The 144,179-nt window shown below is 27.9% G+C and overlaps 4 protein-coding genes across 5 annotated transcripts in view; 2 read left to right on the plus strand and 2 right to left on the minus strand.

Annotated features, from left to right (window-relative positions):
• Positions 1-15,236: 15,236 nt before the first annotated feature.
• On the plus strand, positions 15,237-16,445 carry LOC122269647 (uncharacterized). The gene has a single exon (XM_043043714.1). It carries the CDS (start codon positions 15,237-15,239, stop codon positions 16,443-16,445), a length of 1,209 nt encoding a protein of 402 aa, XP_042899648.1.
• Positions 16,446-16,665: 220 nt separating this feature from the next.
• On the plus strand, positions 16,666-18,930 carry LOC122269646 (uncharacterized). Its single transcript, XM_043043713.1, has one exon. It carries the CDS (start codon positions 16,666-16,668, stop codon positions 18,928-18,930), a length of 2,265 nt encoding a protein of 754 aa, XP_042899647.1.
• Positions 18,931-48,980: 30,050 nt separating this feature from the next.
• Positions 48,981-119,227, minus strand: LOC107436147 (pre-mRNA splicing regulator USH1G). Its single transcript, XM_016047737.3, has 3 exons — positions 118,879-119,227; positions 53,294-53,689; positions 48,981-50,185 (listed from the first exon to the last, which is right to left on the minus strand). Exons 1-3 carry the CDS (start codon positions 119,052-119,054, stop codon positions 49,291-49,293), a joined length of 1,467 nt encoding a protein of 488 aa, XP_015903223.2. The 5' UTR covers positions 119,055-119,227; the 3' UTR covers positions 48,981-49,290.
• Positions 119,228-128,622: 9,395 nt separating this feature from the next.
• Positions 128,623-144,179, minus strand: part of LOC107436148 (RNA polymerase III subunit E) — a 126,871-nt gene continuing 111,314 nt past the window's right edge. For both annotated transcript variants that reach the window (XM_071179248.1, XM_043043710.2), the window contains exons 7-17: positions 141,862-141,983; positions 140,595-140,677; positions 140,369-140,495; positions 138,872-138,953; positions 138,140-138,199; positions 137,216-137,316; positions 135,577-135,671; positions 134,025-134,467; positions 132,702-132,767; positions 132,412-132,537; positions 128,623-128,766 (exon numbers count right to left, since the gene is read on the minus strand). In XM_071179248.1, the coding sequence (XP_071035349.1) occupies positions 128,704-128,766; positions 132,412-132,537; positions 132,702-132,767; positions 134,025-134,467; positions 135,577-135,671; positions 137,216-137,316; positions 138,140-138,199; positions 138,872-138,953; positions 140,369-140,495; positions 140,595-140,677; positions 141,862-141,983 (1,368 nt within the window). In that variant the 3' untranslated portion in view covers positions 128,623-128,703. The remainder of the gene's footprint in view (positions 128,767-132,411; positions 132,538-132,701; positions 132,768-134,024; positions 134,468-135,576; positions 135,672-137,215; positions 137,317-138,139; positions 138,200-138,871; positions 138,954-140,368; positions 140,496-140,594; positions 140,678-141,861; positions 141,984-144,179) is intronic.

Raw genomic sequence — 144,179 nt, forward strand, 5'->3', positions numbered from 1 at the left:
AGATTCTGAACAATCCATCTCATCTGACGTACACAAAGAGGGGACAAAAGCGAATAAATTCGGATCACAGTTAATCTCCTTTGAGAACAGAATTTATGTTTACTTGTATAGTGTTGGCTGATTATCGACCATTTCGCCTGAAAAGATAAGAACTCCTCCTCGTAAACTCTATTCAGTAACTATGTCATTTCTACTTGCACTCCTATTCTAATGTTTAAAATGTAATATCAACTGTTATCATTACCCAATTTTATATTCTTTATCTAAATCATTTACAAATTTCGAAATAATATTATATTGCAATTATAAATATAGATAATGCAAGGCCTACCACAACAGAAAAAATCTCTCCGTACTACTAATGTAGATGTTATTCCTATCTTAATGAATCTCTACATCTCACATCTATTTAAATCTCTATATAAAGTAAATATAAGATATTTAACATTACGCTTAGAAAAATTGGTAAGTGTTTAGTTGGTATAAAAATTCAGTTTCCAGCAATATGTTTATTCATTCATTTTTTAAAAGGTGACTTTTGAAAAAAACGTATTTTATATATAAAATCAGATTTAATTTTTTTAATTCTCACTTTGATATTGCTGATCTCAATTGTTTGTTAAAAACTATTAAATTTATTATTTTGTAGAGTATATTTTCAAAAGTAAAGTATTTACGTAAACTTCTATTGGTGGATAAAAAATAACAAAGGTCCCAGTAATTTCATGGCCAACAGGTATGAAACCACTGGATGGCCAATAGGTAGTAATTTCCTTACCCAAACTCCTCGAAACTAAAAAATAAATCATTAAACTAATTTAAAAAAAAGGTATAAATATCAGATTCAATAACACTAAGCAAACTCATCCATTTATCAAGCTAAATGCAGAAAATATTTTAAAAGAAAAGGTCACTTTAACATAGTGCCTGATTTCGCAAAAATATTAAATTAAATTATAATATTCTTGCGAATATTTAATAGCTATTTTAGATCACTATATACGATGATTCAAAATCGCAATTATAAATATTTTCATAAATTAAAACCATTTCTAATTTTAAATTATTATGTTCTTATCATTTTAAAACATATTGTAATATCACCTCAACTAATTCTCTATTTAGCCTTTTCCAACTATAAACACATCAGCTTGCATCACGTGATTTAATCTATTAAACCCGTGTATTATCTAAATTTTTAGGAAACTTATTAAGCTTTCTCTCTGTGAACTTAAAATTAAAAGGATTTAAATTATAACCTCGTTAACTCTTTAAAGTTTTATGAACTCTCTATTTTGTAAAACGTCTCTAAAGATTTGTAAAATGTTTACTCCGAAATGTACTCTCCATGGTAAAAGATTCTGAGCTTTCCATCTTTTCTGACGTATACAAAGAGGGGACAAAAGAGAATAAATTCGGATCATAGTTAAGCTCTTTTAAGAACAGAATTTATGTTTACTTGTATAAAGTGTCGGTAGATTATCGACCATTTCGTCTGACAAGATAAGAACTCCTCCAGATAAACTCTATTCGGTCTACTTGCATTCCTATTTTAATGTTTAAAATGTAATAGCAGTTGTTATCAGTACCTAGTTTTGTATTCTTTATCTAAATCGTTTATAAACTTCGGTTAAAATAACAGAGATATTTTTTTGAAGATTTAATGTGGTAACTAATTTTGATTTCTTTAAGATTTAGTAAATTTGATTTTCTGCATATTTACTGATTTTGAATTACTTTAAAGTTTAAATATTTAGATTTATTTGAAATTTACTAATTTCCCTTGACTTTAGATTTACAAATTTCAATTTGTTTAAGAATAAATAATTGAAGATTTGCTGATTTCGATTTGCTCAAAATATTTATTTTTGAATCAAAAACACTAAATCTTCAATACTATGAAGAAGGAGGATTTAGGGTGCCATTTTATATTGGTGATGGATATTCAGGTGGTTAGGAGAAGTGTATTGGTATAGTGGGCTAGTTGAAGAATACTGACAAATTGAAGATGATGAAAACAGAAGGGTGATGAAAATAATACTTGAACCGGATCAGAATTAATAAAAAGCTTTTATTTATTATATTTGCAGAGCTCGAGATACCAAATATACATATTATCCATAAGAATTTCAGTTGAATCAATTTTTGCATAATATTAATAAGGACAGGCCATGGGATTGGTGATATTAATGCGTTTTGTTTCATGATGATATTAAATAATCCGTGACTTTGCTTTTAAAATCAGTTTCGCTTGTTTCAGCACATATTCTATCAGCTGTTTTTTAATATAAACCATTTTCTCCTGTCTTTGCAAATACCCATGTATTCTCAAAGTTCAATAATAACACCTACACATTTCATAGCAACTCTAAAATAACCACTTTGTAATTGACAAAGTATTTTGTACTTTCTGAAATTATTAATCTTATTGAAAAATTCCATCTTCGAATGGAAACTTCTTCAATTCTGTCATTATTTGACTGCTTATTGTTTTCTTTATTATACTCTGAATAAGAAAGAGTGAATATATAAGATAGAGAGAATAGAGTGAAAGAGTAAATATTGTCATTTCCTGAAGTTGGAACATCTAAAAATTTATCCATCCACTTCAGACACTCATTACTGTAGCCAGAGTTATCCGCACGTTTTAACTCAAATGTGAGGTATTTCTGTTCAAACAAGGAAACTGATCCAGAATCCAGGAGAAAATATGCTTGATTTATCAAGATTATCCTAAACATTCAAATGTTTTTGGAAGTGTGGTGAAATTACAGAAAAAAATAGCGAATTTAATCGTACTATTAAAATTAGGAATTAAATTTAAATTAGGAATTAATTATTTTGGAGAATAATGTGATTAAATTCATAATTTTAAGAAAAGTTTAATTGGATAATAGATAATAGAAGAATATATAATAGATAATAATAGATAATAGAAGAATAGATAATAGATAATAATAGATAATAGAAGAATAGATAATAGAAGAATAGATAATAGATAATAATAGATAATAGAAGAATAGAGAATAGATAATAATAGATAATAGAAGATTCGAAGAATAGAGAATAGAATTAATAGAATAATAATAAATAGAATAATAAAGAAGAAGAATAGAAAAAATTTTACAACTGAAGAAAGGATTAAAATATAATTATAAAATCAACAGATAAATGCATGTTGTATGATTTATATAATGCACGTTGCATGATAAATATATGATTTTATTTATCGTATAATTGTGTTTGATTTACCGTTATAGGACACATAGTTACCTCACCGTTATATTTTGAAGGTTATATGCAAACAACGAAAAATGCATTTTCTTCACGTTACATATTTCCTTTGTAAAATATAATTATTCTTGAAATATTATGCAAAGTAACGTATTATCCTCTAAAGATTACTGACACTGAAAACGCTTTAAATTTGTTTATTACCCTTACGAAGCAAAGCGGAATATCTCTGCTTTAAAAATTATTGATGCAAATATTTTGAAAACAGTTTCATCGTAATAAAAGATAAACTCTAACCCATCTTCCTGAAAACACTGTCTAATTATTAAAGTAATATTATGCCAACGTAATCTTTCATCTCCTTATTATCTGTAAAGAAAGTAAATCTTCTGTTAAGTTTTTAAAGAATAGGTAAAGACAGAATATAGTTTGTTCAAAATAATAGAAATAAAGTTCCTCTCATGTCTTTATGTATTATATGTTCACAAAACAAGTTTTTTCTTTTTTAAAAATGTAGGTAATATTGTATAATTAGGTATTTCATAAGAAGGAATACGTAGCTATATTTTAAATTTCAACTATCAAGTAAATCAACATAATATGATTGTTTAGTATAAAGAATATCATAATAGTAAGGGAGAGTATTGAATGTAACTATATGTAACACAGACCGTTACTAATCTGAATAATAATTTAAATAACATAGAAGCATTGTAGGAAATACATGATACGTTCGTCTACTTATATTGTTTTTTCCACGAAATCTATTATAAACTAAGAAAAAAAGTTTTTTTCAAAATTGTCAGAATATGGTAAAATGGAAACACCAAAAGGTATAGTAGTTTTTATCATAGCACTTTGGTAATGACTTTGGGTAAAATTAACAATAAAATGAGTTTTTTTATCATGCTGTTTGTTAATAACAGAGGTAAAACTTGGTAATTTTACCAAAAGAGTTTGTAATTTTGACAGTAATATTATAATTTGAGATGATGAGGAAATTATCATTTTGATAACCTCCATTAAATTTATTAAACGCTTGTTAATTTTGTTTTTGCTCTGTTAGTTGTTTTTACTTCTTTTTTCTATCATCTAAAACATAAAGCAAACGTCTTCTGTTTTTTGAAACTAAAATAATACTCATTTGTAAATATTCAAATATAGGGAAAATCAGTAACTAAATGTAATCAGTAACTTAAATGTTATGTTAACAAAACCTAAATTCGAAAAATAAAGGCAGCGGGTTCAAATCCGAAGACAACCCTAGATGCTTCTACTTATTTATATTTATTTATTTATATATTGTTGCACATACATATGCAGGCTTGTGTACTCAATACAAAGTTCTGCTTATAATCCCTTTTCAAGACTAAGAACAGCTGGTGCAAGATACAAAAGACTATCACAGACTTACCTAGAGATAAGTTCGAGTCCGAACTTACTACCTAAACGTCACATTCGACGCATCTTTGTAAAGACTTTTTTAGCTTGTACTATCTGTTCTATAACTTGACAAGGACTTATTAGGACTCGTACTTTATAATAAGCCTGTGTATTTGTAACAATAAATGATTGGAATAGTATTATTTTTAAATTATTGTTACAGCAGTCTCGTCTTTCCGCCAAACGCTTTTTAAAATAGAGGTAGCGGGTTCGAATCAAGCCGCAACATCGTGTAACAATAAATAAATAAATTCGGTTTAGATACATATAGAGGTTTCTATGCTTAATGTAAAGAATAACTTGTATCTCATTGAATTGCAAAATACATAGATATCAGAAAAATTAGAAAAACAGCACAAAGATATTGAGCCCGCTACCTCTATACTTCAGATTTTTTTTTCGGAAGGACAACATGCTGTAATGGAAACCCCCATAATATTTGATTGTTTAACTTTCAAAAAACCATAGGGAATTCCCTCGTCGAACAGTATTGCTGTTCCACTAACTGATCTGAGAAGTGGATGTAGTGGGTTCAAATTCCACTATGACACTGGATTTATACTTTAGCTGTTTTCACAAAATCAGTTTTATTAAAATTGAAAAGAGTTTTTAACCCATTCATTGTGTTTACAAAGAAAGCAATTTATGCATGCAAATAAATAAATAGATCTGGCTACCTCCATAAAAGATGGATAAATCAGACATCACAGTTTGATATATCTCAGTTTAATATCTTTAAAATTTGCGCAAAGTAATTTAAGGATAATTAATATTGTTGTCACATTCCTTACTTTTTTAAGGATTTTTTCAACAAAAAATATTCTAGAGCTAAGTATTCTATGTGGGTAACCCTTTATCGTATATAGTGTGATTAAAATCTAGATCAAAACGTATAGGCCATTGTAGGTCAAAGGAATTATGGAGATTATATTTTCAAACTTTTGTGACCAATTGTTGTTGTTGTTGTTAATTTACGTCGCACTAGATCTGCACAATGGGCTATTGGCGACAGTCTGGGAAACATCCCGGAGGATGATCCGAAGACATGCCATCACAATTTTTGATCCTCTGCGGAGGGGATGGCACCCCCGCTTCGGTAGCCCGACGACCTGCGCGCGAAGTCAAGCACTTTACGGTAGCACAGTTTAACGAGGACCAGTACCGCACACCCTCGGTCCCTACGCAGACTGATCCAAGTGGTCACCCACCCGCACACTGACCGCAGCCAGTGATGCTTGACTTCGGTGATCTGCTGGGAACCGTGTCTTAACGATCAGTCCACTGCGGGACTTTGTGACCAAATACATGTGCATATTGTGGCCTTATGGCCATCACCTTTACTGCTAAGACTAGCTGGTTCAAGCCAACACTGAGGATCGAACCCCAACTCTTTACAGAAACAGATCAGTAAATTTTATCAGCAAGTCATCGAGGTATAAAATCTGTCTCACTATTCCTAAATTACCATTTATCTTATTTTTATTATTAATTCCTACAAGAACCGAATAAATGTCAACAATAAAACTTTTTGATAATTTTAACTGCATATGCGAACTAAATTTACTTTTGGGTTTTTTTAAAGTAAATTTGTAAACCCATTTTACAATTCAAAACTCAAAATCTCCTTAAATAAGAATTTATATAAATAAATTATCATTAGTGTTTTAATTCATTATAAATCAGACGCTCATTTAATTCATTTCTCTTTTCAAAACAGAAAAAGAGGTATACATTGTGAAATCATTTGTATTTGTTTTTATCGAACTAACTTTTGATGTTTAAAGTTTATAGAGAATAACGTAAGAGGTAACATAAATTCCTTATCATTTTCAAATCATGTATCTTTCAAGATTTAAGAAATCGTAATAATTATATAATGCTGAGTATTTATTATATTTGAAGTAAAAAAATATTAATGTCTAAAATTTAAAAAAATAAATCAAAATTACTTGAGAAATGAAAATTAAAAATCTATGTAAAAATGTTAACCTTTTAAAAGTTTTTTGACAGAAAGATAACGATTGTTGGTGATCGACCATATAGAATTTTAATCATTTTATTTTATTTTATAACCGTCTCTGAACAGCTGACGCAAATTCAGGGTTTACGACTACCAATGTTCAATTCCGTAGCCTTGTAAGTTTGAGTCAAATGCAGAAGACAAGGGAACTCCTAGATTAAGTATTAGAATACATTTTCCTTCGTGGAGAACTTTTTGATCGAACAAACTCGCATTTACGTTACATGGAGAGAAAAACCACGAAAGCCAGCGCGGTTAACAATTGTAATCATTATCACATCTGTCGGAAAATTTTTAGACGTTCGTCTCAGTTACGCATTTTAGTGATTTTTCTTTAAAAAAATTGTATATTTCTTCGCTAGTTTTTTTCCGATTCATATAAATGTAATTGAGTGAGTAATTTGAACTTTTTTACTACTCATTTGGAGAAACATTTACATTTAAGTATTAAAATAATTATCGATTACATAATAAAAAATGTACAATTTTATGAGGTTTCTTTAGATTTACTAATTAAATAATGCAAGCCATTTCATAGGGTAAACAAATAAGCAACTTTTTTTTTCATTTAGAGTTTTAACAAATAATTGTGAGATTTTTGAAATTTACATTTTGAGTAAACTTTATTTTTATTCTTCATTATCGAGATAAATTGAATTTAAATATATCATTAATAAACTTAATGTTATGAAATATTCTGCTTTTTTTTAGTGAGTTTTGAGAAAGTAATTCAATTTAAAAAAGAAATGAATGCTAGATCATCAGAAAATAACAAAATAAAAACGAATTTAAATAATCTAAAACAAAGTTAAAATATTAAATAAAAGAGTTGAATACGTTTTTAAGATGCAAGTGCATAATTTATGTAGCAGTTTTCTATTGACTCTGAATATTTCCGCAAATATGCCTTTCTACTCTCGTGTTTGTATTTTTTATTTTATTTGAATAGTCATGAGAACGCTGCATTTTACATAAAAATTATATTAATATGCTTTGATTCAATATCAAGAATGTTGTTAAGTTCTAGTGTTGTGAATATGTTGTAAAAACGTCATTAATACTCAGTAAGAAAGACTTCAAAGTGTGTTAAAGCGTCTTGATATTTCAAAGTCATCAAATGCGCTGAGTTCTTTGAGAAAAATAGAAAAATTTGATTTTTGACAATCTATTTCAAAGGAAAACTAATAAATAATAAATATCTCGTGCTTGAAAAATACGAAGAAACTTATGAACCATTTTTATAATAATTTAAATTCCATCTTTGCCTTATTTTGCTTTAATATTTAATTCTCAGAAGAAATTCTGAAATGTAGATTAATTTTTTTATGAAATTCTACTTAAATTATAAGATTTTTTTTAAAAAATGCTGACTTTGTAAATTGCAACCAAGTGTTTTGCATTTGAAACAGTTTATAAGAATTTCTAATCAATATATAAATTTCTCATGGAATAACAAATAAGATAAATTGATATTTGTAAATTGGTATTGGTATTGTATAAATTGTATATTGGTAGTAAAACGCACGGAGAAAAAAAATTTTCAATTTACCGTATTCCATGGTAATGGCATTTCTATTAAAAAAAAACACACAATTCTGGTAGTAAAAACCAAAATATATGGTATTTAAAATATTCATTGGGAAATTTTTTCGTTCAGAAGGTTATGGCTTACCGGAAGTTTTAGTTCCAAAAAATTATAGTTTTTATTTTCGCTCATTAAGTAAAAAATACAAAACTAAAAAGTAAATTTAACCAAAAAAACTTGCTTTTATATCATGCTCTTACCACAAGTTTTAAGCCATACCCTGTCCGTTTTTCCAAAATCATTACCAAAGCTCTTCACTAAATATTATCGAAGTTTTTTTTAGTCCCATAGATCCTGGAACACGGTAAATGTAACCATAATTAGATTTTTTGACCAAACTTTTTTTCTCAGTGAAACAGGTAAGAGGATTTTCTTTAGATTTTAATTGATATTTTAAAAGTTAACGTTCCGTTTTTTAATTTTTACAGTTTTGTTCACCACAAAAAGTGTAAAAATACTAACTTGGAAAAAAACATATATTTTCCTCTAACATAAGTAATTGTTATTTTGCTGTAAATAAAAAACAATTTTAATTATTATTTCAATAATTCAAATTTAATAACCTAAAGAAATCTCTTTATAAGCAAAAGAAATTTGTAATTTTATAATTTGAAGCAGAAATCCGAACCCTATGTAATTTTATCTGTTCACCGTTTAAATACACCTTTTAAAGAGTTGAAATTCATTATCGTCTCTGAGAAATTATATTTCTCGATTAAGTTCACAAAATCGGATTTTGTTAGCTGCGATACACTACCAAAAATTCTCAATTCAGTAACAATACTTTCCATATTTCTAAAGTTTTTCGTCGGAATCATAATCTGCAAAAAAATTATGAAGTTTATAAAGTAATCATTTAAAATAATTTGCACTAAAGAAAAATAAAATTTTATTTTCCACCCTTGACCATAAAATATCACATCGTACATAAACAATAAAATTTTTAAACTAGTTTATGAAAGAACTGTAGATTAAAAATTTTTAAGGTTGCTTTCTTTTAATTATTCCCTTTAACAAAACTTAAAAGTTTTGGAACGTGCTGCACCGTATAATATTGCTCGATTTTCTGCACACTTAATATGGTGCTAAGTCCAATTATATCATTGTACTTCTTAAACGTGCTATGGTACGCAAACATGGCTCACCAACCTCATTATGGCAGTAGATTTTAATAAGGTAATTGAGTCATAATAAATATCTTATTGAGATTGCTGAAAATTTCACTGTATTATGTTTCAACGTATAGTCCAACTGTATTATACTTCAACCTATTGTCCAACTATATTATGCTTCAACGTATAGTCCAACTGAATTATGCTTCAACGTATAGTCCAACTGTCTAATGCTTCAACGTATAGTCCAACTGTCTAATGCTTCAACGTATAGTCCAACTGTATTATGCTTCAACGTATAGTCCAACTGTATCATGCTTCAGCGTATAGTCCAACTGTATCATGCTTCAGCGTATAGTCCAGCTGTCTAATGCTTCAACGTATAGTCCAACTGTATTATGCTTCAACGTATGGTCGTTTGAGAATGTGGATCTTTCTGTTGCCAGATCGCTGTTACCTATCAGTGACAGTGTTTATTCCCCAATATTTCCAGTGATCCCATCTGATTCTATCATTCGAAATAGGTCCATCCGTCTGTCATTATATTTCTTATGCGTTTTTCCCCTCGGTATTGCAGGAGAATATTCACGAATAATTTATAAAACTAGTTAAAAACTTCGAATCTCTTTGCATTTTTTGGTTAAAATAGTTTACTAAAACTATTAGATGAGTAATATTAGAAAAGGAAAGAAGAGTACTATTAAATATTCACTTTAAACAAAATTCTTTTTGCGGAATGAAAATTTACATATAATTCTTGAAAAAGATGCTAGTTTAATATATTTCCTATAACAACATATTCTCTTACACCATAAACTACTTTTTTTTATAAAGTAAACTAGGGATATTTTCTTAAAAAAATTAAACTTTCGTCACGCTAGAAAAACATTGAAAGAATATCTTCACTTTACTAATTATTTCTTAAAATATTTATAGTATAAATGTGCCGTAATGAAGATAAAGTCAAGCCTACCTTGCCAAAAATATAATTAACGAACCGATATGTAACGTTTTATCATGATTAAATGATCTCCAGGCTCTTAACAAATTTTGCTTTCGAAAATAAGAGTTCAGTTTTATGTTGATAATGTTATGCAGTGATGCAATATTATCAAGATAAAAGAGGTTCTAAATATTCATTGATGCATTGGCCGAATTTAATTATCACGTATTGGCACCAAAGTCAATTTGCGTCGGAAAGTTATTCTGCTTAATCTTAAGCATATAGTATTTTATATTCTCTAAGAACTATTATTATATGTTCATAAATGCTATCAATATTTATACATATTATGCTGCTATTACTGTAATAAATATGGATAATGTTAACCAGCTGTAATAATAATCACATTACAATTACTAATCAAATAATTACACCGACCATAACATATATGCTTAGTGAGCAAAACAAATGGACCTTTGACAATATACAATTAACAATTGGACAAATAACTTTTGATCCAATGATCTTCAAGTTCTAGGATTAAATTTAAATGGTTTTAAACGGTGATTTGACATATGATAATTAGATTTCACGATATTTTAAATTGCGAAATCTAACACTAAAACCTTTTCTTTCAGCGGATTTAGATTTCTGACTCTTAAAATATAGGTATTAAAAGCAATCTATGAAACATGGTTCCTATAGTTTGGTCAGGAGAGTGGTCCAGTGTTTGAGCCTCAATTTTACTTTTTGGGTGATTCGCCATATTTCCAGAACTCTTTTAGTGTACTCAAAATTAGTTTATCCAAAGATAAATGAGTGCAAAAAAATAAATTTTAGTAAATATTTATAATTTTTTATTACTTGATTTAATAATAGTGAAAAAATTTTGAATTGTGCATATTAATGCACAATTATTTGCATCGTTTTAAAGAACGTAATTTTGCACGGCAAACTTCATAACTTGTGCGAAATTAATCGAATAGTTCTATGAAATCCAAAATTTAGAGGTACGAATAAGTTATATTTTAAAATCGTTATTGAAATGTATTATCTTAAGGTAAAATGCTAGTTATTACTTTCTCATGTGTTCATTTGCATTACATATTTAATATATCTTGGTTCTATTCATTACTTTTGATATAATGATAGTAATTATATGATATATTCATTATTTTTGACATAACATTTAGATACTTTTGAGTATTCTAAATTTGACAGATCTCTAATAATTTACACCAATCACATATACAGTAGCGGAAAGTGGGGTCAATTGTAACATTTTTTACTTAACTATTTTTAACTAACAAAAAATCCAATATATTATTAGTATTAATTGGCAGACGAGTAAAGTAGACTATCCTGTACTAGAAAAAAAATATATACCTTATTTTAAATTATTATATTAGTTATTAACAATTTTTGACAATCGTGCACTTGTTACAATTGTCCCCACTTACGGGGTCAATTGTAACAGTTCATAAATTCAACTAAAACATAGTTAATTATACATATTATCATAGTTGTGATATATTTTTTTATTGATCAAAATAGTAGTGATATTTTAGGAGTAAAAATAATAATGAGCAGAGACCTAAAGGGTTAAACTTTTAACTTTAAGGGGTTAAAAATTTTAATTTATGCTGTGAAAGGTGACAAATAAAATAATGCACATGCAACATAATATAAATGATATAGGAAACTATTGGTGGTTCTTAAAGAGTTAAGTAATGGTTTGTAAACATAAGATTATTTATTTTCAGCTGTTACAATCGTCCCTTTACTTATTGTTACAATTGTCCCCAAGACGCCATTTCAGCTTCATTTGTTAAAAACAATGCTAGTTAATTAGCAAAACTAATTTTTTTTTTATTGAAATGTTAATTAAAGTGTCCACTTACATATTCGGTTACTAATTTTTATTTGTTTAAACAAAATTACTTTGTTACAATATAATATTCTAATACCAAAAAAAGTACTTGCGTGGCGTGAAAATATCTTTTGTGATGTAACTCTTTCAAAAGTACATAAAAATGGTTGCCATCAGGGGTGTACATGTAGATTTATTAAATACACCTTGTGCTCCACCTAGGAACCAAATCTAGAACCCGAAACTCGAAATTTTTGCTCTGTTACAATCGCACCCTGTTACAATCTCCCCTACACAAAAAAAACTGATCACCCTAGATAACTTTTGATCCAACTATCGGATTTTCACTTTCTGGGGCTCAATCTTACTGGCTCAAGGGGGTGATCTCAAATTTGCTAATTAATAAGCGCCGCAATCTAGGAAATATGGCCCCTGTAGCTTGGTAGGGACAGTAGTCCAAAGTTTGGACCCCCTAATGTTAATTTTACTTTTTGCATATTTCACCATATCTCGGGATTTAAGTGAATTGAAAGAATTTTACACTAAGACATAAAGCTCGTTTATCCAAAAATAATTTCGCACAAAAAATAGTAATGTTTTATTTTTTTCATTATTTTAATTAAGAATGGTCAAAAAAATTTTGAATAGTACAGTATACAATTTCTTGCTTCATTTTAAAGAATACAATTTTATATAATAAAAAACAAAATGTGAGCTCAAGCAGTCAAATAGTTCCTGAGAGATCAAATTTTGAAAAAGTCATTTTTTTAAAATTTGATTTCTCAGGAACTATTCGAACGATTTTGCATTTTGCCATGCTTACCAATTTCGCACCACAATATAGTAAAATTTACTGTGTTTTTGGCTCCTTGGAAAGAAATCAAACTTTATTTGTAACAGAAGCGCTTTGGTAATGATTTTGGTAAAATGAATAATAAAATATGGTTTCATAATATAGGATAAAATTTGGTAAAATCAGCAATTTTATCCTAATACTTGAGAGTATGGCATACAAACCATTTATTTCGTTAAATTTGCTATCTGGTTTAATGTTTTTTAGTAAATGTATGGTAAAAAGAACTGTAGTTTAAATACCAGAATTTCCGGTAAACCGTATCAGTATGAATGGGAAATTTACCAAATGAGGGATTTAAATTATTTTTATTTTATTAACCAGTATTATGTTTTTTGTCAGAAATTTCATTACCAAACAGTATGGTAATTTTAGCATACTTTCTTCTCCATGTAAAAACGTGTATTTAAAAGTAAGCGTTTGATTGGTAATTCCTCTTCAAATGATGGAAATGAGAGATGGAATGATGGATTTATTGTTTAAACATGTTACATCATTTGGGGAGAAAAAAATATTATTTATCTTTTTAGTATCAAGAAGAAATCGAATTCCACGTATCCTTTTGTACAATTAATGCATATTTTATACTGTGGGAAACGCTGATAAGCTTTTTACGCAACTGTTGCATCCGATTTTTAATTGCTTAAGAAATATAGCAATTGAAGAAATAGATTTTATGATAGCTGTCACTCTTTTCAAACAGCCTACAATAGTACACAATTTATACATAATAATATTTTTAATTAAAAATAATAGTCATCAAATGTTGTTTAATGCTAAGTAAAACCTTTAACCGGTATTTTTAACTGCACATTTTTCTGAAATTAACATATATACTAAAACTTCTGTCGTTAAAATTGTTTATAATTGATTATAATTAAATAGATTTATACATTTTAATTAAATCTTTTTTGAAAAATTAGGAATATTTATTTCATCTAATGGAATACATTATTCAAAGCAATAAATTTTAATCTAAGTTTTATTTTTTCCAAGATGGTCGGCACTGAGGAAACAAATATGGTCAAAACTACAAGAATATGGTAAAATTTACCATCTTTCCAGCTGTATGGAGCACCAAAAAGTACGACAAATATTATGCACTTTGGAGATGTAGTATGGCAATTTTACCAGATTTTTTTTCTCCGTGTGGGATAAAACATCTGATTTTCTTTATGGTTTAAGGTTTTTGCTAAAATCAGTACATTTGCAAAAAAGCAAACGCATTTAACAAATCATAATACATAAATCATGCTACTGTATCAATATTGAGAGCTAAAAAACAGTTGAAAGATATAATGTTAATTGATTGCTGAGTGATTTTATTAAAATATGGATTTACATAATAATAGAACTACATGCCTTCCAGTATATTTCAGCTAAACCACATTATTTAGAGTAAGGAAAAATCGGATGTTATTAAATAAGTTTCTGAAGTTAACTAATTAACTTAAATGTTATAAACTGAAACTATCAATAAGTATTATTCGCCTCAATAATGCCTCTTTGTAAGACTCATGTAAACTGTCACTAAAATTAACAGTCGATAAAAATGATTAATGAGCAAAGATTATGTATTCTTCTAACTTGTAGCTCTTTAGAGCAGTTTTCGAAATTTTGGAGATAATAAAAATACAATTTGAACTAGAACGGCTAATTGATTATGTTAGTTAATGAGGTAAAAATCGAGCATACTAAATAACTCAACTATATAAATTTAAAAGAACACTAGCTTTGTCTGTAAATAATAATTCGATACTGTTGTGAAATATTATGTGCTTATGCGCATCGTATTTTTTGTTAAATAACTTATTTATTTTATATCAGTTTGAAGATGGCAACGAGAAAAGTTTTTGTATTTGCCATGGTAAGTTTCGATTGTAAATACTGTTTTGAGAGAGTAAGAGATTCGTTTTTTTTTTTTTTTTTTTTTTTTTTTTTTTTTTTTTTTTTTTNTTTTTTTTGGAACTGCGATGCTGTAATTTTATTGTTTAGTTAATAAATCTTCCTTTTATATTAAACGTAATAGCAGAGTTTTAATTATTTGATTCGAAGTCCTTTGAGTTTTATTTGAGGTCAGTAAGTATTTTGTATTTTTTGACATATGGCGTCCGCGACAGGACTTTGAATTTCTGTTGAGATTTTAGAACACGACTATTACTGAATCTGAGTGAAAATGGAAATATTGAAGCAAGTGAGAACACAGCATCGTAGATTGTTTACTCAGTCATGCAATGATTTTGCAAAAATTGAGACTGATAATATGAACGATGAAGAGAAATTGTTGAAATTAAGAATCATATCAGAAAAAGGCAAGCAATTACTTGTATCTGAAGAAAATGTAAGAACTGAATTGTTTTCGGAAGTTCGAGATGAAAAAGAAATTGATAAAGAAATAGATGATTCCGAAGTATATATTGATAAAATTAGAGTTTCTGATATTAAATTGGAAGATTTACTTTCTTCTACTTCTGAAAAACATAATATGTCCGTTACTAACCATTTAGTTGTTGGTCCGACAAATTTGCAGTATCCAAAGATTAAGCTTCCAGTCTTTGATGGAAATTTGAAAAACTGGCTCAGTTTTTGGTGCAAATTTGAGAAAATTGACAAAGATCCAAATATTGGCGACCATGATAAATTTCTTTATTTATCGCAATCCATGTTAAAAGGATCACCTGCTGATGAACTTTTAAGGAGTTTTCCTCCGAGTGGAGAGAGTTATAAAACTGCAATTAATCAACTTAAAACTTGGTATGGAAAGGAAGAATTGTTGATTCAAGTGTATGTGAGAGAGTTATTAGCTTTAGTATTACAGAAACAAAGCAAATCTGAGAAATCTCTGCGGAAACTTTATGATCAACTTGAATCAAAACTTCGATCATTAGAAGTGTTAGGAGTAACAAGAGAAAAATATGCTGCAATGTTGTTTCCTCTAGTCGAGTCGTCAATTCCAGAGGAAACGAAGGCGTGGGAAAGATATCGAACAATAAATAAGCAGTCAGTTGTTCATGTTGTTCCAAATGTTGAAGGAGCTGAACCAACTATCAAGACTGACTTGGATACTTTGCTAGAGTTCTTAGAGGGAGAAGTAGAGGCTGAAGAGAGAGTGAACATGGCATCTCAATCCTTCGTGAGAGGTACAGATGATAGTGAGAAGCGAAGAATTCCTACGAACGGTAGATTCCAGTTGAAACAAAAATTTGGTAAATCAGCACAAGTACTTTCCACTTCTGAATTGCTTACATCACCACATGAAAGGAAAAAATGCCTTTTTAGTGAAAACCAGCACAATTCTTGGGATTGTGAATATGCAAAAAATAGGAGTTTAAATGATAGAGAAACTTCTGTTGCTAGATCACTTTGTTGTTTCTTATGCTTATGACCAGGCCACAGAGTAATAAATTGCAGACGGAAACCATGCTTTAATTGTGGTAAAAGGCACAACATACTTTTTTGCAGAGGAGTTGCTGCCAGTAATGAAGTTCAAAATCCAGAGAGTAAAGCAACCGAAAGTGTCGTTGGCAATTATGTTATGTATTCAAATTATGTTATGATTATGATTATGTTATGATTATGTCAAACGCATCCCTAATGGTCCATGGATGAAGGAGTTGAATGAATATGGAATATGTGTGAATGATACAGAGTACAGTTCTCTAGGAGTATCAAATGACGTCAAATTATTACTTGGAGCTGATGTGGCCGGCAAGCTTTTCACAGGCAATGTAAAATGTTTGATTGAAGGTCCTGTTGCCGTTGAGTCACATCTAGGGTGGACTCTTATGGGGAAGATACCTATAAATGATATTGCTGTGACGACAAATTCTTCTCTTTCATTGCTTTTAACTGAAGCATCAGTGAATCAACTGTGGTCATTGGATGTTTTGGGAATCACAGATCCATCTGCGAAGAAAGTGCAGGCAGAGTTGCAAAGAGCTACACAAGAGTACTTTTTGGAGACAATCAGACTAGATGTAGAAAACCGTTTTGTGGTTAGCATGCCTTGGCTGGAAGATCATCCTCCATTGCCAACCAACTATGACCTGGCGTATAAAAGATTGAATTCGACTGTCAACCGCCTTAAATCGCAGTCGATTTATAAAGAGTATGAGCAAGTTTTTAATGAATGGATGGAGGAGGGAATAATAGAAGAAGTAAAGGATAATTGTGAGGAAAATGTACACTACCTACCTCATCGTGCAGTTATAAAACCGAATAGCACCACCAAAATTAGACCCGTATTTGATGCTTCAGCTAAGGCCAAAGGTTTTCCAAGTTTAAATGACTGCTTAGAGAAGGGTGAAAATCTTATTGAATTGATACCAAGCATTTTGATGCGGTTTAGGACTGAGAGAATTGGTGTCGTTTCAGACATACGTAAAGCCTTCTTACAAATCGGACTTACTGAAACTGATAGGAATTACTTAAGATTTTTATGGCTTAGTGATACAGGCTTGAAGATTTACAGGCATTGCAGGGTAGTATTTGGAGTAACCTGTAGCCCATTTTTGCTGTCCTCAACTATCAAATACCTTCTGATGAATGTTTTGAAAGAAATAAGGGAACAAAAAGCTACTTATCCTGAATATGTTGTACAAAAACTAATGAAAAGTTTTTATGTGGACAATTGTGTGACGAGTGTCAAGGATACAGAAGAATTGAATATGTTTGAAAGAGTTGCTACTGAAATAATGGCAAGTAGAAAATTCGATCTTAGAGGGTGGGAGTACACCGACTTAACCGAGGAAAATTCACAGCCACCTACAAATGTTCTTGGTATGAGCTGGGATAAGAAATATGATACTCTTCAAGTGAGTACAGGTTGCATTAAAGAGCTTAACATTGAGAAAGTAACGAAGAGAACCATCCTGTCAGCTGCACATAGACTTTTTGACCCCTTGGGTATGATCTGTCCTGTAACGTTGATCCCAAAATTGCTTCTTCAGAGCATTTGGAAGTTGAAACTGAATTGGGATGATGATGTTGATGAAAACACCAGAAGAGAATTTTTAAAATGGATTGAAGGTGTACTGCACATTGAGAAAATTAATATTCCAAGGTATTTTGGACTAAGTGGATCCAAGAAGTGTTCCATATATTTACCTCAAGAATTGTGGACTTCGTCTGAATATGTCGTTAATGAGGAGGAAGTAAACTGTGAGAAAAGAAAAGGCGTCACAACCTCAATGATAAATTTTGAAGTGACTAAACTTTTGAGTTCTAATATTTCTGATAATCGAAAAAGTGTACATACTATGGTGTGGGTGACAAGATTCCTTTTTAATTTCAAAAATGAAGAAAGAAGAAAAGGAGATCTTTCTGTAAGGGAATTAGAGGAAGCTGAGAAAATCACTGTATACTTGATACAACAGGAGTCATTTACAAGAGTTTCAGATGAAAGCCTTAAAACTTTGGATGTATTTATTGGGGAGAAAGGAATCTGTAGATTAAAAACAACTGTATATAAGAGTAATGATTTTGAGGAGTTCAGAACACCTGCTGTTTTACAAGGAGAGCACGCTATAGTAAAACGTTTAATACTATCTGAATATAAGAAAAGGGGACATGCTGATGTTTCAAACTTATTGAATTTTCTTGGAGAAAGATTTTGGCTGCTGCGTGGTAGAGGAAAAGTAAAATCTGTATCGAGACCTTGTGTAGTATGCAAGCGTTCTTCAACCAAACTTGTAGACCCACCAACTGCATCTCCACCAAGTGAGAGAGCTCAAGACGCAGAGGTTTTCCAAGTAACTGGTGTGGACCTTGCTGGTCCTGTGATTTTGAAAGACAATCCAAAGGGCTGGATATGTATTTTTACCTGTGCCGTTTATTTTACAGGGAGTGGACAAGCTGTTAAAAAGGCTTGACAAACTACATTTATAAGAACTGCATAGTGATTTAGAACTTTAATTTTTATTTCAAAATTCTTGCAAAGTGTCATTTTAACATATCTTTAAGCTATGTAAGTTAACTTTGCTAATGTTGTTAACTTAGGTGGGAGGATGTGAAATATTATGTGCTTATGTGCATCGTATTTTTTGGTAAATAACTTATTTATTTTATATCAGTTTGAAGATGGCAACGAGAAGAGTTTTTGTGGTTGTCATGGTAAGTTTCGAATGTAAATAGTGTTTTGAGAGAGTAAGAGATTTGTTTGTTTGTTTTTTTTTTGTTTTTTTTTGAACTGCGATGCTGTAATTTGATTGTTTAGTTAATAAATTTTCCTTTTATATTAAACGTAATAGTAGAGTTTTAATTATTTGATTCGAAGTCCTTTGAGTTTTATTTGAGGTCAGTAAGTATTTTGTATTTTTTGACAACTGTAGAGTGAGTGATATTAACAGATAATGATTAAGTTGCTCTATGCAGGCATGAAAAATAAAGCGTCAATGTTTAAAATTTCAAAACCAATTACATAACAAATGTTAGGTAAGCAAGTAATATTTCTCTTAAAAATCATTCAAAAAGAGTGTTGTTACTGAAACCTTTTGGGGATCTAGTTTATGTGATTTATCGAGCAGATCTTTACAATAGAGCATGGTGCTTAAAGTAGTAAAATTCATTTTCGAAAAACGATGTACAAAACAAGCTATAGTATTTCAAGGGTAAAACTTTTCGCGCTCTGTGACCGTTGGTCGACACTGTTTTCTGATGACGAATGATGGTTTCGTTATTGTAAAAGATATACGGAAAGTTAACGAATAATTAAATATGTTCACTAAAATTATGGTGAGAAGTACTGGCACTCAGGGTGTCGGTACTTTTTACCGTAAAATCCATTCTTACCTTAAAATTTCACAGATTGAAAAATTCAGTAATTTAAACAGTAGCACTAAACTCAGTGGAGCGACAGTCCATAGAGGATCAAAGCCTACTGTTCCCACATAAATTTTGCCCTCTAGGAGTAGGTGCAGATGTTTCGGTTGGGTTGTCAGCTGACATCGGAACCCAGAGTGTTTAGTCCCCTTGGTATTCATTTTATCGACCATTGAAAGGATGATAGACTGAGTCAAATTTGCCCGGCTCGAAGATCGTACCCGGAACCTGTGGCACGATAGCGCAGTAATATTATCATAAAATAACTGAATCACTGTACCTTAATAAATATTATTGCAAAAATTAAAATTTTTAAATTTTAGCGTAAAAAGGTTTTTACAGATGCTGCAGTCAATGTGCTTGTATTTTTCACTGTAATTTGATCCGGAATTTTTTTTAAATTTTGTGGCTAACAAACTTAGTTATGACACATATTTATTATTTTATAACATTAGTGACTTTTTATTTCTTTAAATGAAGCATTTTTCATAAACTATCACCTAATTAGCCAAAATTCAATTATATCTTGATTAATCAATAATTCGAACAAACATGGGAAAAAATTTTCGTTACTGAAAAAGTGTTTTTGTTTTATAGGGTATACTGCAATTAGATATTTTAATTAAATTTATTGAATAAAAAATGAAATTGTAATCTTGTTTTCGTGATAATTTTCATTTCACTTTTTGCAGTCTTCTTTTACAGTCTAATAATTTCTATCAAATATTTTATAAGACAAAAAAGAGAAAATTCATATTATTTTAGACTAAGAAATGAGCTTGGAAAAACGAGTAGTATCTTTTGTTAAAAACGTAAAATAAAAATAAAAAATTCAATAAACGAATTATTTTCTGTTAAAGTTTTTCTGAATACTTTGAATATTTATAAAAATTGATTTTTTTATTAGAAATATAACAAAGAGATTTAAGAAATGTGATAAGTAAATTTCGATTGCTGGAAATACTCAGGTTGAAAAAAAAAAAGAATTTTTTTCCAAATTCGAGCACTTGGAATGTGTTAACGTATAATATAAAGTTTTTTAATATGTGCTGTTAAAATAATATATAACGTGCTTAAAATAACTTCTACTAAAAATCGCATTTTTTTTTCTTCTAAAAACCATAGTTTTCGATCTCACTGTATTTATATTAAATAAAATACATAATCATGCGATTTTCATTCCTTTTTTATAAAAATTTTGGTAAATGTAATTCATATTTCATTAAAAAAGCAATTTTTGATCTTTTTACCATTGATAATAATTCAAAAGTTCTTTTTTACAAAAAATAAAAAATTATGAAGCTTATAAAAGTTTTAAAAATAAACATAGCAAAATGCAGAAATGCAAACTTAATGATATCAAAATTTAAAAAGAGAGATATTTCTAGAATTTTATTATGGAAAAAATGACTCAAAATCTCAGAAAAAAACAAAATAAAAATCATATTAATTTATATATTATCAATGCGGAGTGAGTGATAAGTATATTTTCAATGAAATATTTTTTTTTCTAGTATAAATATTTTAAAATTTACAGATGTTGCGTCTTATGCAACTCTTCAGTAGACACATTAATTCATATAAAACAGCGAGCTATAAACTTTCTTTTAAATGTTAGGAAAAAAAATCGAAAGTTCATTTAATATCTAATGTTGGAAGACTATTTAAAACAAACACTGTCAGAAATTTCTCGCAAAAAAATATGGTTAAGCAGCAATTTATTTAATTGTCATTTTACCATATTCAAACAAAACAGTCAACTAACTATAAATAAGATACTATTCAAACTGTTAACAGAAAAAAAGTCATTTATTAACTGTTTTCACCTGATACGGTTAAGCAACCAGAATTTTATCGCACCAACTAGATCCGCCAAATGAAAATAGATGGGTACATATTGCAGCCGAGAAGGTTAATCTGTCCCTCCAATGGACAGGGTTCGATTACTAGCATGGACAACACGATATTTTCTCCATTCCCTTCAACGAAATATTTCCAGCATTGAAGACCTAAAGAAAAGCCTCACTCCAATAAAAATTTATTTTTTAAGTAGTAGTAAAGTTTATTTTTTACGGTTTTGAAACCATGCTAGTTGTAAATGGTTAAGAAAACATATAGTATTGTATTTATGGCTTTTTAACCGTACTATTTATAACCGGTTTGAAAACCGCAAAGGAAAAAGATTGTCCTTACCGTAAACTTTACGGTTAATTGGAAAGAGAGATTTCTGCCAGTTATTTTGCCGTGATTTTGGAAAGAGTAGATATCTACCCGAGTAGGATGTTTTTAAATCTAGTTAAATTTAAATGGTTATCAAATTTCAATCACTATCAAGACTAAAATGAATACACAATATTGCAAAACAACAATTATTATTTTTCGCGAGAATATTTTTTTAGTACTAGTAGCTTTTTGCGCTAAGTAATTTCTTTAGTCTTGCTTTCTTCCAAACAAGAAGATGAAGCTTGCTATGTTTGATAAGCAAAATCTAATCCGTAAATGAAACAAAATGCTTAGTTCACTGAAAATAAATTTAATCTTTATACTCAGGAATAATAGTTACATACTCATATAGGTTACGAAATGTTTTAAATAAGTGGAATATGCATTACAGCAGTTATTGGGATGGAAATAATTAAACATCGTTGAATAACACTTAGGTTTAGGTTTTGGGAAATAATTAAAATTTAAATGCGGAGAAGGTAAATTAAGATCAAGCAAAGAAAAACATTTTTTTAATTATGTATGAGGCACGCGTTTACACCTTAAATCAAATTTAAAAAGAATAGTTTCAAACATAATGAAATATAGAATATAAAATTGTTTGAACTAATGAAGTCAATATTTACCGGTTAAACCTAATTAAATTAATTTTGCTTCTCAGTTTTCAAAAAAAAAAAACGATAAACCAATATTAAAAAAGACGACATATTTCTTTGTCAAAATGTGTTCCGTTTTTTTACGTTCTTCTATGATTAATCATCTACCCGAATTAATTTAAAATTCATTTTTCATCGGGTACATAAAACTAAATCAAATATTTACGCTTGGTTTCGTTCATTTAACTTTTTTTTAATTTTTTTCTTATAAGCCTTATCTATAATACTTTCTTGTATATCGTTTGAAATTAAATATTTATGATACATTTCAATAAAAAAATTTAAATTGGGAAAAATAGTTTGAAAAATATTTCATATGAATAACATATATGCCTACAAATTGTTTTTTTTTAACAATTGTTAATCACTTTCAGGTTAAAGTTTACAAAGTTACATAAATTTCAGATTTTGGAGGAAAAAAATTGATTTTGACATTGATTATTAAATTCTGCAATGATTAAAAATATTTACTTAGAAACAAAATCTTTTTCGAGAAATCTTTACTGAGAAACAAAAAAGTAATAAATATAGTATGTCTGTGAGAAATTGCATTCAAGTAAAGTTACGCTTATCTTTAATCATAACTTCGAGATACATAAATGCGAACTATGAATTAACAAGTTGACAAGTAAAACTATTAGTTTTTGATTTAAAAAAAATACGTTTGCTGTCATTGCAGTTTAAAACAAATATAGAAATAGAAATTTGCTAGTTTCAAAAATCTAAATTTGAAAATAAAAAAAAACACAGTGACAGTTATTTTTTAACAAGTTAGAAGGCTCTATCCCCTGCTCTGTCAGCTCACTGACCCTTATGATGATTTCTCTCCATTCAATGTCATTTTTTCTTCCTTAAAGAAACCAATTTTATTTTCAAAAAAAATTTTTTTAGTGGTTTATATGATCATTACAATTTCATGCTAGAACATTTTGTCACTATTCTAATTGTGACGAAAAAAACAATTACCTAGATTTGAAAAGTAATTGTCTGTATTCAAAAGTAATTTATCAAAACGAGGATCAGTTTTAAAATAATAACAGATTACGCATCGTGTCCGCGCATCCTGTCAAGTGACGTTAGTTCATGCGGCATGGCAACTCTTGGGAAGTTTTTCACTTCGCCGCCATTTTGTTTCATTTATCTGCCGGTGTTAGTTGTATGAGTGCACTGTTCCGTTTGTCACCATATCAACCAGTAATCTCTCTAACTGTGAAGTGCGTTCAGTCATTCGGATTTTAAATGCAGAAAGAAGCGCGTGCTCCTAAAATTCACCGCCGAATTTTTGACTTTTATGGTGAAGGTGCAATGAATGAAGGAAATGGTGTGGGCTTTTTAATTCGTGATGAAAAGCTACTTGAAAGGCCTATTTTCGGGAATAGGCTGTACTGGATCATCCGCTATACTGCCCTGACTTAGTACCTTGTAAAAAAGCGTTTGGAAATGATGACATGTTGAAAAATCTGTTATTAACTGGTTTAACGGTCAGGCGGCTTGTTGATGAGATCCAAACGCTGGTGCCACGATTTGACAAATTTTTCAGTGTTTATGGTGACTTCAGGTTGAAACTCCAATACAAAACGGTTCTTACTTAAAAAATGAACCTAGTATAAATTAATCTAAGAATAGAAAATTTGCGACACAATAACCAGAAATGAATGAGAAGTAATTTTGCCCGTTGACTATATGGAATGATAACAAATAATATATGGTATAATTAAAGGTAAAATACAGGGTGTTCCAAAATTATCTTTACAACTTCTAAAATTCATAACTTCGAACATAAACAAGATATTTATATTCTGTCTTTTGCATGTATTACTGCAACTAATAAAGTTTTTTTTTCAATAGGCTGAAAAGTTATAAGTGAGGATGTGGACACCACAACAGAAAGCTCAATGCGTCTCATGGTTCATAGAGACGAAATCAGATACACAGGTTCAACGGAACTTCAGGACAAATTTCCAAAGAGACCCACCATCCAGACCCTCCATCCGTGCATGGCACACAAGCTTCATGAACACCGGATCAGTATTGCATAAAAGTGGAGCCGGACGACCCAGCACAAGTCCAGAAAATGTGGAGCGAATACGGCCATGAGACGCATTGAGCTTTCTGTTGTGGTGTCCACATCCTCACTTAAAACTTTTCAGCCTATTGAAAAAAAAACTTCATTAGTTGCAGTAATACATGCAAAAGACAGAATATAAATATCTTGCTTATGTTCAAAGTTATGAATTTTTGAAGTTGCAAAGATAATTTTGGAACACCCTGTATTATTAAATATAATAATATCAGGTATGTAAGGTACAATAAGGTCCATCGAATATTATTCAAAGTGGAGACAGTAGACACGTGGAAAAATGGAGTTCAAGCTAGAAACATATTTTATATGTTTTCAATTACGCTTTTAATATTTTTAAAAAATTCTGCAAAAATGTTAAGATTTATAACTGGCAACTTCATTTATTTAATTTTATTTTCCAAATAAAGACTTCGAGAGACTAGTACAATTTTCTGCAACAATTGATAAATATCCCTTACTTAAACAAAGTAAAACACCTGAAATTACAATTTCGGTGGAATTTAGAATCAAAACTCGCGTTTAGATTAAAAATAATAACTCTATCAGCATGACAGATTTCAAATCCGTAGTTGGAGCATGGTATAAAAACCATTTCTTCGGTTAAATTTGCTTTTCAGTTTTGTAAGGTTTAATAAATGTGTGATAATGAGAACTATAATTTTGACAAGTAGAATTTTCTTTAAACCGTTACTATATAAACAGAAAAATTAATAAATAAGTGGTTGAAATACCATTTTTTTTTACTTTATTAACCAGAATTATGTATGTTTTTTTTACTAGAAATGTTATATCAATACAATACAGTAATTTTACCAGAATTTTTTTAACCGTGCATATTCTGCTTTTTTACTCATAAAACATATACTTTTTTATTGTGTAAAATATTAAATGTAGTCACTTCAGACCTCATAGACATAACAGAAATAAATTTACGCCTTACAAGAGTATTCCATTTTATTTTTGAATTTGAATGTTCTATAATTTCTATCTAATTGAAGGACTTTAGTTAATTATAAGGTATAGTAATTAATGAAATGCAAAATGCATTTTTAGAATCATTTTCCATTCATTCATATTTTTATATCAAACTATAAAATTCAATTAAAAAAGTACATAAATACGTAAATAATGCTTTTTTTATAAGAAAAAAAATCGCATCTACCACGAAATTGAAATTTAATTTGGAAACTTCGACCTGATTGTAAAACCCATACCAAAACCTATATCCAGCCATAAAACCTTTCGTGGTTTCGAAAATTTTAGACATCAAAACTGTTATTGTTTTTTAATTAGTTACGAGTTGCTCACTACCAACCACAAGCATGCACGAATGTATTAGTTAACTTAATTTTGTACTTTTATTTTTATAAACGAAGGAATTTACAAAATTGATTCCCATTGGAAAAATGCAATTTTAATCTCTATTAAGCATTTATTAGCAGGTGATTAGAATTTATTCATTAAATAAGTTATTCCGTATAATTTTAGAATACCTTATAATGCCTTATTTTTTAGAACAAATTGTAAATTTTTTTGTTTACAAAATATAAATATATTTCAATTATTAAATATATATATATACTGAAATGGCACATCAATTATATGTATATTATTTAATTTATTGTTGAAATGAAATACGTAACATAATATTATAAAATATTTAAAAAAGGAAGTAACTTAGTAATTCTGTTCTCTGTTCAACATATTGAAGGAATGTGAATGTAAATAAAGTTATAAAATGGATATTTCGCTCGTGAAATTCTTTTAAGTCATAATTTTGCTGCTTAAAATAATTTATCACTTTCTAGTTGTTTTTAAATTTATTCCCTTTTTGATTGCGTCTGCAAATTGAGTTAAATATTTTGTATCTTCTTCCTAATTTAAAATTTATATTTATTTTCGAATCATGAAATAGCATGAATTATTTATATTTTTCTTAATTTTTCGTTGCTTCATTTGATTTTCAGAAAATATAAATTAGTTTTAGAAAAAAATGAAACATCACAAACATTTGCTTAATTATAATGGGGAAAACTTATACCAATAATAGAAAAAATGTATCGTTGTAATTTCATAAATTATAGACAAAAAGTATCTACAAAAATCTTTCAAAAAAATTTAGAATCAGTTTACTTTTGAAATATCAAATGTTTCCATAACAGTAATTATCATTTTCCGCAATGCTTCAATGCAATTTTTTGAATCGAAATTCAAACATTTTTTATTCAAAAATGGCAAAAGATTATGTAAGCAAGTATAATTAAGATTAATACTGCAATAAATTATCATAAGTAAATACACAATACAGAAATTTTTTATTCAAATGTTGCTCCATTGTTGTATATAGAATGATTTGTAATTCAAGAAAAATTCCGAATTATCCGAAGTTTCATTTTTCACTTTATAATGGAAACATTGACCTCAAAATTTTTCAAAGCGTTCTATGGCTATAGGTTTGTTTGACAGTGAAATAAAATTGAAGTGGAAGTTCCCCGAAAATTTGTTTGTCTTCTTAGAATGGAAATCTTGATTGCAAACATTTCAGAAATGTGCGAATTACGAGTTTATAAAAATTACTTGAGAGCCAAAATAAATTCTGAAGATATCCGAATTTTATTTTTTATAACCATCATTGAAAAGCCGATCCAATTTTGGGTTTACGACTGTCAATGTTCAACGCCGTAGCCTTATAATTTTGAACCCAATCCAGAAGACGAGGGAATTCTAGGATCAAGTATCAGTAGAAATTTTGCCTTCATGGAGGACTTTTTGTTGGAACTAACCAGCATTTGCGCTACATGGAGAGGAAAACCATGAAAATATCCCATTGATTAGCTTACGGCAAGTGGACTCCATCCCATGATCCGTCTACCACTGAGGATATTTTACGTCAGCACTGTCGTCGGTGCAGCTGGAAGCGGAATTCGTATCGACCAGCCATCGATGGGATTCGAACCCGGTGCACCTCATTGGAAGGTGAACGCTCTATCTCCTGAGCCATCACGGCTCAACCGAAGCTTTATTTGTTAGTTCAGATTGGAAATTGGTCTGGATAGCCTGGTTGATAGGGCGATGCATGGTTGGTAGAGTGATGCCGGGATAGCCTGGCAATAGGCCCGTGTCGAAGAGGTCGTGAGATCAATCCCCAAAGGTCGAACCCCGATGGCTCAAGAGATAGAGCGATCGCCTTCCAATGAGATGAACCGGGTTCGAATCCCAGAGATGGACGGTCAATACGAATCCGCCTCTGGTTTTCATCAACTATAGTGCTGACGTGAAACATCTTCAGTGGTAGACGGATCATGGGTAAGAGTCCCTTTGCCGCCAGGCTAGCCATGGGAAGTTCTCGTGGTCTTCCTCTCCATGTAATGCAAATGCAGGTTAGTTTCAACGAAAAGTCCTCCACAAAGACAAATTTCTCCCAATGCTTGATCTAAAAGTTCCCATGTCCTCTGGATTGGGTTCACAATTACAAGGCTACGGAGTTGAACATTAATAGTCGCAAACTCAAAAATTGGGTTGGCAGTTCAACGACGGTTATAAAATAAAATAATGTAAAATCCCCGCCGGTTGTAGACTCTCGTGTACAAAATGGCGACTCTAAATCTATCGAAGTCACAAAGTCTTCCAAGTTCCTCTAACTAATCAATACCTCTGGGGGTACTGGATCGGAGATTAATCGTGCTCTGATTCAGGTCGAAAATTACGATCTGTGTATGAATGGTGTTTAAATGTGTCCTACTTATAAAATGGGTTGTGACGTATGTGTGTGGCAGAAGTCAAATTCTTGGCCATATATGGCGTAACTGAAAAACAAGACGCATGCCCCTTTGCCTTAAAATAGGCCTTGTCAGTTTTGACAAGTGGCCAGAGACAATAACAGAATGGAAATCTTGACTTCAAACTTTGCAAAGTTTGACTCAGCTCTACTATGACTATAGATTTGTTTGAGAGCTGGAAAGATCTGAATCTGATGGTATTTGAAGCCTCTTTTGCCAATTGAGAATGGAAATCTTAATTTTCAACAGTGCTAAAACGAACAAAATTAAGACGGTATAGAATTTTTTAAGCCAAAAGAACCCAAAGTACCCTGTACAGAATTATTAACCAAAGGAATCTTGCACAAAAATTAACCAAACAAGTATCAATCTGTCACACTTCAGAGAGAAATTTTGAATTCAAAATTTGATAAATGCACTGGATATGGCTGTATAGATTTGTTGGAGAGGCAAAGAATCTAAAAGAAATATTCGAAATTGCTTTTATCACTTCAGAATGAAATTCTTGATTTCAAACAATGCGAACGTCAAACTATGACTCTATTAATTTTGTTTGAGATCCAAAAAATTCTAAGATAGAAAATGTCCAAACATTTTTTTGTCACGTTATAATGGAAATCTTGACTTTAAGCTTTACAAAGCGTACAAAATTTGATTGAATAGATTTTGTTCAGAAAAAAAATCTGACAAAGAAATTTTCGGAAGTTTCATTTATAACTTTTACTTATAACTACACAGAATTTGCTAAATATGATTGTATCATGCTTCAAAACATTTATATATTGTCAAACTGCTCAAACTTTGTAAAACGTACACGCTATATAGATTTGATTGAGAGCCAAAAAATATGACAAGGAAGGTTCTCCGAAATTTCAATTGTAATTTAAGAATGAAAATCTTGATCACAAACATTACCAACGTAAAATCTATGACTCTGCTGATTTTTTTTTCTTTTTTTTTTTTNTTTTTTTTTTTTTTTTTTTTTTTTTTTTTTTTTTTTTTTTTTTTTTTTTTTTGAGATAAAAAAAAATTTAACAAGGAAATTATTCAAAAATTCATTTGTCACTTCAGCATAGAAATCTCGACTTTAAGCTTTACAAAACGTATAAAATATAATAACAGAATATATTTGTTTCGGAAACAAACAAAACAAATCTGACAAAGTATCCGAAGCTTCATTTATAACGTTTACTTAAAACTTTGCACAATTTACAAAATATGATTGTATCACAAATAAAAACACTTATCTACTGTCGAAAATTCAATTTATTTGCGAAACAGCAAACTCTTCTTCAAGCTTGCTTAGTGTCAAATTAACCCCTAAACAATCTTAGTATTTTCACTAAAACGGTCATAAAAGTGCATATTTTTATTCAAGAAAATTATAAAAGGAAAGGTATATGTACAATATATGCAGTCATTTTTGATTTTTTAAACTTTTTTAGCTCGAAATTTGAAATTCAAATCTCTTTATGTACTCCATGTGTCCATTGTAACTGTGACTCCATAATGTGCACGATATTAAAAAATATTTTATAACTGAACACAAACCACGTGCATTCACAAAAAGTATAAGTAGCTGAGCTAAGAGTACGAAATGCATAACACAGATACATATATATATTTGGATACTGCTGGCATCTAGTTCAAAATGAACTATCTCTGAGCATTTTACAGAAAGTTTGACACTGCCATCTGGTGTATTGATTGCGAAATAAAAATGATTATGGATATGAGAAATATAGTGCTTTAATCTTTCAGTCTCTTTACTTTTGCACACACCTGCCTGGAAATATCAGGGGCACGAGAAATAGAGGGTGAAACTTCACTCTGTCATTTTCACGGGAGTGAGAAGGAAAAGGTTAAATATGTTCTCCCTAAAATATTGAATTTATTATTTTTTAAAGTCATACAAATAAATAATTTGAACTAATATGTTTAGAAAAAAGTATCGTTAATTTAATAAATGGAATGCTAAATTAATTACTTTAAAATATTTAAATTATTTTTTCTAGTGCATTTTTATAAAATGTTCCTTAAAAAGGATTATGAAAAAAATTATTCTGATGTGGGAAATTATGTTCTTAAATTCAAAACTTAGAGAATGCGGCAAAACCAACTCGTTAACTTTAAACTAAAAGTAATATCATCATCACTACGAGATTATGCAATTTATCTAGCGGAGATGTGAAAATTTTTTCTTCTTTTTTATCCTTTCATAGTTTCCCTTTTGCAACAATGTAATATATACATGCTAGAATGCAATGCGTTTTATCACTTATAATTCTCATTTTAAAAAGCAGTTTTCCTCAGGCATACTTTAATTAATAAATACTGGCTACAAAGTCTTGGCTCAAGAATGACTTTTAATTAAATAAATCTATATTTTCACGTAACGAGAAAAAGTTATCCTTAAAACTTTCTTATTTTGAATTTCTAAGAATAGTCGTTAAAAGAGTACCTGAGTCTTAATATTAATTTTATAAAAGTGTTAAATAGAATGCTACTGAATCGTTAAATAGTTAACATTTTAAGTCAATTTGTTTACAACTTTTATAAAATATTGATGATTATGTTAATCTATATTCATTTAAACCATGCATGGAAGTGAAAATCAAACTTTGTATAAATGTTTCGAATTTTATACAATAGTTTTAAAATATATTATAAAACGTTAAAAATACTATTTCTCATTCCAAACGTTAGAATGCTTTTTACATTTAAAACGCAATCACTATCAATTATTTTTAGCATGCATGTGTTATTATTGTTATTTTACAGTGCAAATTATACAATAAAGACTTTATACGACAATTTTGCAGAACTGTGCAATTATTTTCTTAAATTATTTTTAAGTGAACAATATAGAATTGCACGTACGTTACTACTGTTTTAAACATTCGCTTTTATTCAATTAATAAGGCATTGCAGCGAAAAAATTTCCTATTAGCGTATTGGACTTAGTTTACTTCACTCGCTACGCTATTACAATAATTACTACTACTAATAAATAAATATGTAAAGTAAATCTTAAAATATTTGTTTGTAAATTGTATAAATCGTACACTTATTATATAAAATCATATATTATAAAAGTTATAAGCAATATACACTATATCAGCATACAAGAAAAAAAATGTAATTAAAGCAACTTTGCTAAGTAATATTAATTTAAGTTATTATTAATTGATTTTAAGCTAAATGAGCATTTTTATGAGAGGAGAATTTTATCCGCTACTATTATGTTGATAAAATGCTACCGAAGAAAGTGAAAAGTTTTTGCACATATTTTCTGGAATATTTTCAATATTTTTAGAAAATGCATATCCGTCCTTCAAAAATTATCTATCAAGAATAGTTAACTCTTTTGACACGCCTTCGATAAAATGAAAATCAAGAATAATATGCTCACTCGTCCAATCATCAAAAAATTATGAATCAGGAATAGTGAGTTTTTTTTTTTTTTTTTTNTTTTTTTTTTTTTTTTTTTTTTTTTTTTTTTTTTTTTTTTTTTTGCTACGTCATCGATAAACTGGAAATAAGGAATACTAAACTCGCTTGTCCCGTTTTCAAAATAATTATGAATCTAGAATAGTGAGCTGTTTAGTCATACCGTCGAAAAATTGGAAATCAGGAATAGCTTGTTCTATCATCCATTGGCGAGAAATTGGAAATTTGGAATAGCATTGTCATTTCCCCCACTGTCGACAGCTAGGAATACTTGAAAAACGCGCTACTTCATGTCTTTGGCGAAAATTGAAAAATTAAAGTAACGTGCTCTAGACCAATATAGACATTTAAAATTGTTTTTATTGCAAAGTATATTACAAAAATGATAGATGTTGAAAGAAAACTATTTAAGACATGCAAAAATTAAAATTTTTAAGATCTTAAAATTAAAAAATTGGTTAATGTATGATTATATCTCGATTAAAAACAGTAGAATATAATTTTTCTAAGGTTTTTTTTATTTAAGTAACGTGCTCAAAAAACTGAGTAACTGGAATAGAAAATCAATTATGTAATTATAAATCAGTTTTTAATATAAAAAATTACAAAAATGATTGATTTTAAAAAAAACTGTTTCTGAAACGCAAACATGAAAGTTTTGTTTCTCTTTAAATTAAGATTAGATTAATAATTTTTGATATATTGAATAAAAACCGCAGAATAATCATTCTACGATTTTTATTAAAACAATGCCCTCAAAAAACTGAATAACTAGAATTTAGAATCCATCATGCAACTTTAGAACTGTTTTTATTATAAAAAAAATACAAAAATGATGGACGTAAAAAGAAAGAAGTTTCTGACACCAAGAAATGAATATTTTGAAGCTCTTTAAATTTAAATTAGATTAATTATTTTTGATATATCCAATAAAATTCGTAAAATAAACATTCTACAGTTTTGATTCGAGATGTCAAAAATTATGAATCTAAATAATAACTATAAATAATAATTTCGTATTGTAATCTCTTTTTCAAACTATTTCTGCCATAGAATGCGAATATTTTAATTCCACATAAAATTAAAATGATTATTTATGTTCCTCCGTAAAAAAATTAAAAAGTCGTTACAAAAACTCTACTTCTAGGTGAAAAAATGTATCTCACTTTACATAAGCGTTCTATTTGAAGCAGTTTTATATTTGAATAAAGTCACTGAATAAATTTAAAATCTAAGGTCAGTTCTTATGGCCAAATAACCATATATCTTTTCTCCATTTCCTTAGAAAAAAGAAAGCGGGCACACGACTGGAATATTTTTTCTCGGTTACAATAAATACAGGATTGAAAAGATTTCTTTGATGTTGAGCTGAGAGCCATACTAAAATATTTTTCCGAAGAAACATCCTTAAAATGTTGTGATTCAAAATCTGTATTCAGTTAGGCTTAAGATTTAAAATGACTCACTTTGGTGCGTTCAATTTTATAGAAAAAAAAACTTGCGCATATTTAAATATCAATGAGAAAAAATATTTTACGAAAGATACGGTTTAATAAAAAAAAAAAAAGGTTACTACATAACCCTTTGACGTTCAGAATTTGGAATATATTTCAGGTTTTTAGAATAAAATGAAATAACTGGTGCTTATGAGACTGAGTAAAGGTGTAAAATTTTTAAATGGAATGGGGTAAACTAACCAGTGAAGGAACACTTAAGCTTCGCTTGCCTTTTAAAAAATCGTATTAATTTCAAAATTCGTAATTTTAGTTAAATGACAGTGTCAACATATTTGTTACTAATTGCAAATTATGTAAAAAAAATTGTAGAGAACTTACATAATATTGTTTTAAAGTTTTGGAGGTTCAAATAACAAGTAGTAAGAAGACCAAGTGAAGGAACAGCTCTTACCAGTGAATGAACACCCAGTAAAGGAACACTTAATTTTGATAATTTTTTAATGCTCACTATGAATTTATAAGGCATACAAATATTTAAAAACAAGCCTATTCTTGAAATTATAACATAAAAATACTTGAAAAATGTTAACTTTTTTTTGTAATCATGAATTGAAAATTAAAGTGTCAAAATTTAACACATACTGTTCATTCACTGGGAAATCTATGCCCAATAAAGGAACATGCCTGTTCCCTCACTGGTTAGAACTTGTTTTTCGTATTTTTAACATACTTTTGATGCGGAACATCACTAAAGGTACAAGAAAATTAAAGTTTATCTTTTATTTTCATTAATTTAGAAAAAAAAACAGTAAGGGAACACTTGTTCCTTCACTGGTTTTTCATCGTTTGGTGATCCAGTGAATAAACACCCCCTTATCTCAGTACTTCATTAAGCTATGATGCTTAAAAAAAATAAAACGTAACTTCAATAACTTCTATTTTGAATTCTCTTTTTCACAGTGAGAAAAATAAAACTATTACATGCAATTAATTCCACTTCAAACATATAAATACAAACACTCACCTTATAATTTTTTCAAAGAAGCAAGGTGTTGCAGAGATAATAACAAATTCAAAAATTTTTCCAGAGAAGTCTATTTGACCAGGTAATCCAAAACATTGCTAGATGACTTCCTATTGTTTGGCAGTAAGCTATTGTTACCAATAAATCTAAAGAAAAACTTTCAAATTCTTATTTTTAATCAAGATATATGAAATGTTCCATCACTGGGTAGTATTCCTTCACTGGTTTTTTTACCCTATTACAAATTTGCGAGATTAACCATCAATGTTTTTTTTTTTTAATTTTACGTTATTTTATAGAAGGAATATGTATCCTAAAATTTTAGATCTTATTTTATTAATCAAGATTCCCTCAACTTAAGACATATTAATATTTTTTTGTCATTAGTATTTAAGTATGTCCTTGCAACATTTTTATTAAAATTTGTTTTCTCTACTTACGAGCAGTACTCCTTAGATCCTAGTTCGTAGATTACTCCTTCAAGTTTCATTAGATTTCGCTGAAAAAATATGCAGCGTGTCTACAATTGAGTTACTTTCATTGGATTCAGTATTTTTTTAAGGAATCTGCAGCTTTCAATTAAATAAATGTAGAATTCTAACGTTTTCTATTACTAACGTCTAATTCTAACTTATTTCTTCTTATTTTTGCCATTTATTTATATAAAATAATATTAAACAATTTCATGTGTGCCACGAAAAATATTTCAAGTATAAAAGTTTAAAAAATATATCAAAATTAAAGTAGGTATAATATATAGCCTTTTCACTCGGAGAAAAAATTCTGGTAAAATTATTATAGTCTATGATAATGACATTTCTGGAAAAAGAAAAAAAAACATAGTTCTAATGATAAAAACCAAAATATGCGATATTTAAACCATTCATTTGGAAATTTTATCGTTCATATGGTAATTGTTCAGTTCATAATTCTGGTTTTCAAAATTATAGTCCTTAACATCACACAGTTAGTTAAAAATATAAAATTGAAAGGTAAATTTAACCGAAAAAATTGTTTTAGGCCATGTTCTAAGGTATCATAATACAATGTGGTAACTTTTATCAAATTTTATCACATATTATTAAATCATATTTTATTGTTAATTTTATCAAAATCATAACCAAAGCACTTAGGCCAAAAATAGGTACATTTTACCCATTTTACGATATTTTCACCATATTTACCCATTTTACCATATCTTTGACCATACTTTTTTTCTCAGTGTTTTTCGCGGCAAATTTTTCACATATTTTATTCATATACTATTTTAAATCTTGTTTCAAAACATGTTGAATAATGCATTGATAAATATTTGCTTTTCTTTGAAATACTACTAAATTTTTCTTTACTCTCTTTTACTAAATTTAAATGCTAAAATTTACGCAAAATCAAACCCTTTTTTTTAAAACAATCATAGTTGTGGTGTTCTCGCTTTCATAGCATTAATGTTATTTTTTAACCTTACTTAGATTAATCATAAGACATTTTTAATGAAAAAATTAGACTGAATACTACTAAATACTTTCATGAAATCATAAATAATTTAAAATATTCAATTACGTTGTCAAGTAATTTTCCCCAATCTGATACTCTTTTTCTATTATTAATTAAAACGGCTTTTTAAAATATCAAATTCTCTTTTTCTAAAAGGAATGTCGAAGTTATAACCAATAAATTATTCTTTTTTCTCAAACACCTTGAAATAAATTAAATTGTTTTCGAATGAAACTTTACTTTTTAATTCGTTTTAGTTTTGCTGTCTGATAATTAGAAAATGCAATTCAGTTTTTTTTCTTCCTTTTTTTAGTTATTAAAATTTTGATCTTAAAAATTTACAGGCATAATTTAAGTATATTAATTGCAAAATTTATTACAATGTTTTAAAAAAAGTTTTGAGATAAATTCGAGATTAATTTCAAATACATTTTTTAAAAAAAAAAAATAAGTGAAATTTTAATTCATTAATTATTTTAGCCAAAAAATGTAATTTAATGCAGCATGAATATAATTTTTAAGTCAATTGTTAAAAAAAAAATTAAACTATAAGTTTTATTGTATTTGTGTCTCATACAAATATTTTTATTTTAAATTTTACGTATTCTTTATCTAAGCTGAAGCTATTGAAGCTATTGATTGAGAATAATGCTGTGACGTTTTCAATAAATATAAAAGGCTGCATTTTTTATCCTTACTGCATGTGTTATTGTTCTAACAAATCAAATAAACATTCAAATAAAATAGATTCCTCCAGTTTTCAATAATTTGCAATTTAAAAAGACTTAGTGTTCAATAAAAGGTCGTAAAATTAAACTGGAGAACTTTTTAACCACTAACCACTTTATATCAAATGAATGATTTTGATCTTTTGGTACTTAAAATTACATAATAAAAAAGATTTCAACATTTTTTATCATTATTAAATTTAATGATGAATAATAAACAATATTTTGAAAGTAATTTTGTATGAAATTATCTTTGTAAAATTGAGTTTTATAAATATTTTGATTTTAGCGTTGAATTCCAGAGATGTAAATATCGACTGCTAGAAGAGTAGCCACGATTTTTCGTCCTGCCGAATAAAAAGGTATTTATATTCAAAAACAATAAGTTTAAACAAAAATAATACAGCATGTAGAACTTAAATAATGTCATTTACAGTTTGCGCCAATTAATGAGCCTAGATAAAACACGTTTTTTGTGCCATTAATGCGTGCCTTATAGTTAACTACATGCTTAAGGTAAATAACTACGTATTTTGTGCCTTAAGAGAGTTAAAATTATGCTATATTATATTTTCATTTAAATATTATTTTTTTAGTATGATGAATAAATTAGAATACATTTATTGGAAATAATTAAATGATTTATCGACTGGAATCGAATGATTTATCGACTAGTGGTCAGGGAACTGACCTCAAATCAGAAAGTTTCCAGGTTTGAATCCCGGACAAGGCATGGATGTTATTTAATTCTCTGTAATATCTGTCCTTATTACGAGAGCAACGTTATCCCAACTAATATTGTGCTTTTGAAAGAGTGGCCAACAAATATGCCCTACTGATACCTGAATGATGAGCGTCAATTGGGTGGACATTGAAAAAAATTTAAATAATTTGCTCGATTTTTTTTACTGAAAAATTTGCTTATAATCTTTATTGTAGCATAATTAAATGTTTCTTAGATATCAATAAACGTGAATTTCAATAAGTAAACTGCGAAAATACTTTTATATTTTTAATAAAAGAAAAATCAGAAAGTCATATAAACAAACAGCTAAAATAAAAGTATAAAAGATTTTTAAGTATTTGTTCGATTTATTTAGAATGAGGATGAAAATATCAAAATAAAATACTGCAAAATAATTTTAAATTCAATAATACAACTCAATATTATGTTGTAGTTTAATTTGCTATTTGTAAAGAATTTACACTGAAGTAAATATCTTTAATTAAACACAATAATATTTTCATAAATTTTTTAAAAGACCCTAATGTATTTTGAACTCAAAAAAATTTACAAGTTTCTGCTCTCTCATATCTTTTAAATGAACTAGTTTAACTAAAATTTAAGTTCTTACTCTTAGAATTCTCATATAATACATTTACTTATCAATTATTTAAGTTCTAAAAGCATTTATGAAAAAGTACTTATGTCGATTCCAACAATTAAGTCCTTTCACTACTGTACAGATGGCGCTACCAGTCAGTTTGACGTTCCATTTCATGAAACTGAAAACAGTAATATTAGTAGCAATTAAAAGTAATTTTAACAATTTGTACCATCAGTCGCCTGGCAGTTAATTGAAAAGCCTAATTTTGTAAAGAGTCCTAAAGCACTATATATCATAAGTTGGAAACATTTAGTTAATGGTTTTCTAAATGGTTTTCGAGTTAAGTTAGGTGGTTAAAATAAAGTTAGGTAATTAAAGTATTGACGCAACATTTAATTTAATATTTGTGCAAAAAAAATATTTAAGATGGTGCTTTTTTTAATTATTTTAATTGTTTAAATTTTATTTCGAATAAAGTTTAAGGAATGAGTTCGAATTATTTTCAAAACAAGGCATTTTAAATATCAAATATTAAATAAAAATTAATACTGGTGTGAACTTTTTTTTCGAACTTGGCACACTTTAGTTGAAGGATTATGTACTAAAAATCACTCTCTCTCTCTGTTCTCAGCAGCAATCAAATTTTTAAATTTCTGAATATTATAAAAAATTATATAATATTTCTTATTTTTTGTCAATGTTTTTTTTTTTAAATCACTCATACAAACTCATACATTCCTTTTATTATTATAGAATTTTATTATGTTAGTATTCATCTAATTTAAAATAAATATTAATGAAAACTTATATAACGTTCTACAACTAATTCAAATATGCGGCTCTTCACAAACTTCGCAGACATTTTCCACTGTGTCTGAATAATACAAAAATTCGTCTAATGAGTTCTTATTTTTTGTCAAAATGTTTTTTTTTAAATCACTCATACAAACTCATACATTCCTTTTATTATTATAGAATTTTATTATATTAGTATTCAGCTAATTTAAAATAAATATTAATGAAAACTTATATAACGTACTACAACTAATTCAAATATGCGGCCCTTCACAAACTTCGCAGACATTTTCCACTGTGTCTGAATAATACAAAAATTCGTCTAATGAGTTCTTATTTTTTGTCAAAATGTTTTTTTTAAATCACTCATACAAACTCATACATTCCTTTTATTATTATAGAATTTTATTATTATGGAATTTTACTATATTAGTATTCAGCTAATTTAAAATAAATATTAATGAAAACTTATATAACGTACTACAAATAATTCAAATATGCGGCTCTTCGCAAACTACGCAGACATTTCCACTGTGTCTGAATAATAAAAAAATCTTCTAATCGGTCAGTTGATTTTTAAGCTTATTATTACAAGCTAATTATGAAATGTGAAGAATTACTTATCAGGATGAGTAACTCTTCTAAAATTATTGAAATGATCCTTGTGTTATACTGAAGCTTTGGGTAATCTAAATTTGTCCTAAAATTTATAATTGTTCATTTAATTAATGAGAAAATGTAATATTAACACAATATCTAAACTCCATTCTATCACCATATGTATGATTGCAATAGCATTCCCCCATCTATAAAAACTACCTCAAAGAATTTCTAACTGAGTTAGCATTTAACACTTTCCGTTAGTATGATGACCGCTAGTTTTCAAAACTAACTTAATATCGGGAGCTATTGATTTTATTTGAGTTAGAAATGAAGAGAAAAATAATTTATTTGTTCAGTAAATATAAATAAATACGAATTTTTAAAAATTCGGATACCGAATCCATTGGAATAAGATGGTTTAACTTAGATTTTTGCTCAACTCGACCACCTTTTTTTTTTTTTTTTTTANAATCCCTTTTTTTTTTTTTTTTTTGAAGTTGTTGAAAATCCCTGTTTTCTTAACACAGGCAGATGAGCATGCAATAATGCTTGGGGATATAGCACTTAGTATTAGGTAACTTAGTAAATGAAAACCCAACTAAAAGATCAAAAATAAATTAATATGTCTCTTTCTATATTTAATTGCTACAGGCTACATATTTTGTCAATATGCATGAAATTTTGTCAATATGCATGAATCAAACTTTCTTTCATTTGTTTGTATTTTATTATTGTGAAAAGTTTTATAAAGCATATATTAATCAAAAAAAGCTTTCATCAGCACTTGTTTTACTTACAAATTATTCCCTTTGCTTGATTCCTTACTCAATGATAAACCTAAAATTAAATAATTCTAATGAACAGAAATGCTGCATTTTCTAATTCCAACGGTATATCGGCGTATACCAACATGGATAAATAATATCAGACTCGTTCGAAATTGCTAGACATTTTTTCAATTAGCTTAGGACATTGCAAAATGATGGCGGTGGTTTTCAAAACAATGAATTATTTTAATTAGACTTCGGTATGTTGACACGGTGGTTACAATGACTTTTATCTATATATACCTTCATTGTCTGAAATATATATCATATGCCTGCAACCTCATACATTACAGTACATTACCTGTATTCAATATTTTTTTTCGGAATTGAGTTACTATTTGCAATGCATAGTATACAAACAAAAAAATCGGAATTTAAGACTTCATTTTTTAAATTTTTCTCATTTTTTTTTAAATTCTTTGTTTCTCAACATTTCAGTTAATTAAAGAATATTAATGGGAATTTTTGAAAGTCATTATTTTTCTTTTGCTTATATATTTGCAGACTGGCAAACAAATTTTGTTATGGACTTGACACAAATATTATTGTAAATTTAAGAATTAAACATGATTTTTCTGTTTTTTCCTCTCAATAATATTTTAGGCTTGTTTTTAAATCTGAGATTACAATAATCTGAACTGAATGATGCTTGCTGCCAGTAGTATAAGCGAAGTTAATCTTTTGTTTGGGGAGTTAAACTTTTAACTCATATTATAGAAAATCTCATTGTATGAAGCCACACCGGAATAAACAAAAAAGAACAAAAAATAAATGTTGTGTACTAGGTTCAATGAATGTGTAGGATGGTGATATAAGGTTACTTATCTGTTTCGGAGGGCGGTAAATAAACTGCCTTTGTTATGCACTGATATTGGTATAATAGGTTCTCATTAATCCAGTACCTAAAATTATGGTACTAGTGGTATTTAATATCGCTGGAGTCAGCAATACCCAAGTAGCACCTAATATTAGATAGCATCAGAAAACCAGAAAATTTAACGTTATTTTAACGTTAACATTAGGAAGATACAAAAGGTCACTATTTCCTCTGCATTATATAACGTTAGATTCTATACAAGCTAAAATTATCTAGCGTTCGCCGTAATAGTATTTTGAATTGGTTTTTATGCTACATAATATTAGATTTTATATTTTCTGTTATTATCTTGCGTCATTTTTTATTTTTGGAATAAGCAAGGGGAAGATTTAGATGGTACTCGAATAATTCGGCGTTATAATTTTACTTAATATTCTGCATTGTTGTGAAACAATAAAACATAGAATAATGGTTTTATATTGTCATTCCATACATTAATTACTTAGCAATACAGAAATACTAAATAAAATAATATTAGCGAATTCTGGCACTATCCATTTTCCTTCCTCCTACTCCAAAGTATATCATATGTTTAGTAGATTTTTTTTAATATTTCAAATTTAATTGAGAAATAATACTATAGCTCAACTTTATTGATTTTTTTTCTTTTCTTCATACAATGGCTTTTCTGATGAATTTTATATCATTAATCAGTTTCAAGTCTTTAATTTTAAAATGTATTCTTAATTTTTTTTTGGAAATGAGCCGAATTTTTCAAAATTTTACTTGAACTTATAAAACATGTTTTATAAACGTCAACACTAGCCTTTCGAAATTTCACAACTATCATTCATAATTTAAATTCTCAAGTTATATAATTAAAAACCACACACGGCATAGTTACAAAGTTAAATTTACATTTGAATTGAGCTGAAATTTTACCTTTTAAGAAAAAATTTCCTTGAAATAAAACTATATGTCATTCATTTCCAAAATGATTACACTAAAATTATTTCTTGAATTTTTAAATTGTTTTTTTTTTTTTGCAACAATAAAGAAAATTTAAAAATATTCAAATTACTTATTTTATTTCACTTCCTTTTTCCCTTATATTAAATATAAAAATACTTATCCTATAGAAACTTTAATCCTATTAGAATCTGAAATTTTACTTAACAAAATACTTGAAACAAAACCCAAAGGTACCCGTAGAAATATTTTCAGGGAGTGAAACCAAGAAAGTCATTAATATTAAAAAAAGTTGCCAATAATTTATAATAATTCGATAATGGCATAATAATTCGATAATTATTTAAAGGTACTATGCACTAACCAGCAATTTTAGCCAAAAAATTTACGTTATATTCAAATTTCGAAATCAAATAAAGTAGTAAATATTTCATTTTATCAAAATCAAATTTCATTGTATTTTATGAAATTGTATTTTATAAAACATTTAATTGCATAGAAGAAAGAGACGAAAAAACATGACATCTTTTTATACTTTAAGTTGCCGTTATTAATGATCCAAATTTGACTATCAATTACTTTTTCTGACAAGGCTGCTATCTCAAAATGTTTCTAACTAAATTAATTCCATTGCTTATATTTCGTTGATAAAGGATTATGCATTGCGAACATAGTAAAAACAAATGTAATGTTATATGTAAACGTCTTAAACGGGACTTTTTAAAAAAAGAAGATGCAATTAATTTTCTGGTATTAATAAATCAGCCATAGAAAAAGCTATATTATGCAATTGCGCAACTTGTTTTCACTAAGAATGTACAGAACCTTTCAGATGAGAGATTAAGCAAGATTCTTTTCAACGTTGATAGGGAATTTTTTTTATCATAGTGTAAATGTTTTTCTGCTTAATTAAATATATAGACAACCAAAGAAATTTATACGATTATAATTAATTTACAATTATATTATTTTAAACATGATAAAAGTAAAAAAGCATATACTTTTAGTCTCAAATTTCAAAAGAATAATCATGTGAAAATTTCTAAAATCAAAATAACAAACACAATGCTGATAATAAAAATACTCAGAAGTTTAACATCAGCGTTATAAGAAAATTGCTTCCGATATCATACCGAAAAGTTAAAAATAACCGAATATTAAATATATTCAACTGTGTTCATGACACTGTCTATCGCAAATAAATACTGTCGATGTAAAAATAAATAAATCGAGCTGTTAAGTACCAATTTATCAGGAATTTTTTAGAATGGGTAAAACTGAAGTATCTGTAAAGTTATACCACTTCGTTCAATATAAAATAACTGAAAAGGGGTAGTAAGTAAATTCTCACTTAAAAATTTTTCTTTCAAGATATTCATGCAGATCGCTTAAAAAAGTTCCTTTTTTACTTATGCAGCACCTAACAGAGCTGTTCCACGCAAATATAAAACAAATTTTCAATGAGTAAGTTCGTAACACAAATCCACAATTATCAACTGATTCGCACGAACTTCGGTGCTCTAGGGAGCCAAAAAGAGATTTCGTTGAAAATTTCGTTCTAAACGGATTTTCGCTTGTTAAATGTATGTATAAATATCATAAATCAAAAACTTGACCTCAAGTATGAAAATTAATTCATGCTATAAAGTTACGAAATATGACGATTAGAGTGTATTTTATCTGAATAAAAATGTCCTTTAGCATCGGTTCTTAACTATCAACATGTGGGCAAGGGTCAATACACAATATGAAAAATATGGTTCCAATAGTTATGAAGAATGATCGAAATTTTTTGATTTTTAATAAAAGCTTAACATTTTATGAAGTTTTCACAGATCTGCTCTATGGGTTACGAAATCGCTGAAGTTGATTGAGGATGAGGAATTATTCCTGGAACAAGATGGAGTATAATTTTCAATTCTCAGATATTTCTACATGCTGGCAATGATTTAGTTCAAGTTTTTAAAACAACTCTGGACATGTTGCCAACAAACGAGTATAAAATTGTTAACCAGACGAATAAAAAGACATCTGGAGAACATATGAAAAAGATTTAATTCACCCACAATAATGATGCGACAATTTGTAAAAGTTGGAGAAAATTTCAATTATCATAACATAATTGTTCAAAAAAGAAGAAAATTATTTACGAAGAATTCCAGGAACGCGCATGTCGCCACTCTCCAATATTCTTTCATGTTTTGAGAACTAGAAAATGGTTACAATTTTAATACAAACTATAAAACTCCTTATTCCTTAAACTGGAGAATTTTTCGAAAAAAGGTATATGCTCGAGTTTTTATGCATACCGCATCATAGTCAGGGAAAGATCGCATAACTGCATTTTAAAATATGGGCAATTATTCCTCCAGTTTATCGTGGATATGTACTCAAAAATAGAATATAAGCGTCTATGATGCATCCATCTTAATCAAAATCAGCTAAGATCTGAAGAATATAGGTGTTTGCGAGTTGCTGTTGAAAACGATAGAAATACGAGATATATCGGAAAATTAGTGGTTTTGCCATAAATATATGCATGAACATGATCAAGATGGTGGGACAAGTATTCGAAATTATAGAAATCCTGATCTTTTTATTTTCTGTATTTGCAACCCCAATTGGTAGGAAGTGAAGGCAAAACTAGTTTCCAATTAAAAATCTTCTGACCGATATGATGTTACAGCCAGGATTTTTTGAACAGTAACTTACTAACCTGGTGAGTATCATTACAGAAAGTTATGGAAAAAACAAGATGTTGGGTGTACTCTATTGAAAATCAAAAAAGAGGTCTTCCCCACACCCACATTTTCATATGAAAAAACTCCTCCAACACAAATTTATAGTCTCATGTTGACAGAATTTCCTGATCCTCACGCTTAGATTGTCATGAACAATGTGGAGCAATCAATCTAAAATCGCCTTCCACAGATAAAAATACCAAATTCTGGTTTAAGAATGCCCAAAAGATGTCATCCAAGAAATTCAAATAGGCAATAATAAATACCCAGTCTACAGAGGACTGTCACCTGGATAAGGAGGATTTACAGAAACCGCTCAAACTTTGCACAAACTCCAGACATCACAATTGACAAACCAATGGATTGTACTTTATTCACCTATACTTTAAAGATGTTTCAAGCATTCTTAAACATTGAATACTGCCTCTCTATAAAATTCATTAAATGCATTTTCAAAAACATTGCCAAAGTTAGAGACATAGCTGTTTTTTGGATTGAAGAATGCAATCGAAACAGATGAAACTTCACAATAACAGACGGATATCAGCCAAAATGAAGCCATTTGGAGGATTTCAACTATCTCAATTCCCGAACGCCATCTCGCTGTTGTTCAGCTCAGCAACCATTTAAAGAATAGACAAAGAGTATATTTCAACGAAGAAAATATGCGACAAAAGTTGTCACAAACTCCGAACACAACATTGATAGTCTTCTTTTTTTGTACCCAACAGATAATTTTACTTGAATTCTGTTACATCAAGTAGAGCCAAAACACGTGACACAATATTTTCTAAAAAAATTTGCAGGAGGAAGCAAGAAATCCCTACCCAAACACATGATGGTGTATAAGTTTCATATACAATTGGTCGCCTGCTTACAGTGCATTCAAACAATCCTAAGTGTTACTAAATTCGATTATTACTTTATACAGACCATGCGCCAGCATCTTTTGAGATCCGAAGCCTTCTGTTCTGAGATGTATGCCATAAGCTCGGTTTTAATAGAGCATGATAATCACTGGCATATAACACTAGGAGCAGCCTCGCTTATGAGTTTGACGGAGCAACTAACAAAACATTTTTGCTATTATATCAACAACTTGCTCACTTTCAAATCCAAAACAATTTTGAGAGAAGTATTGAGAGAAAATCTTTTCGAAGATATTCTGCGAAATTCACAAAAAAATAGACACATAAGGTCGAAATAAGCTTTTATGTATATATATGTAACCAGTCACTTACATTGATTGAAAACACATGCTTACTTATGAGCAGTAAAACTCTTTTACAGCTAGGTATGTAATTTCCAAGATGAGATGGCTTTGACGTTCTTGACAGAAGCTTTTTAAAGAAAATAAGTTATATTGTATAGCTAGACAATTTTTTAGGGGGGGGGGGATTTAGCTCTTGTGGTTAATTATTTGAAATAAAAAGGAGAAAAAGAAAAAACGCTTTTCACAGAATTTTAAAAGCGGTTAATGAATATGGAAGTGTTTTTTTTCCTTAGATGCACTAGAAGAAACGTGTAAATGTTTTTCGTTAATGTTTTACTGGCTGAAATCGATAGCAGCAAAAGAATGCTCCTATTATTGCATCATCTGGAATCGGAGCTACTCCATTAGATGTTGGCGTACTTGTTATCCATGTTTTAAATTACCCTTTGATTTAGAACCCACCAAATATCCAGTATGCAACTTTTCTAACAATTCTCGCATATGTTAAAAAATGCACTTTTATCATATTGGATGAATGTGTTGTGATCTGAAGTCTATTCGGAGGAGTCAATCAAGCTATTCTGACTACAACAAAATTAAATTTTTTACAAAATTAATAAGAACATTCTACAAAAAAACTACTTCAAATTCTAAGACTTATTAATCGATTGATAGCGTCGCTGATCATAAACAATCAGTGCTTTATTCTACTAAGTTCCTTAATTCCTTAGAACCACATGGAATGCTGCAGCATAATTAAGTTTGAAGATTGGTTTTCCAATTATTTTATCGCATAATATAGACACATCATCTCTGGAATGGAACGAAGTTATGTGTAAAGCAACTTTTGCCAAACGTGATACAATCATGAGAGAAGCAAAAATGTTTTCATACCAGGAATGGTTCTCAGTGAAAGATATGCTTTTCGATTTCAATCTATTGCAATTTTCAGTTAGGCTTGCATTCGCTATGACATTTAACAAAGCTCAAAGAGAATCATTAAATATAGTAGGTGTAAAACTTGAAATGCCGTGCTTTTCGCTTAGTTAACTTTATGTCGCCTATTTTAGAGTTGGATTTCCAAGTATTTTGCACATTAATGAGCCAAAATGATAATATTGTCCCTCTGCATGTGTTTAAATAATATAAAAATTTTAAATTATGTATTGAAAATGTATATTGCCTCTAGATATTCAAACTATTATACTCTCCCAATAATTTTTTATACATTCTTAGTGTTTTATCATCTGTAATATCTAAGAGTCAATTTAAATATTAATGACAAACAGCGTAATCCAGTAATAGAAATGCATTAGCGTTACTAGAAACTATTTCTGAAAATTTACATACCTTAAAAATTAGCAAAATAGCAGTAAAAAAATCTATGTACTGAGAGCCAATTTATTTGGAATGCTTCAGCATGGCTAAATAAAGATATCTGAAGTGTCTTTTTTATTAGAGCAGCGCCGTGTGAAACTGCAAGTAAGAAATAAAAATATATTATTTGCTACAAAGCAAATTCATCTGTAAAATTCCGTGATTGCTGTCACTCAAGACTATCAAGTAATGATCAGAATCAATAATCAATAGAATCGCTTTCGGTGTCGAACAATACTGAGAACAGTTAATCTTTATTTTAATAATTTTAACTTATAAGAATGTGTTTTGCGAAATCTAATAATGTAAAATAAGCGAGAAAGGTCACAAATAATAATGAAATTAAATTGGAATTATTTTAACCTAGTTATATTATGCCATTATGTGATTTTCTTTTTTGCGAATTATTGCATTGGGTTAATTAATATCGATTTTATCCTGTAGGAAGAACTGGTATTCAACTAGTAATATGAAATGAAGTTATCAAAATATAAATAGTTTGAATAATTTAATGAGAATAAATTTAATATAAAATAATATATATCCAGTTATAAACATTGTAGTTATAAGCAAAAATTAAGAAACAGTTTATAAACATTAGCAATAGTGTATTTAGAAAAAAAATCAGCTTCGTTGCAAGTTAAAAAGAAAAAATTATTTTATGTAACTTCATTTAACGGCTAACTATTATTTGTCCTCAGTTTTGTCAAATGTTTATTAACATTACAATTTTTCAGAGTTCAAATTAAGTATTTATAATTTCTCAAGAAAAATAAACTCAATAATGATAAGGTGTGAATTTGGAATGTTTTAAACTCGTTTGTTGTGTGTAATCAAGTTTAATAAATTAACCACACGGTTTATTTTTTTTAATTTAATTTCAGATACAAAATAATCACTCTTTTTTTAAAATGTATAAAAATAATTCATAAATAAATATACAAATTTTACTTATATCCATTTCATTAATTTTCAGCATATATTTTCATAAATATTTTCTCGTAATAAACATTTGTCAAAACATTATTATACAAAAGTATGTTCAAATTTTTTACAATGTAGAACTTTTCATACAAAATACACGAAAAAATTTATTATTGTGCATAAATAAGTTTACATAGGTTTTTAATCCATAAAATAAATTTTCACAAATACTATTCACAATCATAAGCTCTTTTATCATTTCAAAAATATTTTTTAAACAAAAATTATTAATTTCGAAAATATGTGTTTCTGTTCCATGAATGAATATAGTCACACTTAAAAATTTTGAATTTATTTTTAAACCTTATTATAAATATAAAATTAAATTTATATAAATCCAAAATGACTTATGAAAAAAATAAATGAGTGAGTTCTCAAAACAAAATTCTCAATTCAATTCAATCAATTCGATTCATTCAATTCTCAAGACAAAAGATTTTTAATGGAAACTAACTTTCAATGTATTTTGAAAAAGATAATAATTTAGAATAAATTTAGAATTCACATCTTAATTAATATAAAGCAATAACCAAGATTCATACATTTGAAACCCTTTTTTTCTGATATTTTTCAAAAAGTTTTACTCTTATAAATTTTTAAGTATAACTTTAAAGTAGTTCATAAAGCATTTATAGAGCACTACATTAAAATTTTCTATGGACAAAATTTCAAAAAATTTACATTATTACGCAATTGAAATAAAGTGTAACTTACAGATCTAATTTTCTATTATTACAATTCACCAAATTTCTTTGACAAATCCTGCATGCATAAAAATTAATATGTACACCATACCTAATCTTGTAAAAAACAGAACGAAGCAAATCACAAGTTTTAAAAAGAACAAATTCTCTTTAGTTTCATTAAAGTTGACTATCGTGCACAATTCCAGGATCTTTCAAAGTCTTCATTCTCTCTTCAACCGCTTTATTTAACTTTCTCCTGGGTCCTAGGGGCATCCCTAGAGCCTTCAAATCCTCTTCAGACAGAAGAGACAAAGATTCTAAATCAATTTGTTCTGATTGAAAAAGGGGCAAATATTCCGTTAACCCTACGGTAGTCAAGAATAACGACAAAGGGTCCGTTGCTTCGCAGTCTTCGTCATCTGATACTTCGTCATCAGAGTCGTCATCATCAGCTTCGTCAAAGTCATCAGCTTCGTATTCGTCTTCCCAGTGGATGTGCCTTCTCACCAGACTACTCGCACTGCCTATGCTATCAGAGACAGTAGAAGCGAGGTTTTTGTGATTTTGGTTTCCACAGTTTTCATACGAATTTCTATTATTGTCCCTGCTACCATTATCCAGTACTGTGGCTGTTGTAGTCAGTGCTGTTAGATTGACTAAAGAACTCCTAAAAGCAACGGTCCCGAATCCTGGTCGGTCGAAGATGCTGACGTGAGAGGACGATGTCTCGTGGAGTTCGTCCCCTATTCCAGAATCGGCAGTTTGCAACACGTCGCTGTTCGCGTCGTCACTGGAATGTGTGTCGGATGTGCTGCGAGATGGATTGTCTGGCGAAGAATGACCATCTTCGCTCTCTTTGACGTAATCGGGGGTAGATATCCGTGGTATCCTTTTAATTTCAGTATAGTTTGAAGAACGATTGTCCAACTCTTCATCTCTTGTAATTATGTCACCGGGCCTAAACACGACACTTTTTTTCTTGCGTTCCGTAGACGTTGGCTTTTTTAAAGAGGATTCCTTATCTTTTCCGTTGTTGACTATGTCGGAAAACTTTTGGGCATTTTGGGAGTTTCTGAAATAAATAAATTTTATATTGAAATAGAAATTTAGTAAAACTATATAAAATAAAAAATATTAGAAATATAAAGTGAAAAGCATAAAAAAGTAGTTATACAGGGTTATTCATAATTCCCTCCGGGGTTTCGAAGAGTAATAGTAAATAAGCGAAGACTAATATGGCAAAAAAGAACATATGAAATTATTCCGAAAGTATTCAAGTTTTAATTTAAGCAGTTGCCGGTAGATGGCAGTAACATGTACCACTGAAGCCAGTTGTAGTAAAGAAAAATGGCGTTTACAGGTGGAGGGAATTATGAATAACCCTGTATAATGTAGGTCAAAATATGATAAGAAAAATAAAATATGATCTTCACAACTTCCTGGTAATTCGGTAGTAGATTTCAAATAAATACTGTTGATTAAAGAAATTTTAATTATATTCGAAATTTTATTTTAAAGAAATTTAATTTTTTTTATACGAATTCTGGTCCAGTTCATTCAAAATTGAGTACTTCTGTTTATACTATTTCATAATCACTCGGATTTTTTTTTAATATTTAAGTTATTTATGAAATAACTTTTCCTCATATATTGTAATGTTTTCATTCATTTATTTTGAAAGAAAATTTCATATATAAAGACAAATTGATAAGAGAATGAAAACATTTAATTGAAATATAGTAATGAAATATAATGAAAATAAATGAATGAAAATAATAAATGAAATATTTATATTTAACGACAACTTAACGAATGTGTTTATATTGAATTGTTGTTCAATTCTAAATGGCTTCATTTTAAAATGAGCACAATGAAAGCAATCAAATATTTTCAAGAAATAAATATAAGTATTACTTTTCGAAAGGAAAATAATCTTAAGAAAATAAATATACTACCGGTTTTGAAGAACAGATGTAAGTAGCTCCAATAGCTCCGCGAAAGAAGATAATTTAAAAGTTTTTATTTTATTTTTCTTCTTACAAAAATAGACTTAAAAGCAAGAATTACTTTCACAATTTCTACTTATTTTGCATTCAGTGGAAAAGAAACTCTATCTTGATTTAAAATTGATATAACAGTGTAGCATATTCTAATTACACATGGATACAGTAGCGAAAAAGACAAAAACACACATTTCATTTCAACATCAGTATTTTAAAAGCACTGAACATGAATTGTTTACTTTAAGATTAAGAGGAAAGGGATATATTTAACCTGAGTAAAAGGTATAAAAATCAAAAGGACATAAAAACTATCATATTAAGATGCAAATCAATGAGTCTTATTGTTTGAAACTATACTAAAACATAATTAAAAAACAACATTATTAAGGATGTAGCAACATGACTATATAATATGGATCAAAGTTAATAGAGAGCAAAGGATAAGATAGAAAGGCAACCATCCAGCTAATCAATCAATAAGAACACTAAAACATTAAATTTATTACTAATATTTTTATTATAATAATAATAATTTTTAACGGATAAATACTTTGTAGTAGCAAAGTGTTTCATGAAAATATTATGTATAATTTTCAAAGAGATTTAGTAATGAAGTTTTATATTGATAAAAAATAGGAATGTTCTTATTAAGACAAAAATGAGCATACATAGAATCAATAATTTTTTTTACTATTGAAAAATACCCGCTTATGCAAAGAAATGGATTTAAAATATGGATCTAGATTTTTGTAAATCTTTGCAATAACATTTTGATTAAATTGTAATGAATTGACTACAGTGATTATTTTAATTTTATCTAGCATTTAATAGATGCGTTTGACCAAAGCATCCTCACACTTCTACATGTAACTGCTAAAAATGTTTGTATTATGATTCAATAACGAACTATTTTTTCGGAAAATGAGTAAAAGTATTTCTGCACAAACTTCAACACAATAATATAGAGATGAAAATAAAATAAAATAGAATTATTCATGACTTCCTAACATCCATGTTTGCTTTGTTGAATCATTATTAACTGTTTCTTAGAACAGTGGAATTACAAAACGATTTTAAATGTCGGGAGGGTGTGACTTTTATGAAACAGCAGGTAATCTTTGGATATTCAGTTTGTTTTAAGGAAAAAAAGCGTGATAAATGAAAGCAGAAATGAAATGTTTGACAGGATCATTTCAAAATATTTTGAAATGCAATGCAAAAAAATGAAATAAAAACATTGATAGTTAACAATTAAATGGTTCTCGTATGAAAATAACAGGAATTTTATATTCAACTTAATATACTTTTGGCATATCATTGAAAAATAATAATCAAAGCTTAGGTCCCCATTTCCTGATGGTGTAAGTTGATTTTTCAAGTGTAATAAGAATACGATGGCAATATTTAATGGATGATAAAAATAATCAAGTCTTCAAACAATATACAGATTATTTGTTGCTGATTGCCTGATTGCTGAGATAATCAGCATACTTCAGCAAAATTATGCACCGTAAAAAAATTACTGATCAAATTATGTTAAAAAGTACCAGGACTCAGGGTGCCAGTACTTTATACCATAAAATTTACAGAGTAAAAAATTCTGACATACCGCAACTTTTACAGTAATATTTACTGAATTTCGGTAATTAAATATAACTGTAAATATTAATGTATAAATTTTAAGGTGAAATATATTTTATGGAGGCTGCACTCAGGGTGAAAATACTTTTTACCGTAATTTGCTCCGCAACTTTTTACATTGTAATAAAAAATAAACTAAACAACAATTTATTTCATTGTTATTACAATATAATCAAACAAAATAGCCAAATAATCATAAATAAGATGGTACTCAACTGTAACAGAATTTTTTAACTGCGAGGGAAAAAAACAGATTACTAACTGCTTTCACCTAATACGGTTAAATAACCAGAATTTTATTGCACCAACTGAACTCATCTAATGAAGTCAGTTCCTTGCAGATGGATTTCATGCAGATTCTTTACCGTATACTTTACGGTTAATGGTTAATTGGATAGACAGACTGCTGCCCCTGTTTTTACCATGCCGATGTATTTTACCATTTCTAACAGTGTAAAAACAACAGAATATTTTTGATGCTGTTCAAATTATTCATTTTATGAAAATTTATTTACATTCAATGGATTTTCGCTTACCTGGAATCTCTTCTAAAAGCTGTAAGTGACGATCTTAATCCATCAACAGAGGCCAGCCTCTCCTTTTCTTCTTTTTCGGCTTTCTTGGCTGCCTTTTGTTGTAACTTTCTGTAGCTTTTTATCCTCTTTTCTGCATCGTACACGCTCTTTTCCTTTAACCTCTGCACTAGTTTCTTATTGACGAGAGCATGTTTGGATTGAGCTTGATCCAAAAGCCTCAAAACTTCATTCTTTTGATTAAGAACGGCAACATCTTTGGCAGTATGAAAATCGTTGTCCAGAGCCCACAAATTGACTCCAAAATTGACCAGAAAGGAAACACAGTCTATATGCCCATTGCCAGAAGCACAATGAAGGCATGTGTTGCCGTAAAAATCACATTTGTCTGGATCCCCTCTGAAAATTGAAGGAAATTCTCATTATTTCATTTAATTTGTTTTAAAATTAGTTTTAAGACACTGATATATATATATGTGTTAATCAAACAGTGCACAATCAAAAAATAAATAACAAAAATAAAAAAAATGGTGGATTTATTATATGAGGAGTTTAGAAACATACCTTGCCAATTATGTTAAAATAATATTTTGAAATCAAAATTTACAATATCTCTCCGAAACCCCACTGTGGCTCAGGGGATAGATGTTTGTGTAAAAGTAGTTCCTTCAAAGAATAAATTTTAATAACTTTTAATTTTTTTCATTCTTTCACGTACTAATAGTAGAGAAGATTTTGAATTGTAAGGTACGTAAAGTTAGGTAAATTTTTACATTTTAAAGAATGTTATTAAATATTAAATTTGAATGAAATCTGTCTAACTGTTTCTCAGAAATCAAATTTTAAAGAAGTCCTGTATTGAATTTTCAAAATTTCGAATACCTGACAACCTAAAATATTTTCAACCATTTGTAAATTAGATATTACAAAGAAATAAATTATTCTAAAAATGATTTTAGCATCTATGGATGAACGCATTTTATTTGCAATCTGTAATTTTCTTTTCCAAATGCAGTTAATGTATATTAATTTCACAAAAAAATTTCAGCTGAATTCGCCTTTAATTTTAATTCAGAAGGTTAAAAAATTCAATGTTACTGATGGTTAAGATACAAAACTTTATCAACGCGCTTTAACTGCACTGGTTATCCTGGAGGAAAAATTACGAAAAAAGCGAATAATAAATAACTGCTTTCAATTCTCCTTCTCAGAACCTTGAAGGCTTGCAACTACTTTGCAATAACAATGGCGTACACTTCCGATGAAGCTGGTAGAGCCAATAATTAAAAGCACCCCTGTATGTGCTATATTGTTGAAGATATTCATACTGAAGGTATTTTTTTCATTTTAAACTGACGCATTAGATTTCTTTATTTCATGCATGTAATAATTTCGGTTACACCATAATTGTCTAGTTAATACTTTTTATGTTATTTTATACTAAATTATGTACAATTGTGTGCCATTTTCATTGATTATTACGCTTAACTTTTTGAGTTTGCGGTCATTTTTGTGATTCTTTTCATTAATTTATGATAACTATTGTAGAAAAATCTCTCATTTCCTTTTCCGATAATAATAGATTAATGAAAAAGAAACCCTCATAACGGTAACAAATAATTAAAAAACCGGAACTATGCTGGTAGCAAAAACTCTACGTGTATTTTTACGTTCAGCACCACAAAAAACTAAAAAAATAAGTGCATTTATTTTTTGCAAAAATGCCATCGTAACATTCGAAACAATATGTTTTTCAAATCCGGTAAGTCACTAACATTTCATGACCGAATCAACTTTTTTCCTCTTCTTGTCACTCTAATTATATTTAACTCCAAACAAGGTATTTCCGCAGTATCATTCAAATTAACAAATTATCGCCATAGCACAAACTCTGACCCCTCGATGCTATGTCAAATCATTTTCTGTTTGGCCAACATTCCGAACTGTTAAGAAAGAAAAGAAGAAAAAAAAAGACGAGCAACGTGAAAGTGACCTCGTCTCGTTTCACAGGTGGTTTGTTACGATATAGGTATAAAGGTATGGGTTCAGAATAAATAAATAAATGTTAGTTACCATTGCGTGTATTGACCGTGACCATCCATGTACGGGGAAAAGTCACCAGACCGTCGTGTCACGACATTAAGTGACTCCCTCGGTCTTGTCATCGTGGTAATGAAAGTTTGGCATAACTAATATGTTCAGCAGCGCGTAACAATTACTGATATAGGTAGAATTGTGCCGCTACTATTCGAATTATTGAAATACTTTTTTGCGAGTTTAATTACTTGTTTGATGAGATTTCATTTATCTAATTAAAAATATGATTAACGGAACACACTTAAGGAAATAAGTAATGAACGGATGAGGGTATATTGTGAATGAAATAGCGTAATAATTACTGTAAAAAAAATTTAAATTTTTAAGTTTTTCTGATAGAATACTAATTTATTATTTTTTAACTTCAAACAGAAAAAAAGAAAGATTTCGATGCAGTTAGTTGACAGAAATAAAACTTTCGGAGTCAAATTTATCTGTTATTTGAATTAAGTTTTGATCATCTAATATAAAACATAATTAACAGAGCATGTTTAAAAGTTAGATAATGAATATGCTGATACACTGTAAAAAAAAATCCGAATCAAATTACCGTATAAAACACTGGCACTTTTGGTGCGTCACATATAAAATCTATTTAATCGTAAAATCCATTTTTACCGTAAAATATTATACTGTAATTTTTACAGTAATGCTTAATTAATTAGAGTGACACTAATTATTACTGTAAAAAGTACGGTATATTAGATTGTTTGTTCCATAATATGTTCTGATAAAAATGGATTTGATGGTAAACAGTCCGTACAGGCATTCTTAGTACCGGTACATTTTACCTCAAATTAACCTGGAATTTCTTAAAGTGTATATATGTTATTAGATTTGTATAATGCAAAAATTCTGGAATAATTTCTGAAATTTTTAAAATTCTTTTTGATAGAATGTTAAATTTTTGTAACGTTAAACAAAAAAAAAGGAAGAATTAAGTAATAGTTAATTAAAAGAAACAAAACATTTGGACCTAAATTTTATAAGTAATTTGTAAGTTTTAGTCGTGTAATATAAAATGCTGTTAACAAAACATGTTTCAGAAAATAGGATTATGAACAAGATATGGATATGAGCGTGATTAGGAATGAAATAGTGCAAATAGTCGAGAATAATTTCTGAAATTTTTAAAAAACTATCTCTTACATCTTGAAATCCCATTAAATCCCTTCAAGACCACTTACTTTGCTTGCCTTAATGACTTTTCACTTCTCTACAAATTTCTTTTTCCTTCCTATTAATCTAAACTTTTATGACGTAAAACAAAGTATTTTGTCGAAGCTAATTAGAAGCATTCATAGCAACTGACACTCAAAATTGTAGAAAATCATTAATTGGAATGGAATCAATTGAAATAGAAGACATGTGTAAAATTTTCAAACATGAACTTCATAATATCTAGGCCCACATTAGAATTTTAAAGTTTACAAAATAAATAAATGAATGAGAGCAGTTAAAAGACATTGTAATTTATATTTCAAATAAGCATTTAATCAATATACTATATACTTGTAAGTTAAGAATATATTTAATAATATATTTAATATAGAATTTATGTAACCTATCATTTATAAAAGTTTTGTCGACCAACGGTATTTACATTTATCTGTAAAATTATTGTAAGATAACGCCTGCTTTTTAGGAAGAGAGTTATATTACTTGATTTCAAAGAATACATGTTTTCTTGAGATTTTTTTAAGCTAAATAGAAAAATTATCTGCTTTATTTTATACATTTTTCATAAATTATCTCCTTTTTGTAGAATTGGTATGAAACATGTAGTTCATATACTGAACATTCCTAGCCCAAAGTGGGCTTTAGTTTTTTCTCCCCTAAATGTTGCTTATTTTATTCTAAATTAAAAAGATTAGTCTTTTGTAACAGTTTCCGAAACTTTATATTCAGAAAAGCGCATTTCATTTTAATGTTTAATTTAAAAAGTGGCTATAAATAAATTAACTTAAAAAGATGGAAACTAACACAAAACAATCACAAAAAATTGTATACGGAGAAAAAAAATTTTGGTAAAATTATCGCATTGCAGTACGCAGTAATAAAACCAAAATTATACTGTTTATAAACCATTTGTTTAGTAATTTTTCTGTTCATATGACAAAGCAGCGTATTACCAGAAGTTCTGGCTTACAAAATTATAGATCTTATTACTACGTGTATTGTAAAAATACAAAATTGAAAAGAAAATTTTACTGAATGAATGGTTTTTATGCCATGTTCCAAGGTATCATGATAAAATTACCAACTCTTATCACATTTACCAAATTTTAACACGTATTATAGAACAATTTTTTACTGTCAATTTTGCCAAAATCATTATCAAAGCCCTTCGATAAAAATTATTGTGATTTTTGGTGTTCCCATACAGAAGGAAACAAAGTAAATTTTACCATGTTTCTTGCTCTGTGGGTCTGTAGTTTTGACCACATTTTTTTTCTCGGTGCAGTCCATCTTGGAAATACCGATTCTGTTACATTTTTCTCTGAAAACACTGAATCAATTTTTAAAATAATTTTATTTTTATTCTTTTGTTACGGCACCCATTTTAAAACGATTTTTTCCACATATTTTTTTTTGAATTTTGAGAATTTTTCCATATTATAGTAGCTTTGACCATACTTTTTCCTCAATGTAGAAAAAAAAATATTGCATCCATACTTCATTTGTTAATAAATAGCCAAACTGTATTCGTGACAAACGTCATATTTTATATTTAGTGACAGATAAAATAAAATATATCAAAATTAAAGCAGTTTAAATTGAAAATAGAAAAAGTAATATATAGCCACCATTTATAATGCATAAACTCTTTCCAAAATAAAAAGTTAACTTATAAATACCAAACTTATAAATATCGTTAAATTTTAACAAGGAGATTATAACTCTTCTGGACAAACTTCCCTTTATAAGAGTAGATCGAGATTAGTCATATGGAAATGCATTTAACAAGCAAGGGTATAAAATAATAATGTGAATAACCTCTTAAGAATAGTAATATATAACCCCTACTTGTAATTCACTTTGATAAAAACTAAGTTAAACTATACAGCTATAAATAAATTCATAATGAATTAAAATAAACGATAGTGATATTTATATTCATTACAAACGCAATTCAACAAAGTATGGTGAAACTAAAGTTCGATAATGAGAGGCCTTAAATTTCGTTTTTCAACGAGCATTCATAAGATCCAGACATATGGATAAATCACGACAAATAGTTCAACACAAAGACTATTAGACTGTCTATTACGATAAAAAAGTAAATAAAATGTTAAAGATTTTGATCTGGCTAAAGAGTTTAGCATATTCTTTAATGGCTTAAAGCAGATCGTAATGCATCAGTGGTCAGTACCATAAACATCAAGTCGTGCTGCGAACATTTTTAGGTCGGAAAAAAGTCTTCTTTTAATCCACCCACATATCGATAAGGAAGGAAACCTAATTCCAACCAACATCGACCAAAAAATTGTAAGTTATAGGGAAGAAGTTTGCGCAAAAATGGCGCCTGCGGTAGTTTCTGGAGCCGGAAGTGAAAGATATATGAGGGTTCGCTATTATAAAATTATATATTTAGAGCCACCGAAGTTTGAACTTTTGACACTTTCTCTTAGAGAGCTGTCACGTTTCGCGTTTGAAAAGGTGTTGATGGGCTAACAATTACGGGTCTTCTTGTTGTTTCAGAGATTTCAAAGATATTTAAAATTGAGTTGCTAGGTTTTTTTATGTAAGAATTTCTAAGCTATGTTTACTGCTTTTTTTTTAAACAAAACTTCGTGACAGACTTTTCCCAAAAAGCCTTTATTTAAAATAGGAATTGAAGGAAATTTAATCTTGTTTTTTTTTTTTTTTTTTTTTTTTTTTTTTTTTTTTTTTTTAGTTTGAGTCTTATTAGTTTCTGTTCACAAATAGGGCTAAAATTGATGTTTTTTCTCAAACATGTTTTATTATTACTATAATACTTAAATAATCCATTTTTTTTCATTTTGTGAGGAAATCTAGTTTTAGCTCAGAGTTTGTCCGCTTCCATTGAAGTTCCATAGTATGGTCGTGGGAAATGTAATAATGAATTATTTCATATTTAAATTAAATTATAGTTTTACCCTTAGCTTTAAGTTGCTGAAATAAATTCTTTTGTATTTAGAAAAAGGAAGAAAATAAGTTCAATTAAACATTAAAATAAAATGTGCTTTATACGGGGAAAAAAACAATTTTGGTAAAACTACCGTACTGTATGATAATGACATTACAGGGAACACTACAAAAAAACAATTCTGGTTATGAAACCAAAATATATGGTTTTTAAACCATTTACGGAGTAATTTTTCCGTTCATAAATGTAACACATCACCGAAAATTCTAGTTTTCGCAATTATAGTTCTTACTACCATACAACTCGTAAAAATACCAGACTGAAATGTAAATTGAACCGAATAAATGTTTTTCTATGCCATACTCTAAGGTATCAAGATTAAACAAATTTTACCACATTTGCCAAATTTTTACACAGATTTAAAATAATGAAATTTTACTATTAAGTTTATCTAAAAATATTAATAAAAACACTTCAGTAAAAATTAACGAGCTTTTGGTGTTACACGCGACACGGTAGAAACACCGTAAATTTTATCATATTCTGCTAGTTTTAACCATATTTTTTTTCTCAGTGTAGGAAGAAGCCTGAGCAAAAATGTATGAATATAGAATTGAAAGATTGGGTTTGCTGTTATAAAATTATATATTTAGAGCCACCGAGGTTTGAACTAATGGCCTTTTCTCTGATAATCAATCGGCTGGTAATTTTATGTCTTCTTGTTGTTTAGAGGTATTTAAAAATCAGTTGTGGGTATTTTCTAAGAATATTCAAGGTATGTCTATAACGTTAAAAAAAACAGTTCGTGACACTAGCAAAATCTGTATTTAAAAATTAAGTTGAAAAAAAATTTAATTGAGGAACATTATTTGGAGGAATTTTTTTCACATTTAAAGCTTAAGTTTATTTTTTTCAAGCATTTTTATAAGTATATTGAAATGCTAAAATAAATCAGTTTTTGCGAAAAGTGCTGCTTTTTTCCTTGTCTTAAATTACGTAGAACGTTTTCAGTATTTGTTATAAATTATTTTTCCAGATTTAAGTTTCATTATAATTTTACTTTAAGCGTGTAGTGACCTAATCCTTTCACTTTTGAATATTAGAAAAAGTTTTAAATATAAGTAAAGACTTGAAGCTAAATAAGTCAAAAAAAGAATTTACATTTACATTCAGTAAAAGCATTGCTAGTATGCATTTTAAACAATAATTACAATTACAAAATATAATTAAAGATCTTATTCTAACAGCCTTATTAAAATTGTGATCAGTAGTTAATTGTTTTAAAAAACTTTTACAAAAACTTTTATTTTCACAAAATTATCTATTAATACAAAAACTATTTAATTTTCAGCTGTTTGAGTGTAACAGTAAGCAAAATAAAATATTCAGAGCTCGTACGTGCATTATGGTGCTCCATTTTGTATTATGGTGTCCAACTCCAGCTCAACATTCGGAATAAATACTACAAAAAACTAGTTTTTCAGAAAAAAAACTTTTTAAAGCATTTTGAAGTACGAGGTTTGTTATGTGATCAATTTGACTACTATACTGTTTCAGTTAAAGCAAATTGTAGTTAATAGCTTGCGCTATACGACTTTAGTAAAAAAAAATAGACGGCTTTAAACGAAAAAAAAATTTAATTATGTTCAACTAACCAAAGCGTTTTAAATACTCATTTTATTTTTATGAAAAAAAGTTACAATATAAAAGTAGGATAAATATCGAATTAATATGATAAAAGAACTAGAATTAGAAAATGATATAAATGATAGAGCTAGAAAATGATGTATATAGGCTGACGAAACCTGGTTAATGCGGAATGGCTAACTTCGCCGAGAAAATAGTTCTCAAATAAAAACGTTTCCATAAAACTGTTCTTGTGAAAGTAACTAATATATAAACCTAATTTAAATTATTTAACTAGTCCTATAGAGCATTATTTATTTTAGAACTATTACTTGGCACCTTCAGACAATTGATCAAGAAAATTTATAGTTCGAATATGTAATAAATAATAAGGTAAATAAAAATTCGTTATTTATAATAGAAATTTATAACATTTAAACATAAATTATGTTTTTAATTGTCTTAGCAATAGTTAGATCACAACAATTTTTAAAATAATATGCAACTTAATAAATTTTAAAAAATAGTTCTCATAATAATGCAATAAATTAAAATTGAGCTTTAATAATCGCTATGCATTCAAAACTCATAAACACATAATCATCCAAGCTATCTCACACAAAAGTATTTCATTCGATTCAATTTTTTTTCATGATGATTACTTTTTAATTGCGAAGGAAAAGAATTTTAATTGCAGAAAGTAGAACGTTTTCACTAGTTTGCACCTTTCGTTGATATACAAAAGCAGCAGGGAAGGAGTCATTATATATTGATGAGTTAACCACGCTTTTCGAACCCCATTTCCTGAAGAACCACACAAAGAAGACAACACCAAAGCAATAACCAAACTTCCCCCAGTGAGTTTAGAATTATTATTTCAGTGAAATTTTATTTATTGACCTATTGCTAGAAGCTATATGAATAAAACACAATTGAGAATCATCTCATGGTGCAATATTGTTGAATTAACTCTCTAAGATGAAGTTAACGAAGTTGTTAAAAAACTTTATTACTTTGAAATTCCAATATGCAACATAGAGTAAATATTTAATTCGTATTTGAACTCAATGCTAATTTACTCCTGAATCTACCAAAAATTATCTAGAACATGCATCGACGCTTTATTGTAGTGTTAAAAATTTCTCAGAAAAAATGGTTAAATAGGAGCTAATTCAATTGTTTTTTCACCATATTCAAATAACCATGAGTAAGATGATATCCAATCCTTTACTTTTTGAATGAACATTATTTTTGAAACAAAATGAAACTCTCTTAAAAGGAACTTATTTAAATCCTTATTGCTAGGAAAAAAATGTACGAAACTTTTCCAATAACTTCCGTCTGTTTTTTATTGTAACTAACAATAGCACAATAAAGTATTCTTCAAAATATATGTCTCATTAATAAATTGATCCCTAAGGAATTTTAATAAGATTAAGTTTAGTCATTTTCATTCGATATCAAAAATAGAGCATAAAACATTATCTCCCAGATATGATATTTGAACTCAGTTATAGTTGGTTTTGAATCGACCATTTTCTGCACTATTTCGTTAAAAGGAGTTTGTCGAACGATTCCTTTTTCATGAACGATTCTTTTATTGTTCTTATCGTTTTCACACTTTGATTTATTCGACACATACGTTCCGGATCGCTAGGATTTGATCGCCCACGGAGGAGCTGTTTTAAAAGAGTAGATTTATTTCTTAACAGCTTTGGAAAATGTCGTTTTTCAACCTTTCGCAAATTGGATCCAATTTGTAGAGCAGTGAAAAGTCATTAAGGCAAGCAAAGTAAGCGGTCTTGACGGGATTTAATGGGATTTCAAGAAATAGTTTTTTACCCCAAGTTCGAAGCTTAATGGAAAATTTAGACGGAATTGCTGAAATTTAGACGAAAAACGTATAAAGTTAGCTCGCTTTGGGTTGCAAAAAAAGGAAGAAAAATGTGAAAAGTTTAAATCTATTAAAAATTATGTGAAATTCATCACATTCTTTTTTTGAGAACAGAAACTAAGAAGAAATACATATTTAAAGAAACTAATGAACAAGAGTTTTCTGCATTATATCATATTTCTACCTTGAAACAAAGACTCAATTAGTTGAATTTTTAACACTCATCAATACTATTTTAGATAAAACCACAATCACATTATTTGCTTCTATAAATATTTAACTAAATACGCTATATTTTAGATTGCTATTATTCATCTGTGAGATGTCATTAAATGTTTTGAAATACCAAATCCCATAACTCCACATTTATAAAGAAGTTAACCATAATAGGTCTGAACTTATACATACACAGTTGTAGTGTGATTTTTTTAGTAAATTATTTAATAAAAAACTAAACCTTACCTGTCATATTTGAAAATTTAACCTGAAATTTGAACATTGAAATAAAATTAATATTTTTATGGGAAAAATCAAATTTTTCTTAACCACTCTCAAATTTAAAATACCATAGGGTTTGTTCGAGCTTAATATTTAAATAAAATGTTCGACAAATAAAATGAGTTTTGTATGGTGTTGCGTTCCGCCTTGTGTGTCATTCCACATCATTAAATTTCCTCTCTGTAAAATGCCACATTTATGAAAATTAGAATTTTATAAATGTTATCAAAATTAATATAGTAATTCTTGCTTTATTATCTCTAAAATATTATAAAGTATAAATAAGTTGGTTTGAAAATGGCAAAAATACTGCATTAACGTAAGTCTAAACTTGCTTTAAAAGCGTAAACTAATTATACAACTACTTCACAATTTTCGCTAATTCCTAGTTTCAAAGAAGCATTTGTAACATAAACTTGATAAATTAACAATTTCATAAAAGCAACTCCAGTAAATTAAATGATGTAGATAGGTAAACAGTAAGTTAATTTAACGTTTCAATTTTTCAACATAAGATGGTCGATATTTTTCACTATTTCAAAAAACTCTGAAATCATCAGAAAACTTTATCATTAAAAGTTGTTTTTGCAAAAAGATTTCAATTAATTTAATTTTGTCATCAATTCATACCCTTTTAATTAGTCATTATTTTGCCCCATGAATTCGTGACATTTTATTCCCTTTCTATTCCGAAAATAATAAGGAAAATAATCCAGTTAAATGATAATTCATTAATTTTCATAAGTCTTAAAACAAAGTTGTGCATAAGGATTATTTTTAACATTCTCCGTCACTAAGATAAATATTTTTAAAGCAACAAAAATAATATTATATTAGTAATTATAGTATCATTAAAAGTATTCCCACAACGGGGGGGTCATGGAGGTTAAGGATATCGTGACTAACGGCAAGAGTTTGATCAATATTGCTGTCAGGCCACATTTATTTCCTAGACAAGCTGCTGCCCATCTCTCTAATCCTAGGTAGATTTCAGGTCGCTACTGGGAATTACTAAAACAGACCGAAAAAGTTTTAAAAATAACTGCCATAACATGCTCATGTAGATCGCAATTTTAATCAAGTCAATTTTTTAGCTGTTATGTCAAGACAAATTTTTTTTTGTTACAAATATTTTGAAGAAAGGTTTGCCCTTATATTGAAAAAAGCCTTGTACCACTTATAGGAATTAAGCTTTCACCACTTTTAAAAATTAAAATAAACTCACTTTTACGTTCATACAAGCCAATTCTATATTATTTTAAAACCATTTCACATTCACCTTATTTCGGTTTTCAAACAAAAGACACCGAGAAACACACAGATGGGGAGAACAATTTACTCGCATTAATCCTTAAGGCTCTATACTCCTAATAAACAAAGGATGGAGTTGCTCTACTTTTAAGCAAGGTCTCTATATTATAACTTAATGTAAGTAAAACCTCATTAATTTTATGAATTCTGAAAATTATTTAAAAGCAGAGATTAATTATTTTAAATTTATTGTTATTTATATTTTTGTATAAAATTATAACTAAATCCTGATTTTGAAAAAAAAAATTCTACATTGTTAAAAAGTTTTCGGAAAAAATAGTTAAGTAACGATTAACTCAATTGTTATTTTACCATATTCAAACAAAACAGACAAATAACCATAAATAAGACGGTATTCAAACTGTTAACTGTGAGAAAAATCGTTGATTAACGGCTTTCACCTAATACGGTTAAGTAACCAAAGTTTTATCGCGAAAACTAGGCCCACCTAATAAAGCCACTTAATTCCTTACAGCTGGATACATATTATAGCAGAAGGAGCTAATCTATCAATCTCATGACCGACAGAACTGGGGTTTGAGTCCCAACGTTGGCACCACAATATTTCTCACATTCCCTTCAACACAGGAAGAGTTTGGAAAGTTCTGCACTTCCCAAGTGAGCCAGGATAATTACAATACGACACTGTGAGTCAAGCAAGCATAGAAGGCAGCACCATAAAACTGCTTAATATAAAAAAGTATAGTATTTCCCATTTCTTACAGTTTGTGAAACAGCCAGATAAACTGAATCAACCACATACCATGGTTCATTTGATAAAATACAGTTCAACCGTGATGTCCAGTTAAATTTTTCAATTGGTTTTGTAAAAATGCTATTTGTAAATGGTTAAAAAGTCGTATAGTTTTGTAATTACGGTTTTTTAACCATACTAGTCGTTAACATTTTCAAAATCATGAAGGCACAAAATGCTTTTTTACCGTAAACTGTACGGTTGATCGGATGGACAGACTATTGTCGGTTACTTTACCGTAATTTTAGATACAAAATTCTAACTCTGCATATCAGTACAGTTAGAAACATTTATCGAATCTTTGTGTCCTCTTTAAGCTGCAAAAAATGGTACTACAAAAGAATAAAATACAACAAGTTGTTGGAAAAAAAAAAGAAAATAATTCAATTTGTGTCGAACACTGAGGTCAACATCCAGACATAGTTAATGTTCTGATACTGAATGGTGTTCAATCAATCATTCGATTAGTATTATTGTAAATGTCATTAGGAAACTCCTGAAGCCGATGATATCCTTTTATATCATAAAACCATATTGTTTTATGTGACTATTCACTTCCTTTTGCCATACTAACTGAAGAAAAAAACATAAGAAAGCCGGAAATTCATATTTAGAATTTTTTTTCTCTATGTAGGAAGTTCTGAAATAGAATTATTTCTTCTTTGACATTTATTTGTGGCTAAAGTATAGAAAGGTCAAAGATACAAAGAATGTGGTCGCTCACCCGAGTTAAATGACGGTTAAGTGTGGGTAAAACCAACACAACTCTCTATTTCGAATATATATATTTCCAGAATTGCTTTCTAAACTGAATTACGGCACAGGGGAAAAATTTTTTTGTTCCATTTATAGAAATACTTGATCCTGCCTGATTCGGGGGTGTGGTGATTTCAAATCAGAAATTAGTTTTTTTTCCTAAAGCTGCAGCTTTATTTTAAAACAACATTTTCAGTCTAAAAACTTTATGTATAACAGGGGGTTTCGGTTAAGGTACATCTACAAGGTTAAAATGGCATAGAAACCCATGCCCGGAAATGTCGTTGTACGCAGCTAGGAACGCTTTTTTATCATGACTTGTTTAGAATCACATGAAGAAACAATTTATAATAAAGAAGCACATGATGAAACAGTTCATAATCAGAAAGCACTCCTAGTGGTGTATGACGCCATTTCCGGTCATAGGTTCCTGTTCAATTTTAATTCTGATGGTGTGCCCTAGCTCCTTTAGAAGTTTGTCGCAACATTCGCAACACTTATGTATATATNTATATATATATTATAAATATATTACACTTCCGTTGACCTTAGATTCAAAGGAGTTCTATTGAGCCTAATACACAAATTTTAAATTTCATTGCAATAAGTACTTTTGAACTTTTTTACGAAAATTTTCTTGTTCAACTATAAAATAAAATAGGGGAGAGTGGGGTCAATTATAATAGGGTACGATTGCAACAGAGCAAAAATTTCGAGTGTCGGGCTCTAGATTTGGTTCCTAGGATCCCTGCTGGCAACCCTTTTTATGTACTTTTGAAAGAGTTGCATCACAAAAAATATTTTCACGCTATGTAAGTACTCTTTTTTTGGTATTAGAATATTATATTGTAACAAAATAATATTGCTTAAACAAATAAAAATTATTAACCGAATATGTAAGTGGACACCTTAATTAACATTTCAATAAAAAAAATTTGTTTTGTTAATTAACTAGCATTGTTTTTAACAAATGAAGCTGAAATGGCGTCTTGGGGACGATTGTAACAATAAGTAAAGGGACGATTGTAACAGCTGAAAATAAATAATCTTATGTTTACAAACCATTACTTAACTCTTTAAGAACCACCAATAGTTTCCTATATCATTTATATTATGTTGCATGTGCATTATTTTATTTGTCACCTTTCACAGCATAAATTAAAATTTTTAACCCCTTAAAGTTAAAAGTTTAACCCTTTAGGTCTCTGCTCATTATTATTTTTACTCCTAAAATATCACTACTATTTTGATCAATAAAAAAATATATCACAACTATGATAATATGTATAATTAACTATGTTTTAGTTGAATTTATGAACTGTTACAATTGACCCCGTAAGTGGGGACAATTGTAACAAGTGCACGACTGTCAAAAATTGTTAATAACTAATATAATAACATTTAAAATAAGGTATTTATTTTTTTTTCTAGTAGAGGATAGTCTACTTTACTCGTCTGTCAGTTAATACTAATAATATATCGGATTTTTTGTTAGTTAAAAATAGTTAAGTAAAAAATGTTACAATTGACCCCACTCTCCCCTACTTAAAAACTTGACATTTAAGCTCATGTATCAAGATTCCATAGAGTACGTTTTGATTTATTAAATTAAAAAAGACTAAAATTTATTAATTAAGGGCCAGTAAATTACGCTCATAAAACTTTTTATAATTCGGTCCTTTGGTTTAATGAAAATTTTGAAAAAGCTTCTGACTTACTCACATTTTACGGTCAGCATTTAAGCAACGGAAATATAATTATCAATAGAAATATTAAACATCAAAAAGTTATGAAAATATTTTTTTAATAAAATTTCGAAAGTTCGATGCTCAATAAACGTAAAATACTTACAAAATAATTTTAAATCTATGAGATAAATTTGAAGTGTACAGTATTTCCTTTTTTGCAATTTCACATAAATAATAGTAACACTACCCCAAATCCTTATTTATTTAAATAAAAGTGAAATAATATTCTATATAAAAAAATTATTATAATTATAAAATTTATTAATGTAAAAAATAATTTTTAATCTATGAGATAAATTCGAAGTATATCATATTTCAATTTTTTTGCTATTTAACATAGATGATAGTAACATTTCCCCTAATCCTTATTTATTTAAGTAAAAGTGTAATAATATTCTAATCTGTAACTTATAAATTTCTAAAGCTTTTATATAAGAAAAATGGATATTGAAAAAGTCTAGTTTGTAACAGAATGAATCACGACTGATCATATCAAAAAAATATTTATTACGATCTCACGTTCTGACCATCAATCTACCTCAATAATCCTCGTAATTACTGTATTAGTTTTTTACCACACACCCTCCGGAAAATAATATTACTCCGTCTTCAAATTCATTCAAATTAGAGTCGTTTCCGTCACGTTTTTGAATCACTGAAACATTATCTATGCATTCTCTGTAACGGAATATAATCAGTTGGAATATTTTCTATTCTTCTTACTTCTAAATGAGACACCAATAATGAATTGAAAAATAATAATAGATAAGATATTACGAGAATTCGCTACATGCATAGCGGTAATATTAAAGACACGTTATCTCAAAAATCTCTTTCAATTAATATATTCTAAATATTATTTTCTTTTAGCTTATATTTCATTATATATTACATCGAATAATAGACGACTTATGGGTAGGAGTCTTGTTGCAACAACGGAAATTTTATTGTGTTCTATACATGTTAGGTTTTATTTAATTTTTAAATCTTATTGAATATAAATTTGTTCGAATACCTTGATCAAAATGTTTCTTGGTTCATTAGTTTGAGCTCTAAAGTGCAAGGTAACGCATTTTAACATTCTCTTCGTCGTGAATAAACTATTAATTGATTGTAATGCAATGCGCTTTTTTTACATTATAAAGAAAAACAGTCTAACACGAATAACACTAACACGAATTTTTCAATATCACAAAATATTCAATGCACGATAATAGAACAAAAAAAATTTAATTGAATTTATTTCTCAGCGGCCCTTGATTTCATAAAACATTTTTGGTTATTCAAAAGGTTTTGTTTTTTGTTTAATTTCTGCAGAATTTGAAACACTTTCTTGAAACTTTAAGTCTTTAAAACTTTTCTTGAATAATTTTATGCACCATTTCTTGAACCCCTGTTAAAACAGAGACTGTCCGGAATTGAAAAGTTGTCGGAATCATCCAATTTTAACACTTTGATTTGAACACTTTGCTAATTATTTAATTAATTGATTTGATCTCATTTATCATCGTCACTATGACAAAATTCTACTTTCAAAATGGAATAGTGTTTATAATAAATGCTTTATTTCTCTAACCACAAAAATGCCACAGTTACAGGGCTATATTAATTCTGGTGGTCTTTTTGGTGACTAAACAGTAGCCAAATTATTTTAAATTTAATATTAATAACAAGGGGTTAGTTTTGTTTTTGGTTATTCTATATATTGCTAAGTCGCCAACTATGGATCTCAATCCATGCTTCTTAGCGTTCGTTTGTCCCAACCGTTAATTAATTACAAAAATTTTATGACTTTTTTAATGGATGTAGTCCTCTCTATAAAGGAATATCATTTTGTTACTGCTTATTCTTTTGTTAACTTCTACATGTGGTCATATTTGTATCTTCAATAAATATTCCCTAAATAAAGCAATAATTATTTTTTAAATATTTTCGTTCAACTTCTCTGGAATACCACTACAACTAATGTCTAAATATCTTCACAAAATAACTGGATTAATAATAAAACTGGACTAAATATCTTCACAAAAACTAAAGGGAATAAAAAGTCTTCATAAAAACAATTTCTAAAATGTAAGCTAATTCTAACAAATATTTTCAACCTCTTAAAAATTGTATCCACTACGCAATGATATTGTGTTTAGTTGTGCATATTCAAATAATAATATAACTGTACACGTCATTGAATTTCGAAAATGCTTTTTACTTGCTTATGTTCTTTTTTGTTTAGATTTAATAAATCTAACAGTTAGCTAAACTATACAAGATATGTTTTTAACTTTTCACAGAAATTTAAAATATCTACTTCATTTTTTTAATTAATAGCAAAAGCCTTAAAAAACAGATTCGCATTTTTCAAAACCCGAATAAGCCATTTTATTTCTTGAAGTAGTATATTAATGTTTGTGCCTTTTTTTTGTTACATGCATACTGTAATATGAAACGTTGTAATTTTAACCACCTATTTTGTATAAAGCATACCGACTCACATTATTAGTGAAAAAATAAATAAAAAACCAAGACTAAACAAGCTGCTGCTGTTTCTATTCATTTCAAAATTAATTTTCCTCAAATTTCTAAAATTATCTCCCTGAGGACTTTATTTTTTCTATTTTCAAAGTAACATTCATGAACTGAAAAAAAATTAATCATGAATAACGTTTTTTATCCATTTATCCATAAAAAGCATAAACCTGATAATTTTTTTGTCTTTTAAGTATGCGTTTCATTATAGTAATTCATTTTCTAAATTTAAATTTTTTAAATTTAGTTTCAGTATGATAAATTTATAAGAAATTTTAAAAGAAAAACATACTTTTCCTAAAATACAACCAAAATTTACTCTCTTTTTTCAACTGTAATGAAAACCTCTCCCTCGAAGATAACATATTCTTGTATTACAACTTTTCTATTTTATGCGTGACGGCTGATTTATACACCAAATTAGACCTCAGTAATTTCCAAAATCCACCCACCATGTTCTCAACTCGTGTACAACTAAGATACAAATTGATTTTCTTGTTCATTGGAAAAAAATGTATTCTTTTTCCAAGTAAAGAAAATGAGAAAAGAGTTTTTATCACGATATTTATAATTGGGGCTGTTGATTTAGTTAAATACCGTATGAGTCATAGAACTTGATTAAAATATGTTTGATTAAAAAATAAAAACAATGAAGAGACGGGTATTATAAAATGTGAAAGGAAATCAAAATTTCGCGACAACGTAAAGCCGAATTTGGTGAAAAAGAGGAAACAATCCGGACTCTGATGAACAGGGACCATCTGCATTTTTATAGATTTATTTCTTATAGAATTGAAAATATAATATTTTGGATAATTATATATTTATAACAACGATGTATCGCAACCTATTGTAACCTAGTGTATACAAATTCAATTTTTCGTAGGTTCTTTTTAACACATTTTCAAGTTTATTTTTAACAACGATGTGTCTCAGCCTTTTGGTGTATATTGAGTTCTAACTTGTAAAGCGTTTATTATACGGGTAACACTCAGTTAAGAATAAAAAATAGTAATTAAGCTTAACTAGAAAAAGAACCGTTTTTCGTAGATTTCTGTAACAAATTTTCTAGCATATTTAAAACAATGATGTGTCGCGACTTATTGAGTTCTAACTTATAAAGTGCTCATTATATTGATAGAACTTAGATTAAAAAAATTATTAAAGTTATCTAGAAAAAAAATAGTGAAATGCTATTTTCTTTGGCATATTATTTTTAACTAAGTTTTTAAATATTTTTACCAATGATGTAGCACAACTTTGCTTGATTCTGAAAACAAAAATCATTAAATTTAACTATAGAAATAAAAAAGTTGCGAAATGTTATTTTCTTCGGCAGACTTATTTTTCCATATATTTTTAGCAATGATGTGTTTCAACCTGCATATTGAGTTATTACTTATAAAGCGTATAATATTCTGATAAAGCTTGGTTTCAAAAAAAATTACTCAAGTAATTTAGAGAAGGAAAAAAGTTGGTGAAAAATTATTTTTTTCCGTCCGATTTTATTTTTCATAGATAATTGTTTTTATTTGACTATTAACTTAGAGGTTTAAAAAATTTTGAAAATATTGTTTCGCGAACTCTCAGAAGCTTTCCTTTGTTTGCTCTATTAAAAAATCTAGGATACGATAGACATTAATACTCTATTGGTAGAATGAAAAAAAAGATTGGTACATTGAGGTCAAAACTACCAGAATATGGTAGAATTTACCGTGTTTTTGGCTCTATGGAAACACAGGGAAGCTCGGTAATTTTTACCAAAGCCCTTGGTTTTATAATATGCGTTAAACATGGTAAATGAGGTATAATTCCGTAATTTTATCATGTTTCCTTAGAACGTGAACTAAAAACCATTTACTTAACAAACAAGTGAAACAAATCAGTAAAATAAGCGCTTGTATTTTTTACTAATTGTGTGGTAATAAGAACTATAATTTTAAAAATCAGAACTTCCGGTAAACTGTCACCATATAAACGGAAAAATTTCCAAATGGTTTATGTATCAAATATTTTGATTTTACTAACAACAATTAGGGCTTTTTTTTTTACGAGAAATGTAATTAGCATGCAGTGCGGTAATTTCGCCAGAATCTTTTCTCCGTATAGAAAAACTAATACAGAAATTATTACTCATATGCGCAAAACATGCAAGCACATATATACTTTTCTCTAATACATCTATGTATTAGAATTTAATTAAATGCGTAGGTAGCTTAACAAGAGAAAAACTGCAAGTTATTCAAATTTAATCTAAAAAACCATATTTTACACAATATTTATACACACATGTACATAGTTATTTAAATTCATTTAACAAAATAAATAAAGATATTTAGAACATTTTTGTAGAAATTAGGAATTAAGTCATTTGCCATAAAAAAAAACATTTATATTACAGTGCTATAACAGGCGTAGCAATTTTTTTCTAATAAAATCAAATTAAAGAGCATTGTGAAAGCACAAAATTATCAGAATGTAATGCATTTAACAGTAATACGTGGAGTAAAATATGTATGTGGTTGTGCACGATTACATTACAGATAAGCTCCATTTTATCCAAATTAATTTTTTGTACAGTGTTTACATATTGACATATAGTATCGTAAATAATAACTCAGTTTACAACAAAAAACCTGACACTTAATTCATGAATTAGCAACGAGAATTATATTCATATATTTTGTCATCAGTTCTCATCATGATATTCTCTTTCATATGTAAAAACAACCAAAGACAAACTTGTAAAATAATTATATCAAATTATTTTTATTGCTCTTCATATACATAAAATTATTTTATAAAAATTTAGTGTTTTAAATAAATCTTAAGACTTCATTTTCAACAATTTAAAATTAATTTTTCTTACTCCACGCTGAGAAAAAAAAATGTGGTCAAAACTATCAGTATATGGTAAATTTTACCATGTTTCTGGATCTATGTGAACACCAAAAATCTCGGTAAATTTTACCAAAGTTATGATTGGTCTTTGGTCTTGGTTTTAGTAAAATTCATAATAAATTATTGTTTCATAATATCTGATAAACTTTGGTAAAGGTGGTAGGAGTTGGAAATTTTATCATAGTACTTTAAAGCATAGCATAAAATCCATATTTTCAGTTAAATTTAGTTTTCATGTTTGCATTTATCACTAAATGTGTAGTAATAAAAACAATAATTCTGANTAAATCTTAAGACTTCATTTTCAACAATTTAAAATTAATTTTTCTTACTCCAAGCTGAGAAAAAAAAATGTAGTCAAAACTATCAGAATATGGAAAAATTTACCATGTTTCTAGATCTATGTGAACACCAAAAATCTCTGTAAATTTTTCCGAAGTTATGATTGGTCACAATTGGTCTTTGGTGTTCGGTTTTAAATAAATCTTAAGACTTCATTTTCAACAATTTAAAATTAATTTTTCTTACTCCAAGCTGAGAAAAAAAAATGTAGTCAAAACTATCAGAATATGGAAAAATTTACCATGTTTCTAGATCTATGTGAACACCAAAAATCTCTGTAAATTTTTCCGAAGTTATGATTGGTCACAATTGGTCTTTGGTGTTCGGTTTTAAATAAATCTTAAGACTTCATTTTCAACAATTTAAAATTAATTTTTCTTACTCCAAGCTGAGAAAAAAAAATGTAGTCAAAACTATCAGAATATGGAAAAATTTACCATGTTTCTAGATCTATGTGAACACCAAAAATCTCTGTAAATTTTTCCGAAGTTATGATTGGTCACAATTGGTCTTTGGTGTTCGGTTTTAAATAAATCTTAAGACTTCATTTTCAGCAATTTAAAATTAATTTTTCTTACTCCACGCTGAGAAAAAAAATGTAGTCATAACTATCAGAATATGGAAAAATTTACCATGTTTCTGGATCTATGTGAACACAAAAAATCTCTGTAAATTTTTCACAATTTGCTCTTTGGTCATGAATTTAGTAAAATTGACAATAAATTATGATTTTATAATATTTGATGAAATGTGGTAAAAGTGTTAAAATTTGAAAATTTTATCATGGTACTTTAGAGAATGGCATAAAATCCATATTTTCAGTTAAATTTAGTTTTCATATTTGCATTTATCCCTAAATGTGTGGTAATAAGACCAATATTTCTTTAAACCAGAACCATATGTACCATAAGAACGGAATAATTACCAAATGAATGGTTTTAAATACCGTATATTAAGGTAATTTTACCGGAACGTTTTTTTCTCCATGCAAAAAGTATATACCACGGAAATATGATAAATAATTACAACTTATAATTCACTATATTTTTTACTAAAAATTATAAGTTATAGTTTCCAACGTTTAGTAATGTCGTCATTGACTGTTCTTATATTAAATCAAAAAATATAATAAATGATCCTTAACTACCATTCATTATATTTATTAGAAATTTAAAAATCATAGTTTATATTCCTTTAAAATTTTAAAATTGGTTGTTCTTTCTATCATTGAATACCTAGATTGATACATAGATACGATTCATAATTCATCATAAAAAAATTCATTTTTGTTTTAAATAAAGGAAAAAATACAAAAACTACTTTTAATATTAATATTGTCAGGTTCGTAATAATGACACCGGTGAAAGAATTTTATTAAATTCTCTTCAAATAAAAAATAAGGTAATAATAAAAAATAATTCTGATACTAATGTCTTCATCATCAATCGCTACACTTCATTAAGTCATCTTAATCAATTATCGTGTCAACATCATCAATTACTGGATTTCAACGATTTCCATACTTTAACTCGCGTGAATATGTAAATGATTACTAGAAAATAATTGCGTGCCAAAAAAGAGATAAAAACAGGTTTTTTAAACTTATACAAACACATAATCATTTTTCTCTTGACAGAAATGTTTTTAGCTGAACGCAACATTTTTCCAACTATGTCATTCAAATTTACTACACCAACGACGGGGTCTTGTCTAGATCACAGGCACAATCACGGAATACAAAAAAAGAAAAGCCAAGAGTTCAAAAAAGGTGCAGAGGTGATGATGTGTATATTTCTAAAAAAGAGATTGCACATTCCAACACCTCATTTTCATTTCAAGGAGAGGATGAGAAAAAAAAGAGAGCAATGCCTCGATGCAGTTTTAAGATGTGCCATTGAATATGGGCATTTTGGTGACAGGTCAGCGTAAAAGTTGTGCCAGATATTCGCACAATGAACTTATCATCCTGAAGAATAAAATTGCATATTTTCGTTTTTAAGGAATATTTTTATACCTTTTGTATTGCTTTATGGTACTTCAATCTTTAAATAGACGTGACGTTTTTTTTTAATAAGTTCGTGCAGTTTTTGGTTATTGATAAGAAAAAAATAGTATAAAATGATTATCAAAATAAGAAAATGCGATTTAAGGAGCGCGATGTTTTGTAAATAAATTAAATTTGTTTTAAGAAATATTTTATGTTTGGATAAAAGTGCCCTTTATTTTCTGATCCTTCTGTTGTTTAAATTATCGAAAGAAGAAAAATAGTATCACAAGTTTATCAAAGTAGAAAAAATGTAACTTAAGGAGTGTGATATGTTTTTAAAATATATAAACATTAGAGCTAGTAAAAAGGACTTCCGTTTTCAGTGAGCCCAATTTAACGTTCGAAAATTAAATGAATATTTTTAGTTTAAAACGAATTTTTTAGTTTTAGATGTTATTTTTATGATCATTGGTATTTTCATAAATAATTCATTTATATCAGCCTAGTAGCAAATTATATTGATAAAAATAAGATTTTGATATGTTAAGATAGTAAAATATTTCCTTTTTGAAATATTATTTAACTGAATCATCTATTACATTTAATTTAAACAATGAAAAAAACGTTATTTAATATTAAGCAAAAAAAAATTTTAATTAGAAAATTAATTGAAAAATTTAAAAATTTTTAAATCTTTCAAGCTTTGTTAAATGGGCAAAGATCCTCAAAGGAATAACGTTTATTAACTTACATGTGTTGTAAAAAAAAAAACGAAGCCATACGTTTAAGTCAACGAAACGTATATCTTTGTTGAATCAAGTAGAACTAATTAAACTTATTCAGGATTAAACCATTTTGCTTTTTAACCCTTAAACCAGATATTTATGATCACAAACCGATATTTAAGTTTTTACAGAACACTGATTTACACATCAAAGTGCATTAAAATGTTATTACTAATTATGATCGCATTTGAATGCACTAAAACAAAGCTTAAAAGTTTTAAAAATCTTGAAATCTTTCAATTCATTTTCTAATTTTTAAGCGGGCAAAGATCCTTAAAGGAAAAACGTTTATTAACTTAAATGCGTCGGGAAAAAAATTATGCGTTTAAGCCACTGAAACGTATATCTTTGAACCAATTAGAACTAATTAAACTTATTCAGGATTAAACCCTTTTGACTTTTAACCCTTAAACCAGATATTTATCATCACAAACCGATATTTAAGTTTTTACAGAACATTGATTTATACATCAGCGTGTATTGAAATGTTATTAATGCCTATAATCGCATTTTAATGCACTAAAATTTAAATTCTACCTTAAGCTAAAAATACTTCTGTAAATAAATATTGCATAGCTTTTAAAAACAGTCGTCATCAAAAATATGCACAATGAACAATAACTTATTATTTATTGATTTCACTTGAGAATCCAATTTATTATTTATAATTTCGCTCGTAATAACATTCTCTAAACTAGACTACCATCAATACAACAGGTGGATCCCTTAAGAGACAACAACCAATCAAATAGTCTGCTTATTTATTTACTTCATATCCCTTTGTTCGTCAGAAACACAACAGATCCGAATGTCTGATAGACACACCAAATGAATAACTGTTGCGTGAGGCTTTCTTCTATAGGCACGCACATAGGCCATCTACTTCAAGACGGTAATCTCCGACTATCTTTTTATTATCCCAGTTATCATCTTGAATGTCTTCTTTTTTTCTTTTTTTAAGTGGACGCCCTCTGCCTTTCACGTGGCCTTCATATACCTTTTTCTTCTAAATGCAGTCTGGAATTTCCTTTTATTCTTGCCAACCTTTATTCTTTTATCTGGCTTCTTTGGCGCATTTATTTATAGCACGGAATATAAAAAAGAATTCAGATTAAGTTAAATTGCATAATCTGATTAGGGTATTATTCTTTGATGGGACGTGTGACACAACCATGTAATTTTGCCTGGAGGGGTGTTTGAATGATGACCGGAAAGCGATTGGTCACTGAACTGTTTAATAAAGTGGTATAATTATGAATTTTTGATTGATTTATTCCGTAATTAGAACAAATAGATTGTCAATTAATTTGGTTTTATCGGTATTGAGATAGTCTAAAAGATGTCTGGAACTATTAAAAGGAAATAGCATTCATTTAGCTTATTAATAAAAGTAAATGACCACCAGGTGGGATTGTCATTTTTTCCTACATGGTACTAAAAATACGTGTAATAAAATATTTCTTCAGTTCACTTTCCTTTGGAAAAAATGCATAGATTCTTAAAGAAAATAATAACTTACGTTACCAGATTTATAACTGATTTTCTGTTAGTTTACAGTTTGTTGATTCCCCCCTTTATTCATTTAATTTTTTTCACTTACAACAGTAATCAAGCATCCTATTTTAAGTTTTTTTTTCCTTTTAAATTAATTTTTTTTTAATAATAAAGAGATATAATAAATCAAATTAGTATGAAATCCAATACATAAAAGCTACAATGGACCTGTTAACTAGTTGAAGTAAAAAAAAAAATAATAATTTGTCCAACTCAGTTTAAAAAAACAAATTCCATCTATATAACTACATAAAAGTTCATTCTAAACGTAGAATGATAGTAATTTTTCATGTAATTTACATCTCTAATCTTAAATAATTTCTTATTCAAATCTATGTAATCGATATATTCTGCACCTATAATAGAGACACTTATAACTTGAGAAAAATTTAATTAAAAAAAATGAAAAATTGCACAATTAATAACAATTTTAAAACTGACTTCAAAAAATAATAATATTTATCTACTTTTAAATTCAGAAGATAAAAGCAAAAGAATACTTTAAAAATATATACTTTTATTTCCACTTTCATTACTGGTTTAATAAGAAAATATCCTTTGATATTAAAAAAAATTGTTTATTACATTTATTTCATTCACAAAATGTAGATAATTCTATTTTACTTATTATTTTCTTATTTATTTCCATAATTTAGTTAAATGACTACTTCAATACTTTAGTTGAATAATTGCTATAAAAATCAAGCTATAAATTCTAATTTTATGCATAACTTTGATTGCAATTTTATGAAATATGTTAATGGAACTTTTTTTTCTGCGAATACCTTTACACTAAGATATCCTTCTGATCTTTATTGAATGTTTCATTCTGTCCCTAACTTGTTTTAAGTATTATGTTAATTGAGCCTTATCATATTCATTTAAAATTCTAAAGGATACAGCATGATTAAAGCGGTGACTTCTTTAACGGTCAGAAAAGATCATAAAACGATCCAGGTATGGAACTGAAAGCGAAATTAATGACCATTTTGACCTCAGGTTGGAAACAAGACAACTCACGAGGTAACAGTCGACGTGTTAAAATTATTATTTATCTCTTGAATTAAAACAAAATTCTATTTTACATCCTTCCTTTTATAATAAAAGTTAACTGTGCTCCTCATTTTATTTTTTTCTGTTCAGTCTACTTGAAAATGTTGCTTTTGCTATCGTTGTACCACATAAGAGAGCGTTATACCACGAAAGAAACTTATCATCACAAATTCACTTTCACCTCTGTTAGAAATTTAAAATTTAAAGTATAGAAAAAGGTGAGTTCAAGCAAACCTAGAGTAAGCAATAATATCTAAAGTACTGGAACGAAATTTTCAAATACCGAAATAAGAACAAATAATAAGAGAATAATTTATTATTACGCTATGGGAAAGTTCTCTTCCAATAATTTGCTTGCACTTTGATATTTTAAAAATTTCTTTTCTGTATTTGAAACTTCATAGTTTACTCTAAGATTGCCTGAATTTGCTTTTTCTATACTTTAAATTTTAAAATAGTTATGGAGAGGAAACAGAATTTGCGATAAAAAGTTTCTTTTGCCTAGCGGTACAGCGTCTTCTTAAGCGTTGCATTTTAATGATAATGTTTTAACTTTTTTAAATTTACTTTTCGTTGCTTATGATGAATTATTTTATTATTTAAAATTGAATAATGCTTACTACAGTTCTGTAAATGGCATTTAAAAACGCATAAATATTTTTGCAAAATATTTTTTAAAGAAAAACATGAATACAGAAAAATTAACAACTGACGTAATATCGATTTCATTGCGTGACTTTAAAGGTTTATTGTTTAGACCTGATTCATATTAAATAAAAAAAAAATAGATATCTCTTTATAACTACACGTAGGTCCTATGATTTAATGAATTGATAATAATAAAGAAATTTTACAATAAAACATAACCTTAAATGACATAACACAAAAGCTTTTTATTATTATTATTAACCCCACATACTTAGACATGCTGTCCCCAATTTTTGTTTCTCTCTTCACGTAGTATTAATAAATATTGCACTGTAAAAAATTCCGATAAAGAGTACCGGTTATATAGTGCCGGCACTTTCTACCGCTAAACCTATTTTTACGGAACTTGTTACCTAACAATAAATCGTACAAACCATAATTTTTGCAGTAATAATTACCAAAAAATCACTGAAGCACTCTAGTTAAGTAAATATTGCTGTAAAAATAGCTGTACAATATTTTATGTTCAAAATAGATTTTGCAGATGATGTACCCAAAGTACCGCTGCTTTATACCTTAATTTGATCCAGAATTTTTTTACAGTGAACATGGAGAGAAAAAAAAATTGGTAAAATTACCATGATGTATGGTAAAAAGACTTATAAACTTGGTTAATAAAACCAAAATATTGGTTAATAAACCATTCATTAGATAATTTTTTCGTTCATATGGTAAAGGTTTATCTGAAATTCTGGTTTTTAAAATTTTATTTCTTATTACCACACGTTTAGTTAAAAATATGAAACCGAAAAATAAATTAAACCGAACAAATGGTTTTTATGTCACGCTCTTCAAGTATGATAATAAAATCACCAAATAACAACATTCACCAAATTTTATCCCATATTATAAAACCATATTTTATCGCCAATTTTACTAAAATCATAACCAAAGTGCTTCGGTAAAATTTACTGAGCTTTTTGATGTTTCCATAGAAATGAAAACATGAGAAGTTTTACCTTATTCTGAGAGTTTTGGCCATAGTTTTTATTTTCTAAGTGTAAAATGCATTGTGTAACGATTATTCTCAAATTTATATAGTATGTGATAAATATTTTTTATATCAGAAGCCACATAATCTATGTAAATAAAATGGTACAAATAATTAAATAAATAAGTTGAATGGCGCAATTTGTTGAAATATTTATATAAGAAATATATATGCTCAATGCATTTTATAAAAAAATATTAATGTCGGAAAAAAGGCAAGAGAAACAGTTTTACAAGTTTAATTCCATATGAAACAGCTTTTTCAGACCAATATATTTGCTATTTACTTTAGTAAATGGTTCAGTTTTAATTCTTTTTTTCATAGTATAGTTTTACATCATTTTTACTTCAAAATTGCTCGAAATTTAAAATATTAGGTTACCTTTAAATACCACTTTTTAATAATCCAAATGATGTGCAACTGATAGAGAATCACTGACCTACAATAAGAATTCCAAATCGAACACTTCTTTACACAAATTCAACTTTTCATCCATCGAGTTGAGGACAATATGTGTAATTTTAGAGTCAATTCAACATAGAAAAAAAATCCATATCTTTTATTCGACTCCCTTTTTTTTTATTTAGAGCAGTTAAAAACGTCATAGAAAGCATTTCAGACGTGTCGGTCAATGATATAAAGCAAAAATCTAACAATTACTTCATGTCATTGCCTGAAATTAAAAGGAAATAAATAAATAAAAAGTTACGTTCGCCTAAACCACAAAAAGAAACATCATCAAATCCCTTTACATTCGACTGCACGCGAAAGATACTTCAAGCAAAACAATGGGGCGGTAGCCTGAAAGTGCTAGTAAATGACACCGAAGAATTTTCAACAAGTAAAAAAATAAAACGAATTTTCACATGAATGTTCCTACAGGATGTATTTTTTTTCCATTGAATCAACTAAGAGTTTCGTGTAAAACATTTCACGTTAAACAACGCTTTTTTTATCATGTTATCAATATGGTTGAAGTGTTTGTTTTCACGAAAAAGAAAACGTTTGTTTTTGGTAGAAAGTAATATATTTGAAATTTTTCACAAGCTATTTTACTAGTAAGCTCCACTTTCTTAAATTATTTTACAAGCTGGATATTATATGGTTCAGTTTAGTTTGTAACATGGTTAACTAGTGTTACAGAAAGTTAAACTATATTATACGCTGTAAAAAGTGTTGGTGAACACTGGAAAAGCATTCTGTTTTATTACGGGAAATTTCTGGCAGCAAAGTTACCAGAAATAGGTTAAGGAAAAAGCAGTTTGACTGAAATTTCCTGTAACAAAAGACTACAGAAAACACTTGAACGCACCAAATATTTTCCGTAGGTTAGGTTACGGCTGATAAATTTGGCATGGTAGTTGTATACCCTCTGGTTTGCTTATCATCTAAAATTTTGATTAGTTTGTTTTTTTTTAATTATTCCTTTTCCCTCCTTGATTACCATGCAAGCCAGTCGGCATCCGTTACAATGTATCAAATTATTTGTTTCCGCTTTGATACTGAAGTTTCTCTGTTCAAAACTGAAAAAAAAAATCTGTACGCAATTGATACTACGAGTATCCGCATCAATGGTTACAGATTTTATTTGTTAACAGAAAAAATGTCTCTTTTGACAGATTACGATATGGATTAACAGAAAACTTCTTCAGTTTTAAGGAACAGAAATTTTCCGTTGGAAAGTTACAGAATTATTATGCTTTTTAATAGAATTTGTTTAGTTGAATAGTTGCCATTATTATTTGGTGTAGATGAACTAAGTACATTTTTAAGTTCAGACATGTAGTTGTCAAATGCGCTAAATTGACATGTAATGATTGTCTGAAAGTGTGGGAACATATTATTAAATTTCTTGCTTGTTTCTTAAACGAAATATTTTTGCACTGAAACTATAAATTGATTCTAATGCACATGAAAATATTTGTTGTCGGTAAATAAATAAAACAATAGCAGTGAAAAAGTAAACAAAAAATGTAACTGCATGCTCCGAAAAAAAATTTTGTTTACCTCAACTCCAAAAATAGTCGCAACAATACACCAAAACTCCTTACAATGTAGCTCAACTAAATTAAAAATTTCTTTTTTTAGAAAAATAGCAGCGTATACGCACTTATTTGTCAGAAAAAAAAATCATACAACTATTTTTTAAAATTCTAACGATCCAAATCACAATCTCGCCTCATATACAAAAAATCAGATACTTTTTATGTGAATAAAATTGAAATATTTCTTTCATTGTTCCATTTACTTAAGCCTTCTGGGGACCAAACCAGTGAAAACAAAGCACAATATTTTCTATCTCTATCACATAGAATGATATAAATAATTGAATAAAATAAAACTACACATTTCCCAGGAATGTACACTTGAAACTTAGAATTAATAACCAAAACAGAAAAGAAAAAAACTAAAAATTGCAAAATTAATTCATTTCTTTCACGGAATCCATTTATTAAAAGAGCATAGAAAAATATATCATCCGTGTCTGAATGCTTATTATCTAAACCGCAAACTGTTCCAAAGCATTTATTTTTCAAATGTTCATACAATGTATTTATCAATATTATCTCATGCATATATTATACAACATAACAAATTTTTCGTGAAAAATGAAACGTCCATTAAAATGTATTCCTTTACCACCCGTTGAGTAACCAGTTCCTTATTCTGCGAGCTCTTAATTAACCATAAATGTGTTAAGCAAAAGTGGTTCTTTTTATTTCGTTGCAGTAATAGTCTTTAATGCCTCCCCCGCAAACTTCTCTTTACTCTGATCTATCATCTCAGACACTGATAGCCTTTGACCTAGATTCTAAGATTTTTAATTTTTTTTATTTATTTACTTTTTCTTCATTTCACTTTCAACATACTTTAATTTCAAATATTCTTTACTAGTTTCGCTATGCTCTGGGTTTCAACTAAAAACTATTGATTTTTTCTAATATGAACTTAACAGAAACCATTGTCCTATATCTCAAAATACAAACAAACATGAAATTAAACAGAGACACTTATTACCTTCTACATTACATTTCATTTCAAAAACTTTTACTGTTGGATTTGGGAATTTTAAATAGAACAACTATCAGTGGCTGATCCAGCGCCCCCCCCCCAAAAAGTTTAAAAAATAAATAAAAATAATAATTTTTCGAAATAAAAATAAAATTATTAATAAAATTAATTAATTTTTTAAAATAAAAATAATAATTTTAAAAAAATTTATGAGAAAAATAGCATTAAAAACCCCAGTTTTTTTTTTCTTTTTTTTTTTTCAAAAAAAAATTTTTAAAGAAATTTTTTTCATGAAAATGATTAATTGTGGGGGGGGGGATCTGAATCTTTGACCCCCCCCAGGAAAAATTTCTGGTTCCGCCCCTGACAACTATAAGACGAGAAGTTTAATCCTATTTCTTTTTTTCTAAAAATGGAAAAACATTTTTAAAAAACACTAGAAAAAGGCAAGTTCACTTTTTAACACTTTTACGGCTTATTATTGTAATGCAGTTGCTCAAAAACGTGATTACAAATTATAAATTACGATCTACTTACATGACTCGTAATAATGTTTTTATAATTACAATTGAAATCGTGATTATATTTACTAATCATCTATAGTTACAAGCAGTCATAAATACGCTTAATATTGATTGCACATAATCATGATACACGATTATAAGCAATTAGGCTTACAAATAATCTTTATTACTGATAATATTAAAACAGGATTGCAACATATTTTATTGTTTGTTATCATCATTTATATTTGTGTATTTATTGTTATTCCATTTCTACTTCGTGCAATCTAACATAAAATATTGTTTTCATTTCAAATGAGTAAACAAAAGAGGGCTAGAGTAAATATGGAGCTAACGTGGACAGCTGGAATATTTCTGTTATTTTTCGCTCTAACTTTCTCCTTAAATTTTAGTACATTGTCAAAACTGTAGTACAGCTTCTTATACATTTTTATTGTTTTTCAATTTCGATACATATTTTATTTTGTGTGCATTTTGCATAATAACATGAAATATTTATAAGCTTATTGCATTTTATTACACATTTCAATAATCACTTTTGATTTGCAATATTTTTAACAAATAAAAATTATGCCTGAACGAACAAATGACTTTATGGAGATGCAGGGATAAATTTTGAGCTTCCTATAATAATGTAGTTTGATTAGTAATGTATCAAGTATTACAATATTTATTTACTAAATTAAATAAATTTTTAAAGCAATTAATTTATTTCGAATTATTTATTAAATTCCATTGATTTTTGTAAGTATAAAATTTATGGAAAAAATTAATGTTTATTTACATTTTAAGTTTTATTTTATTTCTTTTCAAAATGTTGATTACCAACTGAATTTCTTATAGCAATTGTAAAATGTGTCTTTCCAAAAATTCTTTAAGTACTTCATCCACAAGATTAATTTGAGCTTTCTCTCAGTTGATATTTAACACTGATTTTTCTACTTATTCATAAAATAAAAGCATAAATTAATATTTTTCTATTAAAGAAAAATAGCTTTATGCCATGGGCCCAGCGTGACTAAAAACCAATCTTTTGGGGGGAAAATACAGTCCAAATTACCATATGTATTATTAAAAATAAAGAAAAGAGATCAAATATTAACACAAAATAATGTTTAATATTTTTTCGAACTTATAAAATTCGTACACAGTAGCCTTCGGACTCCGAAATGCTTATTATAGAAATTTCAGTGTTTGAAATTTGAAAAATGTTGCACTGTTTTTAGTGTCCGAAAACTATGAAAACAGTAGAACAGTATTAAAAGAATGCTCCTTTAAAAACATGTTCATATTCAGTCATTAAGAAAAATTTTAACAAAACAAGGATTAATATTTCCCCATTAAAACTCACTTCAGAAAACATTTTTTAGCCTGAAACTTGAAAGATAATAAATTTAAAGTGATAACATTGAAATATATAATATTGAAATATAAAATATTGAAATATATAATATTAAAATATATAATATTGAAATATATAGTATTGAAATATATAATATTGAAATATATAATATTGAAATATATAACTGTAATAAATATATAACTTAGACAAGTCATCAATAATATTGTAAACGTGTTTTATTATTACATGGAATCAGAATGATTTGTAATAAAGTAATGTAATATTACTTGATTTTTTTTTCAAATAAAAGAGTGCATCAAAGGTAAATAAAAATAGATTGCTGAAATGATGCTTAAATTTAGCAATTTTTGCTTAACTTCTTCTGGTAACCAGTTGATGGATAAATACCAATTATTTCTTCTCATGATTAAGTTTGAATATATAAATATTGAACACTTGTAACCAGGATTATAATAATATTCGAATTGATTACATTGGTAATCATTCGCTCTCGTAACTCCGAATTATATAGTGCATCGAGGAGATTTTATTATCGTATTTGGAAATTAAATTTTAACCAAAAATTCGCTTTCACGTGGAATTTTTTAAGAAGAAAAATATTAAATGGGAAAAAAACTAAAATTATTTTAATTTTACGATGATAGAAAGTGTTTGCATTAAAAAAATGATTGATTGAAGAATATGATGATTGGATTTAATTAATGATTGAATTTAATACACCTAAACACACAAACTAAAACTAAATCACTGAAATGTTTCTTTTAATTATTCTCAGATTTTGAAATATTTTTCATTTTTACTAAGACTTGCTGATCCTATTGAATCCAATTGATGAGCATTTTATTGAATACAATTACATTTCTTTAATGCAGGAAATATATTACATTTTTAAAAAAATTTCATTTTTACTGCTGTAGCTTATTATATCATATTGAATTTACTTTTTTTTTCTTCACAACTTAAACACTTTCAATTAAATTTCTTCAATATAGAAGCAATAGCTAAATACTTAAAAAATGACAAAATTTCGAATAAAAGCTTTAAGACAATTTTTTCTTTAATCGTATTATTTCCCATGTTTTTAAATGACAATGAATTTTTTTTTCATAAACACGACTAACTTGTTATAGATATTATTTTTCACACGTGTTTGGCCAAAAATCCATTTCTAAGTTTATAAGATTATTTTAGAAGGTCGACTCGATTTATTGTTACGCGGAAAACTTCTAATCTCATTTTATTTATTCAGAAATAAGAAAGAGATGTTTGGATTCGCATCATTTAGTCCAAGGCTGAAACAGCAAGAACGGCATCCAAACCTTGAGACTCTAAGCTGATTTTGAAGAGATTACAGATAGCCAACTCTCAGTACCTGAATTACCTTACATTTCATTAATCACATCAACGCACCAACGCAATAACCCAGCAAATGTTATAAAAACGTGTTTTGTGATTTAATGCTAATTTTCTTGAAGTGATTTCGAAGAAACTAGCCCTAGTTAGGAAATACAAAACAGATTTTTATTGTTTTCAGAAGTAGAACTCGTTTTCATAACTCGTAAGTTTTGCTTTCAGTTTTATTCAATCACTTCGTTAAAAATGCTTAAAACTTTAATCGCTGCATCATCAAAGCAGGAGTCAGTCTCAAAACTTTAACTGCAGTGTGAATTCTTAACTTCGGTATTTTAAAAATGTCGCAAAAAGATTTAAACAATGGCTAAAAGCTAAGCTTAAGTTTTTCAGAAGCAAATTAGGTTAATTTTTCAGATGTATCCAGGCAAATAAAGCTTCAAAAATTTTTAACATTTTGAAAAATATGTAATGTTTTAAATCATAAAGTCTAAATAAAGTCTCATTCATTTTTCTTAGGTTCACACACCCTTATTACAAAGCTTCCCATCCTTTAAAATTAGTTTAAATAATTAAATAATAAAACTTGCTTAAGAAAAGAGTAAGTCTTGTATGCGTTTGACATTTTTACTTTGTTTAGTTTTATTTGCCTAAATAAAATTGGTGTAAAATGAAAAAAACCTGAAGCTAAATTTTCCTTTTAATTATTCAAAACTAGATATTTTCTATATAATGGAATTTTAATTAATAAATATTTTAATTTAAAAATTAAATATTTAAACTAAAAAATTTCTTGAAAGTAAAAAAAAACTCAAGAAAAGAGAACATAACAAAAAAGAGATTGTTAAAAAAATTATCCATTGCTATTCGAGTTGATATAAATATATTTGCTAGTAATCGTTGTTTAGATTTTCCCATTAGAATCTAATGAAAACTGCGAAATTACTACTTTTAACAGTTTTTAAGAGTCATTGGTGATTATTGAATAGTTTAATTATTAGAAAACGTTAAAATATGATTCCTAAGGTGAAAACAAGAAAAGATTACACAGAAAATGTGAAACGGGAGCAACATAGTTGATGTTTCAAACGCAAACAAACAAAAAACGCTCTCTAGATAGTTTTGATCATCTGAATCAAGTGGCATTGTAAGAGAACTATCTAATAAATAATAAAGCATTTCAATTCTTAACAGAAATGTTTAACAAAAATATTCTGAGTAAGGGACAGCCCTTTCCTGTATGAATTTGTAATTTACAAAATTTATGTTTACAGAAATTTAATTTCTATATAAGCAGACACGCGAGCGGCCGTCGAACGCGGATTAATGTAGTATGTCACATCCTTGTAATAAAGCGTTGTTTATCTCCTTGCGTCATCATCATATAAAAGGTTTACTTTAAAAAATAAAATACATTGTATCTAAGTTGAAAAGGTTTCAATAGTGAAAAAAAGTGGATACTAACAACAATACATCTTCACTTTATTCATTCGTTTTGTATTCAACAGTTCTTGCTAAATATATTATTTAAAGTGATAAGTAAATTATATAAATCTCCCTTATCCATATGATCCCCTAAATGATATAAATGATATTTTCACCCTTAGGCATACGAATAATCAATTTTATTTTACAATCAGTATGTGAAAAAATGAAGAAATTATGTCACAAAAAACTAAAATATTTTTATATAAAAAAATATCTGCATAAATAAATATATGCATATAGGTACATAACTTTAAAGCTAGTATCCTATGCATTGCAAAAATTCTATATCTTTGATAAAACTTGTAAGCAATATTTTATGTTATTATCTAAATGTCAATTAAATAAATTATTATTATACTGATAAATATAAGCTCCATTTTCAGATTGTTTCGTATAGCATTTTCAATAGCTTTTTTGATATAAAACAAAGCAAATTCCATACACAGTAAATGTTTCTGCATGGTCAAAACTCAGAAATATTTTAGAGCCCCTATCTAGATCCACTACTAATAAACCTTATGATGTAAAATTCCTCCCTTTAGAAAAAATACGACTTATCCATATAATGTCCAAATATTTCATATAAACTTAGCTTGTAATACATAAATAAAATAAAATTATCAAGTTTTTCCTTTTGCAAATCACCGAAGATAGTTTCACTTTCATTACGTTCATTACTGCGTAATCATTTTCACCAAAATTAAATTTTAATTTTAACTAAAGATAATAGGACATGCTCAGTTGCATATTTAGTACAGCTTAATTAACTATTCTAGCCCACCAAGCGTTGAGCCCCTGGGTAAAATTGTACAGAAATTTCCCTGCTACGCACTACTCAATCATTGAATAACATGATGAAAATCGGGTTTTTGGCGCAGGAAAGCTTGCAGCTAAATGTTCGAAAAAAGCTGTAACTAACGCTCAGAGGGCTAAACATTTTGATTTATTAAGTCAAAAATAAGAATAATTGCAAAAATAAAATTACTTCAAACTTACTATATTTATTTTACTCTAAATCTGTTATCATAATATTTAATAGGGAATTAAAATCTCTTTCCCCATCATACAAAAATAGTGGTTATTTACCAGTATCAAAAATTTTTTGTACTGATATCTCAGTTATAAATGATAGAAGCCTGGATATTTTTTTTAAATTCATTTGATAATCAATTATGTTACTTGTCAAGCTTGTCGCTATATTATAAACTACATGTCCACCCATGGTAACCATAGTAACATCCCAGAAATTATTTTTCTGATTCTGATTGCATCAATGGCTTTTACTTCCGGGTAGCCTAAGAGCAGAAAATTTCAAGTCCAAAAGAAACAGGCTCTGAAACAATAGTACTGAAAAGTGTATTACTGAAAAAATATTTTTTTTTCGATAATATATCTTTAAAAGGTGTGGAGAGATAAAGTTTTACTTGGTATTTTTAAGTAGAACATAAAATTCAGAATATAGTTGAATATAATTAAGGAAAATAAATGTCAATTAATATCTTTAACATCTCTCTGCTAAAGTCATACTTGTTCTATCATTGTAAAAATTTATAATTCCCTATCTCACTGAAACGCTGTTCAAACAAATTCTTAAAATTAAGACATTAACTAGAAAGTCTTTTGAAACAAATGGATTATAACCATAATTTTTATTCTAACGATTTGCCTTGTATTCTAATTTTTCATTTCTGTGACAGCTGTAATTCTAAACTAAGACTTGATAAAGTATATAATAGATCTTATATTTCAAATTCTGCTTAAAATCGCCAGAAATTCTATTTATTGATTAGGCATTCTTTGCTGGAATTTAATACATTAACGACAACAACAGTAACGCTTCTGTCGATATGGAAAATTTTTCTTATACGATATTTTTATTAAACATAATCAATATTATTTCTATAGCATATACATTCCAGACAAGTCATCGATGGACGAAAATATAATTTATTCCCAAATCTTTTATCAAAATACTTATCAAACAACGAGAAAACAATTTTATGCCCATGAGTTTATAAAATCTGCTCATACATGCTTCAATTTATCTAATTATACCTATTGAAATAATCGGATAAGAAAGCAAAAGGAATAGCTCCCCTTAAGCTCTATGGTTCACGCATGCAATCTCCAGATAAAGAGATTGAATAATTGATCTTGTTTTGCAGAATTTTAATACTCCCTTCAGGGTGAAGATGAAACATTTTTATTTGATTCATGTATTCGCATAACATCTGTGACCTACTCACCCAGCTAAAAGAAATATTAAATTAATCTTCGTTTCCTTTCCTCCTACACGCACAAGTTTTAGTAATTTTCTAGAGGTAATAATTTTGTGGTTTATTCAAAAAGGTATTTTGTTAACTTAAAAGGTTTTATTACTATGAAATGAAGAAGATTGGAAACAATGACATTCATAAACAAATGAATTGTAATAGTATTAACCTAATTTATGCAAGATTGTGTTTATGATTCTTTGATGCAGGTCGATCTACATTTTAAAAATGTTAAAGAGATTACGTTTTTATGATTATTAAATGTCTTGGTTGTTTTCCTCAAGTTACAAATTTTCAAAAGCATCAAACATGTGTTTTCTAGGAAATAAAAGAAAATGCGTCAAACAAGTATAAGAAATTACAAAATAAATGTCTTTACTAATTAAGTTAAAGTCTTCTACATTGTAAAATGAGTGGTGTAATATCTTCCCGAATATGATGTTGAACAGTCCGAAAAAGCTGTTTTATTTCAAGTTTGCCTCAAAATATAGTTTTTACATGCAATTTAAATTTAAACGTCTAAAGAGGAAAAAGCTTACGTCAATCTCACGCCCATTCACACCATACTTCAATTAGTTTTGCTTCCGAAAAGTCCAATATTGGCACACTAATCGACAGTAAATTATTTGCAACCCATTACGAGCCAGCGTGAGTTTGCTGTTATCTGTTTCTCTACTAATCATCTACACTGAAAAAAATTCCGTATCAAATTACAGTAAAAAGTTCCGGCACTCAGGGTGACGGTACTTTTTAACCTTATTATTCATTTTTACCGGAATATTTTACGAAGAAAAATCTGATATATCGTAATTTTTACAATAATTATTACCGTAAAATCATTGAATCACTCTAATTAAATAAATATTACTGTAAAAATTGCGGTACAATATTTTACAGGCAAAAATGAATTTTACGGATAATGTACCGGTAAATTACCGTCAATTGATCCGTAACTTCTCACAGTGAACAGAAACAACAGTTCGCCATTAAAATATGCATGTATATTTTTAGTTGTGCAATGAGGATAATTATATTTTAATTTTCAAATCTCTGGGAACTGTATTAAATGAATTTATAGTGTATAATTTCTATCCGCTGTGGTTTTTGTTAAGCCTAGTTCGAATTCGTCTTAATTTTCCCTCTGTGCTACGCGCATGTTTGATTTGCAAACTTATCTCAAGAATTAGTGAATATATGTATTCTAAATTAATGATTCTAACTTTATGTAGTATTGTAAAACTAGCTTTGCTGACTCTCGTGCATATCTTAGTGTAATCATAAATTTTAGTGTTACTGACTGCGAAAAATGATTCCACCAAGTAGTGTAAAAGAACATTCTTCTGATGTAGTGAAGCACCAAGAACTGGAATTATCTATGGTGTTTCATTACACCACTTAGATAACAAGTAGTTGCAATCATTTTTAACATTTTAATACACAATTGTTTGCATGGTAAATTACCAACTGTGATAGCATTGTTTTATCAATTAATTTTACTTGAGATGCTTGAAAATTTATATTTATGGATTTTAAAAAGGATATTATAACAATCAGGATTGCAATTTTTCTCGAGGCTGCAATTTTGCTATAGTTTCATCATAGATTGTGTCAAAATAAAAATATTGACAAACAAAAACTTTTTAAATGCCTTCTCAATAGAGTTGCAAAGTACTGACTTTAAAGTGAATTTTTTCCGACAAATTTCTTTCTAATATATTTATTCTGATATTGAAAAAAAATAAAGAAAGTTATATTTTTAACAATTATTTAGGTACAATTTTAATTCCTTCGAAATATTTTTTAAAAAATATTGTCTTTAAAAAACTGAATTACATAAATTTTATTGCAGTTTCGTAAAGAAACAGTTCAATGTTGAACCGTAATACGGTGCAAGTTTCTTAAAACTTCGATAAGGTGTCAAATAAAACCTTGATTCCGTTTAAGTTGGATCACAGTATCGAGTAAACAAGTTTAATATGTTAGATACTACAGTTACTTGACATCATATTAAGGTTTCGAAAATTCCACCAGCTCCAACATTTCCGCCAGCTTCTTAACACATAGTGCGAACTAGAAAACTGGAAAGTAAATTTAACCGAATAAAGGCTTTTTATACCATGCTGCTCTAAGGTATAATGATAAAATTACCAAATTTTATCACTTTAAAAACCATATTTTATTGGTAATTTTGCTAACATTATTAACAAAGCGCCTCGGTGAAAATTAGAGAGCTTATTGGTGTCCCCATAGAGCCAAATAAAACGGTATATTTTACAATAATCTGATAGTTTTGACCATACTTTTTTTCCCAATGAAGGAAAAGTGAATATTCCAAAGCACTTCGCCCTTTAAATAAATTGGTTGTTAAAATAGGGAAATAAAACCCGTTTGAAACTATCAATAAATAATAAATAGAATAATAATTAACATTTGTCAGTTTCATAGCCCAAGCTGAGTCAATCTAATGCCTTCATGCTTTTTTTTAAAGAAATAAGGGCAAAATCTTAACTATCATCTTAGCTCAATCCATTAATTTAAGTATTAAATAATTCGGCAATTTATGGCGATTATGTTTGACACGATCTCACATGTAATCTCCTCAATACATTTAAAGTACTAATTCTGCTGCGTCGGAAGAAATTAAGTTTGAGAATTGAAAGACATTTCTCAGTTATGCGTAGCAAGAAGCTTAAAAAACAATCTATTGTATTGCTCAAAGGTCAAATCTCTTAAATGTGACGCACAGAGTATTTGTTTAGTTCGATTGGTTACCCATAAATTCCAGTAATGCTCAAGTTCACATTAAATGTTGTCTCAAAACATCCACTCAATCGTGCAGATATTTGAGGTAGATTAAAGTCAAGCTCTGTTAAGTTCGGTAACCGAAATTAGTCAGTATTTAAAATAACTACATTTTGTGATTAATTATTAAATTTTTCTCATTTCACCATGCATTTTTTTAGATAAACATTGTTTGAAGAAGGAAAATATTTAGTCTTAAATTAATTTTTTTTTTACAGAGGTCATTTTTTTATTTGATTCGTCTCGACTAAGTGATTTTATTGAGTTAGGACATAAATGAAATTTACGGAAAAATAAATAACCAATTCATAGAGCTTCACGTACTGCTCATACCATTCATCATACTGCTTCACGAAAAGTAAACAAACAAAACTAATTTTATTATGTTTTTTTCTTGTTTAAGTTAGCACAAAAACTTCGACTTTTGACTTCCTAAAAACCCAAGAAATTGTAAAAGATAAATTTTTAAATCAAATTATAATTATAAAATTTATTAACACTTAGTTCTAGCAAATTTTTGAAACTAGAAGAGTCTTGCAAATTATGACAGAGCTAATCTGTTCAATGATATCTAAATTGTTTAGCCAATAAATAAAAACTTCAACGCAGGTGAAAATAACTATTAGATAATTTGCAAAAGTGCAAATTTAATGCATAAAGTTTGTAGTTTCAATTTAAAAACAGTTATAATGGAATTTTAAGGAACATTTTTTTGATTCTTTGATTCTCTTATTAAGTTCTCCCTTTTAGTGAAAAGAAATTTTATCATAACAGGTACTCTTCAAATATAAAAAAAAATTCTAATTTCAATATACAAAATTATTCTAAATACAAAATTATTCTAAATATAAAATTATTCAAAACACAAAATTATTCTAAATGCAAAATTATTCAAAATACAAAATTATTCAAAATTTGAAATTCTTCTTAATACAAATTTATTCAAAATACAAAATTATTCATAATACAAAATTATTCATAATACAAAAAAATTGACAAATTCAAAAAAAAATATTTTATTTTAGCATTTTTTGTTTTAGCTTCTTACTAGTTTTCACTCACTTCCTTTTCTAAGAAATCAGAATTTCAGCTGAATTATGAGCTTTAAAAGCCAATAAAATTTCTTAAAATTTAAAAATTATAAAAAATTATTAAAAACTTAACTTTATCCTTATTTTAAACTTTTCAGAACAAATAAATTCAAATAGAGACTAAATGTGATAAGTTTTAAAAATAATACTTTTCTTTTTAAAATCCACCATTTTCTTGGAGAAAAAAATTAACTTTGTTCCTAATTAATAAATTTTGCGAAGTTTTTTTGTAATATATTTATTTGTTCCGCAATGTAGCCTATATTATACAGCATCAAAACAAAACGTCCAGACATCAAAACTAAAACCTTAACACTCATAATTATTTAAAGTTAATTTTAACTTACAATTCTTTTAATGTTGAACGAAATTAGACGTAAATTAATATAATTTTCAATTTATACAATAAATCATGAAAATATTAATAAATTTGTATTACAACAAAATTCTGGATTTTAGAAAAGTTATTAATTTGTAGTAGCTTTTAATTCTTATTATTATAATTCACTATTTTTTTACATATTTTGCTACTGAATGACAAAAGTAAAAAACTTTAGATAACAACTATTTTTTATTTATTTTCTCGTCTTATAGCAACTACATTATTGTTTAAACAAACATAAATTATGTGTTTAACCCATTAATGTAAAGTGTCCCTTAATAGGAACATCCACGCAAAAATTTCTCAGTTCACATACTTTCTTCCACATAAATCACTTGAAAGTTTTCCTTTTTTCTATTTTTTAAATAATGGAATTTATATAAAGGTATTTTTCAGAAGCTTATATTTTAAGTCTAACTAGAAAGTAGTTTTTCGCTACCTGGAATGCAATTTTTATGAAATTTATTATTATAATGGAATTTATATAAAGGGATTTTGCTAACACAGAAGCTTATACTTTAAGTCTAATTTGAATGTATTTTTTTGTTACCTGTAATGCAATTTATGTAGAATTTATAAATATAAGGGAATTGATTTAAAAGGGTTTAGCAGAAACTTATATTTTAAGTATAATTTGAAAGTAGTTTTTCCTTACCTCATAATAAATAATTAAACAACTAATTAAGTAAAAAAAACTAATTAATTAATTTGAGAATTACTGCAAATATTTAAATAAGCTCAATTGCATGAAAAGTTGTTATTTCACAGAATCTCGCCAACCTTTAAATTTCGAAAAAATTTTGTACTTTTCGTCCAAAATATTTTAAGACTTTTTTAGTTTTTTCAAATAAGAATTATGTTAGGGATTTTTCAGCAGGTTTTTCTGAGTACACTTTTAATTAGTTTAGCGATGTTCAATATGAATATACAAACTGTGATAGAGAATTTTTAATTCCAACTTAATGGATAAAAATTGCCTTACAAGTGACCGTTTTACAAACATTTCATGACAAAAACACAATATTGCCTCAATCATTCTAACGTTATAATATGCATATAGGGTAAAAATCATTTAAGAAAGAACATGGTTCACAAAAGAAATAAACAAAGCACATATAATAACTTTTTATCTAATGATCAGATTTTCACGTATTTATTGTTTTGTGGGGTGATTTCAAATATGTTAATTAGTTATTGCAAATGATATTTTAAGTAATGAAATAAGACATAAAAACGTACTTTCTGTTGATAAAAATACCTTTTTTTTTCGTCTGATTTGGTTTTCTCACCCTCAAAATACAGAGGGAAATCGTAATCTCGAAAATATGATCCCAATAGTTTCGTCAGATTTCAATAGTCTGGTTAGAGCAATCGAAAGTTTGTAAATCTTAATATTTTGTTTTACTTTTAGCTAACTTCACCTTTTCTCGAGAATTTTTTATGCGAATTTAAAAAATTTCGCTCACAATTATAGAATTGGTTTATCTAAAGATAATTCCAAACAAAAATTAAATTTTAATAATTATTATTTTTTTTATTATTTTATTTATTAGTAGTTGAAAAAATTTGGAAATATAAGGTATAAAAATTTTTATATAATTTAAATAACGCTATTTTATTTAGTAAAATACGAAATTTAAACGAAATCAGATGAAAAGCTCTTGAGAAATCAAATCTTAAAAAGGCAGATAGTTAAAATTCTATTTCTTAGAAATTATTCGACCGATTTCATTTCCATTCTGTATTTCACCTTATAAAATTTGTATACCNTTGTTTGAAGAAGGAAAATATTTAGTCTTAAATTAATTTTTTTTTACAGAGGTCAGTTTTTTTATTTGATTCGTCTTGACTCAGTGATTTTATTGAGTTGGGACATAAATGAAATTTCCGGAAAAATAAATAACCAATTCAATATCATACTGCTTCACGACCAAATAAACAAACAAAACTAATTTTATTGTGTTTTTTTTTTCTTTTTAAAAACCCAAGAAATTGTAAAAGATAAATTTTTAAATCCAATTATAATTATAAAGTTTATTAAGACTTAGTTTTAGCAAATTATGAAACTAGAAGAGTCTTACAAATTATAACAGAGCTAATCTATTGAATGATATTTAAATTGTTTAGCCAATAAATAAAAACTTCGACGCAGATGAAAATAACTAATAGATAATCTGCAAAAGAGCAAATTTAATACATAAAGTTTGTAGTTTCAATTTAAAAACAGTTATAATAGAATTTCAAGGAACATTTTTTGATTCGCTTATTAAGTTTTCCCTTTTAGCAAAAAGAAATGTTATGATAACAGGTACTGTTCAAGTACAAAAAAAAAAGATCTAACCTCAAAAAAAAATTATTCTTAATGCAAAATTATTCTAAATACAAAATTATTCAAAATACAAAATCATTCTAAATACAAAATTATTCTAAATACAAAATTATTTTAAATACAAAACTATTCAAAACACAAAATTAGTCCAAACACAAAATTAATCTATATGCAAAATTATTCAAAATACAAAATTATTCAAAATATAAAATTTTTCTAAATATAAATTTATTCAAAGTACAAAAGTACAAAATTATTCATAATACAAAAAAATTTATTTATAAATAAATAGACAAATTTTTAAAAAAACTTAATTTCTAAAATTTTTAGCTTTAGCTTCTTGCGAGTTTTCCCCCACTTCCTTTTCTGAGAAATCAGAAATTTAGCTTAATTATGAGCTATGGATAGCAAACGACAAAATTTCTTGAAATTTAAAAGTTACAAAAAAATAATTAAAAACTTAACTTTATCCTCATTTTAGACTTTTCAGATCAAATAAATTCAAATAGAGACTAAATGTGATAAGTTTTAAAAATAACACTTTTCTTTTTAAAAATCCACCATTTTTTAGAAGAAAAAAACTGAACTTTGTTCCAAAATTAATAAATTTTGCGAAGTTTTTTAGCAATATATTTATTTGTTCCGCACTGTAGCCTATATTATACTGCATCAAAACAAAACGCCCTAACATCAAAACTAAAACCTTAACACTCGTAACTATCTAAAGTTAATTTTAACTTAAAATTCTTTTAATCTTGAACGAAAATAGCTGTAAAATAATATAATTTTTAATTTATACAATAAGTCATGAAAATATTAATAAATTTCTAGTACAACTAAATTCTGGATTTTAGAAAAGTTATTAATTTGTAGTAGCTTTTAATTCTTATTATTATAATTTACTATTTTTTACATATTTTGCTACTGAATAGCAAAAGTAAAAAAGTTTAGATAACAACTATTTTTTTTCGACATATAGCAACTACATTATTGTTTAAATAAACATAAATTATGTGTTAAACCCATTAATGTAAAGTGTCCCTTAATAGGAACATCCACGAAAAATTTTTCAGCTCACATGCTTTCTTCCACATAAATCACTTGAAAGTTCTCATTTTTCTATTTTTTAAATAATGGAATTTCTATAAAGGGATTTTGCAGAAGCTTATATTTTAAATCTAACATGAAAGTAATTTTTCGCTACCTGGAATGCAATTTATATTGAATTTATTATTATAATGGAAATTACATGAAGGGATTTTGCTAACACAGAATCTTACATCTTAAGTATAATTTGAAAGTAGTTTTTTGTTACCTGGAATGCAATTTATGTGGAATTTTTAAATATAAGGGAATTTATTTAAAGGGCTTTTGCATAAACTTATATTTTAAGTCTAATTTGAAAGTAGTTTTTCATTACCTAAAAATAAATCATTAAACAACAAATTAACTTAAAAAACAACTAATTCATTAATTTGGCAACTAATTAACTAATTAAGCAATTGGAAATTTGGACCTGTAATATTTGTTTTACTTTTAGCAAACTTCGCCATATCTCGAGAACTTTTTATGCGAATTGAAACACTTTCGCTCACAATTATAGAATTGGTTTAAAGATAATTCCAAGCAAAAAATAAATTTTAATAATTATTATTTTATTACTATTTTATTTATTAATAGTTGGAAAAATTTGGAAATGTAAGGTATGCAAATTTTTATATAATTTAAATAACGCAATTTTATTTAGTAAAATACAAAATTTAAACAAAATCAGACGAAAAGCTCCTGAGAAATCAAATCTTAAAAAGACAGATAATTAAAATTCGATTTTCTAAAAATTATTCGACCGATTTCATTCGCATTTTGTATTTCCCCTTTTAAAATTACATTTTTTCAAATGATGTCAAAATTTTTATACCTTCCGATTCAAAATTATTTCGAGTTTTATTTTATAAAATAGAAAAAAATAATGATTACTTACTAAAATGTAATTTTTGCATGGAATTATCTTTGGTGAAAATAAATCTATAATTGTATTTGGAAAGTTTTTCAATTCGCTTACGAAGATCTCGAGATTTGGCGAAGTTCGTTTAAAGCAAATTTAAAATTAAGTAACCCAAACTTTCGACAGCTCTCCTGACCAAACTATTTGAACCATATTTCCCAGATTACGGCTACACCCTATATTTTAAAGATAGGAAATCAAATCCGAATAATAAATTTTAACTATAATTATTTTTTTGAATAGCTCTCCTGACCAAACTATAGGGACCATATTTCCCAAATTGCGGCTACCCCTATATCTTAGGGCTCAGAAATATACAGGGAAAAAAGAGGTATTTCCATTCAGAGAAAGTACATTTTTATGCCCGATTTCTTAACTTAAAATATCGTCTGCATTAACTAATCAGCGTATTTAAGGTCACCCCCACTATCCATTAAAATTGAGTCTCAGTACTTGAAAATCTGACTAACACGTTGAATGCGATGGTGGTCACCGGTGACCGGCATTGAGTTTGTTCATAGTGTCACGGGAGTCGCCGGTGACCGGCACTGAGTTTGTTCGTAGCGTCACGGGAGTCACCGGCGACCGGCACTGAGTTTGTTCGTAGCGTCACGAGAGTCACCGGTGACCGGCACTGAGTCTGTTCGTAGCGTCACGGGAGTCACCGGTGACCGGCACTGAGTTTGGAGCTTGTTCTTGGAGCCACGAGGGTCACCGATGACCGGCGAAGCCAAGATTATTAGAAACACATAATTCGAGTAAATTTTTAATGCTTTGAAATTTTTTTATATTATTATCGTTACTAAAATGGTTTGAAGAAATTAATCTAATACATGGTGAGAAAATCATTTTGGCCAGTTCAACGTGTTAATCGATCAAAACTTAATCAAGGCGTTTTAGCTTTTTTTTCCTCACTGTGCCGTAAAATTAGTAACGAATTAAGAAAAAGAAGAAGAAAAATATGGGATAAGAAACGTTCACACAGAAAAAGCTCAAACTTTAAAAACAAAATGACTCCCACGAAACGAAACTAAAACTGAAAAAACAAGTGGACAGAAATAGACTTTCTCTTGAATGGGCGCTATTTATGTTCAATCTAATGGACCCTAAAACGTTCACCACTGACACGACCATAGAAATCTTTTAACACGCGCATCACGCGCCACCAATTTTTTCCCACTCCACTTCCGCACTAATTCACTGCGGGAATTCAAAGAACAGGTAGGGCTCTTATTTAGGTAACGAATAAAAAAAAAACATGGCACAACAAAATTAAATGTACATAAGAGTTTTCTTTTGAAAAGAAATGGGAACTTCGCATTGCGTGTTATCAGTTTATTTCTGCGAAACCTGGTTAGTCATATAATAAAATAAACATAACACATTTTGCAGGGGCAGAAAATGAATATCATGCATTAAATATCAATTCCGTTAGCTTTAGTAGTCTAAGTAGTTTCTTTTTTTTCTGTTTTTTTCATCAAGAAATTTGAATTATATTTCTCTTCGAAGAAGTTGGAATAAAATTTTCAATAAACGAAACGTAAGTTTTATGAAATGATATTAATCTTTTAATAATAAATAGCTGATGTATGAGCACGGATTTCGTTTGCATACAGAGCGAAAAAGTATAACAAAAACTACCAAATTATGGTAAAATTTACCATACTTCTTACTATACGAGAATAACAAAAAGCTCTGAAAATTTTTCCGAAGCTCTTTAGTAATGATCTTGATAAAATTAACTATTAAATTTGGTTTTATAATATGTGATAAAATTTGATAATTATGGTAAAATTTAGTAATTGTAGAAAATTTCGGCAATTTTATCATGATATCTAAGAGCAAAGCATAAAAATCATTTATACTGTTAAATCTGCTTTTCTTTTTCGTATTTTTTACTAAATGTATGGTAATAAGAATTAGAATTTTGAAAATCAGAATTTCCGGTAAACCCTTACCGGAAATTATTTTTTCACAAGAAAAGTTTTTTTTTTTTTAAAGAAATGTCATTATTATACAGTACGGCAATTTTACTAGGGTTTTTTATCCCGTATAGTTCTAAAAAAATAGAAAAGCTTTTATAGGAAAAAAATTACATAATAATTATTAAATAAAAATTTAAATTTAAATATTCTTAATTTTCACAATACAATTACAATACACATCAGGAATAATGAATGGATCTAGAATTCGTATTATTTTTATGTAAAACACAAGACATAATCTATGCAAATCATTCTAATGAAAATTAAAGATATAAGCCATTGAGTCAAAAGATTTTTTAATTAGTGGCGGAGCATCAAGTATATGCTTGAACAGCTATTCACTAAGACACGGAAGCATAAATGACTACAACAAAGACTAATTATTCTTGCTCACAGCATTAATCAGAATAAATGTTTATTCAATATCATGATACTCCTCTACAAAGAAGAAAAAAAACTTATATCGTCCGGAAATGTACATATCAAGAGATTACACGAGACTAGCAAATACAATCTTTATAAAAAATTTTGAAAAAAACCGTCTTGTCAAAATACCATCATCATCTACCACTTTACATAGTAAAATTAAATTACTTTTTCTTCGTACCATTTTCAAGGCCTCTGATCTTGCCTTCATTTTCTCATTGTAGGTATCAATGAAACAGTATCAAAGGTTTCATTTGTTTCACTCTAATAAGCACTAATAGAGACTTCAGGCTGTCATTTAGAAGAAGATTGAAGCAATCTAATTGAGACCGGCACGTAAAAAAACATGCTTAAATGTAATGATAACACAATAGAACGTATGTAAAGAAGAATGTAATTTTGTCTGCTTTTTCTTTTTCACGGACGAACCTCGATTGCTAAGCCTAAGATATGTATTTATCGTTTGTCTGAAGTTCGGGACTGTAATTTAAAGTTGATTCAATTTTGTTAACAACTGAGGAGGAAACGTACCAAACTACCCGTTGCTTCTAATATTGATTAAGTGATTGAAGTAGTTAGAAAACGATTTTACAGTGCCATTTGATTCGTTAATTAATAAGATAGCTTTTATAAATTTGAAATTTTATCTCAAAATATCATGATGTTTTATTCAATCAGTAAAAAGAATAACAGAAGAATATTAGGTAAAATTAGGCCTAGCATTCTGAAATTCATAGGCAACAATTGAAGGAATTTCAATCAAAAATAAGAATTTTTTGTTATTTTTGTTGTTGGCTAATCGAATACTACAACTCTTTGCAAACAACCACCATCATTTTTTAAAGCGTCAGGCTAATTAAAAGGTCGATAGTGTTTTCTAATAAGTCTGATATTCTTAAGTTTATTGCTGAGAAACACCTGTGAAAATCAAACTAAATATTAAAAGAATTTTCACTTTTGTAATTAAAAGATAATATTTGCTTTTCAAAATATTTAACGCCGAATGCATACATTGCTAAACTAGAAAGTTCGTTGGTGTTGTTAGGCATTCCCAAAGATAAGCATGGCTAAATCCAGTCCATAAAATCCAAAACCAACAATAAGTCACCGATAAGGTCTTGCCAGGAGAGCCTCAAGCATAGAAGAATATTCTCAGGAGAAGCCTCTTCACACTTGGTGCATGTTTCAAAGCACTTTGTACCATCAGTATATGTCAAAGATTTCAGTTGCTCACAGAAAAAGCGAGTGAGGTTGGTTTGATCCTGCAAGAGCCAAAAGGCCACCTAATTTTTTTTTACTCTGATACCAACAATGAATAGGTGGAACAGAAGGACCGTTTTATGATCGATTAATTGCTTTTAAGAATACTGAGTTTAGGCTTTAGTTCATTTCACTTGATTTTTCCCATGATGAATTATTAAGAATGAAATAAAATTCAATAAATAAATCCCATAAAAGAAAACGGAAGCCGAGCATGACATAAAGTGAAAAGTTTAAAACATAATTCCCTTAACCATAAACATTTCAAAACTATCTCCATGAAATATTTCACTGTCTTTTATGGGAAAAACACCACTAAATGTTTCAAACGTGACGTCTATGTCTATGATTTATTTATTAAAGAATGAACAGAAATCGTCTCTTAAAATATACTTCTCAGTGAGGTAATAAACTGTGAGACAAAAAACATTAATTAATAAAATATTTAAAAATAGTAATATGTCAAGTTTTGAAAAATAAACAATTCGTATTTCAGTTTAAATTTATTTGTCTAAAATTATTTTGTAACCTCATAACGCATATTAAATTGTGTTCTCAAATTATCAAGTCTAAGAATGCGTTTAAGAGCACGCCAATAATTCCCATCTATATCGATTTTAAGACAAACTAAAGATAATTGAGCTTCTGAGCTTAAGGTATCTGACGAGCGCAAAAAATACAAAATTTCTCAAATTGAGTTTATTATAAATTTAGAGCTCCTGTACTCTTAACTTTCTAAAAATACTCTAATTACTTACAAACTTGAAACAGTTCTTGTGCAAGGTGAAAACAGTGGATAGACTAAAGGTTCATGTCTTTAAATGAGTTAAGCTCAAAATCAGATTTTTTCCCATTTTATACCCTCTTAAACACGATATCTCATGTTTTTAAAATAATTGTCTACAATTTTTCATGGGTGTTTATGACAATAGTACACATGTTTTGAACTACAGACTAAGAGTAAAAAGTAGAATTTTATTTTTTATGCATGTTTTTTCGCAAAGACAAGTGCCGAAATTTTTAAAAATTTGCCTTTTTAAATACATTAATTCCTTACTCAGTAATATATGACCATGTTTTTTAGTTCAAAGCATAGTTGGTAGCCTTCTAAGTAAAATCCTCAAAAAAAATTTTGTTTTAGGTGATAGAAATATTTTGACAGTGTTTGACGTAATATATGCAAAAAAAGGATTATTTTCATATAAAAATGGCCATTTAAAAAATAATAATAAAAAATTATTTTTCTAGCTTTATAAGTTTTTAGACATAATGTAACAAATTATTTTTTTTTTAAATTTTATGTTAATATTTTAAAAAATAGTTGTCGAAACAAGTCATATACCTTAACAACTTGGGAAACAAATTTGTTTTGCCTTCGTTATAAAAACTAAATTAAAGAAACAATCATTACATTCCTGCTACGTTTAAAAGAAAATGTTGTAATCCTTATACGTTTAAACAAACAGTAATTAAATTCAATAAGCAGCAATAATTGCTGATATTAGTAATAAATCATTACTGTTAGAGTTAACATAAGATCTTAGCCATGATTTGTGCCAGGAGAATTCAGATTAAAAGCAAGTGCAGAAATAGCATCCAATATTAATATCCCTGTACAAATTTAATTTGCTAAGTTCGGATCAAAATAAAAATGTATATACTATAATAAGCAAAAGAGAAAACACACTTTTCCCCAGTCTTAAAACATTTTATGCGAAAAATATAATATATAAAAAAAATGAAAAGTGAAGTTTGAAAACAATAAGTGAAATATTTAAATGCAGTTTATTTATTGCCAAAAAAATTTGGCATAAACTTTCGAAATTATAGGAAGCATTTGACGCTTCCTCATAGCTTAAAACATATTGTTTAACCTAAAATATTAAAAAAAACAAGGAATTATAATCAACAATAATTATCTTTTGCAGTATAAATAAATGCATTTCATTCAAAAATAGCTCGTTTAATTATTCCATTAAAGAACAAAGAAGATTATCAATGCATAAAGCAGTGATATATTAAAAACATATAAGAATTTTCCCTCTTTAATGGATATATATTTATAGATGTTTTCTAATTGTGTCCAAAGAAGGAAATGTGAAAGCCAAATAGAAAACTCATTATCCGATATTAACAGTTTTTATCGAGATGAATTCTTGATTTATCGAACGAATAAATTGATTTAAAAGCTAGCTTTGAGACTACTAGGGTTGAAAAGGGCGGTGATGGCGTGGAAGTCTTTCAGAAAAATGTTTTCTTTTTCGTTGTTCTTTGTTCGGAAGTCGTGTTTTCGAAATAAAAAAAAGAAACGAGAAATCGTGATTATAGTCGCCTCATTCTTCGTTCCAAGAGGCCTCGTTTGATTTATTTTTCGTTTTTTTTTTTTTTTCAAAAATGATTTCTTTTTTGAGATCCGGTCAGAAGTTAGGTAGGATAAATGGACTGCATAAAATAAAAGAATTGATTGTTTGTGGGAAATGGAGGAAAATTCCTAAATGATTAAGTTTACGTAAAAAAAGATATTTTGCTTCCAATTTTATTTTAAAAAAATGCATTGAAATAAAATCACAGAACTTGAATTCGCTGTTTTATACTTATTCGCAGTCTTATATTACCATATTAATCTTATCACTAGTCACTATAGTCTTATTGACATCTTAGACTTGGAAAATAATGTCAGTCGGATTTCATAGAAACTCTAACAATCGGTAAAATCTTTTAAAATTTCGTTCTTTATTAATTTCTCATCAGGCAACGTGTCATACCAAAAATTTCAGGAAAAAATTTTTAGCTTTGATATTTACAATATTTTTTAAATAAATAAATAAAATATTTCCAAAAAAATTTGGAGAACTCGATTTCCAAATAAAACGGACCAAATAAATATTTTGATTTCACATTAATCTACGTAATTTAAAGACTATTAATAAAAACAATCATTGCTGCAAAAGTACAAGCAGAAAACGCAAACTGAACTCTATTCTCTAAAAAAACTGTGAATTATTGACCATTTGTTTGGAATGAAGTTAAATTACCTGCTTGAGAAATATTTTCTTTTTCACTCCCTGTTAAGTTTACATACGATTATACACTTCGAGACTTGGTAATATTAATCTTAGACTTGAGGAAAATTAACTGAATAATTTAGTGGAAATAATTTTTTCAAAAAAATATAAAGTGTGATATCGTAACGCTATTACAACATTCTATTTACAAATGTTTTTTAAAAAAATCTCAAGCTATCGTTAAGTTTTATTTCGTGTTATATTTATATTTTACCGGAAATAAAAACATTTGAAGAGTTTAATGAAAAATCAATTTCAAGCTTTAAAGAAGGAAAACTTTTAACACTTCAACAAGGAAGAGAACAATTTCAACAAGGTTATTGTACTTCAATTGAAAAGAAATAATTCAATTAAGATTCCGAACTGTAAATACTTCGACCAAATACAAAGCAAAGACTGTTATTTCTCTAAATAAACTAAATTAGTCGAATTGCTTTATTTTTTTATCATTAAAATTCCTTTTTTTGCTCAGACATTTATTTTGTGAAAACATTTAAAACCAGTTAATGAATGAATCACTCAATTAACCGGACATAGGTCAGCGAATAACAAATAACACACTTTAAATATTATTTTAACGGCGCAAATCATCATAACCATTTTATTCATTGATTATTGAATGCAGGTTTTCCATCCAAAAGTATGACAAATATCAATATTCAAGACTTATTTAGGTACATTTTATACTCAAAGCATTTTTTTGAAGATATTTTAAATAATGCATTGAAGTATTGTATTTCCAATCAAGTGAATAGTTGAAATTGAGATTTGTATTTTGTATTTCAAATCAATTGAAATGATTATTAGAACATGAGAAATAATTAGATAAATAAACGAGATTGCATGTATGTGCGTAGATGAATATTTACCACCAAGAAGTATCAGTATGCAATAAAGAGAACACAATTATTTCCTGTTCCTAATAAAAACTATATGACAGGTTACAAGCTTAAAACTTTCCTCATAAGTTTTAAGACGAGTGGCTTCAATTAAAAATTTAACCAGGTAATATTTATGAGGATTCTTTGCTTATTATTATGGTGCTCCCTCCAAACTAAACCCTTTGAAGTGGCTAAAATATATTTCAATTGTAGTAAGTAAATTTTTTTCTAATAGCGAACGAAACAACTTAAAAATATGCAATACATTCATGATATAATATCATTCAACATTCCGATCAGCATAAAAATATATGATTGGAGAAAAATGAGCTTAGTTATTTTTCTTAAAATGCAACAAAATAAAAATAAATCACTCTAATTGATATTATGGGAATCTATTTCGAACGGAACACAAAATGTATTTCATTTATGTACACCAAACAAAAAGATATTAGAGGTCTTTAAAGTAAGTGTCTTGCAGCATGCAGAAGATGGTATTATGGGAAGATGAGTACCCTAATATTATTATCCAACTCCCCCTAGCATATTCTTTTAGTATAAGGGTTAAATATGGAAAATATTTTTACCATGAAAAGGTATTAACCTTATCTCAATATTGCTTTTAACTAAAAGAAATGATCTAAACAATATCCAGAAATAAAGAGAAACACGATAACAAAAAAAACTGAATGTGAATCATGTGGTCAACTTTGACTCAAAATAGCTGCTAAAAGAAATAAGAAAGGTATGTTTTGCTTCCCGTGGATATCACAGCAAATCTTTCGCGTGAAGAAATAGGCGGCAAATTAAAACATATTCCTAATGCCCACTTGGCTTGACATTCCGTCAATTCAGGCGTATTAGGGCAGATTTGTTGGCCACTCTTTCAGGGATAGTATGTCAGGTGGACCAGCGTTGCTCCAACAGTAAGAACGGATAGTACAGATTTTGAAAGAACATCCATGGCTTGTCCAGGATTCGAACCCAGAACATAAGGAAAGACATAATAAATATTTTTTTTTTCAAATGCTCACCATAAAAATGTATATACTATAATAAGCAAAAGAGAAAACACACTTTTCCCCAGTCTTAAAACATTTTATGCGAAAAATATAATATATAAAAAAAATGGAAAGTAAAGTTTGAAAACAATAAGTGAAATATTTAAATGCAGTTTATTTATTGCCAAAAAAATTTGGCATAAACTTTCGAAATTATAGGAAGCATTTGACGNGAAGATGAGCACCCTAATATTATTATCCAACTCCCCCTAGCATATTCTTTTAGTATAAGGGTTAAATATGGAAAATATTTTTACCATGAAAAGGTATTTACTTTATCTCAATATCGCCCTTAACTAAAAGAAATGACCTAAACAATATCCAGAAATAAAGAGAACCACAATAACAAAAATGCAAACTGAATGTAAATTATGTGGTCAACTTTGACTCAAAATAGTTCTTAAAAGAAATAAGAAAGGTATGTTTTGCTTCCCGTGGATATCACAGCAAGCGCGTATATCTTTTGCATGAGGAAATAGGCAGGAAATTAAAACATATTCCCAAAGGCCACCTGGGTTGACATTCCGTCAATTCAGACGTATTAGGGTAGGTTTGTTGACCACTCTTTCAGGGGTGGTATGTCAGGTGGCTCCAACAGTAAGAACGGATAGTACAGATATTGAAAGAACATCCATGCCTTGTCCAGGATTCGGACCCAGAACATAAGGAAAGACATAATAAATATTTTTTTCCAATGCCCACCTGTGTTAACATCCGTCAATTCAGGCATATACAGGGCGATTTTGTTGGCCTCTCTTTCAGTGGCACCATATTAGGTGGGGCAACGTCGCTCCCACAGTAAGGACAGATAGTACAGAGAAGGCAAGAACATCCATGCCTTCGAACCCAGAACCTTTCTGATGCAAGAACAGTTCCCTGCTCCCTACACAGGCCGGTCGGCAGACATAATAAATATAAAAACATCTAAAAAACAAATTAATTTCGGAAAATATAATGACAATAGCTCAAGCGCAAAAGAAATAAATAGAGAATAATTTCATAAAACATAATTTGAATAAAATTTCATGGGTTGCGGTTGCATGTAAAAACAACATAACTTGGCAATCGTATTCCTAATAGGTACTATTGGGTACCGAAGTTGGTCAGATAATTCTCATTCACCCTATCTATACATTAAATTAGCACCTAAACTGGACTTGTTCATTTTTCCATTAATTCACTTATAAATTGCGTGGAAGTGAAATTAACTTATCTAACTGGAGCAACGTACTCTTTTGTAAATTATATATGCATGACGTCACCTTTTGTGACAGAATCCCCAAACAAGTCACGTATGGAAAAGATTTGATAGTTTTTATGCCACTTCTGAAGTCTATTATACGGGTAAAACCTTTCTTTTTTTTCATCAACCTACACCCTCTGAAACTCTTACAAAAACTCAATGAATGGTAAGGAATTGTGGGTCAACAAATTTCTGACTACTCCCGTCTGATTCACAAATAATTGTACGGATAATCGCAAATGAAAAAACTACGGCACTTCTTAATTTTAAAGCAGATTTAACGAAATTACGTTTTTATTCAACTATTTCAATTACGGTTTTTTTTTTCAGGTTCAAAATTATTAAATTACTGTAACAGTATCATTATCATTATAATCAAAGCATTGATCGTTAAGTAAAAAAAGATTAGGTTTCATTTAATATCTAGTTATATTTTCCTTTCTAAATTATTTGTTTATATTTTTTAAAACCATTCTCTTTTCTATAGATTATGTTAAAATAATAACTTGAAAATTAAATTAGCCTTTCAAAAGCATTGTATTTTAATTCATTTCGTTTGTTATAGTACTGAAAGGAAAGTTTGGTGTAACAATTATTTTCTAGTTTCCCTTTACTCACTGAATTTTTAATTTAAATCCATATTCTGTTATGTAAATGAAATTAAAGTAATAATTTAAAGGTTAATCATTAAATTTAGCATTTTAATTTCTCTGCTTTGTTAAAATTCTTTGTCATTCCCAAATTATTAAAGACCATAGCTCTTGAAAATTACATGTCCATTTTACGTAGATTTAATAGAAATGTTTTTGGCTAAAAATTATCTTAATTAAAATAAAATACTACATTTCAGAAATATATAATAAAAGCAAATATATTTTCTTCAAAATAATCAACGAACAATGAGCTTTACAGAAATAAAAAATTTTTTTAAAATTAGTAAACAGTAATATTAGTTTTATAATGTTCTAAACATTTTATTTCAATATAAAAGTTACATTACCTTTTAAATTTATTTAGAGGCAATACCACTAATTTTTTAGTAATAGAATTTATTTTGATTTATTATTAAAATTATTTGCTAAGTATATTTAAACTTTTTCAATTATAGAAAAGTAAATAATAATAAATGGAGTTGCGTATTTCCACACCAGAAGCATTGACCATTTGACGGATAACTTTTACTGCACCTATTTTTAGTACATTTTTCATTATTTCACATAAATTTTTAAAATAAGCAAAAAATATTATATTTAGCATTTTAATAATTTATGGTTATGAAAAACACGAGTTTCTTTCTGCGTTAAAGGTAAAATTTTCCAAACACAGCTTACTTCCAAACAATATTTTTTGAGATTTGAACTCATTTGCATTTATTTTAAAAACAGTTTTTCGTCATTGAAATTACTCTTATCTATAAAATAAATTATTGATAAATTTTTGAATATGAATAAAAAGAAAAATTTTAAAAAAATTTCTTTTCTGGATTTTATATTTTAATCGAAACACAATTACCGACAACCTAGCAGATCATTTTTTAGTAACTATTAGATTGCTTTTTTATAATTAAAAATACTAAAATAAATTTTTACTTGTAATTAAAGGGTCAGAAAAACATAGATAAAAGGGACACAGTGTCCCATCTACATCAAAAAGTTAATGCAATATTTTAGACAACTCTAGCTGTAATTAAAATATTGTAGGTTTTAGTTTCTTTTATTATTATTAAGTCAGTAAGACTGAGGTCTGTTTGCTTCAATTTTTATGTCATACTTTCAAGAAAACTCGCAATATTTTACGTTTATGCTACGAAATTTTATCTCATATAAAAGGCAAATCAGCAAGTCCTTTAATATCTACCTACAATCTACTGTGTCTTCTTTTTTTTTCTATTTTCGATATAATGTTGTGTAAAGTGTTTGGAAATGGAAGCTGGTTATATTTTGATTATAAAATTAAAAATACCCAACCAACCGTTTTTCTCACAAAGTACAAATAACTTTTACTTGAAAGTTTGTGGTAATCATCATCCTTAAAAATCACAACAAAAAAAACGTAAATAATAGCAAACTGTATTAAGTATTAAGTACAACAGTGATTAATCCTTTTAATTCCAACCGATAGTAATACTGCCCAGTGCCACCGTCACAGATCTACTGCTTATCCTGAATAAAAAACTTGTCAAAAAAATATTTCATTTCCACCTTATTTTTGGAGAAATTATCTATGATGATCACGTTTTTTCTCGATTATAAAAAGTTCAATTATTTGTGAAATTTCTTGTAAGCAAATATATACATTCTAAATATGAATAAGTCAGTCAAGGTAAATTTATTTCTCACTCTCAATAAACGGGGAAAGAAAATGTACTGTTACCAGTTTTTTATCTTATGGAGTTCAAAATCAACTCATAAATTTCTTGGAGTATTAAAAGTTAATACATTGATTAATCATACGATGATCAACGACAACTTCTAACATTCCAAATTTAGCTTAGCAAAATAAGCAAAAGTTAACCCAATTAGCAGTTGGACAAATCATTTCAAAAGAGCTCCATTGCCATCTTTAAAACATAAAAATCATTAAATAATAATTATCACTTCTATATCTAGTAGCTTGTTTGTGCTTGCTACTTATGCTTTTATCTAAGACTGTAGATTTAAATCTGTATTAATCTTAATTATTAAGACATTTATATCACATAAATAATCATTTTTTTCTTTATTTCATTAAATGTTCATTTCATATTTTTAAATTTTGAATTTACTTAATTATCAATTATTTATAATGAAGTGATTATATAAATGATTGTACTGTAATTTTTAATTTCAAAATCATTACTGAAATAAAGGAAATCAGTAAAATACTACTTTCTTAATTTTTTTAAAAACTGAAAAAGTAGTATTAAAATAAACAAAATAGTTCATTTTCTTGTTTCCAGATTACATAAAGACAGCGATAAGATGGTATGGTGTTTCCCGCCTGCTGTAATATCTTTAATATCCCTAACAAATCATTTCAAAATAGATGAAATAGTTTTCACAAATTCGCATAGTAAAATTATTAAATAAATATCTTTACTATCTTAATTTGAAATAAAAATAACAAAAATAGTTCATTCCGTTTATTCGAAACTATACTAAGATCGCGACAACAAAAACAGTAATTATGCTCTCCGCATTCTAGTATTCTAAGTAACCACAACAAATCATTTCAATATCTGTAATGTATTTTTCACAAATTTTATAAATAAAAATAATAAAGGACAATCATTATAGTACATTTTTTTAATCGAAGAAACAAAAATAGTTTATCTTATTTATTCCAAACTATAAATAAAGATAGAGAAAATAAAAACAGTAACTATGTTTCTCACGTTCTCTTATATTCCTAATAACCACAACAATTTCTACTTTTTTTTTAAATGCTATTGTATTATTGTTCATATTTCGCATCTTTAATAATTGACTCGAAATATCACTACGGATCAATGTCCCTTAAAGTAAGATAAACGAAATAAGTACTCTTCCATTTAGAGATCCACCCAAAAGTAATAGGCCAAACGAATTAACTTCTTATTTAAGGAGGCAAGTGACGCCCTCGTCTATCAGTTACTTTATTTTGATGTATTTTTTCAGAAAATTTCCCTTATAATTCATTTCAGGTTTGAAAGAAACTATCCGTTTAATACCTGCAGTAGCTCCCGTAAAGGGTAGTAATCTATCTTTTAAGATTAAATGGCTGCTCGTGCAAGATTGTGTCAAAGATCAAATCAGGAACATTTAAAAAAAATCGATCGAATCAAGTTAAAAGTGAAAACAAAGCAAAGTGTAATACATATTTTATACAAAATTTAGTATTTTTCCAACTTCCTAACTTGGTTTAAATTTTAATGCATCGGAGTTCGACATACTTTTATAAATATTTATGTTCAAAGAGGGAGAAGAAAATTTTTCAACGCCACACAGGCTAAAAATAAAAAAACCACTCAGTGAATACAATTTTGCCCAGTGCAATTTATCACAGATTAAGTTATGGTTAAGCAATGATCTAAAGCAAGGATGGGTAAACTACGGCCAGCGGGCCAACAGTGGCCCACCGGTAGGATTTATCCGGCCCGTGGATAGAATTTTAACTTGCCGATCCGGTGCGAATGTAAACAATATACATCCATTTTCTTGTCTACTTTGTTTAAAGCTATTTTTGTTCTTTCGATTTTAACAAAGTACTGATGACTTTTATAATTTTTCTATTTTTGTCCAACTACAAAACATGAATTGATGGAAATAGCTAGGCACAGACAGCTTTAAATGGTAAAATGTTGAAGGCAGAAATTCTTTATAGAATAGCCGTAGATTGGCGCCATCTGAAGCAGTTGTTTCTAAAGATTTCAAAATTTGAGTTTTACCAAAAAATCATTTCCAAAAGCTAGTTTCCCAAACTTAATATTTCATGCCCAAGAAATCAGTACTATGTTTGCTTCATGTTATATACGTGAATAACTGTTTTCAACTATGAATCTTAAAAAAAATCATTTCAGATGTAGACTAACAGACAACAGTTTTCACTTAGCCCATCAAGCTTCTTTTTTTTTTCGATTTTTTGCCCTCTTCCAAAAAAGTTTGCCCATCCCTGATCTAAAAAAAAAAGAAGAAAAAAAATTGGCTTAAACTCTGTAATATCAGAACTGACTAAAGCGCTATAATCGTCGAATATGTGTCACCTTTAGCGTGTGTTTTATGATTCGGCCAATAATAAATAGGTCAATTATAAATTTTTAATAAATCGTTAATTTAAACTTTAATAAGCAACACTTTCTTTAATAAATATTCTGTTTAAAAAAATTGATTTATCATTTTGTTAAGCTTTATTGTATACTTTGAAGGGGAGCTTTTTTTTTCTTTTGCTGTATTTAAAACATTGAGCTCATTTATTTTAATACAAATTTTAAAAGGGTCATCCAATAAAAGTGAAATCAACAAACCGTTTCCCATGAAACGTTTTCCCCTCTCTCTTAGTTTCTATTTCTAACAAATTTTCACCTTTGAGCGCATCGCTAACTAGCAGATCTGTTTTTAAGGCATGAATAACTTTTTAAAAAATGCACATCCTTGTTTTTCTTTCATTTAAAAATGGAATTTTAATTGTGTTTGCGCAACAGATGAAACTGAAAAAAAGTTTAATGTCATGAAATGGATAGAATAATTTTTATAAACACTTTTCTTTAATTTACATGCTTACATTAAACTTAATAATCATATTCATATTAAAGTTTATAATAAACTTGTTATCCTTAAAATATTTGAAAATTTTCAACAAAAAATTACTTTATTCTTAAATTTTACTATTACAGAGGTCAAACTATTACAGAGGTAATAGTTTGACCTCTTTATTTTATTATTTATTACTTAGCTTAAATTTTACTATTACAGAGGTACATGCATTTTAAGTTTATATATAATTTGTCACTATTCATTCAAACCTTATCATCTAAAGTAAATTTTAATTAATCTTTCTTGTTCTTTTTCTTTTCTTTCTTCTTAGTTCTGCGCATTAAATTAGGGGCGTTTTTTTTTTCGTTTATTTCAATTTAGTTACTTGGTTGTCAGTTGTGTACTTTTGTTTTGGGATTTGTTTTCAAGTATATTTTTGGACATTATATTCTTATGTATTAGTTTAGATTTCATACTTTTATATATATATATATATATATATATTTAAAATTTCANTTTTTGCATTTTGTATTGTACTCTCTACCTGGACCTTGGCAAAACCTTTGGAGTACAGAGAGAACAACTTAAACATTCGTCGTGCTCTCTCGATAGAAAAGGTTTTGCATTTATGACTTCTGGGGCTGGTAACCCCTGACGACGTCAGCTTCGGTTGTCATATTTTTCATTTTTCTTTTTTAATTTTTCACTGTTTTTCTTTATTTATTCTTTTGGTTAAATGAAAAACCTAAGTCTAAAAGAACCACGTTATTAAATTTTATTCTTTTGAGTCTTCGAAGTGCTAAATCATTATCTTATTCTCTGCTTATGTTTATATATCATGATATATTGAAAACAACTATCTAAACAGTATTGAATTTAAATAAAACATAATTATTTTGTTATATAAGAAGTTCCGATCTTTACGATATTTTGTTCCTAAATTTTATTTTTATTCCATTTATAAAATGATCGCGGCCATTAGTTTACGATCCAGCAACTTTTTACGACTCGTTCACTTTTTTGGAGACTTTCCTCTTGGATGAAAGTTGATTTCAATTATAATGCAATGTCTTATTTCTTTTAAAATTCTTTTATCGGAATTAAAAATAAAAAAGGCCAAGAATTAAGGTTTTTCTTTCATAATAAAATGCCAAAAATAAAAGTGAGTAGTTAAAGACCGCTGGATTGGAAAATCGCCTCCCAGCCGACTACGTAACACGTTCAACTCGACGGCAATAGGATTCTAGTCTAAACCTAAGGAGGGGGGAGGAAATTATTTCTCTGACCAGACGATTAAAATTTTCAGTAATAAGTTACGTTAAAATGACGTCACACATCTTATGTTAATAAAAAAAATTTCATGATTCATTACGGCTCAATAAAGCTCGCAAATACGGCGCAAACTAACTAAAAGTTTTAGTAATTAATCAGAGAACAGACCTATATACGTGTCACTTTCGAATCTGTATAAGAAACGATCTATTCAATCATATAGATACAGTTTAAACCTAGCTTGTCTAATGTAAACACTTTTTTTCTTGAGCAACAATATTGAATAACTAAAAATTAATATTCAATAATTGAAAAAAAAATTTCGTCGTCGAAAAATACTAAATCAATACATTTAAAAAGCGAAACACATAAAATTAAAATAAATAATAAAGATATCCGCGCTAGAGTAAATTAATTAAAAAATTAATTAACTTTTTTATCATAATAGTATAGAATCCTTTAAATTCTGTAAATATTTATAAGTTAAATAAAGAACTTTATAGTATTTGCTTGAATAAACTTTATGACTAATATGAAGGACGAAAAATAAGCAATTGCTTTTGAAATAAGTAGAAATTAACTTAAATTTATGTAAAATGAAAATTTAAATTTTTCTACAGAGATTATAATTAATTATTTAATTATAATTAATTAATCTTCTTTTTAAATAGGGATGATAATAAATTTTGTAGGAATTATCGCTAATGCTGAAAATTTTTTCATCATAAAGTTTGGAATGGTAACTTTTAAAATATGAAACTTACATGAAAATATAATGTAATTGTAAAACGTACGTTTTTATACATAGTTTTTTTTATATAAACGTACGTTTTTATACATAGTTTTTTTATATAAACGTACGTTTTTATACATAGTTTTTTTATATAATTACTATTCATGACGACCATTTGAAATCTTGACACAAGCGAATAACCAACAATCATTTGAATGCTTTATTGAAACGCATTTCGAATAAATTATACGAGTTATTTAACACTTTTGACTGAGTGAAATCTTAAGAAGAATCTCTGTGAAAACTTATAAAGGGAAAATGGAATCTTAAAGTCTGAACCATAGATTGGCCGTCCTATTTTATTCCAACTGATGTAAGGGCCATATTCATATTATTTTTATGTGGCGTTAAAATCTTCGTTTAAAAAAAAAAAAAAAAAAAAAAAAAAAATTATGTTTTAACAGTTAACACAAATAGAATGATGTAGATTAATTAGTTTGAAACTCATTAAAATATATTTCGATAAAATTATTTTTATGAATTTTAGTCAAGGGTTAATATTTATTTTAGACTACAAAAAGTTTGAGAATATATATCAAAACAAAGATTTAATATAAATATTTATCTTAATATAAATTTTATATTTTTATCTCCGAAATAACAATAATGATATTTTTTACTCGTGAAGTTTTTCACCTTTAAGCGATAGAAAATGAAATCCAGTCAAATTCCAATCAAATAATAAAATTTATGTGATTTATCACAAAAGTAAAATTTTATTAGATTCTTCTCTTTTGTTAAATCAAATCTAAATTATTTTATTTCTACGGAGTATTTTAGTATGTAATAAAGTATTTAAATCAAATTTTATTAAGAAAAAACTTGTTGGGTTAATTACAAGTGCATCATGCACTAGTCTTTATTAAATTTCTTTTTCAAAAAAAGAATTTTAAATATCAAAGGTAGTATTAAAATAGCATTAAAGTATGGTCAAGTATGGCATTGTTTTGTAGGAATATTATGCACAGATATTGTTGCTATCAAACATATTCAATTTTTAAAAAAAAAACTTCAATATTTGATATTTCTTGAAGGTAAATTTGTAACTATAATTACAGCTGAGACATTCAGTGATGCTCTAAAATCATTAAATATATTTAACTATACAACGCTTTTCGTCATACAAATTTGGTCTTACAATTATTTTTTAGATAAACTTTTATTTGAAGAGTTTAGTGTTTCAATTATATGATGCCTTATTATTTTCGTTGAAAAAGGTAAATTATTCCCGTTTCATACTTCATATATCAGGGTATAATTTAAAATTTAATTTGAGAAAAATTATTGATGTCTATTTTTTTTACTTGATATTATTTTAATTTATTTATTCGTATTGACACTACACTAAATCCTAGATTTAGAAGTATTTCACGTCTATAATGTCAAATATATATTTATTTCTTATCGCTTGTATTGAAAAGAAAATTCCGTACATGCAGATATAATTATCACATATATATCTCATAACATGATAATGAAGCATATTTTTTTATTTATTTATTTACTTATTTATTTTTATATTTACTTATTTATTTTTATATTTACTTATTCATTTTTATATTTATTTATTTACACTTAATAAGTATAAATAGGAGTTACTGAGTGCAGTTTTCAGAAAATCTTGATTATTAAACCTTCATGATCATATTTCTAAACAAAACTAAAACAAAAACCTAGAAAAATATTTTCTAAACCGCATATGTCAACTAAAATGTAAACCGTTCTCTATAGATTTTACAAAAATTATACTTATTTATTTTTTAAAAAAGCATTGGCTTTGTCACATTATAATTCTTAATTTCAAAAAATTTAGAATTATCCAATTTTGCGAAGAATTAATCTGTATAATCTTCCATAATTTTACAAAATTTAGAGGCATTTATTTTACTTATTATTTCACTGAATGACATTTTCGCATTACAAATAGCAATTTCATAACAGATTTAAGAATTTTCCATAAAAATAAATCTTTCTTAAATAACAAAATAATAAAAGTGTTAATTGAAACATATTTATTTTTTTTTTGCCTGCTATTTTGCATTTAAATATTTTGGAGCATTTTTATTGTGACAAAATCTACGTAGCTTTAGAGAAATTTTCTCAATATTTAAACAATTAATGATTAATATCTTACCCTCGACCCACTATAAGTCGTAAAGCATCCAAATGTCCATAATAAGAGGCCCACATGGCCGGTGTCATGCCATCTTCATCTCTAGAATTAAGTTCTTTTCGATTTGCATCTTGTAATAAATCCAAATAACCATCTCTGGCAGCTTTATGAAATCGGTCTGAATCCAAAAATGACATTGTTTTAATTAGGCTTCCTAGGAACACAAATAATTTGCAACTCCATAATAAATAACTATTATTCGCGATTATTTGAAACAATTCCGCTCAAAAATCAACAATGTTTAAAAAACGAAACCGTCCGAGTGATTTACCTTTTATCTACCAAACGAAACCAAAACATCGTCTGCTTTGGAAGAACAGTTATCATTGGTGCTATTAAAAGTTTGAAGTGCCATTTTTACAGCGCCATCTCTTAAGCGAAACGAACACTCTTATTGAACCGGAAAATCTTTATTTTTTTTTACAATATGGGTTATTATTACTTATGAACCATAAAAATCATTTTATTGGCCGTAAGGAAAATGCATTAACGCTAAGAAGTCCGAGGTAAATCTCCTTCCGTTATCAAAAAATCCAAAGTATTATTACTGAATTTCCAACTTTAATCTTGAACTCAATGATTCCAAGGATTAAAATTTTTATTATAATTTCTACTGTATTTAAAATGTATTTCAAATGTAATTAAATATAATCATATTAATATAATTGTAAATATAATTTTATAAAAAATATCGTATAAATGTATTTAAAATGTTAGTATGCATAATTAGATAATATCTGTAATGTTGTAAAATTGTATGCAGGTAGAATATAAGATTTTTTTAAAAATTGAATTGTTCAGGTAATGTCTGGTGTAAGGTTTGTTACGCATAATTTTGTTCTGTAAAGTATAAGTAAAAAATCCTTCATCATTGCAAAAGATTTTCCTTTGCTCATTTTCTGCGCAAATTTAAAATAAGGAATGTATATGCATTAGAGTAGCGTGAGGGGGGCACACTTTCTTTTGCCTAAATCCATTTTTAGAGTTTAATAGCAACTAGCCTGTCTTTTTCTCACCCAGGAGATTGATTTAACAGCCAGCATTGAGTTCCCCTTATTACAGTCGAACTCGTTTATAACGAGCTCGGATTTAACGAGAACTCGGATTTACCGAGGGAAACGAGAATATTTGGTTGGATCAATGTTAAGTCTATGGAACAGAAGTCGCCTTTAACGAGCAAAACCCGGTTTTAGCGAGCAATATTTTTCTGTCTTGCAATCTTTTTTTCAAAATGATAAGAAATGCGCGCAAAATAAGAAAAAACCGCGAACTGAAACTTCAAAGTAAGCTAACAAACTACTATTTTAAATATGTAGATTAAAGAGGGAAAAAAATGCTTTGGTAAGAANACAGCAGTGTAGTTTATTGACACTTGCTCGAGAAAAAAAAAAAAAAATAGAAATTCACCAAATTTTGAATGCCAGGAAAATGACATATTAGCTTAGAAGTTAAGAAAACATTCATTTTAAGCTAATAGTAAGTAACTCAACTTAAGAAACTAAAAAAAGACTATGTTGAGAAATTAATTTTAACTTTTTATGTAAATAAATTCCAAAAATAATTATTGGGAACAATTTTAACAAATTAGTTAAGCATAATGAAAGTGAGAGATTAGCACACAATAAGATAGTTTTTAATTTTACTACACTTTAATTTGCAAAGAAACAGTTAAAACAAAGAAAGCAAAAAAAAAATTTTAAAATTTCATTAATCTTGAAGCTCTCAGAGGAAACAAATTGCCTGAAAGATATTGGGTAAGGAGCAGATATTTTTCAATTTGTGATATTCTAAGAAATTTTGACAAAGTTTTTTTTTTCCCGAGCTACTTAATAAATACACAGCACGAATAATAAAGTTAATTTTAGCATCTTAATGAAAGACTTAAAAAACTTCTCCTACAATAAAAATGAAATCTTAAGAATTTTTTAATTAATTTTATAAAAATTTACAAAATTTATTTTATAATAATTTACATCGGAAATTTTTTTTAAATATTATTTAAATTTAAAATATTTTAAATCATTTTATTTTGCAACTTTATTACATTTCTTAATTTATACACCCAAGCAGCGTTTAAAGACTATGACAAAATTTAAATTGTACAGTGATGTTCTTAGTTTATCCTTTATATTTTTAACTGTGTTTTGAAAAAAAAAGTAACCTAACGCCTTTGCGTTAGATGGACCATGATTTGTTTAAATTAATTATTTTATCCAATGTAGAGAAAATCAAAAATGTTTTTGTTGTTGATATGTACAGAATAAAATTGTGTATAATAATCAATCATTAAATTAATAAATAACTTTAATTACTCACGGAGCATATTACAATCTTTCATAAACTGGGTATTAGGTTAATATTTGATTTTCCTCTCTCTTTACATTATAGGGTTTAAAAAAATTTCTTATCTTATAATGCCCTGGCATTTATAAGCCAACAAAATAACAGCCAGGATAATGACAATTTTGCCATTTTACAGCACTTAACATTACTTTAATTTAACATTTTGACCTAAGACGTTTACTTTCCGCAGAAATCATCAGGATTTCCTGAAATAACTAAGGTAAATGTAAAGTTTATGTTATTAATGATTTCAAGAGGACAGGAAAATGACAACATAAAAACCTACTCACCTTGTAAAATGTTTTGAAATATATTTTGTCTCAGAAAGTTGGTTCTTTATTCCTGCAATTAGACAAGTTCTGATAGGATGGTATTCTAGTCAATCTCCTAACCTAAGATATTGGATTTCTGGAAATATTTTGATAATAAATTACTTAAAAAAAAGTGGCCAGGAAAATGACTGATTTTCATTTGACAGAAAAAAAAATTTCAACAAAGTTTTTGGAAATAATACCCTCTGCATATATTCTAGAAATGCTTACAACGGTTGAAATAAAAAAAAAATTGGATATTGAAAAATGTATGGGAAGTCTTGAAGCTAGTTATTATTGGAAATATTGTTTGTGACAAACCAGGAAAATGACACTTTAATATTCAATTAAATTTTTTAACTATAAAAAACAGTCAATGCTAGTGCAAAGTCATTTTAAAATGCTAACAGTAATGCAATTTATTACATTTTTTTTAAAAAAGTTCGTTTAGTAGTATAGTATTAGATCTTGGAGCATGAGACTGTGAATTGTCATATTTCGGAAGAATTACCCATATATAGATAGATGGATTATTTAAAATATATACAGAGAGAGATTATTTTAAATGTATATATAGATTTTAAATATACATACATAGATTATTTAGATTATTTTAAAACATATTCCGTTTTAAAGAAGTTTCTGATTTGAAAATGTCAAGTATTTGGAGGGTCAGCCATGTAGCAGCGGCTGATCTGTTACGGGACAACCTAAGTAGTAGAGGTGAAATTTTCGAACTGATCTCAATTAGCTCTTAAGATTAATATGATTTCCTTAAAATATTATATTAAAATTGCCAAAATGTTTCAATCAAAAAAATAAGTAAATAAAAATAACAAATTTACGTTGAATCATTAAATCATTTCTTTTAGGAAGTTTTTGAACATTGACGTTGTAAAAAAAAATATATATATATGGCTCATTTTTTTTTTAATTATTGTAAAGAAACAATTTTGGCTACTTTTCTTTTATCGTTCTCGCAAGGAATGACGAGGTGAACAAAAGATATCCATTTTCTCTTCTGCTGAGATGGAGTGAGAATAAGTTAATTGGATTGGATTGAACAAATACATCTTTCTTTTTTATATTGAACAAATATTTCTTTCGCTCTTTGTTATTAGCTTATATTTATTTACTTTACGTTTTGCTACGCTTTTTTACGCTTTACTTTCTAAAAATAATGTACGTTCCCACATAAGCGAATAAAATATCTAATAACACACATATTAATAAGCACTCACAAATAGCGGATGATTTATGGGTGAAAATAATGACTAATTAAAGAGCATAATTTTCTAGTATTTACTGCTGTTTTATACTGCACGTTTCGATTTACTAAATAAAAATCACAGCTTAAATAGTTTTCAAGATATTTTAATATAACAGTTGATGAACAGCCTACCCAATTTTTGGGTTTACGTCTACTAATGGTCAACTACGTAGCCTTGTAGTTATGAACCCAATCAAGAAGACAAGGGAACTACTGGATCAAGTATTGGGAGATATTTGCCTTCGTGGAGAACTTTTTTAATGTAACTAACGCGCATTTTCGTTACATCATTCCTCTAATCAAATATTTTAAAAATAGACATTTACTAGCTATAACGTTCACAATTACCTTAATGAACTTTATTTATTAAGTCGGGGTTTCGCCAAAGAAAGGTCGATTTCCCTGGTCGAAAGGTCCTTAGCCCTGGTCGAGGGTTCCATAGACCAGGGCTAAGAGAAAATAGAAGGGCTTGAAGAAACTGTCACCGGTGCCAAACCTCCGATTTTCCCCTGTGAAGTCACGGCGGCACAAAGCTGAAATTTTAAATTCAAGAATGGAGCGTTCAGTCGAACCAGCTCTGGAGCATATTGGAGCATTCCTTTTCGTGACATATTCCAAGACATTCGTTGTTTTCTATAATGATTTTCCTCAGTTTTTGTAGTGAATTACAAAAATTTAAAATTATTAACGAAATGCCAGTTGCGAGATTGCAATTTGTAAAAATTCAGATAGAAACACAAAAGGGAAAAATATAATTTTCCACGTGTTCCCTAAAGTAAATGAACAACTATATAAAGAATGGCTTCAATGTTGCAAACGAAATCATCCACAGGGCACTACATTGCCAGCATAAATTATAAAATATTTTAGACAGATCAGAAACTGAAATCTCTTAATGTAGCACTATTCCTTATTTTTATCCATTAAAATATCCTTATCTAGCAACATTTTTCACTAAAGATGAATCTTCAAATGAAGTCTAAATGTTTCCTCTGTGCATTTATGTCAGAACTATCTCCAGAAATTATAAATTCTCGATTATTTTGTTACTATGGAGCCCACGTTCTTTTTAATGTTTTTTTTTTTCACGCCTAACTAATTGGTCACAGGCGTTCAATTTTAGCAATAGCATTGCTATTCATCGATCTTCAACCGTTGGTGAACCCTGTTTTAGACATCGGTTTATTTTTCTTTCTAATCAAAATTATTTCCATACTTAAGTAATTTATATATATTAAAGAGTATTGGTAACATGCGATGTCTTTCAACTGATTATATTTCAAGTTCTTGATCCATTCATATTAAGTTCTAATCAGATTTTTTTTTCCTTTAATTTTTGGAAAATATAACATTTTTCTGCATTAAAATATTTTATCTTTCACTTATTAGATATGCCTAATTCTGCTAACTGCAATTTCCATTCTCATATTTTTGGATAACAGAAAGTTAAGAAACGAGATAATAAAAAAAGACAAATGTATTAAATCATATTTGTGAAACAATCTCGAGTTTTTGAAAACGGATAAATTCGGGATAAAGCTTCCCTCTAATCTTTCTTCATTCTTAATAATAAGAAAAAAGAAAAACTAATACTGAATGAGGCTTTAAGGGTGAAATTGAATCAGAAGGGGTTGTCGAAAATTGAATCGGAAGTTTCGGAACCATATTTTTGTAGAACGAAATGGAAATTTATGTCATTAATTTATAATTGGAGTGATTCACACAGATTAGTATTTTTTGCTCTTTTTCAGATAAGAATTTCTCTATTAAACATTCATTTGCAATCCTCACTATCTCTTACTTTACTTTCAAATACGATTTTCACGTTCTGAAGTGAGCCAATTTAATTATTATATCAATAATAAAAAGAACTCATCCTCAACTAGTTGTTATTTAGAATTTAATCAGCGAGTAATTCAACTTTCAAATATTAAAAATTATGTATACGCATAATATGAAATTATATGTATACAAAGATTTATGGGGAGACACAGTAAAAATAAAAGGGAATACAAATTTCTCTCTTCATGAATTCACTTTTCATAAGAATCATATGTATTATGATTAAATATTTAGAAGAACAACCTAAAGAAAACGAATTTTTACACTAAGATTTATAAAAGCTGAACACTTAATGCCCTACGTTTCTTTATAAAAAAATTCAGAGCATCTAAATTTCTGTACACATTCTTTAGAGAGAGATAAATTACGTAAAATTTTAATAATGCAATAATATATTAAAATGCAATTATCTGATTTATAAAATTTCATATTTAGTTATAATTTGTAAATTATTAAGTTATTTATGTTATTGAAATAGATTAACTCTTCATAAGACCATAAGAAGTATACTTCATATCAAATTCATTAATTTTAAGATCAGCAAATAACTTTAGCATTACAAAAGTAAAAGAGAAAAAAAAACAATGAAGAGCTTTGTTTACATAAATGTGATTCAGAGTAAAGGTTAGAGTGAGATCAAGAAGAGAAACCTACACCAGGGAGCTATTTTCTGTTGTGCGTTTGTTCACTTGAATTTGGTGATTTATTAGCACAGAAAATGGCCATACAGTAGGTAAAATTTTGAAAATTCCATCTACATTCCCACTAAAAAATGCTCTTAATAAAAATAATTTTATTAATATATCAAATTAATTTCTTTTTATAAATCAAACTAAATTCCAAAAATATTTTAACAACAAAACATTGCTAGATAAAAATGACCCTATAAACCTATATGTCCAATTTATCTCAAGAATTTAAAATATTCATGCTCAGCCTGTGTATTTTTACTCAATAGACAAGGAAAACGAGTTTGCACTTGAATAAAAAATAACTTGCCCATTTCTTTTTTACACACATAAAATCACTTAAATCTCTTACGAGCAATTTGAAGGTGATAGCACTTCAGCTCTGAGGTCATTATTTAAAAAATTTTATATTACAAATATTGTGAAAACCATTATTGAAAATAATGTGCTGTGGAGATCATGAATAAATAATAGAATATTCTCATTTTTAGTGACCATTACTAATGCAAAAAATAAATATAATATATATTTAAAAAGAATAAAACACAGCTAAAAAAAATTTCTACCAGAAAACCCCCCTATGAATAAATTAACTAACACACACAGTTAAGAATGATGAATGCATTTCACTTCTAACTCATGCCAACACATTTTTCTTTAAAATAGCTGCCACAGCAAGAGTTAGAAAATAAATATTTTTTCAGCTTTTTAATTTGCTAAATATAACGAGTTAAAAATAAAAAATTTAATTAGTCATAAGCAATTACATATTTTGATCAACAATTTCCAAATTACTAAATATATGTTGAACATCGTAAGGCAATATTGATTTTTGGACATTTCAGAGACTACAAATATTTCACAAATAGAATAATGGTTAATACTTTTAAAGAAATATATTCATTTCACTTGGAGTCATATATTTAAGGCGATATATTGTACTTCTAACTTTAATTTCAAAATTACACTTATTAACAATTTCACCAAAAATTTTTATATTCAACTGACTTTACAAAAAAGGAAAAAATTCTAAGTAAATGGCAGAATTTTGAATAATGACCGTTGCTTAAAATATTTAAGACAAAAACAAATCAGAAAAAATAATTTCATCTTAACTATCCCTTTCTTTCAAAGCAATCTACCAAAAAGCTTTTGAGTCAATTGCTATTTCTAGAAATATTTAAAGTTGAAAACCAAAATGGTATAATATAGTATGGCCAAAGAATATGAATTTTGACTAGTGAAATTATTTCTAAATTGTTCCTTTGTGACCAATGAATTTAAGAACTATCAGCCTTGTTTTAGAAATACAGGGGTGATCCAAGTTAAAATTCTGGAAATTTCTTGTTTAAAAAAAAAATTTTAAATTGAAAAAAATTTAAACAAGGTTTTTGTCCTTTTTCTCAATATTTCCTAGTTTACTTAAAATACATTTAAAATTTTACACATGCCTATGATGAACTGGAGAAGTAATTAAAATTTATAAATATCTTTCTTTCCTGAGTTTATGATTATAATAACTATTTACTGATAAAAATTAATATTAATCATGAATAGCTTATAAAGTATTTGGCTCTCCCTTACAAACAAATGAAATAAATTGTGTTTTTAAGTTCCACCTTTGAAATTTTGATTTCCCGAAACTGTGATCAATGATTTTTTGAAACTCCTGGACCTTCGATCTCTGGAAACTTTCGGATCACTGTTAGCAAAAAATCCGGAATTTTTCCGGAGCACTATCAGCCCTGGAAATATATACACAGATCCAAAGCGTATGACATAATTTTTTTCAAGAGCTTTTCTTGGTGGAAATTAATTTTTAAATTGCTATTTATGTAAAATTTTCAAGAAATTTTTATCATTAAGTTGACGCTATATTTATTCAGTAAATACTAGAAGTCTCCAGAAATTCTTCGATAGAATAAAAATAAAAACATTACAAAAATAATTGTAATAGAATACAGCTGTCTTTCAAAAATATATTATCATTCTCCCAATTAATGCAATTAATTTCTAAACAGCTCCTTCTGTTTTGAAAATTTTAATCCAAAAGAAATATTTGATTGATATTTATAAGAATAATTCACCCTTATTGAAACATTGTCTAAAAAAGGTAAATTCCTTATCTTTCTATTCTAAATTGTGTTTTATGATATGAAAGTTTAGTTATATTTATATCAGTAAACTAAAACTTCTGCACCCATTTTTAGAAGTCAAATTCAAAATGAGGCTAATTTGGAATGACATAAGATTTAAGTGCTATTTCTAAAAAAAGTCACACTCAAATCTTAAGAATATGAAACCCTTTTATAGAAAGACAAAAGAAGTGCTGCCTAAAAAAAGGTAAAGGACTTATCCATTTTCTTGTGCAAGTAAATTCAACTAAATTTTATTTATTCTTTTGAATTTTTTTAATTTTATGTTTATTAAAATAAAAAAATTTAGAAAAAAAAATGACATGAAAGTTATTAGTAACAATTATATCAGAAAACGTATGCTCTACAGCCATATTCAAAGTGAATTACACTATTTAAAAATTATGTTAACAGAATTAATGTACAATGTCTAAAAGCTATATAAGTTTAACTGTGCAAAATTGGTTTAAATACTGTAAAATGTCTTTTTGGAAACTATAATTTTTTTTCTACATTATGCAGAATAAATTATACCATTACATGTTATCTCCAACTATGCATAGAATTATAGAATTGTAAATATATATAAAACAGCACATAAAACTTATAACTATCTAATTACATAAAGCTGTAAATGCACAATCTTGATAATAAAAAAAAAGTTTTGAAGAAAGAAAATAACTTTTCTGTAATGTAAAGAAGCAGAATTTATGGAATTTCGAACATAGTGAGATAAACACCTATTTTACTTACTGAATTAAAAACCTTGGAAAAAATATATTTAAGACAAAATAAAATAAATCTAAGATAATCTCTTTTACAATTATTATTTTTGTTTTAAATAAACTCTTCTCAATACCAAATGATCTATCAAACTGAAAATTATTTAGAAAATAAACATGAGGCATGAATAACACGGAAAATAAACATGGCCTGAATTATAATGCTAAAAATGGCGAACTTTTAAAAGTAAATTTAGATAAGAATTTCCTGTAGTGGCAAAGAAAAAAAAGTAAAGGAGGGGAAAAAAACAAATAAATTTTTTTAAAGATGTTATAACTCTTTATACTAAATATATCAACAATCTTTTTTGAAATAAAAATAGCAAAACAATATATCAAAAAGATAGGATTTATTCAATGGTATAAATAAAACATTGATGTTATTATTTACAAATATAATGATTTGATTAAGTGCTAAGAGTCAGGGGCAATTGTTCCTTTTAAATAATAAAATCCAGATTTGTATACACAATACTCCTGAAAGAAAAATACAGGAATTTATTCACTTTTAATTTAAACACTGTAATCATATATTTAAAAGATATAATAAAATGTATAATTCATACATAAAATCAGGGCAATAAAAACATAACAAATCTTATTATGTTTATTTGAATCTTTACGACGAAAAGGGAAAAGTATACTAAATTTGCTATTTGATATTACTGCCTATAAAGGAATTTTACAAAAGTATACAAGATAAGTCAAAATGAATATCTCAATTAAATAGGAGCACTACACAAAATGTAGTAAATGTATTAATCAAAATGCAAAAATAACATAAGCAAGGTTTTATATATGCTCCTTTTGATGTACAGCATTTGAAATGTAATTCTTACCTAACTTCATGCAACATGTCTGTATCAATGCTGGTGAAAGCAGCTGTTATACAGGCTTTCAAATCTGTCAAGGTAGTTAGACCTGGAGGCACATAAACACAATCTTTTATGAACCACCACATTAAGAAACCTCATGAGGTGAGATCTCGGATTCTCAGTGGCTAAGGCAAGAGTGAATTGTCTGCGATAAATACTTGACCAATCCACCATTCATGCTGTTATTTTTCAAAGGCATTTTCCTGTCTGTTTTGTTTTCACAGTAACCCATAAATTTGCGATCATTTAAAACTTGCTTATAACACCTTTGCATATAAGCATATTTTTATTGAATAAATTTTGAATACCATAGCTATGAAATTTGAGCCTTCATTTTGACTTGCTCTGAATTTTAGTTCATCATGAAAATAATTGACAAAATTTATTAACCGATACATTTGAGTTAGGAAATTTGAAATACGAAAAAGATCTGGTACCAACAAACAATAATTTGTTTTGAGCCCCTGGATGACACTCAAAGACTAATTATGAAATTATATCCTTCACATCCCCCCCCCCATTTATTTAATAATGATGGCCACAATTTTAGTTATTTTGATGTTCAATTCTTGTTTATTTCATGTTTCAAAATTCTAGTTCATTTCCTCAATTCAGGTAAAATAAAAAAACAAGATGTGGTTATTCTTAGCATTTCAACAACGTAGTTGAACTGAATATGATTTAGCAAGCTACTTGGATACCTTTTATGTCAAAGCAATGGAAAATGAAATACACTGGTGTGCAAAAATTAAGGATGAAATGAAAAAACTAGCATAACAGCAAAGCAGGCAGTTACAACAGAAGGAAAGGTCATTGAGAAGATCTATCATGGTAAAGTAGAAAATTTGCATTTATGCACCATGACATACCGATTGACGTGTCATAAGGAAATAAAACAAGCCGGCAGTGGAAGCTAAGTATTTTTGTGAATGGAATTGCGTGGTATAACATTAGTTTAAACGAAGTGAATTTGTTGTCATGGTGTTATATGGATAACAAACAACACAAAAGATCATTGGGAAGTTTAAAGGAAGTCGAAGTATAACCAGTGTGACTAAGTTTGGGATCACCCACAGTATCGTTTCAAAAGCTTGGGACACATTTCAGGACAGGAACAGCTGTCTGGAGGCTTAGTAGGTGTCGTCCTCGCACTACCAAGGCAGCAGACTACTCATATTTAGTCCTACAGGCTATAAGGAACAGACAACTGACAGCAGGAGACATCCCTAGGTACAAACAGCAAAGAACTGGATGCCCAATATCGCATTTTACCATGGCCAGGAGACTAAACGAAGGTGGTCTTCACAACAGTCAGCACATTGTTTTCCATTAATGCCAGTTCTTCGGAGACGATGTTCAATGTGGTGCCAGGAACACAACTGGACCAGTGTGCAGTGGGACTGAGTACTCTTTATGGAGGAAAGCAGATTTACCCAGTAATTCTGGACACATAGAAATCTGGAGAGAGGGAGGAACACACAATAACCTCCCTAACATCATCGAAAGGGACCGATTTGAAAGAGGCAGAGTTCTGGTATGGAACAGTATCATGCTTGGTACCCATACTGATCTACACATCTTCCAAGACGGTTCAGTCACTGGTGCCTGCTGTTGTACGAAGGTTTTCCTTCCTGATATGCATTTTTTTCGGGGTGCTGTGGGTTCTGAGTTCACTTTCTTGGATGATAACTAAAGCCCGGAATTTCAGGCAATAAAAAATTCAAAAATAGGCAGGCAAAAAGGCATTTAAAAAGCTTGAAATAGACACTTAAAAAAGGCACTTAAAATTGGAGCAAAATGGTAGTTGGTAATGCCTAAAAGCCCATATAGGTATCCAAGGTATAAAAAAAGTTGCTGGAAGTATCCGGTATACCTACATATTCATTTCACTCGACTGTCAAAAAACCCTCAACTGCGTAGGTGCGAAATAAAAATTGAAAACTCGCACTTACAATAATATTGTATGCAGATTTATTCTGATGATTGGTTGTTGTTGCACATCACGACTAGATGCTTTTTCAAATTTTCGAAAGAGAAATTTTGTCTCCTGTCAGTCAATATAGTTTTAAACAAAGAGAAGGATCTTTCTACTTCGACAGAAGTTATGGGCGCATACCTAAAACAACTTGCCATGGTAGGAGATATGGTAAGTTCAACTGTAGTATCACCAGAAAGTACTTTTGCAATGTCCTTGATGCATTCAAAGTCTGTATTTGCAGAGATGACGTTTTCACATTTCTTCCTTATTATGTCACCAGATGGTCCAGGCACAGACATTAGTTCTTCAATAGTATTGTCGAAAATCTTTAGTGACTCGGACAAAGACNGACACACCGATTTACGTGACATAAGGAAATAAAACAAACTGCCGGTGGAATCTAAGTATTTTTGTGAATGGTATTGCATGGTAAAACATCAGTTTAAACAAAGTGAATTTGTTGTCATTGTGTTATATGGATAACAAACACAAAAGACGTCATCTGGATGAGTTCACTCGAGGTCAAATCATTGGGAAGTTGAAAGGAGGTCGAAGTGTGACCAGTGTTGCTAAGTTTGGGATCACACACAGTATCGTTTCACAAGCTTGGAACACATTTCAAGATAGGAACTGCTGTCTGGAGACTAAGCAGTTGTCGTCCTTGCACTACCAAGGCAGCGGACAACCCATATTTAGTACTACAGGCAAGAAGGAACAGACAACTGACAACAGGAGAGCGTCTTCAGCATGGGCAGACGATGTTAATCCTGCATAGCAGTCGAAGGTGATCATATCCCATACTAAAGACTGGAATTTCCTTGCCAATCATGTGTAACATTGACTTTTTGGTATTTGTTTGTGTTGTTATATCTTAAGTAATGTTGGTCATTGTGCTTTAAACCTATATTTCAATAGAATTCCTTATAGTTCCTGGAGATTTTTCTTTTTTTGCAAGTTTTTTTCTTTTCAACATTCTTACATTTTGAGGATCCTATGGTATGGTTTTTATTGATTTTCAACACTGCTGTTCAAAATTACATTCAAAAAACCACTTTTTCTTTAATTTTGGCACACCAGTGTATTTAATCTAAAGTATTCAAAAGTTTAAACTTCAAAGCATCTGAATTTCATATTACTTTTACTTCATATATGAAACAAATTTTAAAAATACTATTTAACAAAAATATTAAATAATTTAAAAAGCTGAGTAAAAAAATCGTGATAATCTTAACAAATATTTAATTGCAATGTCAAAAATCATAAAATTACCTCAAAGAGGAGCTTGCAATCTGATTCAGACACTATTTCCCTAAGCTCATCCTCTACTTTTTTAACAAAAAGATTCATTCTAGCTCTGGCAGTTGAACAAAATAGGTCTAATAAAGCATTCCGATACTGAAAAAAAAAATAGTACAATGCAGATTTATTCCTATAAATAATTCAAATTAAAGAAGGAATTGTCCGAACAAAAACATTTTATTAACGCATAAAAAAAACACAAATATAAACAACAGCTGTAATAAAATTATTTTTAAAAAATTTTCATAAGCTCTACTCACCCTATCTAATTTATTTTCAAATTTGGCAAAGGCATATAATGTTTCAGGAACTGTATTTTGTGGCCACTATAATATTCAATCAAAATATTAACTTAGTACAAATTGCAAAATTTTTTGTATGACAAATAAGTAAAGTTAATGAAACAATTAAGGTTAATACATAAAGCCGTAATGAAAAAACATAATATAGCAAAAATGCAATTAAAAAAGAATTTGATTAAAAAATATATACATGAATTCTCAAGTAAAAATAATACTAGAAAAAATTTTGCATCCAGTAATTTGTATACAATAGTTAAAGCAAAGCTTTTTCTCTTTCACTTAACAGATATAAAAAATTTTAGTAAATCTTTGCGGCAAACATAAGAAAAATATTAAAAAATGGCCCTAATGAATGAAAGCAAATGTTTCAATTAAATTATGTATATCATACAAATACTTTATTTTTTCTACTTTTTTTTTAGAGAAATTAGAATTACTGAAAATACATTAATTGCCTTTATTTTTAAAAAAAAGTTTGATCATTAAAATTTTTTTATTTTAGCTAAAAACGTTTCTACAATGACAGCCACTTAAAATCCCTAGATTATAAAATCAGCTGCCTTTTATAATCAAATCTGCAAGAATGGAATTGTTACAATTTATCAAAACAAGCAAAAATTATACTTTGATAAATATCTATTGCCACTTTGTAAGATCAAATTTTTGTTATGCATAAGTTTTAAAAACTTTGCTTTTTATTGCTTAAATAATTAGAGCTTAATTTCTCAAGTTTTGAGACATATATAGCATTTAAATAACAAATTTCATCCTGCGCCTTACAAATAAAAAGAGACTAGCTGCCCACTATCTCATTAGCAAAAAACCAATTTAGCGACCTAACGAGACATGAAGTTCATTTCAGAAAAACCCCGAACTAATTTGATGCAGATATCCTTCAATGTTTATTCGCAAACAATGCATCTTTGCTTTGCTATGCGAGAATTTCATCGCAATATGCTATTGCACATTTCATTTATTTACATGCAATTAATGTAATGTGATGAAATACATATCAAAAATCAAAGACACTAAATGGCTGATCAAACCTATTTTTTTTTATTAATAACTTTGCCAATTATGTTCCAATTTGATTAAAATTTTCATACAACACAACAAAAAAAAAATTTCGCACAAAAAAGAGGTTTAAGTGCAAATATTTGTTATATGCAACAAATTCAACAATAAATAATATTTTGTTTAAATGCTGATTTAAGGATTAAATAATCACATTAACATAGATGATTGAAAATTAGGGTTCAAAAAGGTAATTGAAAATTATACCTTATTTTTTAGCTTCTGTGCTCCACACTCCACTAAGGCTTGCTCTAGCAGCTTCTCAAAATCACTGCGAGTTGCAATGTTACTTAAGTGGCTTTGGGAAACAAGTTCTTTTATTTCATTTAGTTTCATGCAATATTGAGTCCTCATTATGTCACCTACATATTCCTTCACTTCAGCCATGAGATCAGCGGGAGGTGAATTTTCTAAGAACGTAGGTGAAATTTCTAATGTTGCAAAATTAAAAGATTTTCCCTTTGACCCTTGCTTTGTAGGACTAGCAAGGCTATTTCTTTTAGGAGCACAAGAGCGCTTAGATTTGTTATAATCTTTGGTTCCATACATACTATCTGTGCCACTTTCATCTCCTTCACTCTGAGAGCTACGCGAATGACGCTTTTGTCTAGGACGAGGAGTAACCACAAATGGAGTTTTAGAAGGGCCTCCTAGAAACCAAAATATAAAAAAATAACAATATATAATTTTAGTAAGTCATATAATAAAACTTGAACTACATGAAAATTCAATAAAAAAGAACATTTGTGTTGTCAAAATCTTAAAAGAAAAATATACTAAATTAAAAATGGGGTTCATTCATTTAAAATTATTATGCTAACTATACGTTAGCTGGGTACCAGTTTTTAATGTTAATTGGTTACCAGAAATCACTGATATCTAATTTTTATTTTTCAGCTCCATGAATATCAGTGCAGGATCTGAAACAAATTCTTGTATGGTACTCAGTTATTGGGTGAGTATAGACATGCAAGAAAGTTCACTAAGAAAAACTCACATCTCTACAAATTAACAGAGGCCATGACTGTTGACCATACCATATCAGATGAGGTAAAGAACAACCAATTTGATGAATTTAATGGGCATCAAGTCACTTGAATGAGCAAAACGAACTTAGGGATTTTTCACAATGACTATATATTTTTTTTCTTTTTATAATTTTTTATATTAAAATTTCAGCTCTTCTTTTCTAAGTCTTAAGATGTTTTAATCATTATAATTTTATGAATAACAGATACAATCACCACTTTATGAAAAAAAAAAGTTTCACTTGATTCATGTCAAATGTGCATACATTAAATTAGATCAGCTGAAATAAACAGATAATAAATGTTTAAGCTTTGCCACTTGCTAATAAATTTTATCCGTTTTTTTTTGAACAATCCAACCTGTAAGTAATCATTTTAAAAGTGAATTAAGTAAAATAATTTCAGCTAAATTGTTTCATAAAACATTGATGTAATACTTAAAAATAAATTATAATGAACATGAAAGGTTAATTTAAAAGCTATTAAAATTATTTTTATGAAAACTGTTTTTGAATATGGTATATTATTTTAAAGATTTATTGACCTCTCCTTAATTTCAGGCTTAAGTTTAAACAATTATCAAAAAATATTCTAAATAGACAATTTTAAAACATTATAAAAAGTAAAATTTTTATAAGTTAACAATTAATTAAAGTTATACTGAATTTTCAAACAACTACAACTTTAATTAACATAGTAAAGTGTTTATTTTTTAATACAAAAGCTCTTACCACTTGAATCTTGCATTCCAATATTCAAGTCTTTAACAAGCTTTTTATAACGAAGATCCCATTTCATGGCCTGGCGTTCTGCAATGTCAGGATGACTAAAATTGGAACAGTTAAATTCAAATTTCATTTTTTATTCAAATATTATTAATCACTGAGTATTAACTTTAAATAAACATTTTCAAAGATATAATCTTTTTAACAAATAAAAGCAAAGCTCTGCATTTAATTTTAGTTTCTTAAATTTTTTGAACATTTCTGCAAATTTCTACTGTTTCATGGCATTGATAAACATTGTATTAAAAATCATAATAAATTTTATGTAATAATTATTTTAGAAAAATTGGTGTCCCATTGTAAGGAATAAGTACTAAAAAATTTTAAACTTCTTAAAACACCATATACAGAAATATAAGCTATGATTTTGCATGAACAACTTTCTCTTCATTGTGAAAGAACATGATGAACAAATGGAATGCAAGTGAATGAATGGTCAGAAAAAGTTAGCAAATAGGGAAAGAGAGAGTATAAGAAATAAAGAAACATAAAATAATGTGCAGAGATAGCTTTTCAATTGCTAAACAATTTTGGCACAAAAGTCACACAATTAAAATTCAAGATGATGAGATTAACTAAAATTTTGACATTGATTTTTGCAGGGGTGATTGTGAGCCCAACTGAAAAATCCTGAAAATTTCTTGAGTAGAATCATTAATGTTGCATTTAAAAAAATTAATGTCCTTATAAATTTAAATCATTGATATTTTCACAACATGAAATTCTAAATAAATTATATGCAGCATAATTTAAATTACTTTTACCTCTAATCACATTTATTATTCTACCAGAAAAAAATATTTACAAATGAAAGAGATGCCAAGTACAAATTCTAGTTCTAATATTTTTAAATAAAATATACAAGAATTTTTATACATAAATGTGATTGATTATTTCTTGAAACTTCTGGACCTTGAATTTCTGGATCGCAGTTAGCGAAAAATCTGGAAATCTGAACTTTTTCCAGAGTGCGATTGGAAGAGAAAACTAAGTCATTCTTTAAGAAAGAAGACAACATTATTGTTCAAATTGGTAATGTTTTGCCAACAATTTGAGAATAATCATGCATAATATAAAATCAAATAATGCAAACAACTATTCCTGAAAAAGGATAACTTCAGTTGGTAAATGTTTCATGAAAATATAAATAAGTCATAAAAATTATTACTTTTATTAAATTTATCTTAATGAGTATTAAAATTTTAAAATAATAAAATTATTCATAGTAAAATTATTAGACAAAATGAAAAAAAAATTACTTCTAAAGACATATTTGATCTTTCTAAAAGCAATGTTAAATACATTATATTTTCTATAAACAAAAATATCTTTTGTAAACAAGTCAACAATAATAATTAAACACAATCTAAGAACAAACAATGCAACAAGGGGAAAAAAACATGACTAAAAAAGACATAAATTATATAGATACATAATTAGCATATTAGACATAATTAGCATATTTTTCTCTTTAAACAGCATTTAAAAAATAAAATGTGTTTCATTTTAAAAAGCAAAACAAAATCAATTTAATTTAACAAAAGCTTGTTGATAAAAATGCTACAATAAAAAGTCAAACTTTTACCTCTCAAGAAATTCCTGATCATCAGGAAATTTGAATTGCCAACATCTGTCAGTTTTCACAGCAAGTGAAGTAGCAATACTTTCAAAGTCTCTACTTGGAATCTAATGCAGAATATAAAACATTTCACTTCATTATTTTTTTATTTCATGCTACATAATTTAAACAAAAAGGATTTAACAAAAATAAAAAAAGAATGTAACTGAAAATATAGAAATGAAAGATAAAGAACACAACTAAATATTTTGATGTTCCAAATAATCAAAAATTAACCCACTCCTTGATCCCTGTCTAGTGGGAAAGATGTAGTGGAAATGATGAGGCATTTAAATACTTAGTTATGAATATTTATTAACCTTTTAAAGTCAAAAAAAAAAAAAAAATGGTCATCCACATCCACTCTATGATATTAGATTTTGAAAACTAAAGTCAAAACCTTCTTTCAAAAATTAGGTTTTAGAGAAATTACCCAAAATTGTAACATTATTAAACTTAATAAAGAGATAAAAAAAATTTAGAAAACATAGACATTTAAAAAAATAATAAAACCAATAAGCAGCACCTGGAGAATTTAGTGCAAATTTGTAACTTCTTAACTTTTAAGTTATTATATCTTAAATAATGTTATTTCTGATCCTGTCTTTGCAATGACTTGACCGAGAACTAGAGAAATTAAATAAGATAATCTTAGATAATAAAAATTGTATGGTGTGAAAGCTTGGTTACTGCTTGCATGAGAATGATTCACGAGTTTGTTACACTTTTAATAAACAAGCAATTAGATATGGAATGAAATTTTTGTGATTACTTAATAAAGTTTATTATTACATATAAATTGAAGAGTAATTATTTGCTATAAAGAAAGAGAGATTAAGATGTCTCACCATTAAAAAAAATTATGATAATATAAATTATAAAACTGATTACTTGAACTGCAGAAAGCACTTCTTGCCTTGTAATAAAAGATGATTTTGTAAACAACCATAGCTAAAAATAAATATTTCGATTAATAATAATGAATCACAAAATATTCTAAATTTCGAAAAAGAACAGTAACTCAATGAAAAATTTCAAAGGTGGCAATTACTATTTCTTATGCATAATAGGACCAATTTCTAAAGCCCACAGCAAACATCTAATTTACTTTTAAGGTAATATTCTAAACTAAACTAAACTAAAATCAGTGGCGCGACAGCCCATAGAGAGCCAAGGCGTACTGCGCCCATCTCAGTTTTCTTGACCTTTATTTATTGAGCTATAATATTGTCAGAACATGATAGTTTTTATGAGAAAATATAAGACAGTTTTTATAAGAAATTGTTTATTAAAATGTTTTTAAAAAGTATTGCTGCAACTTATTAGAATTTCATAACTGCACATTCCACAAACATTATACTGATTTCACTTGCATTTTCACCATTTCATCTACAACATTTCAACATAAAGTAAAATATTTCATTTATTCTGAAATGCTATTAAACTGAACATCAAAAATCAAATATGTTATAAGCTAAAATTTTTGATTAAGATAATGAAATATTAAAGGAAATACGGTAGACAGGATAGCTGCTAAAATTAAAATTCAAATATCTATCTGTTCGTTATCTGTTGTAGAATAGTTAAAACTAACTAATCTTCAATTAACATCAGTAAACTTACCATATAATCCCTGGCATTTATCAACACATTCCTTGGAAAGCCAGTATAAGGACTAATATATTTTTCATCATACAAGAGCTCACTATAAAAAAGATAGCTCATTAAAAAAATAATAGTTTAAACATAAATAATTTAGTTACTAATAACACTGCGTTAAAAATCTAATAGGTGCTAAAATAAATGGAAAAAAACCTATATTTATTAATTTTAACCTGTTTAAAATAATTTTTTAGAAAAAAAACTTAATTTTTTAAGCAATAGGAATATTTTAAAGAATAACAATAAAACAAACACAAAGATCATGTGAGCTTTTTTAATTGGCAAAAATTATAAATAAAAGATTTAATTATAAATTTTCTTTAAAAAACTAATAATACAAAGAATACTAAATATTTTATTTTAAACTGATTTCAATAGAATTAAACTCAAAGGTCATATTTTTCAAAGTTTACAATGAGTTATCATTTTTAAAGCTGTTTTGTAGAAGATTTCAAATTTTTTTCAATATTCATAAATAACTATTTACTTTCCAACATAAAAATTAAGAAATAGATTTGATATGAAGAAAAATGTGATTTTTGATGCTTTTGATATCCTCGTACCAATAGCAATACTGTTAAGGAGAACCAGTATTCATGAAGTGCTACTCAGAAGAAATTCGCAAAATTGTATTGACTTTAACTAAGACAAAATACATTTTTTCTAAGTATTTTGAAAATGAATTTCTGAGTTTAAAAACTGATCTAACCATTAAATTTGTTATTAATCATACTACTTTTTATGCATAAAAGCAAAGTGGTTCCATTCAATCACATTATTAAAGGGCACCCATACCTAACAAGCAATGAATTAAATTTTTACTAAGAGTTTGACAAAATAATCCTAATATAAAAGGTATTCCGTAATGATCACTTTTATAAATTTTTATTAAAAATGAAGACAAAAAATATTCACATTGGAGAATTATAAGTTAATATTTACACAAAAAAGATACAAAAACGGTATCAAAATTTTACAAATCATTGAGGATGGTTCACTGTTAAGTGATCAAAACATTAAAATCTATTTTATTGGTGCTTCAAACTTATAAGTGCTTCTAATAATCACCTCATAACTTCTCTTTATTTATTTTGACAGTCTAACAGGTTTTAGTGTTTTACACACTCACCTTACTCAATCATATTTTAAAAATAATTTTGTTTCTCTCGTTTCTCTTTTGTTTCTCTCTTGTCATTAGCATGTGACCTCATTGTATTTATTTTTTTCCTTCACTTTAAAAAAAAAAAAAAAAAAAGAATTCTGAATGGAAAACTGTGTATTTGTTTTTGCTATTCATAAATTGGAAAAATACAATATTAAATTTTATGTTCTACACCTCAACTTATTTAAAACGATATATTATACATTAATTTATATTATACGTTAATTTGAGTAACTGAACAAATAAAATTTCACATTTATGAGAAAGAGAATACATTATGAGAAAAAAAATCTCACCTTTTCACAGCCCAACAGCCTCTTACTAATACAGCCAACTGATTCAGTTGAAGCTCAACTGAGGCATCATTAATATTTGGGGTAGATTTTAACCTTTTAACTAACATCGGGTATGTTAAGAGTTGACCTAAAAAGAATATATTTCAAAACATTTTTAATTAAAAAACTTCAAAATAAATCTAAAATTAACTTAAATGTAACAAATTTAACAATATATATACCATACCATTGATAAGAATACTTTTCATCTGATCGGATAAAGGTTTATCAAACAGGAATTTATTTTTCTCAGATGTTGTGTGGCCAGATCTGAAAATAAAGATTTACAATGTTATTAATTACATAGCTAATTGTTTTAATTGGTTTTTCAACAGCTTTATCTTAAAAATGGAACAAAATATTTTCATTTAACTAATCAGCTGTCTCTTAGTATAATCAAGCTTTTTGACTGCATCATAAAGTCATAAAAGCTACTTTTTTGATAAAAATTACTTTATAGGTAAATTTAATCAAAGAGGATAATGTTATTTGATTATGGAGTATGTTTTTCCTTACACACAAACACACACATATATATAGATATAGTTTGACTTGATAGTTTTTTCCTACTTGTTCTCTTTCATTATATATATTTACTTATGTAGTCACTCACTTGAACTTAGTAATCTAGAACTTGCACTGAATTCTAAAAGTTTTGAAGTAGGATTCCTTTAGAAATTTTTTAATTGATTTCACAACTTTTAGTATTTATATGTAAAATATTTTTGACTAATAATGACTTGACTGGTGGTAGTTTAAAATAATTTACTTAAAAAGAATCTTAAAATGTTCCAGATATTTCACATTTTCAGCTTAATAAAAGAAAATTTCAGATTTAATATGATTTCAAAAAGTAGTATATGTATATAAGTTTAGATTACATACATTTTAATTTGGAAGCAAAAAATACTTTAGTAAGAAATGTCATATTTATGTTTTTAATGCCACCAATCTACAATGTGAGATGACAATAGCATGTTTAGTTATTTTAGCATCACTTTTGTAAAAAGAATTGAAGTTTATGCTTATTTAACCCCCTGAGCATCAGTCTAGGTTTTTTCCCAACTTTTAGCTGCAAGCTTTCCTGCATCATAAAACCAGATTTCCCCATATTATTCAGTGGAAGAGTAGTGTGTAGTAGAGAAATTTACATACAATTTTACTCATGGGGTAAACAGTTAGAGTTAAAGAACAATTCTTATTTCTTTTCCTGCCATGGATAAAATTAATGTTTTCAAGGAATAAAAAGTTACAAGTTTACTTTTAAACAATTTAACTTTTGCAAATGAAGAATAATTATAACAAATGAAATTTCTTTATAGAAATGCTTAATTAGCAATATTATGAAAATAAACTGATGATTAATCCTACAAATTATAATTTTGTACATCAAACTATACATAAAAACTATAATACAAATCATCAAAATAGAATTACAAATAAAAATTTCTTACAGGCGAAGAGAATCTGGAATGAGATTTCTAATGTAATCTTGTGAACCCATGAATTCCTGAACAGCATCTTTATACATTTCAGCACAAATTATTTTCTCAAATTCTAATTTAGCTTTACTTGACTGAAAAGGAAAAAAAAAATACTGAAATCACAAATAAAATTTCAAAAATAATTCCAAAAGCAATATTTGTGACAAAAGTGTGTGTGTAAAAGACAAAACATATTTCTGTCTTTTTCTGCAGTTTTGCATTTTTCAAACCCATTTATCCCTTTAAGTATTACACATTTTTAAAGTGAAAAGGGGTTTTAAAAATGCAAAGTATCATTTAATCTAAAAAATTTGATCTGACAAATGGGCAATAACATAGCTGCCAACCTTAGGAATCAAAAATTAGGAACACTATATGCAACAAAATTATATGTACCAATCATGAGAGTAAGACAAAAATTTAACTATTAAATAATAACATTAACAGAAATATCATAAAATTAGTAAAACAAAAGATTAGAAAAATTTATGTAAATTAGTAAAACAAAACTACAAACTCCATCTTTTGTGGGAAATTTATAATATTATTTTATAATTAGGAATACCTGTATAATAGTTTAAAAACAACCATTACCTATTGATATATAATTATTCTTCTCCAAATTATAAAACACAGGTAAATAATCTATATCATAAACAAATATTTCTAATGCAAGTGTTTAAATACTACAATACAATTTTTAAAAAGTAATAATAGTTGTTTAAGATTCAATTTAGTGAAATGATCAGCAACAGCTATTGGAATAGTATTTTCCAATAAAAAGCTACTAAAAAATAACTTCTGGGGAAATAATCACAGGAAGCGCAGCTGAGGCGATCAGAACAATGGATTGGTTTAAAAGCAAAAATACTGCAGTTTCACGAAAATTCAGATTTTTTATAAAAATATCAGATTTTCGGATTTGATTTAAAAATTAGGAACAAATCCGAAAAATTCTGAACAGTTGGCATCTATGCAATAATAAGCAAAAATAAGTGCACTAGATTAAAGATCCTTGCAAACTTTTATAACACAAATATTCAGAGTATAAAAATACATCCGTTACATTTTAAAAAATAAATAAGTAAACTGTATAATTAAACTTCTGGTTTTAAAAAGATAATTTTTTTATTTAAAAACTTCAAACATGTTTCTTAACAGATTCAATGCTATATATACTCTTATATTTTTAGACTTTAATGAGTTTCTTATATTTTTTAAACTTAGGCTTTAGGCTTTTTCAATAAATGAATTATAGGATTTAGAAAGTTTTCTTCACATATTTTCCTCATGGGTAGCACTAAACTTTTTCATTAACCTATTACCATTATAAAATAATAGAAAAAGTAGCATACATTAAAATTTTTATATTTGAAACAATAATCAACAAAAAAAAGCACTAAAACAAATTAGCCACTATTACTAAACAATAGTGAAAAAGAAAATAAGTTAAAACAAAATACAGTGAAACCCCGATTTTACGTTTTCCGTCGGACTAGCGATAAAAAACGCTCGAAGCGGAATAACGTAAAATCGGGGTTAAGAAAAATCTATGCATATTTTAAAAAATTGACACCTACCAGATAAATTAATGGAAAAAATGAGTAATCTTTACTTGCTTCTCATTTCTAGCTACAATCTTGTATACAGCTTGTTCAACACTAACAACTTTTTGCAAATTTGCTTCTTGATTTACATTTGCAAGTAAAAATTGTTTTAGAGTTTTAATGGTTGGTATTGCTTGATCAGCTGTTGGTTCGTCTTCTGTTATTTCATCATCAGCACTATCGTCGGAATCAGGCATTAAATCACTTATGAAAGGGATTTCTGAAGTAATGATATCTGTGTCACAGTCGATATATGCATCATCGACTTCCGGAAGGTCCTCAACTTCAGACACGCTACCTTCTTCTTCTAAAACAACAGCACTCTCCTCCTCCGATATTGAAAATCCTGCTTTATTGAATCCAGTGATAATGCACTTTCGGTCGACACTGTCCCAAGCTGAAGATATCAAATTAAGAGCCTCAAGAACATTAATTTTTGCCTTAGAAGCATCCTGAAAGTCACCAGAATCCAGAAACATTAGTGATTTTCTAACCAGTTGCTTCCGGCAACTCTCTTTAAATGATCGTATAATTCCTAAATCCAGTGGTTGAAGTTTGCTCGTACAGTTAGCTGGAAAAAACTTTATTCGCACGTTTTTCAATTTAAGGTTTAAATGAGCAGTGCATTGGTCTAGGAATAAAATTATGTTGCGCTTTTGAAAATTCATTTTCTTATCCAGT

Source organism: Parasteatoda tepidariorum, chromosome 1 (genome assembly GCF_043381705.1).
Source record: "Parasteatoda tepidariorum isolate YZ-2023 chromosome 1, CAS_Ptep_4.0, whole genome shotgun sequence".
Lineage (NCBI taxonomy): Eukaryota > Metazoa > Arthropoda > Arachnida > Araneae > Theridiidae > Parasteatoda > Parasteatoda tepidariorum.

What these genes read in the sequence shown, in the direction of transcription:
- LOC122269647 (XM_043043714.1), top strand. Translation starts at nt 15,237, where the DNA reads ATGGAAATATTGAAGCAAGTGAGAACACAGCATCGTAGATTGTTTACT.
- LOC107436147 (XM_016047737.3), bottom strand. Translation starts at nt 119,054, where the DNA reads ATGTCATTTTTGGATTCAGACCGATTTCATAAAGCTGCCAGAGATGGT. An exon ending in CGACTTATAGTGGGTCGAGG is followed by an intron (nt 53,690 to 118,878) that starts GTAAGATATTAA and finishes TTCAATTTTCAG; the next exon opens with AGGGGATCCAGACAAATGTG. An exon ending in GCTTTTAGAAGAGATTCCAG is followed by an intron (nt 50,186 to 53,293) that starts GTAAGCGAAAAT and finishes TATTTATTTCAG; the next exon opens with AAACTCCCAAAATGCCCAAA.
- LOC122269646 (XM_043043713.1), top strand. Translation starts at nt 16,666, where the DNA reads ATGAAGGAGTTGAATGAATATGGAATATGTGTGAATGATACAGAGTAC.